Below are 134,080 nucleotides of genomic sequence, written 5' to 3' on the forward strand. Positions count from 1 at the left end.
TTACTTATTTATTTATTTACTTATTTATTTATTTACTTATTTATTGTTTTTGTGTGAGACAATGCAACGTAATGTTTATTAAGTTGTATGTTTTGTTAGTTGTGGAAAAGCCTTACTGTTGGATTACGGACTTTTTCTTTTCCTTTATATGATCATTTTGCTTTGAAAGAAGGCAAAACAATGCGTTATTCACGTTTCACTGAAGAAAAAATCTTACAGCTGTGGAAAAAAAATTCTAATTTCTTTTCTTTTATCCGATTATTTTACTTTAATAATCGGATAAAAGAATAAATTAAAATCGGATAAAAGAATAATAAAGTATAATAAATATATAAAAAGAATATATAAAAAGAATATATATAAAAGAATATATATAAAAGAATATATAAAAAGTATAATCGGATAAAAGAATAAAAGATTAAAATATCATAACAAATTTGTGTAAATTTCCTCGCATTTAAAAACAAATTCGATAAAGAATTTTCTATAAAGATTTCCCCCCAAAACAATATTATTTTTTCCCTTTAACGGAAAACAATGTCACAGAGCTCGTTATTCGCTTCACTGCGTGGAAAGTCATACAGCCGTGAAAGCAATTTTACAGATTTCATTTTATCTCATCATTTCGCCCTCAAGTGAACAATTATATATATTTCTTTTTTTAAATTTAAAATATCAATACACTAAAAGTAATCTTATAAAATATTTCCCTTCAAACAATCCATCATTTTTCTTAATTGTAAAGAAGGTATTGTTAATTTCACAACGGCAAAAATCTTTCGTAACAATTTACATTCTTTTTTTTTATTTTTAGGATTAGCTTTAATGAAACAATCACAACAAACTTGCATAAATTTCTTTGCATTTAAAGCAATAGTACAATGAAAATGATTCGACAAATTTTTTACTTACAATCTCTTTTTTTTCCTCTTTTTTAATGAAAGCTAATACAATGGCACAGAACGTGTAATTGGCTTCTCTGTGAAGAAAGTAATACTGCCGTGAGAACAATTTTACAGATTTCCTTTCATCTGATCATTTTTGTTCTCGGAAAACAACTCTAACAAATTTGAGTGATCAACATAAACTTGAAATATTATTACAATAAAGGTAATCCTATAAAAATTTCCCTTCAAATAATCCATTCTTTTTTTAAGAAGAAACAATGCTACGGAATGTTTTGTTAGTTTCACTAAAGGAAAATCTTAGTTGTGAAAACAATTTTGCATTCTTTTGTTTTCTTTTTTAACCTGATTATTTTGCTTTAATGAAATAATCACAAAATATTTGTGAAAATTTGCTTGCATTTAAAAATTAGTTCGATAAAAAAAATTTCTATAAAGTTTTCCCTTAATTATTCATATCAAATACTCATATTATTTTTCCACTTTATTGGAAAACAGTGTCACAAAGCGTGTTATTTGCTTCACTGCAGGGAAGGTCATTCAGCTGTAAAAGCAATTTTAAAGATTTCCTTTTATCTCGTTATTTTGCTCTCGGGTAATTATTTATAACAAATTTGAGTGATTTTTTAAAATTTAAAATATTAGTGCAGCAAAGTTTCCCTTCAAACAATTTATTATTTATCTTAATTGTTGATAATGTGACTGAACGTTTTGTTAGTTTCACAGTACCGAAAATCTTTCATAACAATTTCACATATCTTTTTTTTAGCTGATGACCTTTTAATGAAACAATCAGAACAAACTTTAATAAATTTCCATGTATTTGAAGCAATAATACATTGAAAATATTCCTATTACATTTTTTACTTATAAACGATCTGTTTGTTTTTTTTTTTTTTTTTTTTTTTTTTTTTTTTTTCCTTTTCTAATAGTTCTAATACAGTGTCACAGAGCGTGTAATTCGCTTCACTGTGAAGAAAGTCATACTGCCGTGAAAGCAATTTTACAGATTTTCTTCTATCGGATCATTTTGCTCACGGAAAACAACTATAACAAATTTAAGTGGTTCACTTAAATTTAAAATATTATTACAATCGAAGAAGTTTCCCGTCAAACAATCCATTTTTTTAATAATAAACAATGTGACGGTACTTTTTGTTAGTTTCACTGCGAGAAACATCTTGCAGTTGTGAAAGCAATTTTATATTATTTTGTTTTTTTTTTAACCTGATTATTTAGCCTTAATGAGATAATCAATTTGATTATTTGGCCTGATTATTTAGATTTAATAAAAAATTTCCTTACATTTCAAGTGTTAGTACGATGAAAATAAAAATATTCCTACTAAATGTTTACTTACAAACAATCGCTTTTTTTTTTTTTTTTTTTTTTTTTTTAAATGCATGTCTATACTGCGTAAGAGTAGCCCTGGTAAGAGTGCGTGTTATTCGCTTTACTGTAGGGAAAACCATACAGCTGTTAAAACAAGTTTACAGATTTCATTTTATCTGATCATTTTGTTCTCGGGAAAGAAATTTGAGTAATTTTCTTAAATTTAAAATATTGACATAATAAAAGGGATCCTATAAAAATTTTCATTCAAACAAACCATTTCTTTTATTGTAGACAATGTGAAGGAACATTTCGTTAGTTTCACTGCGGGAAAAATCTTACAGCTGTGAAAACAATTTTACATTCTTAGTGATTACCTGATTAGCTTTAATGAAATAATCACAACTATCAAAACAACTCTAGATATTTTCATCTATTGAATCTCGCCCATCAAGTCTTCCATCGTATCTTCGATCACATTTATTTCGGAACATTTAACTAAACTAAACTAATTTACGTAAATTTCTCACAATAAAAGCATTAGTACAGTGAAAATAATGAGACAAAATTTTTCCTCTGTATGATAATGTCGCCTTTATTCTACAATTCTATGGAATTTCTACTGTTCTATTCTATTTCAACAATTCCATTGAATTTCTACTAATTACGTAACATTTATCTCTTTAGTAACTGATGGCACCTGTTGATAAATGCCCGTAACACTTCCCTTTCCACGACAAAATAAAGTTTTTCCTCGTGAAGTATCACTTTTATCGTTCCTTTATTACTCAAACATAACATTTTAAAAGAAAATGTTTTAATAGTATGTTTTAATAGTATGTTTTAATAGTAATGTTTTAATAGTAGAAATGTTTTAATAAGAAAAAAAATACTATTTATAGTGGTTTCTGTTGGTTCAACATAGTAAAAAATGCTGGCGTATAGTTGCTGCCATTTTTTATGTTGAAGTAAACTAAATTTTTAAAAGTGCATGTAGTCACACTTTTTTATTTACTTTTTCATTGTTATAGCTTTATTTATTTAATAATCTATTCATTTTTTATCTGTTTTATTTTTACTGGCAACATATATTTTCATGCGCATTAGAATCAATTCATGGCTTAATTGCAAAATTATTTCGTTTAAAAGACAAACACACTTTTAGTAATATAATCGCATCAAATTTCCTCAAACAATTGTTATTTTCTAGATTTTATAAAATGTTTTGCATGATAACTACAATTTTGTACTTAAAAACGAATTTAACTTATCTAAACTACAAAAGTGACGGCAACTATGCAAGTAAGTTTTGTACTTTAAAACGAATTTAACTTATCTGAACAACAAAAGTGATGGCAACTATGCAACCTAAGTTTTGTACTTAAAAATGAATTTAACTTATCTGAACAACAAAAGTGACGGTAACTATGCAACCTAAGTTTTGTACTTAAAAACGAATTTAACTTATCTGAACAACAAAAGTGACGGCAGCTATGCAACCTAAGTTTGTGCAGTGCATGTATTTTTATTGTTACTTTCATAAATTGACTAAAATACCACTTAAACACGTCCTTTCAGTAAGCTCTCAAAACGCCTATGTTCAAGTTTCAATGGGAGGAAAATATAACGGGATTATACGCAATTGCAAATTTAAGAAAAATGGATTTTTATGCATTTTTCAAGAAAAAACAATTTTAAAATGTTATAGTAAAATTTTTATTTATTTATTAATTAAGAAATTATGGAACATATTAGAGAATATAGATATAGAAAAATTAGAGAATATAGATTTCATCAATAAGGGACCAGAGGAAATGATGTAAAAATAATCATTTAAGGTATTGTAAGAAAATGGGCCTTTTAATACTTATTCCTAACTGTTCGATAAAGGCTCATCAATACGAGAAAAACTAAAAAATTACTACTTCCCAGATTTTTTTGATTACTGAAGTAGGCTAGTGAACAAACAGTAAACCAGTAAACAATATATATATATATATATATATATATATATATATATATATATATATATATATATATATATATATATATATATATATATATATATATATATATATATATATATATATATATATATATATATATATATATATATATATATATATATATAATACAAAGAAAATTACGGAAAAATCATAAGTTTTATTTACTGCGCATAAGCTGCAAGTAAATAGAACTCATAAAATGAGTTCAAAATGTAGAGAAAACATGAAAAAAATTAAAGAACAATGAAAGAAGGGGGAAGAAGAAAAATAATAATAAAAATAACAAGAAACCGCAAAAAAAATCCGAAAAAAAGGAAGAAAATTTTTTTTAATTTTTTTTCTTCCTTTTTTTCAGTTTCTTGTTATTTTCATTATACAGAATTCATTATACAGTCAAAACAGAATTATAGTGAAATAAAACATTATATATATATATATATATATATATATATATATATATATATATATATATATATATATATATATATATATATATATATATATATATATATATATATATATATATATATATATATATATATATATATATATATATATATATATATATATATATATATATATATATATATATATATATATATATATATATATATATATATATATATATATATATATATATATATATATATATATATATATATATATATATATATATATATATATATATATATATATATATATATATATATATATATATATATATATATAAAAATAATGTTTTATTTCACTATAATTCTGTTTTGACTTGATAGGTGTACATCGGCTGTAGTTTTAAAGTTTCTTCTCCGTTGTAAGTAACAAAAAAATATAAAAGTTTTATATCTTTTTTTCCTTCTAAATATCAGTTTGGCTAACAATACAATAATTTTATAAAAATAAAATTATAGCAGCTTTAAAGGTAGTTAAAAATCAGAGAGAAAAACTTCAAAATCTTTTATACGTGTATTAGCCATGTATGCCAGATATTTTTGCTTCTAGAACTGTTTTGTTTTCATTCATTAAATACTGTATGGGAGTTCCACTGAGGCAAAAAGAAAATTAATAAATAGATAAAGCAGTGAAAAAATTCTGTGGGCTTGAATTCAAAATAACATTCAAGTTACAATGCTAATTTTAATTTCTTTTATATGAAAGTTTTGTTTCCCTTAATAAGAAAGACATAAATTTTGTTTTGTACAACTTTTCTTTTTTTGTACATATTTTGAATAATTTTTTCAATGTAATTCACATTATTTTTTACAAACTAACATAAAATATCTTTGTGGAATGCACGTAATTTATATAATAGCCCTATCAGAACCTTTTTTCATTAATAGAATAATTATCCTTTATTCTGTTCATGCGGAAGTATTATGTACAATGCCTAGAAAAATATATAATAATTCTCATATTTCATACTTGCCTAAAAATTTCTGGCATTATATACAATGCCTAGGCATTCTATGGACTGTCGCGTTTCCTACTTTGCCGGTATCAGATATATCAGAAAATATTAATTTTTCCTCTGAACTTTTTCAAACCAAGAAGTAATTCACCTCTTTTTTTTTATGGTCATAGTGCAAACAATTTAATGCGAAAAATGTCTTTTATCTCTTCTTATATATTTTGAAAAAAATATTCCATTACTAGAAAATCAAAATTGAAGTTTTGAAGTAAATATTAAGAAAACTGTTTCAGGGGGAAATTTTATAAACATTTAAATTATAGCTTTAAATGCACATCTATTAAAACAGTTCCTCAGAATTTAAATTATTTAAAGATAAATAAGTATTAGTTTTAAAGTTCAAAAGCAAACTTTTTAGAATACAATAAGTATTTAGCTATTAATTAAGGCCTAATTAAGTTTAGAAATTTATGTATCTCACCTAATTTCTAATTCTCGTTCATTAAATTAGCCATGAAGATGAACTCAAACCTCTTAGTCTTTATTAACTGACAATTTAATCGCCAAACTCGACAACTAAATCTATTCATGGTGTCAACGTCATCATATCAATCTACTAACGAGTTGTTTGGTCCATTTATTTGTTCTTCAAATCCTCTCTCACGCAAATACTTTCTCTCACCATCACACTTTCTGAACCAAGGATAAGAGAGACGGGTTACCATTAAGAATATCGAGTAAAGTGATTCGGGAAATGTCGCCAAGATGATAGAAGGATTCCTTGACGAAAGCGCCAATCTAAGAATTGTGAATTAAGTCTATTGAGACTATATATTACGGTTAAGAAATTTTTGTCTATTTCTGTGAAAAAAACAAAATGCTGGATGAAATAAATGAATTTTGTTGGGGAAAAAGCATAAACATGTTACATAACTTTTGATTTAATTATCAGAATCGAATTTTGTGAGACTATTCATATTAAGTTAATATTTTAAGTATCTTGCTGTAGAATACGAATTTCTTTACGAAAAAAATATAGAGGGTTTTAGGTCTTTTAAAATAGATAAATTGAAAATATAAATAGAATGAAATATATGAATAGAAAATATATAAATATATATTAGAATAATTTAGAAATTTAAAAAAAATTAATGTACTCAAATAACTTTAGACTGAACTTAAATAACTTCAGACTTAATCAGAGTTGCAATCATTTTTAAATAAAAAATGCAAGCTAACTTTACTAAGAATGTTACATATGATTTTTTTTAATGAAAAAGTCCTTATTTTTTGTGGAAAAGGATCATAAGACATAACACTTTTAACAAAAAAGTAAATCGAAAATCTAGGAGAATTGAGTCATTCCACATCAGATCAATCACGACCCCCTCCAATTTTAATGAAATTTGATGGAATAAACACTCATTAATTTTTAAATGTCCAAATTATGGACATTTGAAAAAATAAAATTTTCATAAAAAACGACAAACTTACATACATATAAATGGCTGTAACTTTTTTTCTAATTGTGTCAGAAAAAAAATTTAAAATCATTGCAAGGCTAAAAAATAGAGCTTTTATTTGGTACCTTATATGACCTTCTCAGGCGATGTCAAACTTTAGAAATGGCCTGGTTTGACCTTTGACCTGAAATATCTCAAAACATGTGGTCTCACATGTGGTCATTACGAAAAAAAATATTTTTTACTGCAGCATTCTTCTTCACTTTGACAAATTTGTAGCCTGGAGTCTCAACAGGAAGGGTGTAAGAAATTAACACAAGTGAAATACTGTATAATTAAAAATGCTATGCTTTACGATGCACACAGCAAATAATTCTTTCTTTTCTTGACAGAAATAATTTGAGTTTAATATTTAATAATATAGTACACATATTTTGCGACAAATCAACAGATTTTACATACAATTTGCTATTACTAAAGACTAATTTAATATCACCACCCCAGTTTCTAATCAATATACAAATAATAAATCTTTTAAATAAACCAAATATGAAAACATCCTCATTTTTTTCAACCTTCTCATTTTTATGTTTTTATGAATTTCTCAAAACATTTTCAGAACTTTTCAAATTAAAATAAAAATAAAGTTCCGAGTTCTTCCGTTTTTTTAGTTTTCTTTCAAAATATAAGATATTGTTGTCCTAAGTTACTGTGAGTCATTAACATTTTCTAGCTTAATAACAAATTTATAGATGTTTTAAAAATAACAATGAAGTTTCTTTATTCAATAAAAGCAAATATTGTAAGCAATTCTGAATGGAAAAAAATTAAGAGCAATGAAATAAAATTATATTTCGTAGAGAGTAAAAAAGGAAAACATGAATCTTGAAAACGGGAATTTTAATTATGCTTTGATTATACAAAATTATCTGCTGTGAGTGCTAAAGCAGATGTTTGAATTTAAAATGCAAGCATCCTGATACTTCAGTTCTATGTGTTTCCTTTTCTCTGTTTTTGCACGCATATTTTTTATTCATTTATTTTTTTATAACCAATAAGGATTTTCGAAAGACTCTTTTAGATTTATGTCATTTAGATTACGATTTTGCTAGCTTGAGGTTAATATGGCTGTTTACGATAATTTAACCACTTTCTGTAATGAAAAGTTTCATTTCGAAAATGGATGTCGAAAGTCAAATTTTTTGTGTTAATCCTCTGGGTAAAAATGATTACACCTATGCCAAAAAGAATTTGAGAAAAGTACCACCTTGGATTATTAAAAAATACCAAAATTTATCTCTGCAACCAAAATTATGTTCTTCTTGCCGAATAACTCTCTCAAAATTGCCAAATTTCTCAGTTATAAATGAAGCAGAGGAAAACCATAGGCTGTTCAGCGAAAGTGATTCAGAAGAGGATGTTCAGAGGGAAATATGGAATGATAAAGAAGAAGAATTGGGAAGTTTGAACAATACATTACGCCTTTTAGGTGAATCTCCTCTAAAAACAAAAAGATTAGGTTTTGGACAATATAATGAAAAAAAATTAAGAAAATCGGCGAAGTTTTAAAAGACAATTATAGCAATCGAAAACGTGGGAATTCTGCAACAATGTCTGATGAATCTATTGTGATTTCACAGCTGAAAGAAAAATTTCAAGAAACAGACTCAAGCTCCAATTGCTAACAATATTGCCTAAAACCTGGAGTATTCATGAAATTCAGGAAGAATTTAATGCAACATGTCATATAGCACGAAAATCTAAACTACTAGTTGCAGACCAGGGTATTTTAACAAGTCCAAATCCTAGACCTGAAAAAACTCTTAGTGACAGCACAATTGATAGTATCATTGCATATTACAACAGTGATGAAGTGAGTCGTTGTTTGTCTGGAAGAAAAGATTTTGTCACAATGAGTGAAAATACAGAAACAAAACCGTCTGGTTTTAGGAAATCTTAAAGAAATTTTCCAAGGGTTTAGAGATAAAAATTCCAATGTAGGAGTTGGATTCTCCAAGTTCTGTGATTTGCGTCCGAAAAATTTTGTGCTGGCTGGTGCGAGGGAAACCCATTGCGTCTGTTTGATTCCTGAAAATGTAAAACTTATGCTAGTTCTCTGCAAATTACAGCAATTAACTCGATATGAAGAAATACCATTTAAAACATACAAAGATTGTTTATCAAGAATGGTTTGCAATCCTCCAATCCGGAATGCTTTTTTTCAATTGTGATTATTGCCCTGGAATTACATACATACTAGAGCAAATAAACAATGTGTTTCCCTTGAACGGAACAGACGAGATTATCTATAAACTGTGAGCTACAACTGACAGCACAACGCTTATGACATGTAACAACAATGTAGAAGATTTTCTTGAAACATTTGAAGCAAAACTGAGAATGATTCTACCACATTCTTTCATTACAAATCAACCTTTGCCTTGTCATGCCTTTTATCTAATCTGAAAGCATCCTTGATGATAATGACTGCATAGTGATCTGTGATTTTGCTGGAAAATATTATTTTGTATTGCAGGATGCAGTCCAAGAATACCATTGGAATAATTCCCAGTGTACTATTCGCCCTTTTGTCATTTACTAGTATATGAATTCAGAAACACTTAAATTGGATCATGTTTCCTTTGTTGCTATTTCGGAATGTCTCAAGCATGATACTGTCAGCGTTCACTTTTTTCAGACCCAATTGTTGCAGTTTATAACCTCACATTTTAACAACAAAATAAAACATATTTATTGCTTCTCAGATGGAGCAGTTTCACAGTACAAAAATCGAAATAACTTTATAAATTTGTGCTATCATGATATAGACTTTGGCCTCACAGCTGAGTGGCATTTCTTTCCTACGGCCCATGGAAAAAGTCCATGTGATGGTGTTGCAAGTACTTTCAAAGACAAGCTGCACGTTCTAGTATAATGATCAAATCATGACACAGCGAAAGTTATATGACTGGGCTGTAAAAAATATCCCTTCCTGCCATTTTACATATTTTTATATAATAGTTTAAGAATTATAGGTTTTTTACTGACTTTTCCATAGATTGTTTTAGGTTTTTTACTCACTTTTTTTAATGTCTTAGGTGAAAAAAAAGTTGTACAACATACCACTTTTATTAATTCTTTATATGTTTCCTGTTGAGACTCCCGGCTATAAATATGTAAATGTATAGAAGAATATTGCAGTAAAAAAAAATTTTCTTTTCGTAATTTTTTGAGACCACATGTTTTGAGATATTTCAGGTCAAAGGTCAAATCAGGTCACTTTTAAAGTTTGATCTAGCCTGAGAAGGTCATATATGGCATCAAATCAAAGCTCTATTTTTTAGCTTGGCAATGGTTTTTGAAATTTTTTTCTGATACAATTAGAAAAAAAGTTACAGCCACTTATATGTATGCTAGTTCGTCGTTTTTTATGAAAAAAATTTTTTCAAAGGTTTAAAATTTGGACAATTTTTAAATTAAAAATCTCAAAATTAGTAAAATTGCTTAGTTTATAATGAGTGTTTATTCCACCAAATTTCATTAAAATCGGAGTTAATATATAATTTCATGGAAATACCTCGATCTATTTAACCGAGTTGCAATCTTCATAGATCAGATTTGGAAGACTAAATAATTGTTACTGAGGATGTATGTATATATGTATATATATATACACACAATAAATTACAAACGGAAAATAGTGTTTTTGAACGCCCTATGACAAAAAAAGAATTTGGTTAGAATATGCAATGATTGCACAAAATTTCGCAAGCCTAGCTTAAATATTTATGGAAATATGGACATTTTTATAAAAACTAACATTTTTAAACTAACATTGACATTTTTGCAACATTTTTATAAAACTTTTTGGAGAAATTAAAAAATTTTACAAAATTTTTGCTTTAAAATTTGAAAAAAAAATTCTGGAAAACTGTGCAATATATAAGTAATTAAAGAAATTATTTTATACTGCGGATGGGCGGAAAAAATTTAAATTTTTTTCATTATTTTGTAGTGAATTGTATTTGGCAACTAATGGAAAAAAATCCGATTTGAATATCTTAAAAATTTTAAAAGTTTCAAGCAATTTTCCATGTAGTTCTTGTACTTCTTAAAAAGAACTCAAAATGGTAAGGAGTTTTCTACAAATATTATTTTGTATCAAAAGACAAAATTAAATAAAAATGAGAATTCCTTATAATAATCATTTGTACAGGGAAATATGATTGTATAAAGGAAGAACACAGGTAAAAGAAAAGATTCTTTTATGATGGTACATCCCCAACAATGCCGGTGTCACTTTTAATAAATCTTGTTTAATAGTACAAAATGAAATTTAAGAAAAGCCCCTTATCATTTTGAGCTTCCTTTCAAAAGATACGAAAACTACCTAGAAAATTGCTTGAAACTTCTTAAATTTTTAAGACATTCAAATCAGACTTTTATATTAGTTTCCAAATAATTTTTTTTATTTAGCCTTTTTCTATGTCAGAATCGCGAAAGTAAGAATATGTATAACGCGTATACTAAAACATAATGATATTAAGACTTTTAACACAATATGATAGCTCAGGCGTTAGAGCGTTCGCTTCTCAATGAGGTATTACAGGTTCGAATCCCAGCGGTAGTTGGTTGATACGAATCCTGCTCCCGACTGGCACCGACTAAAGTGCTGTCGTAAAATATCCTTATTCAAGAGTACCCTTGTCTTATGAGTTGAGTTCAAAATCAAGGGACAAATGAGTTAAACATGGAGAAAATTCCCTTCCCCTTCAGATCTATGTCTAAATTGAGGAAGTAGCCTCAAGAATGAGTCGTGCTATCATCTATTTGTTCGATTCTCAGCTAATACCTGCTTTCTCCCCTAGCGGTGTTCTCTTGTCAAACAAAAGACACACCTTTCTGACTGAATTAGCACAAGGCCAGTAACTGGCGAGTTTGGCTTGTCCAAGTGCCATTAAAAACAACAACATGGTGTCGTATATATCGAGTTCAAACTTATTTCATAAATGGCAATAGAATGTCGATAATAAAGAGGAATAAGAGATTAAACTTCCAACATTATAAATAAAGGACTTATAAAAACTTTTGCAAATTTTCCCCATCAAACCTTTATTAAGTTACAGATTTTTTCTTAAGAGTATCAATCTTCAAAATAATGGCATATACTTTGCATTTGAGTAAAAAAAAATTCCACAGATTGTAGTAAAATGTTTTATTCGAGATGAGTGGGTAAGATTTTAACATAACTTATTATATATTTAAAACAAATTTTAGTTATTTTCATTGTGGCAAATTTATTCTTTTAGACAAATATATTTTCTAAGAGTGGCAATCTTTGAAAAGGTGCCATACACTTTGAACTTTAGTAGTAACTTTTGCTCAATTTATAAAATCATTTTTTTTCTTCGAGGAATAAGCAAAGCGGTTAATATTTTAACAATAAAAAGTGCATTTTGAAATCTAATCTTGCAAATTCTCATGGCGAAATCTATTTATTTAAGATGATTTTGTCTATGATATAAATCTTCCTCATGATATAAGTCTTCCTCATTTTTTTCCAATATTTGTTACATCAAAATCATTTTACCACATTTATATCAACTTGCCTTCGTGTATGTCTGTTTGGGTGGAATTTTGCAATCGATTTTAAACTAACTTCCCGACTAGCTACAGACGTCAAATTTGGCACATAGTTCAGAATTGGATGACAATGCATGAAAATGAAGAGAAAAAAGACATACAAAGTAAAATAAAATTAAAGAAAAATTAATATTTTCGCTATTGTCTTTTGTTGTCGATTCGATTATTTCAAATTAATGTCACATGTCTGTTGAAAAGTTTTGTGTACAGTGAGTGAAAAAATTGAGATTTTGGAAGTGAGTACAAAAAAAATAAAAATATTTTTAAAAACTACGTTTTTGTAGTAGAGAATAATAATTAAAAAACAAAAATTTGAAAAACGGAAAACGTGGGGCGCATGAAATACATAACAGTATATATACGCATATACACATTTTCTTACTCATACACATGCACCACACACACATCCACATTCAGATACAATTACAGACATACATACACATATTCTCATGAGCACACATACTGTAACTGTTATGTATTTTATGCGCCCCACGCTTTTCGTTTTTCAAATTTTTGTTTTTTAAATATTATTCTCCACTACAAAAACGTGGTTTTTAAAAATATTTTTTTATATCATAATCATAAAAGCACTTTTAATGTTAATCCTGGAGATATTAAGAACACGTTTTTAAGTAAAAGCTGTAACTATTCTTAAAAATAATAATTGCTTTATCATCATCATCATTGGAGCAGCAGCCCAAGGTAGGCCCTGGCCTCCTCAAGGATTCTCTTCCATCTTGACCTATTACCAGCAATGGTTCTCCTATTTGTACAGTTCAGAATGAAGAAACTCTTATCTAATAAATCAGACCATCTGGATATGGGCCCTTGGTAGATTTCATATGGCCAAGTCATAAAAATTCTTTAGATGTACATTCATCGGCTGACTGCATTATACAGTCAGTGCATTTCATCCTTTGAATTTTGATATATTAGTTTTAATACAAAAAAAAGTAGCAGTGTTCAAGCTTCAAAAAGATAAAAAGGACTTTTTTTTAAAAAAAATTGACATTAATGGAAAAAAGAGCTGTAGGAAAATTAATAATCTATAACTTTAACAGAGAAAAAAAACTTAATTTAGAAATATTTAGTTAGAAAAATATTTAGTTAGAAAAAGATATGTTTGAGCTAGATTTTAAAAAATTTCATAAAATCTAGAGTGCAATCTTTTTTCTTCATAGTCAGGGCTGATTGTGAGTCCAACTCAAAAATCCGGAAAATTTCTTGAGTAAAATCATTAAAGACGCATAATGTCTTTATAAATTTAAATCATTAATATTTTCAAAACATTGAATTCTAAATAAATTATATACAGCATAACTTAAATGAATAATTATGTATAAGTTTACTTTTATCTCTAATCACATTTATTATTCTACCAGAAAAAATATTTACAAATGAAAGATACCAAGTATAAATTCTAGTTCTTCTCCTTGGGCACTACAGCCTATGACAGGCCAAGGCCGTCCCAAAAAGTTTTTGCTATTTTGTCAATCTATTCTGTGCCATGGCCTTTCTAATATTTTTAAATAAAATATACAAGAATTTTTATACATAAATGTGATCGATGATTTCTTGAAACTTCGGGACCAAAGATTTCCGGAATCTTCAGGAGTGCAATTTGGGAAAAATCAGGAAATCCGGATTTTTCCGGAGTACAATCACCCCTGCATAGTACAAATTTTAAAAATTAAAATGCACAAGAAAAAAACAATTAAAAATGAAAGGCTGCAAAATAAGCTCCATAAATTATTTAATTACAATTCTTCGTAGAAAAAAAATATACAAATCTGTGCATGTATGGAAAGTCCTACATTGTCAGGACTTCCTACAAGTTTGGAAAATAGATTTTCCCAGATAATATATCTTTAATGCAAACAAACATCAGAACAAACGTTATTCAATTAAAAAAAGTAACAAATAAAACATAGAGGATAGCAAATAACACCAATTTCATACAACGTTTTTTTATAGAATGAATGATTTTTAATTGACTAAAGAATACTTAGCTTGATAAAGTATACATAATTTTAAAAAAATAAACAAATGTGAGCAGATAATAATTCAAATTTGAACTTTTTCTATCATGAATAAACACAAGTTGATTTTTTTCCATTTAATGTGAAGTATAGTGCAGATATAAAAATAAAAATAGTACAAAAAAATTAGCCTTAAATTCTAAAAGTAAATTAATTGGATTTAATAAAAAAGATAATATAAAACAAGCAACAACATAGAGGTTTTTTTTTAATGAAAACGTTTACAATTGAAAAGGAAACAAAGCTTGTCTGCTAAGGTTCTCCTCAAACGCTAAAATTTAGCTCTATTTATATTTATTCTTCTCACCTAGATTTTCTTTCCTTTAAATACTCTTGACTTTTGAACAACTCTTTTGATGAGCTTAATACCCCATTTACAAAGAAGTTAGCATTAAGCTTTATTTATTATTAGCAAAAGAAAGGTGCATTATCCAACTAGTCAGTGAAAAATCTTTTCAGCATAACATCAGTTTGAGCTTTGGAAATTAAGCGTGAAAAAATTACTTTTTCCTCTTCCCCTGAGATTAGTAGCTTCTTTTATTTTATTCTTTAAATTAATTGGATTTTTTTATGTTTGCTTTGAGCAGTACTTTGTGTGTTACTTCAATCAAATTCATTTGATAAAAAAAAGTATTAATTTATTTGAAAATTGTTGTTAGCTGATTGATCACACACCGCAACTATCAGGAATCGATTATGAATTGGTGCTATATATTTTATCCACATCTTTAAATGCAAGCTTAAGAAATTAGTGATTTACAATTCAAGGTACAATATTAAAAACATATACAAAAAATAAATATTTTATAATCTCTTAACATTAATATAATTCACCTATGACTTAGTAACGTTTTAGCTTTATTTCAAAATACTTGAAGTTTTTTCACACAGATTTTCCTGATAAACTATCATTTTTTCAGTGTCTTTACACACTAAAATATCTTTCATAGAAACCCATTCTACGCCTTGTCTGGTCATAGAAAAATCAGAACACATTTGGTCAGTTAATATAATACTCAATACCAGTTCAAGAGTATATTTAAAGGAACTACCAGGAGTTTCACATACAGGAAACAGTTTAGTTTCCCATAACGAAACACTATCACAGTCACTACTGAACAATGCGTTGTCATACTTCACAAACCTCCTAAGCTCTTTTCCAAAATATCTCATTTTGCAACAATTCGTTTTTTGGTATGTCTTTTTAATATCTTCATGAATATGAAAAGCAACAGTAACAAAACCTTTCTTAAGAGGAATTGTATGTATTAAAGTATTATCAGGTATAGGTAAAGGTAACTTCTGAATGGAATATCCAGGCAGATGAATATTACTGATAATAGAGTTCTGCCCTGCCTCTATTGATATCTGAATATCACAATATTCCAAAAGTGTGGACTTCGGAATAACAGATAATGGATGAATCATTGAATTAATTATAGTCCCATGTATATAAATTGGTTTGATGTTTTCTATTGATGGAGCACAAAGAGAAAATTTTGAAAGTGAAAAGGCTTCTGAAAATCTAGTTTCATCGCACAAAGTTTGAAGATATTCCTTCATTGTTCCTAAATGGTGAAAATTAGAATGTTTTAAAACAAATATTGAAAGGTTGGTACCAAAGAGATTCATATACAATACAGTTTGCAGAGAAGTTAGCTCCCCACTTGGTCCTTTGTCCATTATGTAAGATGGACTAGCTGCTAATCCAAGTGGCTGTAAGAAATCTCCATAAGAACTAAGCTCACATTTTATTGGCTTGTGTTTTTTATAAATATCCAATAATATTTTAGAAACAGAATGATCAAAAAAGAATGCACTATCACTAAAGATTATTTCTTCATTGTCTAACCCTGGAAGAAAAAAGTTTGGAAATTAGCAAAGTAGAAAAAAAATTTCAACAAAAAGATTATTATTCAAGCTATGTAAAAAAAAAAATATTAAAAAAAAAATCATTAAAAGTACTATGTGACATAGGGTTAATTTTTCCCAATAATGCTAACTCTGTAAAAAAAAAAAAGTACAAAATTACGACACATACTTTAGCCAAAAAACTTTTTTTAAGTAGATATTTATAATTTTAAGTTTCAATAAAATAAAATAAAAAGTATTTCCATCAAAATTTAAAATTGCATTTTAGTGTTGCCTAATTAAAACGTATTTTTTTCTTTAAATAAATATTTAAAACATTCCAAGAGTTTTGTTACATAAAATAAATAAAAATTCTTTCAAAGTCAGTGCCCAACTCAGATATACCAAAAATTTTCAATACAATTTTATATAACTGATTAAAATCTTATAATACATGTTGACACTATTTCAAATAAATAAATATATCTATATAAAGTTTATTTGCTGAACCTTAAAATTGTGTTTAACAATTATAAAATCTAAAAAGCGTTTTTTAGAGATGCTATTTTTTAAAGTTTTATGGAATATTTTTTATTTAAAATTAATTTCACATTAACTAACAGATTTTTCACCTACAATTTCCTCAAATTATTGATTACAAACTATCTGTACTATTTCTATTGACAGACATTTTTGAAATTAATTTAATTTTTATAATTTTTATGAGCATGTCAATTTAAATTAGTGTAAAAAAAATAAACTTTATATGGCTTTATTTGGAAAATTATAAAGGTTAAATGTATTTCAACAACATTATGGAAGCTAAATAGCCACTAATATTTAATAAAATAGAATTATATTAATATAGTAAAACCTACACTCTCGAAACCAATTCTGCTTAGCTTAACAGGACATACTAATTGAAAGTTTAATGCGATAAGCTATTTAAAATTAATATGATAGTTAATAAATACATAATAGTTAATAAATACATAATAAATACATAATTAGAAATAATAAACAACAAAGATTTATTTAAATTTAATAAAGTTTTCATGATTCAAAATAAAAGACAACTTACATAATAATAAAAAGGTATTTACAAAACTCTCATACTACATTTAACCTTGATCCAACCATTCAAAAATATCTAATAAAAATTTGTTTTAAATAGCCACAAAACTCTAGATCTTTGTGATGCCTTTTAATTACATGCAATATTTATAATTCCAATTTTATCATTTTAGGACAGACAAAAGTGTCTCAGTTTTTCAATATCCTCCAAAACTATTATTGGCAATTCTATAAATGAGTTACTAATAAAAAGATCTGAATTCAATTTATAATCTGAAATACCTTTCCTGAATTATGATACATGTTACACAAATTGTGGCAATATCTTTCTGTATTCTATCGGGACCAATTAGGTTCTTGAAAAAAGTTATTTGTTGCAATGCACATTACAATCAAGCAATAAAGAACTCACAACAATGCAATGAATCATTAAGTCTGATAGCAAAATTCTTCAGCATGGCAGAGGGTGCTGCAGATAATCACAGCATCTGCATATTATTTTTCATCTAAGTTTTTTTTTTTTTTTCAAATACAAAACAACAAAAAAGTAGTGAAATTGCTGGTACACCTAACATCTCTGAGCTTGTTTCTACTGAAAATTAAAAAGCTAAATTGAGAAAACACTGCAAAGAAAAAAAAAATTTTTTTTTACTTGATTACAGGCTTAACTGTATAGAAATTTATTCTAAATTTTAGTATTGTATAAAATTCAACTTAAATTTAAACGTGAAGTTTTTATGTATAATTTTGTAACCAAATTATATTTGTAAATTTTAATTTGTGTGTGTTAGATTAAGCTAACTTAATACAATAATAATCTCTATCTGAATATGTTGGGGGTGTAGATAAATTTGGATTTAAGAAGAAAGAGCTGCGAATTCATTCCATATGGTCTGCAACCAGAGTTTTTGTAATTTATCAATTTTTTATAGAATCAGCTAATTTTTTAATGCTTCTATTAAAATAATTTAAAATTTCAGGATTTCTGTTGTTGTTGACTTTTCAATTTAATACTTACATTTAATAGCAATAAGTATTTTTCTGCAGCCCCAAAAATTGATCATCAATAATTTATAAAAGATTTAAGAGAATAGATGAATAACAAAATGACATTTTTAAGAGTATTTCAATATTTGAGGACAAACAAATCGACAAATTTAATGCTTTCAAAGGAAACGGTCAATAAACTAGATATTGAGAGAGGGAAACTGATCCAGTTTTGGAAATATAAAACAGAATACTATCCCAAAGTGCCTGTTTGATGTCTGTCAGTGCAAACAAATAGCGCAAAAGCTGAAGAACATTTTCAAAGTACAAACTAGTTTTAAGTGATGAATGATGAAACATAAACGATAATTACTTAGACAATATTTAATACCAAAACTCTAATTATTAAAAATATATTATTATGAATAGATAAATATAATTTGAGTTCCTGTAAATATTTTTTGCACCTATCACAAATTTCAGTCCTTTTTTTTCACAACTAACTTGGGATCATAATTATACAACAACAAAAAATTATTTTTACAATTTCCTTTTTTCTCCTCTCCCCAACCATAAAAATCCTTACACTCTATTGTTTTGTTACAAACATCCTTATCTCTATCTCTGACCAAACTCCCTCCTTACTCTATAGTTTTGTCAATAAAAAATTACTGTTTGTGTCCAGTCAAGAGAGCGCCTACACACATTAAGGTTTATTCATAGAAAACAGGGATTTGGAAAATTGTCCGTATTGTGAGGTGGCCATCCTAAAGAAGTGTTCCTAGGATAAGGTTTCACAGCAAATCATTATCGTTTGAATTAGATATCAATAAAATTTAAATTCCTTTAATGACTAACAAAAACAAATTTTATCATTTTTAAATATTATTTGATAGAATTTATGACAAATACCTGGTATAGAAATATTTTTAACAACAGCACCCTTTTCTCGCATTTCTTCAATTGTAGGCTTCTGCAGAACACGTAAGCAATTGCTCATAATGGTAGAACCTTTACTGAAATCTTGATTTTCAGGTATCGCATAAACACCATGAGAAGTTCCAATTAAAATTGGTGAAGGGTGAGCGAGAGCGGTAAATCCGACATTTTCGAATGTCCATTCATCTAAAACCACATAAAAAAATAATTAAGAAAGAAATCTTGTAAAAAAATTCTTTTTTTTGCATGAATTATTTTAAAAAATAACTATATTAGAAAAAATTAATTAAATTTGATACTCAAATTTTTAGCAATAAAAATAAAATATATAATATTTACTTTTAGTTGTTTATTTTGAGCAATTTATAAAGTATTGATAAATCCTTCTTCGTTTAAAAAAAATAACAATTTAATTTCTTTCAAACATGAAGATATGAATAACTGACTAAAAACTTAATTAAAACTAATAAAGAATAAAAATATAAATAATCGCACAAATTTAAAAAAATAATAACTTATTATTTTCTGAAGAGTAGTTTAATATTTCATTAACAACAAATTTAACATTAATTTTTACACTTTTAATATATATATACAAAAGAACCCTGATTATCTGATGCCTGATTATCAAATTCTTTAGTTATCCAACACCTTTTTTTCACAAACTTTAAATGTGTCCCAACATACATTTCATCCTTATTACAACTTAAATTATGCAATTACTAATTCATTTTTGGACTTAGAGTCATTCAACTCTACTTCTAATTCAGGTTAATTCAATTACTGCTGTGACTAGGATTCCAAAATTGGACTTCCAGAAAAAGAAAATTGAGGTGTTTAATATGGCATCACTTTACCTACCAGCAGACTGAAAATTTATCAAATGATCAATCAGTTACTAAAAATAGCCAATTAGAATGTACTTCATTTCAAAGTAAAATAGTGTAAACAGCTGATTGCAATTAACATGTATGAGAGATTCATAACAGTCATCACTGATTATCCCATAATTTCAATTTTCCGACATATTCCTGAACCCATGTTTGTCGGATAATCGAGGTTCTACTGTGATGACAGTTTTAAACACTTGAAAACTTTTTATTTTAATAGTTTTTTTGTCATTGATGATGCTGAGTTTTACATTGTGTATAACATTTTGTCTTAGAATTATCCTAAATTTATTGATGATAAACTTAATTTTAATTATTTGAAATCTGTTTAAATCTTGTTTTCAACCTTTTGCTCTTAAGTAAAAAACAAAAGAATTCAAGAGAAACTTTTGTTTTACATCTCCAGACATAATTTTAAAAATTTAATAGCTATGAAAAAGAACAGATTCCTTTCAAGTAACATTACAACAGTAAAATTTTTCTTGTTCTAACAGAAAGGACCTCTCTCAAATCTTATGAAAATTAATTTTCTGTCAGGTTAAAAATTTAATATGTTGTAATTCAAAATATTCTGAGCAAAAGTTCATATTGGCACAAAGGCCAAAAATGGATCGTTTCTAAGATATCAAGCCTCAAACATAAAAAATTATGGGCAACGATCACTACATGAAAGATGTTTGAAGCATGCTTGCATACAGCATTAGATAAGCAGAGTATAGAAATAACACCAAATATCCGTCTACTAAGTAAATAGAATGTAACTAAGAAACAGCAACCTCCCCAACAAAATGTAAGTACTATTCAAATACTTGATGACTTATATTTATATGTAACTATATATATTTGTACACATCCCAGTATACATACTTTTTGTTAAAACGATCTGCCCTTATAAGAGTTATAATGTGCAAAGTCTGATCTGACAACCTCCATGTGGTGCACATTGGTTAATGCTAATATCATGACGGTATTAGAGAATTGAGAATTACTATTTTTGTTTGAGGCTAAGTATCTCGGAAATTATCAATTTTCGGTTTTCCTGTCAATGAGAACTTTCAATCAGAATGATTAGAACTAAAATATATTAAAATTTCAGTCAATTTGACAGAGAATTAATTACCATAAGATTTGTATGGGGTCCTTTAAAAATGGAGTATAAGAAACAAGTAGCAGAAATAAAAACAAAAGTGTAATTCAAAAATACATTAAATAAGATAAAATTTCTAAGAGTCTTTCCAGAAGAAATCTAGAGTCTTTCCTGAAAAATTCTTGAAGAATGAGAGAGTTCAACATCACAAATATAAGCTATTTTGGTGCACTTTGTGGAATTACAATGACAATTATTTCAGAAGGAAAAAAAAATTACAATTACATTGTAAAGAAAAATGGCATTAAACTTTTTGAAATAATATGCAACATTCACTGCCATTCTCACAAATAAATACTAATGCTAATATTGAAAAAAATAAAACACCCAAACCACAACTATAGTGCAGCTTTGAGGAATACTCTTCCAGACTAAAAGTCTGGGGCTGTCTGCTACTATGGTAACAAGCGAGAGCACATTTCAAATGGGGGTGAAATGGAGGAAAAAAGATGAAAATTGGTTTACTGACGACAACCTATGTCAAGATTAAGACAAAACTATTCACCCCACACCCCTATTCAAAATGTCTTTTCCTCGTAATCATAGTACCCACCACGAGGCGAGATGGGTGTCTGAAGAATTTCTTCTGAAAGCCACACTATAGTTCCACAAGTGGGCCATAAAATTCAAAACCTCAAATTTCAAGGCCAACAATATGAAGAGTGACATGACAAACTGCCTTTACTTCCTAAACAAGCTGGTGTCCATCAACATTATGCTGAGTGAATTTCAATCTGCCCTAGTGGCAACTCAGGAACAGAGTCTCGCTCCTATGCAATATAAACTCAGTGCCTAAACCACTATGACATTTTTTAACCATATTTGGTTGATGATATTAATATAAAATTTATTTCATATACAAGTATAAAAAAAAACTTAATACTCAATGCTTGTTACCATCATCATGGATGTTGTAGCTGATTATGGCATCAGAGCTTGCTAAAAAAACACCAGGTGGCATGCGCTTCAGAAATGGTAAATATGTTGCTAAGATCAGATCCAACATTTGATAGCGCTGATTTCCAAATGGAAGAGGACTGAAAAGCTTTCCTAATACAGTCAGATTTGGTAGACGTTGACTATATCCTCCAGCTGGTATGACTAGGAATCGCATGCTAGACATTTCCTTTCCATAGATTTTTGAAATTTTGCTCAATATATACATTGTTGAGCCTCCACAGCCTAAAACCATACATTATCTTCTGTTATATAAAAATTATTCTCTATCATATAACAATATATTATGTTTGAACTATTTGGTATTACGCATTAAATAATTCAAAGATAATTATTCATGCAGTACTTCTAGAAAGAAACCCTTACAAAAAGGTACTAAGGCTTAATGCCTAATAAATCTTTTTTTTTTTTTTTGATTGATGATGAATTACAGTTTTTTTAAATGCTTTAGTACAAATTTTAAGATATTGCATTTTAGAAAGTACTAAATAAATAAATAAAATGTCTTATTCAGTAGGGAACCGATTATCCGGAACGATCGGGACCATCGCTATTCCGGATAACTGATTTTTCCGGTTTTCTGAATCGCTACAAAAAGCCGTTTTTTTTTATTGTTAAAATAAACTAAAAAAAAAATTTGGAAATAATCTTAAAACGATGAATTAATACACTAATGATTATTTCCAAATAGAAGTAGAAAGAAAATAGAAAGAATAGAAAATAGAATCGAAATAGAAAGAAAAATCCTAAAATCTTATGAGGAAAAAAAAAACTTTTTTTTTGAAAATGGCGAGAAAATTTATTGAATTTCGTTCCGGTTTCTTGGTTTTCCGGTTTTCTGATTTCCGGATAACGGGTTCTGTACTGTACTATTATTTTGCTCCCTCACAAAAATATAAAAAATATAAACTAATAGAAAAGTGTGCTGTGTAAGTTAACATAACACTAACAAAAAAATTACGAAGAACATAAAAATCAAATAGCACCAAAAAAATGCAAAAATTCAATTTTAAGGAATTTAAAAGTTTAAAACTTAAGCACAGTTCAAATTTAAAAATACTATACTATATTTAATCAAAATCATGACCACATAAAAATGTTTTAAAATAACATATAATTTCAGAAAAAGAAATAAAATTACTTTCCTTTTTGATCAATAAACTGTGGTTTTTATGCAAATTAATAACGATAACTCGCAACAAAAAGTAGACCCATTTAGTGAGTCTTGTTATACAAGGAAATATTTTTTTTAATTGTCTTATTCTTTCATTAATTACTTCTTCATATGTTAAAAAAAAATCTCAAGAGTCTTAGCTATTAAAAAAACTGTGTAAGTAATCTAGCCAAAATTCTTTATAATATTTAAGGATTTTATAATTTTTCAAAAAAAAAACTTTGACATTTTTCAATAGACAAAGACACATCTTAATTAACATAGACATTTTACCTCATTTAACATTATTCAAATGTTATTGAAAAACAAATTTTAGGTAAATTTAACAAATTTTCAATTTTAATAATTTTTTCCATGCCATTTTCCGATAAAATTATTAATGAAAAATGCTAACTAATTCTTGGTATGTTAAATTTTTTGGTAGAATACTGATTTTTAAAATAAATATGATTATAAAACAAAAAATATACAACTAGTATACTCATTTTTTTTTAAAAATTCATAACGCAATGAAAATTTAATACTGCAGTGACTGTGGATTTCAGTAATTTTAGAACAAAATTACTCAAGGTGCATAATAATACAAATACTTGGCTATATTAATGGAAACAGCCTTTCCACTTGCTACAAAAGTTTTGGAAATTTTATCTGTCAAAACTATTAGCATCTTTTGTATGAGCATGATCAATTTTTTTTTATTGAAAAGTGGTTTCGATGGAATTAACATAGCAATGTTTCCACAGCATTGTAAAGCTCCTGTGAGTTAAAGAATTTTTACAAAGTAACAAACTAGCATATTTAGTTTTATAGTGCTTCATACGTATCATTTATAGTATGTGATATCACTGCTCAGATTCATTCAAGTATTAAGCCTATTCCTTTTCCCTATTTGTTTAAAAACTGAACCTCACCAATTTTATATCCAGGAGGATCAAAGAAGACGTGAAAAGGAACCATTAAGGGAACTTCTCCTCTTTCCCGCTTTTCAATAATTTGAAGATTGTAGCCATTTTCTTGTTCACTGTCACAAGCTGAAATTATGACAGCATCCCAAAACACCTTTTCATCCTTATTTACTGGAATACCTGAAACAAATTTCAACTTGCACATTTACAATTTAAAAATTGTTTTAAGTTATAAAAAATATAATTTGTCAAATGTAAATACAAAAATTAGATGTAAGCAATTATACAAAGACAGTATATTGTGGGGGCGGAGTTACAGACCATGCCAACCATCATCTATCAAAAGATATCTCGTGATTGAATCAAGTTAGCATGTCTTATAAACCAGTGATGTCTTATAAACCAGTTTAATTTTCATAGCGGTAGTTACGTCACAATACTCCCCCACCAGAATATTATCAGGGATAGAATTCGATGAACGGATACCACTAGTTGCTGTACTTTTGAAAGACCGGGAGAGCTGGTTTTAAGGTCACCCAGTTTTTGAGTGCTGAATGTGAGAGGTGTATTAACTTCACAGTCACAGTCGCTCCTGTGTTGTCATTAGCAGTTGAGTGTATGCAAGCAGACGTTGTGGTTAATCGAGGTGAAACTGAGTAGCAACAGCGTGAGGAGATGGATAAGATCACAGTCACAAGTAGCAAGTGAACTGTTCAATGTGGATCATCCATCGAAGTAGGCATTACCAGATCGAAGTGGGCGTTACTGTGTGTTCAAATCACGTCCGGGTCACCAATGTGGGGACGGAGTTACAGACCATGCCAACCTTCATCTATCAAAAGGTACCTCGTGATTGAATCAAGTTAGCATGACTTACATACCAGTGAATTGATGTTTAATTTTCATAGCGGTAGTTACGCCACAATATGTAGTCAGAAATATCCCTGTCTTAAATTAAGCATTTTTAAAGTTTTCAAAATTATACTTCTGTTACCTCAACCAATTCAAAATAGATTTAAAATGAATTTCAAAGTTACATTGCCGTTAACTCTACAGATGTTCAATCAAGCTAAGTTCAGAGTTAGACTTGATTGCTTTAGAATACAATAAAAGAGCTTATTATTATGTTATTCAAAAAAAATACAATACAGAATGGGAAACTTCTCACAAATTTTTTAAGTCATTTGACTGCAGTTTACATTCATTTTACCCATAAAAAAATCCAAACTTGAAATAGTATAATGAAATCAATACCAGCATTTATGTAATAACAAACTTCTTTTATGAAATATAAGTTCGTGTTCCACACTTTTATTAATTTACACATTTAATACTGTTACCTAATTTTAAAAAAATTGCATATTTTTATTAACTTATTTTATTTATCTAGTTAAAAACTAATTTAATTTTATTAGTGTTTCAAACACTATAACAGTTCTTTATAGTTTCAAATCAACTTCAGTTATAAACATTCTACAAAATTATAAATGTAATTTAAAATAATTATGATTTTTAGCAGCTTAATTTTGCATTTGTATAGTTTAGATTATTGTAGCAACTTTTCTTTTAAAGGAGACCTCCATATTATCATCAATGCCAAAATAATCGCCAAGTTTTCGAGAGAAAATAAATAACATAGAGATGGACGAACTCAAAATAGAAAAACTTGTGGGGGAAAACTTGTAGCTCATCCAGATGGAAAAAAAAAATAATGTTTTTAAGTTTTTGAAAGTAAAAAAACCTTTTGTCTAAGGCGCAAATGGATACAAGCACGAAAAGATCTCTTTGTTTTGTTTAAATTACTTAGTGCTGAAATATTTTATCCCTAGAATATCGAAAAACTAATGCAACCTTTGGGGTTAAACATCAAAATACAAATTAGAAAAGCACAGGATTTATTCATTAAGAATACTTAATATTAAATTAAAATCAATTATAATACATCATATGGAACTACCTCTTAAAGCTTCATAGTTTTTCAAAACTTCTTTCATATGCTCGAAAATACCACTTCTGATTTCATTAGACATTTTGAGGTATGCAATCTAAATTTCAGAAATTCCTCTACAAATATAAATAAAACATTACGGCATCTTTATCAGAAATAACTTTTTAAATAAAGGTATAATTAAAATATATACGATTTATATCAATTTGAAAAATACACATTGAAGGAGTTGCAATGAAAATGTCAATCGAATTTACAATAAGATCTCAAATTGTTACCCAAATCTCAGTATAAATTTAAGTTCACCATAACATAAATACTTACCAAGAAATGAGTATTGAATTTCAGTAGGTATAAGATAAGTATTAACAGTTAATATCAAAATTCGTATTCATTCCGAAACTAGACAAATATTCTTAATATTATTTTAGTCAGGAATTCCATATTCCCTAAAACTATAGAAAATACAATTGATTGACGTAATTATTTATTATTCAAATGATGTACTCATCAAACTTTAAGTTATACTGGTCTCAATGAGTTTTTTATTTCCCCAATACATCCCTCACAGTTCCAAGTCCTCTCCTAATCTAAATATTTACATATTACAATGAACGAAGGAACTACCAGAAACTTAAGAAACTTGGTAATGCTGTATAATCAGAATACACTTAATAAGTGCGACTGAACACAATTTTATACTTAAAAATCCCACTTTAAAAACATAAACTGATTAAACTAAAAACTGATTTTAGTCACTTTATATTTTTAAGAACATTAAATTTTTACTTTTCGCTTCCTTTTTTTCCATATTCATTTCTCTTTATTAGATCAAACTGGAATAGAAAATTGCATATGATATTTTTGAATCAATTTTATTGATACACAAAGCTAGCCTTTCTTTAATATACATTGCTAATTTTATTCAGCAGTTAATCATTCGTTTTTACTTATGTTGTATAAATCAAATCTGGCATTAATATCTTTATTAGCGCCAAAAAGAATCGTCTGCTTATTTTAAGACAATAACATTTAACAGTATTTCATTTATTTTCTTTTTGTATTACGTTTTATTAGCTGTTTGCAATCACATAAATGCTCTTATTTAATTATGTGTGGGAGGACTGCATGGTAAGTTATGAGTTTATTAGTTTTGCTGGAACTAACTCAAGAAATAAATACTCAAATCTTATATCAGAAATATGTAGCTGTGATTTAAAATTATACAATTTTGGAAATGTTGTGGTGCGATTCCATTTAATGCAGTTTTGTAATTTTTAGCTCTCTGGATAAATGTGGGATTCAGCGAGCTACTCGTCGTTATTCTAATAACAATACTGATCTGAAGTGGGTTGAAAAATATGATTGGCAAAACTATCAACCCAGCCATAATCTTGCTCCTAGCCAAGTATCGTAAGTATAAAAGTTGTTTTCATCCTTATAATTATCAGATTTTTATATGCTTCAAATGCCAAAAGACGGTTCAGAAGGTTTCCTTGAGAAATATTTCTATATCAGGATCTGCGCCAAAATAACCACCAAGTTTTGTCAACTTCCAAGCAATTGCCCATGAAAAACTAAAAAACATATTATGGAAGGGAACCAAGTCGAAAGCATAAGGGAATATTTCTGTAACGCGGATATTCTGTGTAGTTGGGGGTCCGGCTCACCAACTACAATTTTCAAAGCACCAAATAAATTTTAAAATTGTAAATTTAAAAAGAGAAACATATAAAGATTTGCCCAGAGATGGTTGCAAATTATACCATTCGAGTTGGTTCCCATCTGTGATGTTTTTTTTTTTTAGTTTCTCGTGGGTTGCTGCCCAGAAGTTGTCATGTCTTAGTGATTATTTCGCTGCAGATCACGGCATGAAATTTCATCATAGGTATAGCTTGTAAATACACTTTGGCAAACCTCTCATTATTTTTTTTTATAAATTACAAATTTAAAACTTATTTTACACCTTTAAAATTGTGATTGGCATGTCCTATTACGATACGAAAATATTCTTAGTGACAATGCAAAAAAAATTGTAGACGTTTATGACAACTGAAGGGATTTGTTTATCGGCTATGTCAACCTTCATCTATCAGAAGGCACCTCAAAATAGAATCAAGTTAACATGTCTTATATACTAGTGAATTCGTATTTAATATTTGCAGTGGTAGTTACGCGGCATTACTCCCCTTTCAGAATTTTATCTGGGATAGAATTCGATGAACGATTACCACTGGATGATTCATGCTGTTCATATAATTTTCGCAAATTTTTTTTTCCTTCAATTTTTGTAGCATTTTGCTTATTTTATTATTATTATTTTATTTTTTTTTTTTGTTTATAGCATTTTGCTCATTTTTTTTCTTCTTCAATATTGTTTATTGACCAGGAGACTTTATTTACTTCACCGGATCTTTTTTTTTTCTATTTGAGCAATATATTTTTAAGCAAATCAACTGTTTAATGTGGGACTCCCATTAATGTTGGCATGTTCATATCACATCCAGGTCACCATTGTGGGGATTTATTTATCGACTATGTCAACCTTCATCTATCACAAGGTAACACGCGAGATGCTAAAAATATATATTTCAGAAAGAAACCAACTCTGGTATAACTTGCAGCCTATTCCATATAAATCACTGCACAATATTTTTTATTTTCTAAATTAAAACACCCTTTGGTGCCTTGATTTTTTTTAATTAGAGTAAACAGGTATCCTTACAGAAATATCCCTAAGCTCTTGAGCTCTGGGGTTTCTTAAGGTGGCTTAAACCAACAAAAAGTTTTCTTTGTTTATTATTTAAGGCACATATTTAAATGTATGATTGTATGTTTGAATAATTAAAAAAAGGACCTACTTTTAGAAGTAAAAAATATTACTTTTTGTTTATATTAATAAAAATCTACTGATTTTTTTTTTATTTGAATGAAATCTGAAATGAAAAACATATTTAACTGAGTGTGTTTATAAATATGAGACTGCCAATTTTATCAATTCTTTTTTTTTTCTTTACTTTTTAAAAAAGTATATATATTAATAATTATGTTCTTGTTTTCCTCATGAAAAATTTAGCATGAAATTTGAAAACATGTTAAATGTTATTGTGAAATTAATTTGTACAGATATAAATTTCTATAATAATTTAATAATTTAACTTGTAGTCTGGTTAACTGCAAGATTTTATTGAACGCAACACGTGATCAAAGATGATTTATTTGTTATCTTATTATTATGTAATTTCAAGTTTTATTTTTTAATTAATGATTATTATGGATATTTAATATGTATTGTAACATTTAGTTTTTTAAACTGATGCTCATTACTAATGCTTGTTTTTTATTTTTTTTTTTTCTCAGACCAGTTATTGTAAATAAATCTGTGTTTGAACCTAAAGAAAGAGCAGATTTCGTTATAACTCCAATGAGATGGGGATTCATTCCATCTTGGTACAGAGGCTCACTGGAGAGTTTTTCTTTGAAAACCAATAATTGTCGCATTGAAGGCATGCTAGAAAAACCGACCTATAGAGGAGCTGTTACAGCTGCTCAGCGATGTGTTATTCTGGCTGAAGGGTTAGTTATTAGTTCCCTTTTATTAAAACTTTTTTTATAGTGAGCATTTTTATATTCCTATTTAAAACTAGAAAATCACATCATAGTTCATATTTAGTCCTTACAGCTGTTTAATCTCACACTACTAGAAAGTATTTCTTTCCTACGTTTCATTCTTGTAAAATTCCATTATTTATGCAGATCCAAAAAGAAATTTGCAATCACTGTCTTCTCATGCCACTTGAAGTCATCCATTTTTGTATTTAAAATCTATCATTTATTACAAGAATTGGATATTAATTGTTGCACACAATGTTTTCAAAATAACTAGTATTTGCAGCAACGGTATGGTGGAATCTGAGAATAAAATTAGTTAACACTGTTACAAATGTTTCAGTAAGAATAAATCAACTGGTTTCCGAAGCAGGGTGCATTAAACTATGTTTATATTTGTTTCCTTTCTCTTTAAATGCTTTTCAAATCGTCATCAATTTTTGACTAAAATTTCATTAAAAAACCAAGTAGCTGTAGGATTTTAAACAAATTTGACTGTGCTGAAACAACAAGGACCCAAAATTAGTACAATTTTTAAAATTTTATACTTAATCTCTTTTAAAACATATTAAATTCAAATTAATTTCTCAATTCATTTCATATATAAAATGTCAGCAAAATCACAAAGTGTATTAGTAATAACTAGTAAAATAATGAAGTTTATCACCCAATGTCAGTGATTGTTTATTACCAGGTAATTGAAAAATCATTAGGCAGAAGTATTTCTACCAAAAGCTGATTTAGAACTGATTGTGTTAAATGCTTTTTGTCAGTTTAACTTTTGTTTTAGTTATATTAATTTTTTTGACGTAAAATTAGAGTAGAATTAGGAATAATATTTAAAAAGGCTATTTATATTTCATAATAAACAGGTTAGAAATATTAAATACCTTTGAAATAAACACAATAAAAAAAAACTATTGTTAGTGTAAGTACAATTATAAATTTTTCATATTTATTATTATTTTTTGTTTAAGGTTTTATGAATGGAAAGCAATAAACAGCAAACAAAAACAACCATATTTCATTCATTTTCCTCAAGAGAATAGTCCTGATGTGTTTTCCCAAGACTTTACTGATAATAACGTTAAGGAAATAAGCTATCCCCACCTTCTAACAATGGCTGGACTATTTGATATGTGGAAATCTTCTAATGTAAGAAATATTTTGTTTTGTGTTAATTGTTTTTACTATCTTATTACTTTTTGTGCATTATTTCTGATCATTTAGTAATGTATTTTTTTAAATGGTATCTGGAGGACTAATAAGCTCGTTATTTGTATCCTTTTTTTATCTGGTATACCTAGTGTGTAGTTATAAATTTGTCTTAAAAAACAAAAAAGAGATTATTTTTAAAATTCAATTTCAATTGTGCAGCAAAGATGGAGATTTTAGGTGTTTTTCCCCCTGAAATTAAAAATACTCATTTTCTTTTTTACTAAATTCTTAACTTATTTTCTACATATTCCTGCTGGCAGTTCCTTTATCCTCTTCAAAACACACTCCAATGGCAAAAATTATTTTTATACAGTTTTAACTAAAAGTAGGTGTGAGGGGGAAGTCTGGAAGCCCTCATGCAATGAATCTTTCAAACTTTCTTGTTAAGTGCTTCACGACCTCTCCAAAGGAAAAAAATGCTTATTTTAACTAATAAATTCCTTATGATTCGTTTGAGAGTTGAAAAGTTTTTATGGTTGAGCAGTTTTAGAAAGTAGAGAGATTTGATTGTGTTTTGCCCCTCAAATTATGAAAAGAAAAAAAAATCATTAAGAACAAATTTTTTGTCATTTTTTTATATATATATTCCACATTTTCCAGCCTCCCTTTCCTTCCCCAAATTATAAAAATATTTAGTCATAAATTTAATTAAAAGCAAGTGGAAATTCCTCAAGCTCTGAAGAGAAAGTTTGAGAGATCCATTGTTTGAGAACTTTGTGACCTCCCTCCCTCACCAGTTTTAGCCAAAATTGTTACACAATATTTTAGAATTTCAGAGGCTGAGATGCTAATAGCTCTTGTTACAAGTGTATGTGTATTCAAATGTTTTTTTTTTTTTACTGCTCTTACAAAGTCCATAGCGTTTTTAAAAAGAGAAGGTGCTTATTTTTGAAGTATGTTTTTTAAAGGCCCTTAAAGGTGCTTTTTTTATTCGGGGTTTGTAAAAAGTACTTAATTTTCTATGTTTTTAAAAGAGATTTTTTCTTTGCAGTGTTGATTGTCTTTCTAAATTACAAAAAATGCATGATTTTTGCAATATTTCTAAACTAGTTATTTTATGATTATGTAAAGTTTTTGAAAATGTTTTTGAATTTTATTGATTTTCTGTTTATAAATTAAGAACTTTAAATGATGGAAAAAAATAATTTTTATTATTGCACAGATTCTAATTATGATTTTTTTTGGAAAGTAGTTTAAAATATTTTTTAAGTGTTTATTTTTTGTTGAAAAATCTGACTACGCACCCTGTATTATTATTTATGGAAAAATCCACCTCTTTGCTGCCATTGTTAAAATGTTAGAACTTTCTTTCTCTCTAACTCTCAGAAGAAATTATACAATTAATATACAATAATTTTTTTCCCTGGAAAAGATCCAGAAGCTCTCTTGCTAAAACTAATTTGAACAGATTTAAAGTGCCAAATTAGGAGAATTGAAAATGTTAAAATCATTAAATAAAGAAAGAACTTTCTTTATTTAATGATTGTGCATTCTTATATGACAATATGTATTTAATTAAACCAAATGTAATGATATTCTTAATACAATATCCTATGACTTCATCAATATCAACTGGCTTAAAATTAGTTATGTGTGAATTTTTTATTTTAACTGTAAAAGTTTTGAGCTAAATATTCTAATATTAATATAAGGATTTAAAAAAATATATGTTACCAGTTTCATGAGGTAAAAAAGAGAAATCTGCCTAAAATGATTCAATACAAATAAAAATTAATTGCTTCTTTAAAGAAAAAATAACAATAAAAATATTTTATTTCTTTTTGTATATTATTATGTGTACTATATAATGGTAATTTTCTTTTTTTGCTAATGCAAAAGAATAATAATTATTACTTTGAAATTTCTTATTTTATCATTTTACTTCATTGAGTTGTTAGTTGTATTAGCTTCTTAATGCCATACTGATTATTTTTATATATTAGTTTCCTTATTAATAACATTTATTTATATTTTAGAATGAAGTTATTTACAGTTATTCCGTAATTACTATGGATTCTTCAAAGACAGTTGCATTTGTTCATGAAAGAATGCCAGTAATCTCATTTGATTTTTTTTTTCATTCCATAATAATCTATTTAATGTTTATGTAACTTTAAATATTTATATAAATTTATTATACTTTATAACTTATAACTTTTTACATTTATTAGTTTTTTAAAACTCTGCACAGAGGATGAACTTATTTTTTCTGTAGTTTCAATGTTTTTCTTTTTTAAAAATTTTTTAAATGGTAAACCTTTTTCCAAGATTTATTAAATTTTAAAAACTCCATTTATAATGGTAATATTTATTTGCATTGCTAAAAAATATAATTGATGAAAATTTTGTATAACCCAAAATGATAATTTTACTTAAATGCAAAATTTTTAAATAAATGAAAGAAAATTTCAAAAAAGAAATTTTTTTATTTTATTATAACAAACAATTACTTAGTGACATTTTTAGCCTTGATTTTTGTCTGCATCATTATGTATAGTTTGTTATTCCAATCTATAGTTTGTTTGAAACTTAAACTATATTTTATGTTTTCAAACTATATATAAATTAGGTAAGGTGTTAGGTTAGGTATGTTGTTTTTTTTCTTATTATGTATTTCCCCCCTTTTTCTTCTTGTTCCTCAATATTACAGTTTCATGATAAAAAAAAAAATAAGAGGGAATGGCTAGATTTGGATTAAATCTAATGGTAATTTTTTGTCAGTTTTCAGTTGATTTTTAATAAATGTCTTGAAGACTTAATTTTAAAATTTTATTCTTTAAATTATAATAAAACATTATCATAAAAATGTATTTTAAGCAGATTAATAACTAAATATAACCATAACTCTACTCAGATTTTTATATCTTTATATGACCCATTAATTTAAATTTTTAATCCCGCTTTTGGTCTTCATCAATTTAATTTGGTAAAATGCAGTGTCTTAGTGGTAAGGCCAGTTTTATAGCTACAGTTGTTTTAGATTTTTGTAAAATATATTTATCTGTAGTTTTTCTAAGAATATTATGTGATGGTATGACTTTTATTGTTTTTGTAAATGTAGTATTATAAAAACAATGTTAGTTGTCAATGGTTATATTTTAGAGCAGACAATTAAAACTTAATTCATATGTAGTGTTTTACATTTTTTTTTCTTTACTTCCAATGCTGTTTTTATAGTTTAATTTCTGTTCTTTAGGCAGTTTTGACTGGGAAGGATGAAGTTTCCATGTGGTTGGATACAAATAGAGTTGCTACTAAAGATGTAGGTCATTACAAATTCATGTCTCTTTTTTTTTCATTTATTCATTGTTATACATTAATATGAGTTATTCACATTGTCTATTTAGATTACTCAAAATCTGAAAAAAAAACTTATTTTATTTGCCTATTGCTTACATGCATTGTTAGTTTTACTAAATATATTTTGCGGTTCTGGAATGAGTAATTTCTTTGTCCTTGATCTCAGTTCTGATCCACCTCAGTATCAGCCATTCATTTTCTTTTTCATTTGTAGGGTTTAAAAATAAATTTATAGTGATCTTTTATTAAAAAAATTTTAGTGACATGGTTATTAAAAATATAACTCCATATGAACCATAAAAGTGAGTGCTAATTATTTTATTAGATTTCAGAACAATGGTTATTAAAATAGAATTCAATATTAACCATAAAGGGAGTGCTAATTATTTCTTTAGATTTCAGAACAAAGAAATATAACCTTAAAACAGTATCTGAAAAGTTACATTGTAGAAAATTGAATTTTTTTTTTTTCATACTCATTTTTCTTCAATATTTAGTGATTTGTTTCATACTCATTTTGATGCTAGTTTCAATAAATATATCCAATACTCATTAATGGAAAATACAAAATTAAGTACATAAAAATAATGCATATTTTTTATGTTTGAAGGGGAACATTTATACATAATACCTAAAGTTATATAACAATCCTTAATTGAATTTTTCTTATTTCAGGCTATTTCTATTTTGAAGCCAGTAGAGGATTTGCATATGTATCCAGTTTCAACTCTTGTTAATTATTCAAAAAATAATTCAGTTGAATGTCTCAAACCATTTAGGTAAAGATACAGTTATTCTGTGTACAATTGACATCCATGTATGTTATTTTCTTTATTCCTGGGATCTGTAATTGTTCAAAATTTTAAACACTCAAATACTTTGTTTTGTCCTGAAATGTAACTACTTTTTCACCAGAAAAAAAGTCTGTCCAACTTTCTTATTTGAAAGAATTGGCAGGAAAATTTCTGTTAAGTGTAGAAATGTTGAGAAAATAATTTGATTTTTATAATCAATATAACTCAAAAATTTTCAACGTTTTACAAACTTTTCACCAATCCAAAAAAAAAAACCTTTTTGGAAAGTTTTCACATCAGAATATTTTATTAATTTGATATATTGTATACATTAATTTTTTAGTGTTTTTTTTTTTTTTCAATATTATACGGTTTCAATTTCAATACTTTTTTTGACACTTAAAACTATTAATTATTGCTATTTTTTTTTAAAACAATGTGCACTTATAACAAATCTATATTTTCAGAGAATCTGAAAAGAAATCAAATCCTGTAAAACATACAGCTCTCACTGCATGGCTAAAGAAAGGATCTTCAAATGACATGCCTACTAAACGATTTAAACCAGATCCATGATGAACATTCTATTGATTTATATTTCAGTGTGAAACACTTATTTGTAAATATTTGTATATATTATATTTTAATAAAACACTCTTTATTTTATGTTCTTTCTGCTTTGATGTGATTGCTCATGTATAATCATGTTTTATAGCAAAATAATAACTGTCAAAACCTTATTCAAATTTTCAAAGTCTAGAAGAAATCAAAAAAGCCAATAAAAATATGCTATGATTAAAATTTATGAAATCATATTATGTGAACTTTAAAAAAATTGGTTAGGTTTTAAATTATATTTTAATACTTGATCTTAAACTTGAAAATAATTTACTTTGGCTTGTCCGAAATTTTCCTTAGTTGATGTAATTTCCTAAAAAAAAATAATTTTTGACATATTTTAATAACCAATCAATTATTTCATTCTCATCCATTATTTAAAGACCATTAATGTTCAAGAATAAAGAAAAACAATATGGATAAGGATACAAAATTTTTCTTTTCTTTTATTGTGCTTCATTCTACAACGCACACAATATACCCTATCCTCGTTTTGAAATGTTAGATATACCTGAAATTATTAAGGTATTTGACTCAGTCCAAAAAAAATTTAAAATCTATAAAGAATGGAAAAATTCTGCTTCAAACATGAAAAATAACCTATCTTGAAGTTAACTGTAACAGTGAGTAGTCTGAGAGGATCAAAATTAATTTATCTAACAACTATTAATATTATTTTCAATAAAAATTTCTTTTCAAAAAAAGGGTTAAATTTTCTTAGATTTATTAACACATGAATTAGTTCAAAATTATCTTTCTTTAAAAAGTTTTTGTTTTAAGTTTTGATTTATAAATATAATCATATTTACAATTCTGTTGGCTGTAATAATTTATTCCATATAAATTTTGGTTTTTAAAAATCTTATTACATATAAGAAAAGTATATTTGACTGATGTGACTCTATAATTAAATTACACTTTTTTTCAAGTTGTGTAAAATATTGCTTAGATTTCGAATTTATAAACTTGTGCATTGTAAAATCTATATGTTAAAGCTTTGTCTAGAGAAGTTCTGTTTCATACCAACTGTAATAGTTTTTTTTTTTTTAATTTAAAAGTAAGTTTAGTTACTTTCATGGAAATCATATATTTCATGGCAAACTTTTATCTATGCTTGCTGTGTGCAATATCTTTCTATCAGTGAAATATATTCACATTGATTTTTCTCAATTTAAACACATTTTCTTTTTTTTATTTTGAGTCTCATTCCATTTTAAGGATTTGCTTGGGAAAATGGTACCAAAATAATCTTTTTGACTTCTTAAAAATATTTTAATTTTGTATTTTCTTTTAAAACTTTACCTACTACATACATTAAAATTGTAAAATCATTTAAATTTTAATTCTTTTTCTCGTGTAAAATAAGTTAAGCATTTTATGCGTAGTTTTTTTTTATATAAAAATTTTATTATAGTTATAACTCTAGCCAAAAAAAAATCTTTTCACTTCACTATAGAAAATTTGTTTATATACTTATATTTTAATTTTTTGCTAGCTGTCAACAAAACAAAAATTTTCTACGAATAAAACTGAATAAAAAGTTACTAAATACTTTTTTTATATGCAGGTTTTTAATGCTAATATATAAAATAATAGAACTTTTATTTTAAATAAATAAATCAAGGATTTCTGAATTTTATTTAATCAAATAATTGTAGAAAAAGAAAATAGTCAAAAATCGTTTAAAATTAATAAAATCTTATAATGAACAATTTAGTTTTCCGAACCATTTAAGTTTATACAATTTTTTGTTTTGTGAAAGAAAAGAATTAAAAATATATTTTAGAATTAAAGTATAAATCTTTATTTACCTACCATTGAAATCAAAAATCATTTCAATGATAAATATAGATTTATACCTAAATGTTAACAGAAATATATAATTAAATAAGGTAAGTTAAAGATTTAAAAGGAGAATTAACACTTATCATTGCACTTTATACATAGCTGTAAAATTTAATTGTCTTAATGTATTTATCTTTCGAAGTAACCAAGACTTAAACACTATAATTTTCATTCACCAATGCATTAAGATACTCAAATAAAAAAATATCTTTGAACTTTTGAAATAAAATTGACTACTTTCATACAAAATTTATTTATTTGTTCCAAAAACAATTTTTACTTTAGTACAATACTACCAGGAATCACAACTAAAACATTTTGAAATGAATATTTAAAAATGAAATGAATATAAATGTTTTAAAAGAGCTCCAAACATTTTTTTATAACAATTTGTTTCAAACAAAAGTGGAAACGTAAGAAAACATCTTTATATGATAATAGAAATAAGTGTAAAATTAATTGTTGCAAAAATCCTTTGAAATTATTGCTTCTTTTAGAAATTCTTTACAATAAACAAATCAATTTTAAAACAATAGGAACTATTTTAAAAATTAGTTTACAAACATATAGAAAAATTTTAACATTATCTTACTTTAAATGCTTTTTATCATTTATAATTTCTGATAACACTCAGAAAAGAACCAGTTTAAAAATGACCAAAAACTGATGATTTTGCCCAGCATATAGTACATTACTAGATGAGTTCTCTACAATAGTTCACAAAAAGTTACATAGCTAATGAAGACACATGAGACTTGGAATCACTGAGGATTTTTAGAGTCTTTGTCACTATCTGAGCCTGAACTGGAATTCTCAATGTTTACAGGTATTTCCTTTGATTCCAAAGCAGGTAAAGGAGCTTCAATAGTAAGAATACCATCAGCTAATGTTGATCTGATTGCATCAGGGTTTATATTATCAGGTAAAGTGTAATGATATTTATTCTCTCGGATGAAATGAGAACCATCAGAACCTTTCTCTTCCTTTCGAGCTGTCACTGTCAATTCATTATTTTTTAAAGTGATCTTTATATCTTCGGGGTCCATTCCTTCCATATCAAGTTCGACTTGATAATTTTTGTTCTTTCCATCCTTGGATATTACAGGAATTTCTTTACCTTTGATCCATTCGAATGGAGAGCGTTTTAATGGACTTGACCGCTGTAATCCATCAAACAATTTGTTCATTTCCCGATCCATTTCTTTCATTCTATTTTCCATTATTTGCATCGCAGACGATAATTCAGAAAACACATTTCTACGCTGCCAATAATTTCTCAAGCTGTGCTGGGCAGGATGCACTCTGGAGCATAAATTTTTGTAGGCAAAAGGTAGTAATCTCCACATTTTGTTTTGAAAAAGTTTAACAGATAGAAAAGTTCCAAAAAGTGAAAGAGGAAACAATTGTAGCAAACACAAGTGTTCAAATTCTGTGAGATACACTCTCAATACAACGAACAATTCATAACAGACAAGATCATTGCAAACTCAGGAGCAGACGATATATTTATAACCTTTTTGAATTATTTGTAGTGTAGTGTAACTACCACTACAAATATTAAATACCAAATCAATAGTATATAAGACATGTTAACTCGATCCTATCATGAGGTACCTTTTGATAGATGAAGGTTGACATAGTCGATAATTAAATCCCCACATTGGTGACCTGCGGACATGATGTGAACTCGTTAACATGATGGATGGTCCACATTAAAAAAACAGTTGATTTGCTTAATATAAACTGCTCAAAGAAAAACAAAAATCCGGTGAAGTAAATAAAGTCTCCCGGTTAATAAATAATAATAAGCGAAATGCTAGAAAAAAAATAATAATAGCGAAAAGCTATAAAAAAGTTATGGAAAAAAATAGCGAAAAGCTATAAAAAAAAAAAAATAATAAAAATAAAATTAAAAAAAAAAAAAAATAAATAAATAAATAACGAGCGAAATGCTTGGAAGAAAAAAAATAAATATAATGAGCAAAAATTGAAGTTAATAAATAAACAGCATTAATCAACTAGTGGATCAATCTGTTCATCGAATTCTATCACAGATAAAATTCTGGAAGGGGAGTAATGTGGTGTAACTACCACTATAAATAATAAATACCAATTCACTAGTATATAAGACATGTTAACTTGATTCTATCATGAGGTACCTTTTGATAGATGAAGGTTGACAATGTCTATAAATAAATCCCCCACATTGGTGACCCGGACGTGATAAGAAATTGAATATTGATGGATGAATCCACATTAAACAGTTGATATGCTTAAAAAAAAAAAAAAAAAATCCGGTGAAGTAAATAAAGTCTCCCGGTTAATAAATAATAATGAGCGAAATGCTAGAAAAAAATTAATAATAGCGAAAAGCTATAAAAAAATGATGGGAAAAAAAGCTATAAAAAAAAAATAACGAGCGAAATGCTTGGAAGAAAAAAAAAATTATATATATATTGAGCAAAAATTGAAGTTAATAAATAAAACAGCATTAATCAACTACTGGTATCTGTTCATCGAATTCTATCACAGATAAAATTCTGGAAGGGGAGTAATAGTGTAACTACCACTATAAATAATAAATACCAATTCACTAGTATATAAGACATGTTAACTTGATTCTATCATGAGGTACCTTTTGATAGATGAACGTTGGCATAGTCTAAGATTAAATCCCCACAGATGAAACCAGAACCGAATATGTCGTTATGCTGCTTCCAGAAAATTCTAGAGAAACTAACGAGAAAATTCTGGATCGGGAATTGTAAATGAAATTACAGAAAAAGGCAGGCTGATAAAATATGTTAATTAATTATTTCATTTTAATAAAAAGATAAAGCTGTGAAAATAAATTTGCTTATTCGTTTCGGCTGTTGCTTGGCTGACCGCCTTTTTAATAAATAGAGGCATTTGATTGGTCGATTATATCATCGTTTTGTCAGGTTTACTAGAATGGCGTTTTTAGCATTTTTGTTTGGCGCAATTTTAATAACGCGCATGCTCAGTTTGATAATTTATTCAAACCAATCTAAGTACTTCGTAGACAAAGAATATAGACGCTTGTATCCCCTCCTTTGCTCGTGTAACTCAAACAAAGACATAAAGATGGAAAGATCAATCACTGTACCAAACAGATGTCAGGGTGAACTTTGACACTGGACACATCACTGGTCTCTATTTTTTTTTATTTGATTTTCATAAATTGTTATGATAAATAATAACATTCTGTCACTGTGCCAGAAAAATCTGATCACATTTTTTTTAAAGATTTATAATTTGTAAATTTTAAATGAAAAAATTAATGTATTTTAAAAAATTGATTTTTATATTGTTCTGAAATTCAAATACTTGAAATAAATAAAAAAAACAAACAATTTAAGTGCTTATTAAAAATATATAAAAAATATAAAATAACTAAAAAAATTAATAAAATGATTAAAATAAAATAGAACAGTTTTATAAGCAATCTAAGCTGCCCAAAGCATTTAATTTCATGATGAACAATAAATTGGAAAATGTTAATAATTGCTGAGATAGAGTCTCATAATTGCCTGTTAGCGTTCAGTTAGTTAGTTATTAAAACTTATTCATGATATTCATTTGTGCGTAATCTAAATTCTAATTATTTTCATTCAAAAAGTCTTTCAAAATATAATTTTATTCCTGTATTTAAATTACAAGTAACTTTGATATCTGGGTTGCCTACAAAAATTCAAAAAAGTACAAAAAAAATTTAGAGCATTTCACAGCATTTACTATTTATCAAAGATGATAAAAAAAATTATTGATTATTAAAAAATAATTTTATTGCGATAATCAACATTAAGCTGGAAACCTATTACTATTAAGCAATTTAAAAGACTTTTTCGTGGTTTTCCTTCGCATGTAACACAAATTTGATTACTTTAACTTAATCTTCATTAAAATAAATTATTCTTATAACTTTCATGAATTTGATTGTATTCTGATACTTAAATTGTTAATTACTTTGATTTCTGAATTGGATTAAGCATAATAAGGGTGTTTCATTACATTCACAAAATAAAAAAGCTCACACTTTGATTTCTGGGTTGAGTTAATAAGAAGAGCTTTTCGTTCTGTTCAGAAAGATGGTACCCTATCTATTAAGGATAATAATAATGAAAAAATGTTTATTTATAATTTTACTCCTATACTTAAATTGCAAATTATTTTATTTTATATACCAATAGCAGCAATCTGAAAAACATTTTTGTCTGTTTTTCATAGCGTATAACGCGAAATTTGATAATTTTAATTTCAATTTAATCTTGATTATAATTAATTATTTTTACAACTTAATTGTTTATTAACTTAATTATTTATTAACTTAATTATTTTAACTTAATTATTTAAAATTAATTTATTAATTAATTTATCAATTAATTAAAATAATTAATTAACTTAATTATTTTAACTTAACTATAATTTATTTATAACTTAATTATTTTTATAAACATAATTATTTTTATAACGTAAATATGGTTTTATTCCGATACTAAAATAGCGAGTTACTTTGATTTTCGGTTAAAAACTACAAAAATTTGAAGAACATCTCGTTATAGTCACAAAGAAGTCTCTCAAAGATGCTGAAAAATGATTCATTATAAAAAAAATTCATTGCGATTACTGAACTTCTAAATGGAATCAAGCCATCTGAAAGATATTTTCGTGGTTTCCCTTCACGTATAATGCAAAATATGATTGTTTTCTCAAATTTTTATTCAAGCAAGGAAGAAAAATATTTATACCATTATTAACCACTCCAAAAACCAGAGTAAATGCTTTATTATAAAACTGATGCGTCCAGAATTTGGAATTATGATGAACTTGCCTGTATATTTTGATTCAATAAATTGATTTATTTTCTGCTTCCCTTCTTACCATTATTTTTTTTTTTTTTTTTAAGTGAAAAATGATTCTTCTACATTACTGTTAGAAAATTTGACGGTTCATCAGGTTGTCTTTTGTCAACATCTGAAAATAAAATTCGAGCAAATAGTATTGTATTTGTAATGGCGAAAATATCCAAATGATAAAATAAACATGAACTTTTTTTACATTGTTAAAATTAAAAAACTTAAGTACTCGGGTTCCTATGATTTTATTATTTTACTAATAACTTATTCTAGTATGTTATATTGAAATATCTGATATATGTTATATTGAAATATCTGATATATGTATTATGATTTTATTATTTTACTAATAACTTATTCTAGTATGTTATATTGAAATATCTGATATATGTTATATTGAAATATCTGATATATGTATTTTGAAATATCTGATATATGTATATTGAAATATCTGGAGAAAAAAAAATTTCTAACCAAATGTTCTTTGAGTCAGGAAGAGACAAAAAATACCTGTTGATTTTTTTGAAATATTCTTTCTATCACAAACGCCTTAAAACTTTGTTATCGGTAAAAATAATTTCAGATGATTTTAATCCTTCATCTCTTATTAACCTCGTTATATCATGCTTTTGATCAAAGTTCAGCAGCGTGTCGGCGTTCTTTCTCTCCTAAATATTAATTTGATCCCTACACACGTTTTTTATTCCATTACTTATAAGGATTCGTAAAATATATATTAACTTATATATTAATATATATATATTATATAGGATATATATTATATAATTATATAATAAAATATATATTATATATTATATAATAAAATATATATTATATAGGATTAGAGAACAACTGAATTATCTTCTTCAAAAATGGCAGTTATTTAATTTAAATTTGATACTTTTGTGTGTGATCATATCTCAGTGTCAACCATATCGGTGTCACGTATCAATGACATCCAATAAAAATCTAACTGTCAATGAACTTATTAACTGAGGTGAAGGGATTAATTGAATGCTTAATAAAATAAGAGCTTTCTTTGATGATATGTTTTTTAAATTAGTGGTGAAATCGTCTAATAATTATTTTGAAAAATCGTTGCAAGAAAGGTTTGCAAGGGTATTTTTTTTTTCAGACTCATGCGAGTTAATTCAAATCAAATAAATATACTATATGTACTCTCTTTTTCTTTCTTCCGGATTCTAACGAATTAAAGAGTATTCATACTTATCAAGGTATTTTACAACAAAGTGCTAACATAGTACAAAGGTACATATAGTATTGATTTCTGTGCATAGATTTTTTTTTCCTTCTATATTTGCTTTCGGAAATTTAGCTGTATAATATTTTATACCCAGTTATGTAATTCTGTTGCGATCGTAATTTTTCTTAGAAAATTATTATTTAGATGATTAGTTGAATATTCATAAAGTACGTTAAGAAGAGGTTTGAAAAAAAAAGTAATCAATATCATGCGTAAATACTTTGGTTTTTTTTCCTTCTTTTTTTAATAATGTGTTACGTTTTCTTTTTTTAAATCATTCATTGCCACTTATTTAATTTAATTACATATAATTTCAAGATAAAAACATATCTCAGTTTTTACATAAGCATGTGAAAATCTAATATTTCATGCAGTCTTTCTGGTGGTTTGTGTTAGAGTGATAAATATTTGTTTCAAAACTATAATGTATGTTTCCGCAACTCTATCTCAGTACTATGACCCTTAGCAGTGAGTTCATTAACTAACATTATATTCAAATGTTCTGTAAATGAAATGAATATAATAATTTTAAAATCTAATATTTCATGCAGTCTTTCTGGTGGTTTGTGTCAGAGTGATAAATATTTGTTTCAAAACTATAATGTATGTTTCCGCAACTTTATCTCAGTACTATGACACTTAACAGTGAGTTCATTAACTAATATTATATTCAAATGATCTGTAAATGAAATGAATATACGTATATTGATTATCACTAAATGTCAAGTTTACTACTATGGATTGCAAATTCATTCAATTTCTTCTATTCTTTATGTAAGTCAATTTCATGAAATTTTGAGAAATTTTTTGTACTATTTAGAGATAAAAGAATTCTTTGCATGCATTCTGAGATGTATAAAGCAAGATTTTAGAAATGTTTAATTAATTTTTTTTAAGTACTTTGAAAACTCTGGTATTTGATAACTCCTTTAATATTTACGCGATTTCGTTATAAATTTGTTATATAGATAACTATTAATCTAACTAAGTAATAACTATTGTTATTTTAATTAAGTAAAGTTAATAAACTGTATACGATTGGAACAATCATTTGAGCAAAGCACAAAACGGGAATAAATTTAACTATTATAGGTTATATTCTCTAAAGAATAACTACCTCGTTTTTTTCCCACAAAAAATTTACTGAATTTAAAAAAAAAAAAATTTTTTTTAAGAAAATAAGATCAATGCAGAAAAGATTATATAGACAATATATAATTGATTTTATTTTGAACTAATATTTATCTAACAGATAAATTTTATTTAGATATAAAAAAAAAGTTATAAGGATAGAATATCTCTTTCTAAAATTAGATATTCATGTAAATAAACTATTTCAGCTTAAAAATTGGCGTTTAACTTCTAAATTGAGTTAATATAAATGAACACATTAAGTTATATTTTTTAATCAAAGTAAAATAATATGTTTCTTAAAATTCAAGCAAATCTTTTTCGTGTATTATATGACCAAGTTTAATCATAATGCAAAACTGAAAATGTGTTTCTCTCATTATAAATATGTAAAGTCACACTTTAGGGCCAAATTAAATACTAAATAAAGAAATTAAAATCATTTTTTCTTTTTTAATTGTGTTGTTATGTCTTTCTTTTTTGTGCATATTCCATATAAATAAGAAAAGAATGGTTGCAGATAAGACATTAATGTATAATTTATTCAAAATAATTCATAAAGTAATCAAGAAGGATAAAATAAAATCATCAAGATCTCTGGAGAAGTTTAATTTTTATTACAGCATTGATTGTTATACCATGTGTTCATTTATTAGTTCAATAATGGATCAGTAAAAACTTATTGCAACATTTCACATATTTCAATAGCAGTTTTGACAACTGTAGAGATTTCTTTCCTCTACTATGTTAAATATAAGTTTAATCTGCGTAATTTAATCTACACAAATAATCAAATGAAGGCTATTAAATCAATTAACCAGTGTGTTTTGGAAAGCTAATTATATTGCTTTAAATTCTGATTTTAATTATAAAATCAGAATGTGAGATATATAACTTGCAACATTTTAATATTTCAACAGATTTTTTCTGACAAAATTGTTATAAGTCGGAACAAATTAGATTTGACAATAAAATTCAGTATCATCCTCTTACATGTCATATTTTGCTGGCATTTCAGTATTTCTTTTTCTCTTTGAAAGATAGAACAAGTTTATGTTACATTGGAAGTAAGATAATTTTCAATTTTTTATAGGTTCGAAGTATATTAAAAACGAAAAATAGGTAATGGTTGTAAATAAGTTTTTGCTAATTTGGTTGGCTATAGTAATGGAGATAAACTATCCTGTTCAGTTCTTGCTAAATAGCCATCTAGGTCCTTAAGAAGTTAAACATGTGGCAGCAAAACTAAAAAGAAGTATTTTAATATGTGTATATTCACCACAACATTCAATATTTAATTTCAAAAACTTGTAAATTCGTGGTAACGAAATGTGTGATTTTTCAAATTCTAATTTTAACTTTATAATTACGACACTAATGCTACAGTTTTCTTAATTTATTAAGGACAATATAAGTCCTGTTGAAATATTAAGATACAGACTACTACAAGCATAAAAACTTAATTTTTCTAAATGAAATTTCAAATTTAAGAAAATAAATAAAAAGAGTTTCAAATCTTTGAAAAAATTAAAATTCGCCAAAAATTGACGTCTATGTCCTGAAGGTTCTAGTAAATTGCAGAGTAAATTTTACTTAGAGTTTTTCGTTGAGTTTTGCCGTTGTAGATTATTTAGAGATTTGCAAGTTTTTTTGGAGTTTTACTAATTTTAATTGAATTTAATTTTAGTAGAGAAAATAATGTTCCACTGCTCATACATTCTAAAAGAAAAAATAGTGGCACTATATAAAAATGGAAAATCCATCACAGAAATTAGTTGGGTATTGAATATGTCGTATTATACAGCTAGAACATGGCATTTGAGGCAAATAAATTGTATTTTTAAGTTGAAAATTCGTAATTTAAAGATATATATTTCGAAATAAATTCCTTATTACTTAAGTGTATTAAATTGTAATCAGCATCTGATTTTATTTTTAAATTTTTCATGTATTGTTGCAAAAAAAAATTAGTTTCTCAAAACTATTTGCATTATTAACTCTTTAAACGAACCCTCTATTTTTTTGTAAATTTATGTTAAACTACATTTCAGATTTTTTTGTAAAATAAAAGTTCATGGAGCCTATTATTTTTTATAGTTTGCCTAAAAGTAATTTGGTTTTTAAGACCTATGATGAGTTGTAAAATTTTACCTACAGTAAAGTATTGACCATTCAGTACTTATAAAAAACCGAATTAAAATTATGAATAATTTATAAACAAACGGATAAATATCCAAATATGCAAAAAAAATTTTTTTTTATTCAGAGAAAGTACGTTTCTGTGTCCGATTTCGAAACTTAATAGTTAGCACTAAATAATTTTCATATATGAGGTCACCCTCAGGAACCATTAAGATTGACACTTAGTATGTGAAAATCAGATCATTAGAACGAAAGTTATTGAGGGTGGTTATGAGGGAAAGTTATTATTATTATAATTATTTTTTTTTTTTGGTCCACTGTACAATGCTAACATGAATTCGCAGATATTCAATTGTTAATAGTTTTAGTAGTTCCTGTACTTAAGTGAAAAAAGAAATATTTCTTAAAAATGTGTTTTCTTTCTCACAAAAGAGAGAATAAAATTGCCTAAATATAGAAAATCGTTAAGTTGTAGCAAAATACGAGAATTTTCTGATACGAGGATTTTCACAGTAGAGTATGATGGGAGTAGTGAGGTAAGAGATTTTTCTATATTCCTCTCACACATCGAATATGCTATCAATTTAAGAGTAATTGTCTCTAATACTGGAAGTAGATTAATATCGTACTTGAGAGCTATGAAGACTTCTTAGTTCATTTTGTTATTTATTTTGTTTCATGAAATTTCTTCAATATTTTTTTAGATAAATAGTAATTTTTCTCCCTATTAATTTCAACAAAATTTTAAAATCACAAAAATTTCGGGACATCTATGGAAATGTTTAATAATTAAGAATACTTTCTTTATCTTATTTTTTTAAAGGAAATTAAGGATTACTTTGAGCCCTGATTATGTACTACTATAAAGCAGTTACATGTTTTGGTGCATGAAATGTTCTGTTATAATTTAATTTTCATAGTGTATTTCAATTATGATTACTTTTATAAAACTTAATTTAATTAGTTATGAAGTTAAGCTTTTAAGTATATTTAGAAAAATTCAATTTATGTTTAAAAGTAGTATTCCTCTTCATTTTATAAATTTTTTTTTAGTAAACACAAAGAGAAAAAAAAAAGGAAGAGAGAGAGACTAAGTCAGTAGAAAAATCATTTATTTATTATAAAATGAAAACAATTTAGACATACATTTGGATCAAAAATACCACAGCTACCTACATTATAAGAAAAATCCAGTACATTTTACAAATTAAATAAATAAAATTTTTAGTCTATGAACAAAATGTAAAATTCTTCTTTTACAGGAGCTCTTTAAAGGCAGTTAAGATAAATAAAATACCAAAAGTAATACTTTTCCATGTGAGTGACAGTCATACATTTCATTCATAATTCTAAATATTTATTAGGCGCCTATTTAACTTTTGAAAGTTTTAGATTACAAGATATAAATATGATAGGCATGCTACAAAAATTTGAAAACAAAATGACAAAAATTTGACAACAGTTTAGAACAATCATGTTTGAAATTACAAAAGTGCTGGTATTTCTTTTTAATGTTAAGACACTTTATGTAATAAAATGAAACAAAACATTCTAAAATACTATTTATATTGCAATACCAGAGCCATTATAGGGGTAGAGGAAAACAGAGCCATATGACTAGATCTCAATGATTTTACACTGAGATCAGGGTAAACCCGAAAAAAAAATTGTTTTTTTTTCATTGCTTTTTATAACAAATCAACTCTAGTTATTAAGTTTATAATAGAATAATATTTATATTTCCATCACTTCTATATTCTGCGCTTTAAAATTTTTTAATTAACTTTTTTAAAAACATTTATTATTAGAAGAGAGAGATAATGTACTAAGGTGTTGAGTTAATCAATCACAATATAAAAAAAAGGATGATATAAAAAAATGCTACTATATACTTTATTAACTCAAATTTACCCAAGTACTATTAACTATATCATTAAAACAAATTAAAATGTTCAAAACATTATTTTAATCAACATTACTTTCAAGTAGTCAAAATGTATACTAGTCCAATCAGCTTTCTTCATAACATTCATTTGGGTCACCTAGAAATATCTATTTCTGTACTGAGGGACCAAAACTGGATTTTCAACAAGACTGACCTGGCAGTCGTAACAATACTCAGGTCAGAACTGTGAAAAATTCAGTCAATGCAGGAGCCTTATTTCCACATGTAACTGATGATGATGACAACCTAGAACAAAACTAAAAGCATTGCAACTGAATATACATAACACGAAGCACAATTTGTGTTACAATACAACTTGTGCTTTTCAATATTATTCTAAATTTTAAAAATATCACTTATAGTAGTAATGTTATCATAGCAGCATCAAACAAATAATAAAATATGTAAACAGAGAACTTTAACACATGTAAACTAAGTTTTAAAACCAACAATATAATAAAATGGGAATCAATATTTTTATTTGAATACCAATTAAGCATATTCATGCAAAAAAAGTTGATAATTTTATTGGGTATTTTAAAATCACGGTGCAAAATATTATTAATTTAACCTTTTCCTCATACGAAATTTAAAAGTGGTTTCCTTCCAACCTTGCATTATTAAAGTTATAACTCATTTGTCACTCCTTTTTCCTTTCAAATAACATTCAAGAAAATTCAATACACAGAAGTAATTTAACAAATTACACATAACACCCACTTCAGACATACAGGCACACTGAGGTTGTTGAAGGAGCTTTAAAATAATGCGTTTTATGAGTTGATAAGAAAGTCAACCTATAACAAAACAACACATCATTACATTACAAGTGTTACATATTTGTGCTTCCTATCAACCATCAAAATTTTATTCTACTCCTTTCGTATTATTCCAAACTATAATATCAATTTTCAAAATGTCACTTATAGTAATGTTTAATAAGCAGAATCTCACAAATAATAAGAAATGTAAACTATATATAATATATTAACTCTAATTTACCCTAGTACTATTAACTACATCATTAAAACAAATTAAAATGTATACTAATCCAATCAGTTTTCTTCATAACATTCATTTGGTTCACCTAGATTTCTATTTCTGTAGGTACTGAAGGATCAAAACTGGATTTTCAACAAGACTGACCTGGTAGTCGTGACAATACTCAGGTCAGAACTGTGAGAAATTCAGTAAATGCAGGAGCCTTATTTCCGTATGTAACTGATGATGATAACAACCTAGAACTAAACTAGAAGCATTGCAACTGAATATACAAATCACGAAGCACAATTTGTGTTACAATACAACTTGTGCTTTTCAATATTATTCTAAATTTTAAAAAAATCATTTATAGTAGTAATGTAATCATAGAAGCATCAAACAAATAATAAAATATGTAAACAGAGAACTTTAACACATGTAAACTAATTTTTAAAACCAACAATGAAAAAAATGTGAATCAATATTTTTATTTTAATACCACTAAAGCATATTCATACAAGAAAAGTTGATAATTTTAATGCGTACCTTAAAATCACGGTGCAAAATATTATTAATTTAACCTTTTACTCATAAGAAACAAAAAAGTGGTTTCCATCCAACCTTGTTTTATTACAGTTATAACTTATTTGTCATTCATATTTCCTTTCAAATAATATTCAATACACACACAAAAATAATCTTTATAATTAACAACAAAAATTCTTGCTTTAAATAAAAACACAGATCCGACAATAATGCTAAGAAAAGTGATGAAAATGATACCTGCAATATGCAATGCTAGCCAGTAAAAATGTCGACACCAAGAGCTATTTTATATTAATTCAGCAAGCGCTGCAATACTAATGTCCAGTATCTAGAAATCACTTTGCATGAATAAAAATATTGTAGTAAAAAATATGTATTTCCTAGCGTATTCGTTACATCTTTCCAGCTCAAACATTTTCGCCATTTTCAATCACGTTCAAAAAGCGGGCATCCAAGCAGTTGGCGATAGATTTCGTTTGGCAATCACCCATTTCACCAGATCGCCAAAGTTTAGGGTTATAAGAGGGCGGTCAGCCAAGACAGTGCGATTCGTTTCACGGTTTGAGAAAAAATTTTACTGTTTGAAATCTGGCAAGGAAACGTGAACCAATTTGTAAACAAAGAAACCTGAACAACTTGAAAGTAAATATTTTAATATCTATGTTTGAATTTAATAAAAAGTATTTTTACACTTTGTATTTTCAATGAAACAGAGTCCTATCCAATATTGAAATTTATATTTCCAAGTGTATATTTAATAATAAGATTATTATCTATTTTTAGCAAAACTACGTGAAATATTTTAAAAACATTGTAAAACTTCATTTTTATGAAATCAATAATCAAAAGGCTTTAAGATTTTATCTTGCAAAAGTCATCATACACTGAATTATTTTTGGATAAATTCATAATTGAAAATAATTTCTTTTGCCTTACATTATATATACTTTTTTTCATTAATTTTTATTTCATTCGTTTTTTTTTTCGTAATTTCGTAGAAATTAATAAAGCGTTCAATTTTAATTTTTGCTTGCTAAATCTGTTGTATTTTCTTTATTATTTAAGAATGGCTCGTTGTTGAATTGAAACAACAGACTGGATAAGAAAATTGATTATTTTTCATCATTGTAGTGATAAATTAGTACAGAATATTGCTAAATTAGCTCAATTTTCCCATTATACTGTGCAGTATGAGATAAAATGCTTAAAAGGATAAATTTTGATCAGCATAATTAGAGATTAAAATTAAAATTTTTTAAAAATATATATAAATTTATGTTTGAGTGCTGCAAAAGTTTATGCTGAATTTAATGAAAAATATTATTTTTCGATTTTACCTGAAACTCTTCATTGATTTTTCAGTGCAACAGGATTAAGAATAGATTATCTATGTTATCTTATTGTTAAATACCTATTCTGAAATATTCATTTAAATAAATTACTAGAGTCCTATTTTATTAAAAATCATAATTGTATGAACACTTTTTAAAGCCACTGAACATTAATGAGAGATTTGCTATTATTAATAGTCTATGAAATAATCTTAATATTTTTCATTTCTTTAAGTTTCAGCAATTATATTTATATTAATCTTGTTATTATTCCATAAAATTTTCTTACGTTCATTTTTTAAGAACATTTTTGTATAAGCATTTGTGCTTATATCTTGAAGAAACTGCTGTTTCTTTAAAAACTTTTCAAACTATTGATTTTCATACAATTAATAAAATCTATGAAAAAAATGATCTTGACTTAGCATTCCAAAGCTAGCTCTTGTTTTGATTCGAAACTACTAATTTGTTTGAAATGAAAAATGAATAAATTGTGTATGTGACTTTATAATTTGGATCTTATAAATTTTTAACAAATAAGATATAGCTTCTTTTTTTTTGGTACAGTTTTTTTTTTTTTTTGTTTTTTTATTAGTGATCAGTTTATTTTATAGAAACTTTTCCATTGATAGTATTTACTGAGGAAATTTATCAAGAGAGAAATTGAGGGAATAGGATTATTTTGTTTTTATAAGATTGCTATTTTCAAGAAAAAGAAGGGAAAAAATTTCGGTTTAAAGATTTTTGCGTTTTTTCCCCACTTATATCATTAAAGTAGATTGATGCATAAGGTATAGTTGGGTTCGTTTAAAGTTTCTGCTCTATATTATATCTTTCCTTTTCTGAACCATATTACTTTTCTTGCATCTAAAAAATTTTGTAAAATTTTCATGAAATCATTAATTTTTACAATATTTAAAATGCCTTGCATTCATAATATAAATATGCATCTTCAATTTTGTTAGAAAAAGTTTCCCAACATATCAATTTATATAATGTTGATAGATATTTATAATATCTTTTTCATTGACTGTTGAGGTCGCTTGATTAAATTTTGATATACAAAACTTATCCTTAAAAATTTTAAATTGTATCTTTAGGTACTAATAATTTACATTTTTTTAGAAAACAAAGTAAGCTCTAGTTAAGATGAGTAAATCTAAAGCAGCAACATCTGCTCCTTATCGAAAGGTCATGAACTATCCTTTAATACAAGTAAGTATTCAAATTTTGTTTATTTCAATTTTACTTTACTGAAAAAGCTATATTGCAATTAAATATTTGAAAAATTTAATTATTGTCTGAAATTACTATGGATATTTGTATAGCTTTCTTTATATTACAAATGCTAATCCTTTTTTTTATTTTTATACTACTATTTATTTATGGAATTATTGAAGAGACTAATAACTTAGAATTATATTTAAAAAAAAGATTATTGTTTTGTAATTTTATTAGACACTTGACAAAAAACTTCCTTTATACTTTATGATATTAATTAATTAATTCTGAGTGGAAAAAGGAGTGGACTGTCTAATGAGGTTTACTCTTTGGATATATTCTACGAATCTTGCTAACAGAATAAATTTTTACATCACAAAAGAAAATTATAATAATATGATGTAATAATGTGTGTAGATGTTAAATACCCTGCTTTTTATAATTTAGGGTAAGTACCCGAAGTTCATAAATACTGTGGTTTTTTATGAACTTTATTGAAAGTTTTATTAATATATTTTAGTTTTATAATATAGTTTTATTAAATAATATATATATTTAAGACGGAAATAATTTTTGGCTGTATTGACAATGGTTAATTTGTTATTTACTTAAAGGAAAAACTTTTATTCAATTGAGCATGTAAGTTAAAGTTAATATTGAAATCTTTATCTATTTATTTATTTTTCAGCTCTTTATTCAATTAGCTTTCTATTTAACTTATTTAAGTCGGAGAATATTTTCATTCTTAAATTCAGATTGACTTATGTTCTTAATTTTATTTTTTACAATTACATTTTGTGATTTTTAAAACTAGCTACTAAACTAGGAAAATGTTGTTAGAAGTATATTTTTGAAGTGCAAAATTTATTCATGTTTTAAGTAATTTATTTTAAAAAAAAATGTATTCCATTTCACTAAAACAAAATTTTGTAATAATTTTTCCCACATACAAATAATGCATAATTCTTTCTTTATTCTACAGTAGTTATGATGTTCCTGGATATTACACAAGTGGGTTTCATTGTAAATTAGCTTACTGCAAGATTAATACAATTTATTGAATAATTCTCAATAAAGATTTATAAATTTTGATTTTGAATGTTAACTATCACATCTTTATGTAATAGCTAACTTCAGAAAACATGGAAATTTATTAATTATTGCATTAATATGTTGAAGAAAAAAAGTATTTACTACATTTTTTTTCAAATTAGTTACATATTATTCTATAGTAGTTAAATTAAAGAAGAAAAAAAATTTTTTTTTGCAAACTAAATATTATAAGCTCTATTTTTATTAAGGCATCATTAAAGATGCAGCCAACAAAAGCATACAGTTGTTTTAAGTAATTATAAGTTTGTTATAAATTTTATTTCTATTTGCATTTAAAACATTGTATTCTTAACTGGAATTTCAAAAAGCAACTCTTAAACAATTCTTTATAGTTCTGTACTCTTTAGCTGTATTTTGCTCATAAATTGAAAAATAACATATTAAAGTAAAAATAAAAAAGCACAATTTAATATTTCTTTTTATGTTAAAAATGGAAATTTCCCAAAATTATGCCCGAATTCTTAAAAATTATCATTATTATCATTAATTATCATTATTATTAAATTATTATCATTATTATGAAGATCAATGCAAAAAAAAGACTATTTAAACAAAATAAACACTGATTTGAAATAGAATTTCAATTTAATAATTAATAAGCAAACAAAATAATTTTAAATTAATAAAAAAAAGGAAGAAAATCAGGAATGTTGCAAATTTCTTTTCAAAATTGGATATTTTATCTAAATAAAGTATTAAAAAAAATTAAATTTAAACAAAATTTCATATTTTACTTAAAAATTACATTTTGACATTTAAATTAAATTTATTAACATTTAGTTATTTGTTATATATATTACTGGTTTTGTAAACTCAGTTTAATTTAAAAAGAAATAAAAATCAGATATTAAAAGGAATATAATCTTTGTATTCATTTTAGGTTTCTTCTATTTCATCTAATATATTGAATTAAACAAACTTTTTTGAATTATTTTTTTAAAGTAACAATGCCCTCAAAAATGTAGTGCTTGTACTGAGCTGCTGTATTTTATAATGCAATTTTAATTGTGAGAATTTCAAACATTTATAATAATCTTAGAATTATAATTTTAAAAAATCTTGGTTGTATGTTACACATTTATAATCATTTATTATTTATATAATAATTACTACAAATTATTTTACAGCTTTTCATCTTGTTTTTTAATTTATAAAGAAATATTGTTATTTCGTTGTAAACACGTTTTTTGAAACAACTAAGTGTATTTATTTTGGCAAAGCAAAGCAGATTGCTTTAACCATAAAGTTGGCCAGTGTCTTAATGTAGAAATAATGTATCTTAATGTGAAATGTTACTTAGACTACTAGTTATTCTTAAATGTTATTTAGTTCTTAATAATTTATCTCATTTTAGACAATTTAATTTTTTATGTTTATTTAAATTAGTATAATATAACCAAAAAAGTGGTTTTAGTATTTAAAATCCCACCTAAGGAAACAGTTAATTATACTATTTATTTATTGTTTTTAAACGTATTTTTACAAATAATGGGTAGTTGATTTTAAATTCTACATGATTAATAGCATAAAATTAAAAATAAATAATAATTACAATAGATTGGTGTGATATCTCCTCTCTTCCAAAAAAATTTCTGGCTTCGTCACTGGTCTTCACATATTTAATTAGTTTCATGAAATATATGTTTTGACTCTTTATTTGAAAAAGGAAATCTAATTTTTTTTAAATAAAAAATTACCATTTTAAAAATAGGATTTTGGGTGAGAATTCACTTTTGATTATTTGCTGTTCTTTTGTTTTAGCTTGTAATTAGTTTAAGTTATCAATGATTTCTTATCATGCCATCCTTTTTCAGACCTGTGATATGTCTGAAGAAATGAAAACAGATACCATGGATTTATGTGTTACTTCGTATGAAAAGCATTCTACTGATCATGAGGTAAAATTTGTTTTCGAAATCTTCATTTTATGATTGTGCAGTACTATTCTCAACAATTGTTTTTCCAACTCTAACTTAAAAAAGGCAAGCAGCCTAACAGATTAAAAAGTTTATATTCCTAAACTATATTTCATAAATAATGCTGTCATCAATAGTTGAAAGTCATGCAATATTTAAGCCTTACTTGAAATTGCACTAATAAAATTTTGATGGAGGTTATATATAATATAATTAAAGAGTATATAATAAGATGTTTTGCCACATAATTAAAAATTTATGGGATTAAAAATTTAACTTATATCAAGATTCGAAAATACTTGTTATAACTCAAAGAAATTAATTCAAAACTTCTCTCAAAAGTTAATTCAAAAATTCTCACATTAATCATTTTCACACTTTTTTTATTAATGATATTATTTTTATTTCTCTTCTAACTTATTCAATTTTTTAGAAGTATTTAATGAATGTGTTAACATAGAAAATAAATGATGTATTGTCCAAATGTTTGCCATGAAAAATTTCTGTTACTTTATAGTAAAAAATAATATTAAACTAAATTTTCCATTTGCAAATTCTTTAATGTTTGCGCACCAGTTATTCAATGCTATGTAATAAATGTTATAGAATAGATGAAATATTCTTACAAATATTTATCTTTGAATTAGTTTTTGAGCTATTTTTAAAAATAATATCTTGTAGATAAGAAATCATCTGTTAATATTATATTCTTTTCTATTGCAGTAGATCTTTATAATGCAAACCTTAAAATGTGATACTTTGCATTATAGAGAACTTGTTTTATAGGGTCAGTGGGTATAAAATCAAGCTTTTTTTGAAGAAGGTTCGAAAACCAAACCATTAAAGTTATTTTACTAAAAATGTTGATGCATTTTATATACACTAGATTCATATAAATTAAATATGAGGCATAACTTACCTATTTTGTTTTATTATTTTCTTATGGTAATGCATTCAAAAGAACATGTTTTGATATACCCACTTTACCCTTTAGTGGGGTAAAGTGAGTATAGTTCCGAAATTAGTATATTTTTTACTAAAAAACGTATGTAACAGAGCATTTTTATTTCTAAAAAAATATTGTTTTAGAAATGAAAACGCTCTTAAATAAATGTATAATGATTAAGTTTTTTAAAAAAAATAATGCTAAAAAATAAGTTTTTCTCGTAAACTTAAAGGGTTCATGTTAATGGCTATCAAAATTAGGTTAACAGTATATTTTGCTAAACTCTACACAACTTAATCAAAAAGCAAGTAAAATGTATTAGTTTTTGGTTCATTTGAAATATAAATAAGAGTGTAAAAATTAATATTTATAGTATTTTTACTGTTTATAGCAGGCATGTATTTTTGTTAAATTAAGTCACTTTAGGGAAATTTTGTTTTCCATGAAAAAACTGCCATACGAAGGCAGAAACTTGCGTAAAAACCCATCTGTATCTTTAAATATGCCTATTAAGTTGTACTACTATGCTATTTTGGTGTAATTATTTTAGTTGTATAATATGTCTGTTATATTGTTATTCCCAATATAATTCTTTACTTTAAAAAACAAAATTTGAAAAGAATTTTGTTTTTAGCATTAAAATTACTGTGTAGGGCTATAATCAAACAAATAAATTATTTTTTTAGCTATTTCATTATAAAATATAGAGCATTAGATACTTATTAAAGCTAACACAGAAGTAAAGAAAAAAATTATCCCTATCATAGAACTATGTAGGGCTGTAGGGTAGGGTATTACTATGTAGGGCTATAATCAAACAAGTAAATTATTTTTTAGCTATTTCATTATAAAATATAGAGCATTAGGTACTTATTAAAGCTAACACAGGAGTAAAAAAAAAAAATTATCCCTATCATAGAACACTTATCTAAGCCTAACCATATACCCACATCAGAAAACAATTCATAATAAATGGAATTTGGAAATTCATTCTTAAATTTCTATGTAGATCTGTTCTTTTGATGTCCCTGTACTAATTTGAACTATAATTAATAGTTTTTTACTGTTTTTAATGATATTAGAAGAAAGTTCATCAACAACTTAAACTAACATACTTTATAAATTGATCATAAACAGATAGTTTGTAAACCTTAAATTTTTTTTTATCTGTTTATAAAACTTAAATAAAAATGTTTGCTGCAATCCTAGTAAATGTCTGTAAAAATAATTAAATAAATTATCTCTAATTAAAAGGAGAAAATAGATGCTTTTTAACCTATACCCACTTTACCCCACCTGACCCTATTGATTATTTTACATAAAAAATAATCAATAGGGTCATTAATTACACTTAAATATTTCTTATTTAGAGAAAAGAAATTATTACAAATTATTAAAAATTATATTTAATCAAAATTATGATTTATTAAAATAAATTAATTAACTACAAACAAATATATCAATTTTGGTTTAATTTCAAGATTGTGATCAAGCAAATAATTATTTTTACAGCATGTGTAGAGTTGATAGTATTGTCTCAGCTATAAAAACTTTTCAACAGCGATTATAGTTTTGTTAGCACCTGCAAAGTTAATGTTACGGTGAACAGTGTTATTTTAATCTTCTACTTTATTATATTTTTTAAGTTAGTAAACAGTTCAGATATTTCTATAGATATAAATTTCTAATTAAAAATATATAATTAATTACGGTTTCTTAAAACATTCTTTGAAAATGAGAAAGCTCAAATATTTAACAAAATGAGATAGTTATTTGAAACTTCAGTAGTTTGAGTTGTGATTTTGGCAATTCTTTACATTCAATTAATATGAGACCCACCTTTGAGACATAATAAACATATCGATCCTATTGAACTAATAGCTGCATATATTGGCTAAAATTTATCTTGTATTAATTCTTATCAATATATTATATTATATCTTAATTTAATTTATTCTTGTGCTATTATCTAATATTTTGCTTTGAAAAATTATTTTCAATTGAGAGAATATATGGATTTTTGTTCACTTGTGTGTGATAAATCATTAGAAATTTTAGAAGTGTTGATTGTATTTAAGTACATTGCTACATCATGTGTTATTTTTATTCCAAATTAAACTATAACAAAAACTTTCGTCTGATTTTTCTGTAAGCTATATAAATATATTACACTGCACCCAGCTTGTTTATTTAATTACATCACTACAAAATATATCTATATACATTAATATAGTTCCAACTTTTCAAAGAAAAGAGGAAAGAAAAAAAATGATTTTGTGTTAGTGTTTTTAGAATAATGTTTTTAAAAATGTTTATTACTACTATTAATTGGCATTTTGACTAATCCTGGTTGCTGTTAATGCAGTTCTGTATTTTCAGTTTAATTATGTTACACTTTCTATATTCATATCAGGAGCAAAACTGTTATGCTTAAGCATTGTTTGTTTTATTATGTATTTAGTGCATGCATGATGATTATGAAATAACTTATGAGCATATAACTCTCTAGACATCATGCTATTTACAAGGACAGAATAAAATAAGACAGGAAGAATAGCATTAAAAAAAATTATCTAGCAGTCAAGGTTAAGAATATAGTGGCAGAAATTTGAAACTTTCAAACAGCATGACCTTGTTTTTTCAGCAACACATGATCTCTATAGTCAAAATAATTTAAAATGGAGTTGGGACAGCATTGGTAGCATTAAAAACATCAGCTCTAAGTAAAGAGTGTTTATAGAAATTTCAAACATATAGGCACTTTTGTCTACTTGATGCACTCTAGCAAAAAGAAGAAAGTACAGTAATTTGTATGATGCATCCTCATCGCTGTCTAGAGTTGCTGCTATTTGTGCTAAAAATTGAATTCCATCTCAATTGTTAATTTTTTTACTATGAAAATCATGTTTGGATGAGAGACATATAGCAATATTCATTTAATTTTTGGATTGTTTCACTGTTATTATGATCCGGAAAATGGACAATTATTTTTAACACAATTTCTGAGCAGACAAAAACTCTGTTCCCTCGACTGATTTGTTCACTGGACGGTCATTTATAATCAAAGTTATTTTATTATCTACATCTAAAATGAATGAAAAAAGTATGTAAATTTTTTAAATAGTATAATTTTTTTTAAAAATTTATCTATTTCAGAAAGTTTCAAGATTGTTTCACTGTTATTATAATCAGGAAAATGGACAATCATTTTTAACACCATTTTTGAGCAGACAAAAACTCTGTTCCCTCGACTGATTTGTTCACTGGACGGTCATTTATAAGCAGAGCTATTTTATAATCAATATCTAAAATGAATGAAAAAAATATGTAAATTTTTTAAAAAGTATAAATTTTTTTAAATTTCAGAAAGTTTCAAGATTAATCAAAGAGACATTAGATCAAAAATATGGGGCTTCGTGGCATGTGGTGGTTGGAGAAGCATTTGGATTCTTTATTTCTCATGATGCAAAACATTTAATGTATATGTTTTTAGCTGGCAGCAAAGCCATATGTGTCTGGAAGTGCTCTTAAAAAGTTCTGTGTTATTTTACATGGTGCAATATATGTTTTTACCTACTCCGTCCATATGTAAATATATTATTTTTTTAAAAAATATTTTATACTCTTCTTCAAAGTAGTTGTGTTCATTTTCCTAGTTTTCATGGCATGTGGTGATTGGAGAAATATTTGAATTCTTTATTTTCAAGGTAAAAAAAATATATAATATAGATATTTTTAGCTGACAACAAAACCATGTGTCTATGAAAGGGCTCTTGAGGATTTCTGTGTTATATTATAGTACAATATATGTTTTTATATATTCCATTCATATGTGAATATGTTATTTTTTAAAATATTTTATTGTTATTTCTATGTAGCTAAGTTTATTGTTTTGGTTAAAATTATAGTTTATATTTGTTATAGCTTTGTTATAGATTATTTAGTCACAGAAGTGCAAAAGTTCAAAATTATTCTATCGTTGTCTTGCAATTTTGATTAGTACTTTTTGAAGTTTGTTTTACATTTATTTGCTGAGTGTCCCAAAATATACTCGGAAAGAAATGCTGTTAAAAATTGGTTATAAGATTTTTTGAAATAATATGACTTAAGTTTATATATGTTTGTTTGTTTTTTCACAGTTATTTTATCATGCTTATGGCTTGTTTCAAGTTTGGTAAAAATAAATTTGTTTCCTTGAATATTTTTTCTTTTTTTAGTTTTAGCATAAAAATATTCCATCCAAAAATAATACTGAAGTTCAATTCAAAATAGTAACTGAAACTGAGATATTGGTTTTAATTTGTGTTATAGTAAACTCATTTTTCAATGGAAAAGTTAAAATCATTTTTAAATTGAAAAATTAAGCTAAAAAATATTAAAATCAAGCGAAAGATTTCTAAGCTATGTGTGTTTCAAATATGAGGAATGGCTTTATGTGTTTTAAAGCTATAAACGAAAAATATTTCTGTGTTAATGCATTGTAAAATAAAATATTTTATGTTTTGGATATTTTAAAAAGAGTTTCTGCATTATTTTGTTTGTTTTATTCAATTTTTTAAACTGAAATTATTATCCTATAATGATAACAAAAATGACATAAACAGTGGCAAACTGACTATTTTCGGTTATGTTATGTAATGACGTTAGGTAATGACAAGGATTAAAAATTAATTTTTTCAGCTTTATTTAACAAGAATCATGCCATTTCATTATGCTTTTTCTTTATTCATAAATCATTGTAATATCATTTATGCATTTTTCATGCTTGCATTACTTCCACTATTAAATTTTCATAAAAATGTGTTATAACCTGTTTTCATATTTTAGCATAAATAGTTTTCAAAATATAGCCAAGTCTAATTAAAAATAGTAATTAGATCATTGGCTCTTATTAGTGCCATAACAGGATTCATTTATTATAATTTTCACTTTCAACTTAAAATATCTTACAATAAGAAATATGCTATTTGTTCTTCTACTAAGACTCAAAACTATGTGTGCTTAGAAATCCTTAAAACGAGGAAATGTTTTTGCATCATTTTTTGTATAATTCAGCATGCATAACGTGTTTATTTCACATTTTAATATTAGGTTTATAAATACAGTGGAACCCCAGTTTTCACTTGTTCTTTTCGTATTTTATTTATTTATTCTTGTGAAATTGTCTATACTGATAATGTTAAAATATCCTTGATTTTACTCTACCCCGTTTGAGAAAATAACGTATCAAAACAAACGCTTTCTTAATAACATATCAAAACTCTTTTTTTTTTGTTTTTTTGTTTACTAGGTTCACATAAACTTTTTTCAAGTTTCTTTTTTTTTTTTTTCTTTTTTCTTTAAATAGAGACTTTTATCTTATCTATTTGAAGCTGCTCTTAAATTCTTTCTGTTTATTCTTATTGTCCTTTTATCCATGAAAGAGGGTTTTCCCCTTGATTTAAAATCAGAAGAGATGGGGAATAGACAAAGCACAGAATCCCCATAACCGTATCTCATGGGCATATGAGAGCTTAAATTGAAAAATTGGATTTTTTTTTAACAAACTTTGAATCTTAAATCCCCATCATTTAAATATCTCCCATTTATTTAAATATTGTTACCGGGTGCAACTGGTTAGGAAATTATTTCTTTTCCTTGATTCCTGTGACCTGCAAGACTTTTCTTAAACAAAAATAAATGTTCTTGGAGCTCTAAGTTTTATTTCTCCTGTTTTGGACAGCGTCAACAAAAATACACAAAGCAAGCTTCTCAGTATTCAATGTAGAGACATAACCCTTTGATAGAATAAGATTATGTGTCTTAAGGTAAAGATCTTATTCCAAGGCAGGTACATCGATTGGGACTCGTATCTCGTTACTTTTCAAATCCCTTTGATATCTGATTTAATGTCTGCTTTTGATAATAATTGTAAGAATTTGTACACTCAGAGGATTGAGGGATTCAAAGTATAAAAACTCTGAAACAATGTTTATTTACAAATATAAAAGCAAATTTGCAAAAAATAGTTTTTAACAGGGTTTTGTTAAGATTGCACCTAAAAACAAAAATGACTAAAAATTACACATTTTTTCTAATAGTTTATATGTCAATTATAAATTTTTGAAAATGAGCTTAGAATTTTTTTTTTTTTTACCTTGATTTTACGTTTTTCCCCATCATGGGTTTTTCCGCTTGACCAACGAAAAATTAGGATTCTACTGTATTAAATATAAGAGCTTTTTTACTGTCTTAAATGTCTATTCTCATATGTGTTTAAATAAAGTTTCTACTTAGTCTTGTTTATTATCTTCTTTTCTTTAGAATTAAAATTACTTTCTAAACTGATGGAATATTTTTTAAGTTACTAAATTATATCACAATATTTAATTTTAAACTAATTACTTTTAAGTTATCTGGGGGAAAAGTTCATCTAACTTATTAGAACAAGTATCATTAAAAAAATTATGTAATTTTATTTATGCAAGCCAGATGAGGACTCTAAAATACAAATGGCCATGATCTGTAGAAGCACATCTTAAACAGTCCATTATTAATATAATATAGTGAAAACTAATTGGAATTTTCTAGATTAGCTTTTCTTATCTAATAAAAAGTTACTTGTTCACTATATTTCAAAAAAAGTTCTATTCTCAAGAACGAAGTACCAGAAAAAAATATGGTAAATATTACGCAATGAAGAAAAGCGTTAAATGATTTTTGCTTCTTTAAATCACATAAGACATTGTTTACACTCAGGAAAAAATTTTCTATTGCATGAGATTTTTTAACAGAACTTAGATTCTTTTAGATCACTGATTTCAAATCTACAATCGGTTTCTCTCTTCCAGTTACAGTTTTTTTTTTTTAAATGACATTTTTAGTCATTTTTTTTTTGTCAAAACGTACAATTTTAAAAATGTTACATATAATAGAGGGTCCATAAATGTTAGGGCACATCATCAGGATAAAAATTGTATAGGAACCCGTGCCCGGAAACATCATCATACGCCACTAAAGGCACCTCTCTACTATGAACTGTTTCTTTGTGTGCTTCTGAACAGGTCATTATAGGTAAACCCCCTAGCCGCGTTCGACGACATTCCTGTTCTTGGTCTCCTTTGCAATTTTAATCCTAATGATGTGCCCTAACTCCCCTAGGAGTTTGTCGCAGCATTTATGCAACCCTTTATTATAAAAAACGCTTTTAAACTTGTACATTTCGATATAAAATAGACTACAAATGTCATTTTAAAGAAAATTCTTAACTTAAGGAGCAAAACTAATTTGAAATTCTCACACCCGAACTAAGCAAGGTCAAGTATTTGTATAAATGCAACAAAAAAATTTTCCCCAGTGTTATTTTCAATTTATTATTATCGAAAAGAAAAGCAATGCTGTAATATCTGAAGTTAACAAGTTTAATTCATAGAGTATCAAACAAAATTGTTTAAAAATAAAATGCCTATGAAAGAAAAGGGCATTTTTTTAAAAATATATATATTTATGAAAAAGACATGCATTTATAAAAAATTGCAATCCTATTTCACATTGCGTTTTCCAAATCAAAATGAAATAACTAAATTCGTTAATAAAAAATATGTTTCCCTAATAACAATTTTCAACATTTATAGCAGTTATTTTTATTTTTCATTTTATAGAAACACAAAACAAATTTTTACCTATATTTAGCTCCAAGAAAGCGAATTCAACTGTCGAACATAAAACCTTATTATAGATAATTAATGATAAAACGAATGGAAAGATGTCATTCCTGTTTTAAATATAAAAAGACTATATGTCAAAATAAAGTAGTCTTGTCTTTTAATGGTTAATACGTTCACAATTGTCTTCATTTTTACTTTATTTCTAAAGTCTGGGTTTCTTTCAGAAAAAGGTTGATTATTTAAGGTTCCGGTACCAAAAAAAAATTGGGAACCACTGCCTTTAAAATAAAATAACGGCGATGCCACTAGCATATAGTAGAGTAGGTAGGTAGAATAGGTAGTTTTGTTTACTATTTTGAGTGTCTCATAGTAGCCCATATTAACACTACATAAATTATGATTATATTGTATTTTTATCGCATACGTTCGACTCTTCAATTTTATCACAGGAATCTAAAAGCAAACGGTGATTAGCGATAAAATGGTTAATTCAAAAACTGAGTGCACGAAACACAAGAGTTTACAAATTTAAAAATAATGGGTGAGAGATAACAATAAATGAGAATATTACAAAGAAAGTTCATACATCGATAACAATAAAATTGCTCTTCAAATAAACGTTGCAGATTTTCGATAACTAATCTCTCTAAATATTATCAGAATTGGTTTCGCTTACAGCCTAACGGCCTCTAGTTAATCAAAGATTGTTTAGATTATGCGATAGTAATTATTAGCTATTTTTCTGATAACTACTTCAAAGAAAGTCGTTAAGAAAGTTTCGAGGTCACGTTTTAAGGAAATTCTATACACTTCAGAACCTTCAGACGACTTTTAGTTATTTTATAAGATCGTATGCTTTCGAATTTCTGACCCGGAATTTATATCATAATTCAACTTTCTTATTTTTCATTCTTTTCAAGAGTTTTGTTTCTAAAATATTACTTTAATACGAAAGAGTTATCGTATACAGTGGTTTACATTGAGGGGACGAAGGGGAATACGGTCAATCGACGATTAAGGGCGATAAAACTTTTACAATTATTTTTATTATGAAACTAAATTTTTAACATGTGTAATATTTTATGAAGAGTAAAATATGTGCTGCACGCAAATTTAGTGATGAAGTTTCTGCATCATTAAAATTTAAATATTCTTTTCATTAAATGTAAGAGTATTTTGTGGTAAATAATAATTTTTTATATTAGTAATTTTCATTAACATGCATAAAAACGTGCCCCGCAACAGCCCATTTTGGGCATTAAGCTACACAATTTCGTGACTAACGGCATGATTGTGACAATATGGTCAGCACTGCGCATAAACCACCTTTACTTCCCAGACAAGCTGGTATCTAAACTGTAACCTACATAGCTGAAGCTCGGTAGGCTTCAAGCCACCACTGGAGATCGGATCCCAGTTCTTCACAATAACAGTTCAGTGCCTTAACTACTGGTTCATCGCGACTCCATAAACATCTGTCTAAAGCAGAGGTCGCCAAAGTGGTCTATATAGACCCCCAGGGGTCTATTTAACAAAAGCGGGGGTTGATCTGAGCCAGGGGGTTGAAGAAAAAACAGTTCTTAATACGCAAATCACACATACCTAATTGAGTATGCAAAACTTGTGAATTTTTTTATAATTGACTTAATATCAGTTTCTTTATAGAACATAAATTAATAAACGTATATTAATCGGGTGAAACAAGTATTTACGTACCAGGGCGCAGTGGCACGAACTCTGCACTTCTGGTTTATAAGTCATATGCATATGTGCGCTCGTCCAAATGTCACGTGTGATGAGCATTGATGCTACAAACGCAAATATCACACGCAGTTTCAGCTATCATTGCAAACTATGAACAGTGTTGAATAGTTGCAGTGTCATTATTAAAACTCTTATAGTTTTGGCTAATTAGTTATTGTTTCGATAAAACCATTCGTTTAGTTTAGATATCAATTTTAATTATCAATACATGTAAAAAAGAAGGTAAGCATTAATAATATGGATTAGTACAGCCAGCGACAAAACTATAGCAACTTTAAGAAATAGCTCAGCCATTTATGCTAGCATTTCCAAGTTCCTATAGGGTTGAAGCCGGTTTCAGTCACGTAAATTCAATCCTAACTAACTAAGTACAGAAATAAATTAAATGTGGAGTTTCGAGGGGATTTCCGATTAAAATTGACCAATTTTGAACCCAATATAGCGAACCTTGCAAAAAAACACCAGGCACACCTATCTCATTGATTAAGAAGCAATAAATCTGAAGTTACTTTACTCATTATTTCTACTTATTTATAATTACTTATTATTTAATAAATATTAAGGTATTTAAATTTCAACATTAATATATTTTTCATAAAACTATTGTTACACAATGTACTATTACTTTAATAAATGTTTAAAGTCATAAAACAAATAATACAAATATAGTATCTAATGGAGTTTTATTTTAATTAACATAAAATTACTTTTATGGGGGTCGCTGGAGATTTCGAGAAATTATAAAGGGGTCGATGATCAAAAAAGTTTGGCGACCCCTGGTCTAAAGTAACAAAAAGTTATGGCTGTTTAGGGTGTTTAACATAACGTTACATTTTGCTTTATGAAAACACTATAAGACTTGAAACTACAGAAATGTGTAGAAAAATGTACAAGGAGTACAATGGAATAAAAAATAGTATTCAATAATAGTTCGAGAACTATGTTTAAAAGTTATTGCAATTTTAAGTGCTTAGTTTTGTGCACTTTTTTTATCACTTACTTTTTTTGCTTTACGTTACATTTTGCTTTGCTGCACAAAATCTATAGGATTTAGAAACTTGAAACAACAGAGGTGTGTGGAAAAATGTAGTACAAGGAGTACAATGGTATAAAAAAATGGTATTCGATTATTAGTTCGAGAATTATTCACTGTTAGACTTGTCGGAAAAAACACCTTATGGGCGACCTACAAGCTTCAGGAATGCAATTCCTGAGTTGAAATTTAGAACGCTGAAAAAGCCAGATTTATTTATGAACAGAACAGTTTTTTTTTTCTTTCTTGAAACTCCAATTTGTTTAAAAGCTATTGCAATTTTAAGTGCTTTCTTATGCAATTTTTTTATCACTTCTTTCTTCTTTTTTTTTTGCATTTTGCTTTGTTACACAAAACTAATGATTTTAGAAACTTGAAATTACGAAGGTAGGGTGTACGAGGGAATAAAAAAATCTAGGATTCCACTATTAGTTCGAGAATAATTAACTGTTAAACTTATAATGAAAAAATATCAAGTTTAGTCAATCTGTAGCCCGCTGAAATGCGACTCCGTAATTAAAATTTGATTTGCTGGTTGAAAGAACTAAATTTATTTGGGAATTTTGTTTAAAAATTCCAATTTGTCCGAAAGTTATTGCAATTAAAAAGTTCTTTTTCTTGTTTTTTCACCAGCTTTTTGCTTTAAATATTGACTATTTATCCGTTGTTATAGAAAGATTATCTTTCCCCCACGAGATCTTTACATCTTCATTTTTCAAACTCTCGCGCTCGAATAGATGTCAATAAAAAGTAGCAAAAATAAATAAATAAAATAAGTGAGAGATTACGTGTGTTGCCGGATATAACTCTTAATATTTATAGTGAAATTAAAAATAAAAGAAAAACTTAGTCAAGAGCGATAAGAACCGTTCCTTTTGTGAATTGTTATAAGTTCCACTTATTTATTTTTGAAGTTCTTATGCGACTTCCAACAAGGTTGCGTTAAACGTTTAACGCTACATTTTTATTGGTCGGGAAATCACGTGGTAGGATCCAGTTTTCCCTCATTCATTTCCATATTGTTCTGGTTCTCACTAGCATAAAAGTCATAAAAGTATTGTTTTTCTATAAATATTTTTTTAGTTTGTTTTGATACACATATAATTTAATAGGGTAGTATTTTCTATTTTCAAATTTAGTGGATAACAATTGTAAAAAATGAGTGAAAACAATGCGACGGATTTAAGGTTATGTCAAGGTACATCTCTTGTGAATATCAATTGATTGCTTCTCTTCTGAAATTACATTATGACGCATTCACATACATTATTAATACAAATACATTTTCCAGGGCGAGACGATGAAGCACTTCCACTGGTTCAAGAGGGAAAAATGCACAATATTACCGTGATTATAGAGCACGGAAGCGAACGGGGCAGGAAAAAGAGTCGTTGAATAGAACTAGTGATCCTTCTACGACTGCTGATTCTTCTACAATTGACGTCGCAGGTTACGAAGTTTAACTTCTTCCGCGCGGAGGGACTCCACGCACTATTTTTTTTTATTATTAAATCACGCAAACTTTTTTTTTCAAGTTTAGATTAATCTTTTTCAAATCCAGATAAATGTCCATTTCGTTATGATTAACATGTTAACAAAATGTTCTTACATAAAACAATGATTGTATATTTTGGAAACATAATATTCTGTTTTAGTACAAAAAATCGACATTTAAGGGCAATGATGAATGCGAAGCAATTACTGGGTTAGGCAAGCGGAATAAGCAGGGGTGGCGGAGGCTCCTAGTTACATATAAAAAAAAATTTAAAAAAAACGATAAATGTAGATTATTTCAGTTTTTTTAAAAATTAAATTGGCTTTTTCTCTTGCATACACTCCTTTTTTCAAAAGCATTTAATCGAGAAATGGAAAGCTAGCATCCAGGCACATCTACGGTCTCAATTTGTATTTATTTACTGCATTCTTCTTGTATAATTAACTACGTAAATGATATTTATCTTTAAGTGAAATTTTCACAATTAATATTTTACATTGTAATATTTTCGCAGTATTATTTATCTTTTAACTTTCTTCTCCGTTTATTTTTTCTTATATAACATTTAAATCGCAAAACAAAGCTGAATGCTGATTGTTTTCTACTTGAACTTAAAAACATATTATAAAACAAAAATTTACAAGTTTACGACTTAGGGTTAAGTAGTTGAATTTCACATCACGATAGCCACGTTTCAAATATTTTTATTTGTCTAGAAATCGTGACACATTGTTCTCCGTTGAATTATCGACTTGTAACTGATAATAGAACACTCTTATTTCACTCTAAGCCGTTTTGTTATATGTTTATTGTCAATATCTCCGGAGTTCTTCAGATTTCATTGTTTTGGCCTGAATTGTGAGGTTAGATAGCCTCATTTGAGTCATGAGATAGTCACAAATGGAGAAATAGCTGTGAAATCATCAGCTGCGAACTTTAATCCACGTTTACTCTAAACAGTATAAGCGAGTATTTCAAGCAGGATAAGATAAAAACCAACGTCCCAGGATTTAAAATTAAAAATGTTTTTGTTATTTCTATTTAAGGGCATATAGTCTTAATTTGAATCATAAGCGAAAACCTAGAAATAAGCTTATTCAGAAATATTGTGATGATGATTAGATATTTTTATAATTAGAAAAAAATTTTTTAATTAGTTTTCAGATTTTACTTAACTTACCAATGAATTTATAAGCTGCGATGGATGAGGATAGAGCTTTCGCCTCCCAATGGGATTGCCAGGTTCGAATCCTAGCGGTGGCTGGTTGTTAAGAATTCTGCTTCCGCCTCGCATCAATCACGGTGCAGACGTATAACATCCTCAGCGGTAGAAGGATCATGGGTTAGAATCCCCTTGCCATCGGGCTAACAGTGGGAGGAGGTTTTCCTTTCTTTATGTAACGCAAATACGGGTTAGTTCTATCAAAAAGTCCTCAACGAAGACTATCCCAATGCTGATCCAGGAGTTCCCTTGTCTTCTCGGTTAGATGAAAATTTACAAGGCTACAGAGTTAAACATTGATGGTCGTAAAACAAGAACTGGGTAGGCTGTACTACACCCAGTGCCGGATAACCCATTGGGCTATGGCCCCCTTAAAAAAAATTTTTTGAAAATAAATTTAAAAAAATTAAGAAAAACAATGATTTAAAAAAAAAAATCAATTTCAAATATATATTAATAAAATACGATATTTTTTTACATAATTTTTCACATGCTTATTTATTACTTATTTTAGTTATTATTTATAAGTATTATTATAGTTTATGTATCATAATATTTATCAATGTTTTTTTAAGTTCAAATTTGTCCTTTTGATTTGCGCTCGAAAAAATTTAAAGCAGTACTATAGCGAGCTGAGACTTGTTTAAACAAGAAGCAAAGAATTAAATGCTGTTGACATTATTGAGATGTTTTAAATGAAGAAGTTATATAGTGCCTCAACTAAAGTGTCTCATAATTTTTTTAGCGTTTTATAATTATTTAGTGTCCGTAATTCTATTTGATCAATAAATAATTACAAAATATTTTACTATAAGGTAAGTGTTTGTTTATTGTTTTATATTCTCTAGAAAAAACTCATACAACTGGTGACTTTAATTTTACTGGTCACTTCAAATTTTATATATTGAAATTGTCACTGTTTAAGAGGTCCAGGATATTATTTATTTTTACTTTAAATATGCTTCCTTAAATGAAAAGATATATAAATACTTTTATATTTGTATAAAAAAAATGTACAGGAAAAAAATTTAATCTAAGGGCCCCAAAAATTTAAATGCCCTAGGGCCCCGCGTACGCTTAATCCACCCCTGACTACGCCGGTTATAATATAAAATAAGACTTACCAGCTAATTCACAAGTCGGAGCCGCTTTGGTTCTGGGAATAGAGCGTTCACCTCCGTGTCCCAGGTTCGAATCTCATCTGTGGCAGGTTGGTACGAATACGAATTCTGCTCCCGACTCGCACCGAGTGACCATCAACGTTGTCTATCTCTGCAACTCGTAAAATCTTTTTTATATTATGTAATTCTGTTACTGGTGCAAAGCTAATTTTTTAATATGCATTTCCTATCATTTCTTTACCACTGATGATTTATGAACAAAACAATCGTATCAAAGATTTCCCGAACTCAGGATAATTTATATCTAATATCTAACAAAAAATTGTTTATTACGCTTATAAATTATCGATTTTTTTTTTATTTAATTAAAAAGCACACCACTTTTTAGTTAAAACGCACATGATTTTGACGGAATTCAGTTCTTATTTTCATCGTATTCTTCAATTTAAATCTATAATAAGAAGATCAGAATTAAAAATAATTAAGTATTAAAAATAATTAAGTATTAAAAATAAATTAGAAATTAAAATAATTAATTTAGAAAAATAAATAAAGCAATGAATTAAGTAAAATAATTAAGTAGTAGTTTATGGTTAAAGATATAAATAATCTATGATAATTCTTTAAATTTGAAACATGAATAATTTGGCATCCTGTTTAACATGTTCAGAGCATATTTAATACTCAGAGAGTAAAGAAATTATTTCCACCTCGCCAATAAAAAGAGCTTTAAGAGATACGGATTATCATTTGAAATTATTTATTTCCCTAAAAGCCCCGCTTTAGTAGCTACAAGTTTTAAAAGTGCTATATATTTTTTATAAATAATTTTTGGTAGATAACTCTACCCTTTTTCTAGTTATCTTTCTACCGCAGCCTGGCCAACTCAAAACATCCGGTCAAACGAAACGAGAGTTAATGGAATTACTATTTTTTCTACACACTTTTAAATTTTGATGTAGAGCAAAAAGTATCCAATATTATAAGGAATGCTATAGTTAAAATAATAACATCGCATTTGCTTAATAATAGCATGAAAACAATTAAAACATTATGCACATAATCATTCATTATAAACGGCTTTCATGAATTTCTGTTACGTTTCAGTTAATAATTAGTTATTTTTTTTATGTAATTTTTACCTTTGATGTAAAGCAACAATGGTAATTATGGTAAGGAATGCTAGCTTTACAATAACTCGTCTTTGTCTCTTGATAATATAAAAAATATATATAAATTATGCACATAATTATCATTATCTCATGAATTTCTGCAATGTTTCAAAAATTTTTTAGCAAGGCTGCTCAAAAATTTTTTAGCAAAATTTTGTGAAATTGTGATAACAAGCTTTAAAACACTCGTACCACTGTTTAATGAAGTCAGAATGCAATTTGGTCATTCCATACAATTTTTATCGAGAAAAAGTACTTTAAAATTATTTCATGTAATTTATTTTTTGTTATTTAAAAAATAAAATAACATATCAAAGCTTAATTCGACAATCTCAAAAATATAAAGACAGCCAAGATACTCTCCAGTCATATATAAATTAATGTAAAATTAAGTCACATTTTAAAAAAAAATTGTAGACTTTAATTTCATTCAAAAACCATCCACTTTCAAAGGTATATTTATTTTTGACAACTTAAAGCTTTAAAAATCATGAGAAATATCTCTGAAACAGAAATGAAGAGAAGCGGCAACCACAGCATTGTGAAAGAAAAAAAAATTTTTTTTTTTACATATGATAAACCGAAACATAAAAAAAAAGAAAAATTCTAGGGAGAACTGAATGTATTGGCGAAAGTATTAAATAACAGCGCTTTGCATTGCAGACAAAGAGAATTTTAAATTTGATATCTGGAAATGTCGGGGGGGGGGGGAGGGAGTTCAACGCTCTTGAATGTTCACACTTTCGACTAAGTTCACTCCACTCCGATTTTTCTATTGTTTTTAAAAAGTGTTTCTTTTCTAAGAAACAAACAACTTTTCTATTATTCTAAAAATATTTATTTGCGTGTAATAATCTCTCAGGCAAAACAAACTGTTTTGTATACTGTTGTCTAAAGGTTAAATCATTCAAAAATCTCAAATTTATATATATATAAAAAAAAAAACATTTCTCAACTAATTTTAAAAACAGATTAATCATTTTAGGTAACTTAACGATTCTTAAAAAAAAAAAAAAAAAACACTTTATTTAAAGAAATTATCTATAAACGTAGTTGCAGTTGAATTCTTTGAGCGATAGGGCAGTGGTTCAAATTTACAAATTTCTTCTTTTCAAGGTCTGTTTCAAATATTTGAAAACAATATTAAAATTCGTATTTTTTAAAGGTAAAAGATAATTCTTTTTAAAAAAAACAATTTGACTAGCACTTTAAGGTAATATTTTTCATTTTATTCACAGAACGTAATTACAATTATTAAGATTAGGTCAAATAGAGTTCTTTATTTAAATTTATCTTTTGCCTTAATCTTAAATACAGCTTAAATTTTAGGCAAAAGTTGATAACTTTAACGGCAATAGTTTCGATTTTTGTCAGCTGTAATGTTCTACAAGGATTTTAACTGGCACATAGAAATTTGGCTACTCTGAATTTAAGCTTAAATGAATGAATTCGATTTAAAGTAAACATTTATCACAATATTTAATTTAAAAAACGTATGATCAGCATATAAAGTGGTTTAATTGATGACTAAATTTTAAAAAAAATTCTGCCCACAGTTCAGGGCTCGAAAAACAACCCGTCCTCGGCGGTCAAAAATTCCCCGCGGACAACAAATTTCTCGAATCCGACGTCCGCTCGGACGGTACCCTCGGATAAATTGAAATTCCAGATAACTTGACCTTTGTCATTTAAATTATTTATATAATTTTAAAAATAAATTTTAATTATCATAAAAGAGATAAATTACTTCATAAAAGATACTATTAATTAAAAAGTAAAGTAATAAAGTAAAATACTAGGTTACTATTAGTAACCTAGTATTTCTTTTATTATTGTATAATGTAATCCTAGTAACTACTAATTCATTATGCAATTCAGATAAATGTTTGTAATAAATAAGAGAAAATTATATTTTTATTTATTCAGAAGCTACGGGTTAGTTTCAAAGGAGGACGGGTACATTGTTGGGCAAGCCGTCCCCGAGGACGACTTGCCCAATAAATATAATTTCTGAGTTTTTTCGAGCCCTGCCACAGTTATCCATGCTTTTTATTGGTAATATCACTAGTAAAAAAATGTTACACAAAAAGTGTAAATGCAGGCAGCTATATTTATATTTTCTAAATGAAAATATAAATAAAAAAAAAACAACAACAACAAAATTGACGCGAGCTCAAAACTAAAAGAAAAAATACCACAAAATACACCCCCCCCTCCCGCCGAAAAGGCAAGATTTGAAGATGTCAATTATTTATCTTCTTACTAATAAAATCTTGATTAACATTTAGAAAGTATCAGGTGAATTTCTCAGTAACAAGTTGGCATTTTAAGAAATAAACATTTTAACCACCAGTCAAATTTAGTGCTAAAAATTAGTGGTTTAATTTGGAGTCAAAAATAAATATGTTACTGTCCAGGCCTTCCATCAACATCACGTCAATATTTTGATATGGGATACTACCCCTCTTGTTAGGTCACAATCAAATACTAGCGATTCAGAAAAAGAAATCCCATATGGATTAGATTTCAAATTTTATTTTTAAACTTCAAGTATGTGCTTCAATGACATTTGTGAGAAAAACAATAATAAAGATTGTGTGTGTATTTATATTCATGAATGAACAATATATAAATATTTAATTTGTTGATCTTAAATGTTTTTATTTTAACTAAAATGTGAGAAGTCACACTTCTTGTTACCTTTCCCTCTCCCTAGTCACAATTTCAGTACTCTCCTCCAAGCATGACAACATTTACTGGTGACCCTTAATTCCTCAAATATAAATAAATGTTTAGCCCAACACATGTTTTTTTGAAGAAATAAATTGGCAGAATATTGAAATTAAGATCAACAGCAGTAACAGTTAGAATGAGTTTAAAAATGCGATATAGTAAATTCCTGTTTCATGTTTAAAATATTACAACTTATTCAGCGTTAGAAAATGAGATTAACAAGGATGAAAAACCAATATTGACGTTTTTGTAGTCATGATCTTATTTTTCGCCAGTACTTTTTCAAATGTAAAATTAAACATTTAAATGATAAAAAAGTTAATTTTCCCCTAAATAATAGGTTTTATCAGTATTTAATTTTTTAGTAAGATCAACATACTTATCAGAAAATAAGTTTTTCAAAAAATTATAGTAATTCTAACGGAAACTCTCAGAAATTATGGATAATCTATAGTAATAAATCAAAAATACATATTTTTTATTTTGGTTTCTCAAACTTACAGGGGAGGAAAAAAACAGTTTACCTATATATAGTATGATGGACATCCATTTCTTAATATCCACACAATATCCTTGGATCAAACCTAGAAGACAAGTAAACTCCTGGGTCAAGCACTGGGATAAACTTACACTCTTTATAAGCTTTTTGGGAGAAAAACAAAATTGAATTTGTGTTACAAAGAGAGGAAAACCTCCTGTCAATGTTAATCTAAGGCAATGCAGAATGTTTTAAAAATTTCTTTTGATAACTATTTTTTTTTAATCAAAACCACAGAATAACTTCTTTTATTAAAGCTGCAAGCTACCACAAACCACTTAAGTTCATTTAGATTTCGAGATCTGTTATTTTAAAACAATTGAAAATAAAAATAACCTACATTTCAATTCTAGCAATGGTATGAAAATTAATTCTATGGAAATATCTTATCTGTATTCTTAAACCATATTTGATGCAAATATAGTGTGATGTAATATAGTGCACAACATATTTGATGCAAATCAGTTCAGAATTACTTATTTTTATAAAGTTTAACCAAACCAAAAGGACTGGATTTCATAAATACCATACCTACATGTGATATTGAACAAAAAAAATTCTAAAAGTTTTCTTTTAAAAGAAAAAATATATATATATGTCAGTCAATTTAAAAGAAATTTTAAATATTTATTCTGAAACATACATATTAACATTTAAACTCAACAAGATAAATCATTCTTTGAAGACTATTTTATTACAGTACTAATTTATCACTTAAGATTAATACTAAATTTACAAGTAAAATAAACATTTTACATTTTTTTTTAAAAACATGTACACAAAAATAGTTTTGGAAGCTATAACTTATAATGCGAGATAAACAATAAAATACTATTACAATAAAGTTCACTAGAATAATTTATCAATAATAATTTATAAAAGGCTGACCCAAACAGCAACCTCCTAAAAAATTTTAAAATTCAAAAACAAAAATAAACTAAATATAAAATCTGAATAATAAATAAGAAATCTATACAATACCTACTTACTAAATGCTTTAAAACAATTGCACTAAGAACAATGACAGACAATTTTAATTTAGAACACTATTTAAACTTAGATTTTTAACAGATTAGGTATTAGAATAATTGATTGTATATTAAGAGAATTGGAATCCTGTGGTGGTTCAGCCTTTTAAAGATTATTACAATTAAAAAGATGTACATAATGCATAATTTTCTTACACATCTTCTGAAAATAAAAATTAGATTAATAAAAAAGTTTTCATTGAACATAATTATGCACCAGTCAACAACTAAATTTCAAATTTCTTTTAATTAGATGCTGATTGAGATTTCTTATCTATTGTTTTTTAAAATATCAATATCATTAATTAGATTTGTTTTTAAAAATATATCTGAAATAGCTTAAAAAAAAAAAACAAAGTTTACTATTTAATGGACAAAGAAACTATTAAAAAATTTTCAAAAAGAAATTGTTAATAAATAAATATTTACCTATACATAAAATACTAGATATACTATAATTAACACCAATATACTGAATCGTTCAATAACCATGTACTAAGTTTGAATTTTTTTTTTTTTTTTTTAAAAAAACTGACATTGTCTAATAAACATACAATTAAATAAAAATGATTTTCTTTTATATTATTTCATATAATTTAAATACAAAACGCTTTTTTTTAAAATTAAGTGTATAAAGAAACATTAATAAAGTGGGAAAAAATTCTTGCATTTCATCTGCGCATTAATATTAAACCAAATTTACTTAAAATAAAACTTAAATTACTGAAACAAAAAGTAGGATGAAAATACAACCATATTCTAATAAGTCTAATAATAACTTCTGTTGTCTGAATGGTATATTTTCCCTTTCAAATAAATAGCATTCTGAATTCAGCAAAACTCCTAGCTAAAATTTCACATTAAGAGAAATTCAACAAATTATAGTTTCGTCATAACTAGAAAATTAGCAATGAAAAAAATAAATTAAAGAAATAAGATAAGCAAAAAATTCAAAATGAATTATACATTCTAAAAATGTCCTTAGTAATACGTTAATTTCTTAGCAAATAGGTGAATTCTTTTAAATAACTGGTTTGATATTTACAAAAGTTTGGTGGCTGCATCACCAATAATGAGACAAGTTTGTTTTAAAGGTTTTCAGAAAACAATAGGTTCAAATATAAGGAATCAGCCAAAAAATTCACATTTTCAACATTCTAGTATCAGAAAACCTGAGATTATGTAGAAATATGATATAAACCGCGTAAATTAGAAATTTAAAAAAAAAAAAAAATTATATAGGATTTGTATAACATCAAATGTATAACAATTTTTATGAGAAACATTGTATAAAACAGGTACAAATAAAAAGAAGTAATTAAATCTGAGATCAAACAGCAACAATAAAACTTTACCTAATAGTATCGAAAGATTGGTATACTTTACCACCTTCAGATACTAACTTTAAAAAAAAAAAAAAAAAAATTAAAAACCCTTTTACAAATAAAAGTAACTAGAAACTTTAGTTACATAAAATAAATTATATTAAAAGCAAGATTTTTACACAAAATCTTCTAAAAAATATAATATTTCACAAATATGCTAATTAAACATATTAAATCACGTTTCATACAATTCCATTTAAAATGGTATGAATAAAAGTAACCCAGCAGTTCAATTAAAATGTTAAGGATTATAAGCTTTACAAGCTAACCCTTAGTATTATTTTAATTCAGGGCTGCTGTAACTTAAAATATCTATCGTTCAAGATTATCACTGAAAATGACTAAAGTACAAAAATTATTCTATATTTCTATAGTTTGGCATTATTTTAAACTAAAAAAAGAATCTTTACAGCAAACAAAAACATTGATTCATTAAAAATAATTTTTTCAGTTGGAAGAATGTACTAAGAATTTTTTTTAATTAGTTAAATAATTTACAGAATCAGTAAAAAGATATGTATCCTAACATGATTAAGTGATTTTGACATTAATTAGCTATAAATAGAAATATTTTTCCAAATTAAATAACATTTATTAATAAATAATTTTTCAGTTCAAGAAATTTATCAATATTAATCAAAAGATAACAATTGTAAAATTAATTTTAACTAATCAACTAATAATAACAAAATTTAGTATGATGTTAATAAATACACAAAATTGGTATATCCATATGCTAATGATTACACAAAATTAGTATGATGCAGGATGAGTTTGATTACAGAAATATTTTTCTTTGATAGATTATGAACACAGAAATAATTCAGTGAAGCAGCAAATGCAACTGGAAGCAAATAAATTAGCGAATACTTGTGAATAAATTCAAAGCAGATTTAGCCTCCTTTTGGGAACGTGCTTTGCTAAATACATTCCAAAACCGTAATGTTTCATCACCAGCACCAGTTACAATAGATTCCCCATCTGGTGACATAGCCAAATACAACACTCGATATGAATGACCAGTCAATTTGGCTACCTGGGTTAAAGATGGATATTTCCACACTAGAATTTGATTTTGAGAATAGCCGTGAGTGCTAACCAGTTCAGATGCATGTTTAGACCAAGCTAAATTACAGACTTGAGAGCCTGTATCAATCCATTGCATGGGTTGCCCGGTTAAAGTATTCCAGAAACGGATACAGCGGTCAGCAGTACCGCCACCACTGGCAAGTAAACCATGATGATGGGGTGACCATGCAATAGCTTTAACAGCAGCAAGATGTTCTGTGTAAGTTTGAATAGGGGATAGACTGCTCATATTCCATACAAATAATTTATTATCATTTCCTCCGGATGCTAGATGTTGGTTATCTGGTGACCATTTAAGACCACACACTTCTTGCCTGTGTCCTCCGAGTCTGCGTTCTGGTGTAACTGATGGTGTCCGGACATCTCTTTGAAGAATCAAACGATCTCTACTTCCAGAAGATAAAATGTCCCCATTCCAAGCTAATGCACCAACTCTAGCTGAATGTCCTTCAAGAACTGATACACATTTGGTTCCAGCTACATCCCAAACTTGCACCAAACCTTTATGAGTGCCAACAGCAACTAAATGTCCTCGTTCTGCCCAAGATACAGATGTCACAGTGTCAGCATCAGCAGATAAGTCGCAAAGACGAGTGACCTGAGAAGTGCAAGCACTCCATAAATAAACACAAGTGCCAAGGCCAACACTTAAAACGTTGGTGGAAGACCAATCAACAAGATTCAGGTAGAAATCGTCCTGCAATTCAGGAGCGTCTAAGACTTTAAAAGGAATTCTGGAGATTTTTCTTGCTGCTTTTCTAGGTGATCTTAACAGTTTTTGACTTTTGCTACTAACGGGTGATAAGGAATATGGTGAAGACGCTTCATTTATCACAGAACTTTCAGATACTCTATAAGAAAACAAATTGGAATTTCGCCCTTCACATGGTGCAAATGCTTTACGTTCTTCAGCTTGTTCTTTGACGTCTTCAATAGCTGCACCTAAAAGTTCATTCTTCAGTAAGCAATTGTATGCAATACCGTCTTTAGAACAGTCGGAGCTGTTATCTTTGGCCTTTTTATTTTGTCCAAATGACTTGTTATTTTCTTGCATTAAAGTATAATTTACTTGCCAGTCGTTTGATTTTCTCCATGGAATAAAACGATCACCATATTCTTTTCCTGGAGATTTTAAGGGGGTTGGTACTCGCAGCAATTCATTGGTCTGTCCATTTTGCTGACGAAAGAGCCTTTTTTCATATTCTTGATTCATATTAAAAAATTATTTAGTCGAAAATTAACCAATTTTCACCATGAAAGGTGTTATAACTTCTATTAAACTCTTAAGAAATGGGGACGCTGCAACACGACTCAAACTTCAAACAAGACCTTGTATTATTTTTATAACATTGATGCCACGCGCACGCATCTAAAAAGGCAAATAAATGATACGAAACATTCTTTTGTTATCGTAATGCAAAACAGACTTTTGTAATCAGTTTCGCTATCGAATTACATTCATGTGAAAAGTTAAAAGATAATTTTGAAAGAACATGTTCGATCATTTCATCATGATTTTACAACAACGAAAAACAGTGAAATAATAAAGCCAACATATGCTTGAAAAAATGGAATAAAAAAACATTAGTTATAATTTAAAATTTTAAATTACCAATATTTATTGAGTAATTGCAACTTTTGAATTATAATATTTATATTTTACAATCCAATGATTTTCATCAGAGACATTTAGGCTATCGCTGGCACAAGATCTCTATGGTTCTTATTAATTTTAATTTGGCATCACTTTTTCTTTGTTTATAAAAATGGAATCCGAGAGTGATGTTTATGTGGAATTGGATGTTGGGAATTTACTTGTAAATAATATTGTACTAATAAAAAAGCCATTTGGAAGGTATTATTTAGTAAATACTAATGCTATTTATTTTAAAATAAATATATTGTTTAATTTTCTCATTTTATCAAAATTTTAGGGAGTTGAATGAGGAGGCTCTGAAACATGTGGCATCTCAAGGCGCGCAACGTTTATTGAATGAAATTTTTAAGGTTTTTATTTATTTTCATCAATTAGATTTTTCAAAGAATAATTTAAAACTTATTTGTAAACACCCTATCTATAGAAAATTCACGAGCAAGCTTTTAACAAGTTCTTTAAAATGTTGATGTTAAGTTAGAAAAATCCGATGTGCTGTCGTTTTCTACATTTTAATTCCGACATGAGATATGAAATTTTTTTAGTAGAAGAATTAGCGAAATGTTTCTGTTATTTCAATTAGATAATAAATCTGCATAAAATAGCTTCTTTTTTTTTAAATTTCCATAAATTTTTTTTATTCATAGTAACAAAAAAAAATAATTTTAAGATCATGTACATACAGCAAAATAAAGGGTTATTTAAGAAAGGGAAGGATCTTAAAGTAAAAAATATAAACGTTTTTACTTGGAGGAGGCTATAATGTTTAAACCCTGCAATTTAATTTTTTATTGTGGTGTTTTTTTTGTAGTAGTTTCTTGTGGTTCACTGCTCAGAAGTCTTTTCTGAAATATTTTTCGAATTGGTCAAAATGTTCTTCTGTAGGAATTAAAATTGGAAGTGGCAATAATCTTTCAACATGAAAAGAACCATGTGTGAAATTTATTTTTGAATTAAAGAATATTTCGGAATATTTATTCTTCAAAAGAACTTTTATGTGAAATTTACTTTAGAAGTAAAAAATATTTCAAAATATTTATTCTTCAAAATATTAAAAATTAATTTTTATTGGTTTTTCGAGTTCTAGTGTTGAGTAAAGAATCGCATAGAGCAGCTTCATTTTTTTAAAATTAATTCATGCATAAAAAAAAAAGAACTTAAGCATAAAGGAAAAACATAAACTCAAACCTTCTTCAATGGTATAATATGTATTGATTTTAATAAATTTAAAATAAATGTGGAAATTATATTGTCTATATTATAATTCACTTTTATTTACAAAGAAAATTATATTGTATTATTATTACAAGGAGGATATTTCCGTATCGTGATCTGCCACGCCAACTACAATTGCCAAGGAGCCAAATTGATTTGCTTGGGGGTGGCTATAAGGTAAACCCTTGGAGTTGATTGCTTTCTGTGATGTTTTGTTTTTAAATTTCTCACGGGCCACTGCCTGAAAGTTGCCAAGGTGTGACGATTATTCTGCCACAGATCAAGATACAAAAATATCCCCCTTATATGTATCATTTATGTAAAAAAATTTAAATTTATTAATTTTTGATTTAGCTTCCTAGTGAATATCACGAACATGTACCTGTTGCTAAAGTAAGTATTTTTTAATCAAAATTATTTAGTTATTAAAATTGTATTAGTATGTCACTTATTTTTGATTTAATAATTCAGAAACAATTTCAGTTTCTTACCTACCATTGTGTGGTTATTGCCAAAACCTGTCTACCATTATGCTGTAGGATACAATATTAAAATCATTCCAAAAATGTAATTTATTGAGATCCATATCCAAATATGTTATGTTTCGATTAACTTAGTGTAAAACCTGTTCTTTGTATATTTAATAAAATTTAGGAAAATGAGAAAAGTATAACTAATATTAAGAAATGTGAAAGCCATTTTTTTATGGTTAAAATTTAAATAATGAATTGAAAAAAAATGTTCTCTGGTTGAAAATGATCTAAAATATGAAACTACATGGTAAAGTTCCGCACTCAGCGGGACGTACTCAAATCTGGATAATAGGTTTTTTTCATATGATAGACCTTGCACATAAGCAAAAGCTAAAGTAAATCTTATACAGTAAATAGAGAAAGAAAAAAACATTTTTTAGTCAATATTTTATTATTAGAATGATATTGAATCAGTTGCAAAAAATGTTTGAAAAGAAAAATAAATGATAACTGAAAATTTAAAAAATACAGACAAATAGTTTTCTGCGCCATTTTAAGCTGGAACGATTGATAAAACGGAAATTCCTATCAGTTGAAATGCTATAAAAGATATAGGGTACTTAGATATAATCTTCAGAACGGCAAGCTGATATTTTCATGTTGATTAATCTAATTTCTTTGAATTTTTCAAAAATTCAGTGGCATAAAATTTCAAAATGTAATGGATTTTAAAAAATATGTATTAAAAAAAATTATTTTTCGTAATGAAATTATTGCATTATTCTTAAAATAAATAACATGAAAGAGTATAAAAATTATTTTGAAACTACATTTAACTGAAATTTTATTGTTTCAAATTCTTTCTTATTTTCTTTCTAGGATTAGAATAGCTGTGCAAATCACTCCAAATTTAAAAAAAAAAAATTCTCAAAATTGTGCCAAGCTGTTCTAGAATTCTAATATTCATTGAGCGTAAAATGCAATTTTGGTGCAATCACATTCCATTAAAAATCTCTGAATTAGAAAAAAACTGTGTGCAAAGGGTCGGAAATTATCAATATCAATTTGTGATGGAATTGTCTCCAAAATAGAGTGTCTCAAATTAATAACTAAAATTTTAAATATGCGTTTAGTAATAACATTGTATTTAAAATGTCAAAATTAGAAAAAAATTGGTGTTGCTGAGAAAAGATAAAGCAATAGTGAAGCGAATAATCGTATGATTACTCAAAATCGCAATTCTCTTTGTAATAAGATTTTATTAATTAATAATATCAGACTTCAAAAAACCTTTTGGAAACTTTCTGAAACATGATCAGAGAAAGATGTTATAACGAGAAAACAAAACAAGAATAAAAGCAAATCAAGTGTGTCAAGATGTGATATATGAAATAGAAAATTTGGATGTCTTAATAATTTGATATTAAAACAATGAAATTACATAGGGAAATAGCCAAAAAAAAATTTTTTAAATAACTGCCAAAAGAAATTAACTTTTATCAAAGAATGTAGGTTTGCAATGTAATCGAAAGTGTTAAAATATTCTATATCAAATATAAATTTCACTTGTCTTAGTAATATTATTTAAAAATATCAGAATTTAAAAAACCATGTGGAAAGGGTCTAAGGGCGATTTAAAACTGTAGAAAAAGCAATGAAGATTTATGAGGTAATTTGCTTGAACTGTTTTTTTTTTTTTTTTTTTTTTTTTTTTTTTTTTTTTTTTAATATATTGGGGCTTGTAATCACGATCAAGGAGCATATAGAGCTGAAATTTTTCACTCAAAAGGCTATAAGGTCAAGTCCCACAAACCCCTTGATTATTTAGTTTTTTTTTTTTTAATTCTATGAAATGTAAATTTAGGTGCCCAAATGCAGTCAAAAATGTCATTCTTTATATGCTTCTCAGAATATAAAAATTATTTGCTCCTATCTCTCTCAAAAACCAAATTTACTTGCCCAAGCACATTTTTCTACTATAAAATGGTAATGTTGCTGTTCTATTCCCTCTTTGACATAATTAATTCATAACTGATTTTGTAATTGTAAATTCTTTTACAGCTCCCGGCACCTACAACTGTCATTCCCCGTGAAAAACATGTAAGTATGATATTTGTTTATTGGTGATAATAAATTGGTTTTACTGGAAAACATAAATAAAATACAATGAAAATGGGTATTTTCAAAAAAATGTATGCTTAGTATACATATATTTTTTTATAATTATTACTCTCTAATATTAGCAATCGTATGATACTACAAAATAAAATGACATACCTTTTGCAAAATGTATTTAGTGTACAGATAATTTATATATTTTTTTCATATTAAATATAGTGAGGCTATTTAAATCCAATAGGTATTTTAAAATTTATGTTTAATTTTAAACTAAAAATATTTTTACTTTTAAGTAAAAACTAGATTTTGACTGAATAATAAATGGCACATAGTGGTCAAATGTAAAGCTAATCTTGAGTTCATGCAGCAATTTCTTTGTGTTTTTAAGCACACTTTTTGTGTAAAATTGTATTACGTGAAGAGAACAATAATAACTGTTTCAATTGAAAAGTGTCAACAAATTTGACTTAATAGAAATTCTTTAAAAAAAAAAATACTTTAAAAATTTTACTCATTCTAAAGACCAAGATTTAAGACTGTGATTTCAATCAATTTATTTTGAATGATATATTTCTTGATTATTTTGATGCCTATTTGATTTCATGTTCACTTTAGATTATCAACATATTCAAATTTAAACTTATTTAATACTTTTAAAATGAAAGAAAAGTTTTCCATTGAAATTTTACTGAAGTGCTATCTATTTGTGAAATGTTTTATGAACTGAACAATAACCTTCTACAACATTGAACTCAAATTTTCTATACTTCAATTTTATGTAGATTTAATTTTATCAACATTTTTTAGTGTCTATGACTTTAGCAGAAAATAAATTATATTATTAATTGTAACATTCTTGAATTAACTATATTAAAATTTACATTTATGATGTGTTCAAATTAATAAGCTAATCTTGTTCATTTTATTCAGGTACCTAAAGAAAAGGCTATGACTAAATGGCAGAAATTCGCCAAGGCTAAAGGAATACAGAAAAAGAAAAAAGATAAGTTAGTTTGGGATGATGCATCAAAGGTTAGTTTTTTCTTCAAATTTCCCCTTATCTTTCTATTTTAAAACGATGTTGACACAAACTTGAACAGAATACTTGAAAAATAACTTTTCAAAGGATTCTAAGCTCTATTGTTATTTAATATTCATTTGTATTTGAAACATTAAATATTTCTGCTTATATTTTCTAAATAATATTAAATTATAAAGCAATTTAAGTATACGGAAATAAATAAATGTTTTATGAAAAATTAATGATTATAGTCATTCCAAGGTGTAACTGTTTCTTTTTTTAATGTCTTAAGTTCGTATGAATAAATCTTAATGTTTATAAGAATAAATCTTAATGATTATAAGAGTAATCTTAATTATTAGTTTTGTTTTATGCATGAACTTCGATAACTATAAAAATTGGTAAAATTTCCTATTTGTAAAATATTTAATACGTTATGCAACAATTATCATGAAATTTATATTATTTTGTAAAATCTACTTGATTTCTATCCATGTGTTGGCATCTATGAATTATAAATTCTACACTAAATCTATTCAAATTTCCCCCACAAAGTACTTTGTCAAATGATCGGCATAAGGGCCGAATACTGAATAGTGGCCAAATATTCAATACATGCCTAATTATAATGGGCTTAGTTTTTACAGTTTGTACAGTAGTGCAACATAGTATGACGTAAGCTGCAACTGTTCTCGCTATACGATTTGTAGCAGTTTCGGTAGAAGCAATAATGAAATATATTTGTTGGCTTAAAAATTAATCAAAACTCTGAGAAGAATATTTAGTTGGACTAATTTACTTTAATTTGTTAATATTTAGACGTTGATCAGTATTTTAGCACTCTTTAGACACATGTTGTTTAGTGTTTCATGCACTAACGGTTTGTAAAGTAGTGAAATATGATATGGCTTAAGTTGAACTGTTATCACTCTATGATTCTTAGCAGTTTCAGTAAAAGCAACAATAAAATATAATTATTTGCTGAAAAATTAACCAAATATTTGGCAAAATTATATTTACTTGGAATAATTTACTTTGATTCAATAAAATATATGTACATTGTTCAGTATTTCGGCACGCTTTTGACACCTGTTTAGTGTTTCATGCACTAACAGTTTGTACAGTAGTGCAATATAATATAACTTAAGCTGAACTGTTATCAGTATATGATTCTTAGCAGTTTTAGTAGCAGCAACAATAAAATATAATTGTTGGTTTAAAAATTAACCAAATATCTGGGAAAATTATATTTATTTCGAATAATTTACTTTGATTCGATAAAATATATGTTCCTTGTTCAGTATTGTGGCACGCTTTTGACACCTGTTCAGTGTTTCATGCACTAACAGTTTGTACAGTAGTGCAACATAATTTAGCTTAGGCTGAACTGTTATCAGTATATGATGATTTTTAGCAGTTTCAGTAAAAGCAACAATAAAATATAATTGTTCACTTAAGAAATTACCAAATGTCTGAGAAGAATATTTAGTTGAACTAAACTACTTTGATTGAAAAAAAATGTATACATTGTTTTGTATTGTGGCATGCTTTTGACACCTGTTTAGTGTTTCATGCACTAACAGTTTGTACAGTAGTGCAACATAATATAGCTTAAGTTGAACTGTTATCAGTATATGATTCTTAGCAGTTTCAGTAGAAGCAACAATAAAATATAATTGTTCACTTAAAAAATTACTAAATGTCTAAGAAGAATATTTAGTTGAACTAATCTACTTTGATTGAAAAAAAAATTATACGTTGTTTTGTATTGTGGCACGCTTTTGACACCTGTTTAGTGTTTCATGCACTAACAGTTTGTACAGTAGTGCAACATAATATAGCTTAAGCTGAACTGTTATCAGTATATGATTCTTAGCAGTTTCAGTAGAAGCAACAATAAAATATAATTGTTCACTTAAAAAATTACTAAATGTCTAAGAAGAATATTTAGTTGAACTAATCTACTTTGATTGAAAAAAAAATTATACATTGTTTTGTATTGTGGCACGCTTTTGACACCTGTTTAGTGTTTCATGCGCTAACAGTTTGTACAGTAGTGCAACATAATTTAGCTTAGGCTGAACTGTTATCAGTATATGATTCTTAGCAGTTTCAGTAGAAGCAACAATAAAATATAATTGTTCCCTTAAAAATTTACCAAATGTCTGAGAAGAATATTTAGTTGGACTAATCTACTTTGATTGGAATTTTTTTTTAAACGTTTTGTATTGTGGCACGCTTTTGACACCTGTTTAGTGTTTCATGCACTAACAGTTTGTACAGTAGTGCAACATAATCTAGCTTAGGCTGAACTGTTATCAGTATATGATGATTCTTAGCAGTTTCAGTAGAAGCAACATAAAAATATAATTCTTCACATAAGAACTTGCCAAATGTCTGAGAAGAATATTTAGTTGGACTAATCTACTTTGATTGGGAAAAAAATTTCCATGTTGTTTTATATTGTGGCACGCTTTTGACACCTGTTTAGTGTTTCATGCACTAACAGTTTGTACAGTAGTGCAACATAATTTAGCTTAGGCTGAACTGTTATCAGTATATGATGATTCTTAGCAGTTGCAGTAGAAGCAACAATAAAATATAATTGTTCCCTTAAAAATTTACCAAATGTCTGAGAAGAATATTTAGTTGGACTAATCTACTTTGATTGGGAAAAAAATGTTTACGTTTTGTATTGTGGCACGCTTTTGACACCTGTTTAGTGTTTCATGCACTAACAGTTTGTACAGTAGTGCAACATAATTTAGCTTAGGCTGAACTGTTATCAGTATATGATGATTCTTAGCAGTTTCAGTAAAAGCAACAATAAAATATAATTGTTCACTTAAGAAATTACCAAATGTCTGAGAAGAATATTTAGTTGGACTAATCTACTTTGATTGGAGAAAAAAATGTATATGTTGTTTTGTATTGTGGCATGCTTTTGACACCTGTTTAGTGTTTCATGCACTAATAGTTTGTATAGTAGTGCAACATTATATGGCTTAATCAGCATCTGTTACTGCCATATTATTCTGATCAGTTTCACGAAAACAACTGTGAAATGTTGACTTGAGAATTAACTAAATACCGCCGTCGATTATTCTTTTGGACTAATTCACATTAACTCAAGCATTAATACCGTGATTTTACAGAAATACGACGCCATATATATGTTGACCTGCAGAATTCAGCGGAAATGAAAAAAATATTTGATCAAAAAAACTGCATCTTCAGATTTGTTTAAAAAAAAAAAATTTTTTTTATAAACAATTGTATGCTTAATACATTTGTGCTGAATAACTAATCCTAGATGATGATAATTGATTAAAAATTTAAAAATCATTGAAATTTTTAAATGTATGATTAATGAATCTAAGCAATTTGCTTTAAAATCAGAAATATATATCAATAAATTTCTGTATAAATTTTTAAAATTGGTATGGCATACAATTTTGAGCAGTTCAAACATAGAATAATTTAAATAAGCTATTAATCTATACATAATAATAAACGCGGCTGTGTGTGTGTGTGTCTGTAATCACAATATATCGCCCCAGAAGCCTCGCCCGGGCACGAAACTCGGCCCATAATTGTGTTTTGACATAATGAAGAAGTATTTTTTTTCTTTTTCAAAAATTTTGATTAGTTATTTAGTTATCAGTCATTTTGTAAGTCTATGCTTTTCGTCTGCTTTTTCGTCTTCAAAGAGCCATATTCAAAAAAACTATTAAAAAATGCATATACTTTTCCCCACTCTTATAAATGTATGCTAATGCGAACCTCACAATTGAAATATTAATTTTCGACAACTTAAACCAATAATATATGAAGGAATTAATAATTTAATTGTAAAGTTCGCATTAGTTTACATTTATTAAAGTGGAGAAAAGTTTAACTTTTGTATTAAAAATGTGGCAACATATTCGATACGTAAATAGAACGCTTCGCTTTGATATATTTGTCGCTGTTCATAATTGTTATAATAAGTTTTTCTTCTTCTTTCCACGCTCTATTTTTTTCTTAAACGAAGACGATAATTTTTATAGCGATATTGTAGTACTTTGTACAACTAAAAATTCTTTTCACACTTTTCACTTTATTTTCTTTATATATACAGAGAACAGTCGGCAAAGAATTCGATTAGGCTGAAAAACATTTCGCTAAAAAGGAACGAATTCCAAAAGAAAAAATAAACAACTTAAAGAATAAAAATGCTGATACCAGCCAATTTTTTGAAAGTTAACTTAGAAATAACAAACCAAACGATGTTAAATAACAAACCAAACGATGCTAACAAAATGACGTAGAAAGCGCAACTAGATCAAAATTATACAAGCACAACTAGATCAAATTATAATACCTGAGTGCTTGACGTAACAGATATAGAAATAGAATTTGATACCATAAAAAATTATATAGAAATAGAAATTGATGCCATAAAAAATTTATTCGTTTTCGTGTTCTTTTCATGTATTTAGCATTTTAGTTTTTTTTTTCTTAAGCGTTGTAGCTATATAATTTCAAACATCCTCAAGAGCTATAACACATCTGCAGCAGTACTGGATATGAAGACAAAATTGCTGGACAGGAACACTTCAATTGTCCACTAATCTTCAGATTTCCTGCTATGTTTTGAAAAACTTTTTTTTGTGAAAACCTTCAGCTTGGCGGACGGCTGGCCGCCTTAGGCGGCTAGTATACAATAAATGAGTGATAGTAACCTTACGTTATTCAAAATTATGCCATGTAGAATAACTGCAATCACATCACATTACTTAATTGATTTTAAATACCTATATATTTATAAACCGATTAATTAAACTACTAACTGCATAGGAAAATTAATGAATCTCCTTTTGTGCAAAATTGTACCACAGTTAACAATCGTGAATGCATCTATATCTTTTATTTTTCTAATTATATATAAATTTGATTATGTACCTAAAAATTGCTAAAGTAATTTTTAAATAAGCAAAAATTATCAATCAGAAATGAAAAAGTAGATTTCTGCTGTTACTACTTTTTGATGTAACTATTTCATTGAATGTTACAGTAACAAGTTTGTTTGTTTAAAAAAATTATAAGAAATACTTTTTTAATAAATGAAAAATTATTTATCAGCTCTGATGAATCTTAAACTTATTCTTTAAACTTTTTAAGAATTTAAAAAAAAAAATTATATTTGAAACCTTTGTCAGATTTTGTGTTCTCTGAAAACTGTAGCTAGTTGAGAATATTTCATATTGTTTAAACCAATTAAACTTTTTAGTTCATTCTAGCAATTTTGAGAATGTGAAGAATGTTCTACTTGCTCTGGTTTACAGAGGGTTGTTACAATGTTTTGCTTGTTTGTTATAAAATTAAATATTTGTAACTACAATGTTATTATTTTTCTACTAGGACTGGAAGCCACGTTTTGGTTATCGTAGCATAAAAAATAAAGATGATTGGATGGTTGAAGTACCTCAAAATGCTCCTGGTAATTTATTTCAGTTTTCAAATAATCAGAAATATTCCAAGTAATATCTTTATCATATGTTATTTATATCTGGTGAACAAATTAGTGAAATATTTATAAGATTTTAGTGTAGAAATTACTTCATGCAAATGTTGTTAAATTGAAAGTGAATTGGAACTTGATAAGACTGCTATGGTTATTGAATGCTGTTTAATACTATGTCTCTTTATGTCATGGTTAGAGATTTACATGTTTTGTAATGGAAAGTGTTATTGCAGAGCGTAGAATGTTTTAAATTTCATTTCTTTTAACCTGAGTACTCTACTTCTAGTTCACTCAAAATATATTTGTAATTTTTTTATTTATTTGGGCTTTTTTTTTCTTCTAAATAATGACAAGATTAAAAGGCAATTACAGCTAAAAATACAAAGATCAATTATAAAGAGAAAAAAAAGCAGAGAAAACAATATGAATAGCTGTTGCAATGGCCTATGAATCCATAAGGCCCCTGGTCTCCCAGAAGTGTTCCACAAGAGATTGTTTAATCTGGAAGGAAGTGTAAATAAAAAATAGATTTTTATGTATGTAATCAAAACAAATAATAACATGAAGGTGTAAATTAAAGTTTGTTATTTTTCAGTGTTTTTTAGCTATCACAGACCTTTTGATTGCAGGGCATAAGTTTGTAACAAAATAGCTAAATAGCTTTAACAAAATAGCTAATAGCTTTAACAAAATAGCTAAAATCAGAGGTAGAAAAAGCTTTTGTAAAATACTAAAATGCCAAAAGACTTTGAATGTGGGTTTGTATACTATTCCCAAAGCTCGGCTGCGTTTTAATTTCATTTGTAAATAAATTAAAAAATTCCACTTAATAAATGATTTCAAAACAATTGACATATTTTTAAATAGATGCATTTTTTTATTGGATCTGGTAAAATGTTTTAGAATAAAAGGAAAATATTTTGTTTATATTCTATAATTTTTATATTATCTTTCAGCATTTTGTTAAATATGAACCCTGATTGTTGATGACTACCATTAGATGATACCTTATCTGTATTGTAATAGTGTGAAAATGCTTCTGAGTCATAGGAAATGCTACACATTTTTGTTTAACTGTGTTTGGTTCTCTATGTGTTCCACAAAAATATATTAGGTCGTGTCATAAGTAACTTCCGATGCAGCTAACTGGAATCTGTTGTTCTTATCTACCCTCCATGACAACAAGTTGTTGTTTTCACTATATAGGCAAAGCTTCAGTTAATCTTTTGTCAACTGTTTTGTGTGATACACACTATGCTAAACTGTATTTTTTAATCTCTGAAATGAAGAGTCAAAAAGTATATATTTGTCATGTAATGCTTTGGTAATTTAAACAAGGCAATAGTGTTAGGGCGACAGCTAAAAAAATATGCAGTGTATATGGTGAAAGACTAATAACTGATCGGGCAGTTAGAAATTGGTTTATAAAATTTCGTTCTGGAGACTTTTAAAGACAAACAGAGGGCGGGACATCCTTCAGACTTTGACGATAACCTTTTAAAGGTGATATTGGAGCAAAATCCATGCCAATCAACAAGAGGTATAGCAGAAAGGTTGAATACATCACAATCAACTGTTAAACGCCACCTGGAGCAATTAGGGAAGTCAGCAAGTTAGGAATATGGGTACCTCACAATCTCAGTGAACGGGGGGGGGGGGAATCGCATGTCATTCGCCTCAAGTCTGCTCTCACTGGTAAAAATTTAGCCTTTTTTAAACAGGATTGTAACAGGCAATGAAAAATGGGTTACCTGTGACAATATAGTCCGCTAAAGACAGCGGCTTGATAAGGATCAACCACCCCTACCAGATCTGGAAGTAAACATCTGTGGCAAAAAGATTCTATTGTGTGTATGGTGGGATTGTCTAGGAATAATTGACCACGAGTTGTTGAAATCAAATTTAACTATTACAGCAGACAGGATGATGCAAGGAGTGCAGGAGAAATTACATGAAATTGTCAAACGCAAAAACGTCATTCTTTTACATGACAATGCGCGACCACATACAACAAGGGTGACTCAAGTCAAAATTCTTGATCTTGCATGGTCTGTTTTACTACATCCACCTTACTCCCCGGATCTTGCCCCAACAGACGACCACCTTTTCTGTTCCTTACAAAACTTTTTGAATGGCCTTCAATTCTAAAGAGCAAGTCAGGCAGGCTGTCGAAAACTTCTTCCAGTTCAAACCAACTGCATTTTTCAAGGAAGGAATTGATAAACTGCCAGGAAGATTGGAGAAGGTTATAGATTTTTGTGGTGAATACATAATAAATTTAATTTGTTATTCAATGAGAACAAAATAAATGTCTGATAAGAAAAAAACAGAAGTTGAAGTTACTTATGACTCGACCTGATAGTCTGTTTTATTTATTATTTTTTTTTAGTTTTTTCTATCAATTATGCAAATTAAAAGAATAATTTGTTATTTACAGTTGAAAGATATGAGAATTCATTACTGGTAGTTATTTGGTATATAATCCATATAGAAAATCAGAAACAATTAAATTGTAAAGAAGTAAACAAAAACAATGCCTCGCTTGTTCAAATTTAATTAAACTGCAATATTCAACAGTTATTAAAAAATGATTTATACTGAATAAAAATATAAGTAGATAAATTAAGGAACATTTTGTTTAAAGGAAGAAAAACACAATTTTGTATTTTTTAAATTTGAAGAGATTAAGTCACTATATGTGACCATAAAGAATCAGGCATAAGTAAAAAAAGATAAAATATTAATCAAAATATTTTTTTTTTAAATTGAAGAAAACTTTGGTAAGGCTTTCAATTTTGTGGAACACTGTAGAAGAACATCTTTATATATAGGATTTCAGTGTTGGTTATTAATTAAGAGAAAGTTTTAAAATTGGCAAGATTTAGCCTGTGGAATCCGAAGTGATGTTCAGTAAAGTAGCTTTTATATTTATTAACTGAAAATACAAACTATTAACGAGTTGGTTTGCCATGTTTTCGGCAGCAAAAATTGTCTTTCGACTGGTGTGTATTAGACAAAAAGAAAACACAAGATAAAAGTTATATATACTAAATAAGTAATGGAAATAAATGGTTAATTTAAGAAAAATAAAATTTTAAAACACTTGTTTTTAATTAAATTATAGATCCAAATGCTGATTTTTTTGCTAAGGCTAAAGAAGCAAGAAAAGAAAAAATAGCGAAAAATGAGTATCAAAGGTTACGTAACATAGCCACAGCTACGAAAGTTAAAGGTAATTTCTTTTTTACTATAGTTTAGTCTGTGAACTGTAGTCTTTAATACCATTAAAAAATTTTATTTATTTTTTGTAGTTACAAATCTGGAATCTGTTGACATAGCAGATAAACATCAGGTAATCCCAATTTCTATTAATTTTTATATTTTGTAAACCCATAAGTGTAATATTACACAAAATATCGTTTTAATTGTACAAAATAATCTATATTTTCATCAATGTTTTCATTGTAGTTATCTCGATCTCTGGCAGCTGCAAAAACAGCTACTGCATCGATTGGTAAATTTGCTGACAGACTTCCAAATGAAAGACCTCCTAAAAATAAAATGAAAAAAAGAGAGGTAAAAACTTTCTTTCAATAACTTAATTTTCTTTTCCATAAAGATTCAGTTTTGTTCATTTCATTCTCTCCTCCTTTTTTGTTGTTCTTTTGCCGATATTGTTTTGCTATTCACTTATGTTAAATATTTTTTGAGTTAATCACTATTTAGTGACATTCAGCTCGTATCATCGAATACACAACCAGGATGATCCCATGGAAAAGGGGAGGAAATTTATTTAATTTCGAAAACCCCGTTTGATTTTGATTACCAGATTTTGGTGCAATTTAGATCATTAAATAGATTTATTGTTTGAATGCATTTATATTCATAAAATTGAATAAATATTATCATTTTTTTAAATATTTTTTTCAGTAAAATGATTTATTATTTATTTGGAATTATTTCATTATCAAAATTGAAAATTTTTGTCTTCAATGTTAAGAAAACTTTAATTCATTATAGAAATTTACATTAACTGACTAAAAAAAATATATATACATATCCCCTCTTCGACTAAAAGTTATTATTACAATTACCTTTGTTCTCTCATGTATAGGTACAGTATTAAATATAATGTGCATGTCTTCTCTTATCTTTTTACTACTACCTACCTAAATCCTTTGGATTATTCTTATAATTATTTTGTAAACATGGATAAAACATTATCAAAAATTTAATATAAAATTCATGGTATTGGGTAAAAGGGGGAAAAAATGTCTGGAAATTTGATAAAATCGTCTTGAAAAAACGGGAGGGGGGGGGGTCTTAGTTATTTGTGGCCACTGTCAAAAACAAGCATAATCGATCCTTTCTAATAATGAGTTACTTTATGTTATCATCTAAAGATACAGTTCTATACTTCCTATTGTTAGAAATTTTATTACAGTCATGCTATGATGTATAAAGAGTTTAAAAAGCTATAAATTTTAACATTTATTTACTCTTAAATTCCTTGCTTAAGCATAACCTTAATTTTAAAAATATCCAGGGAAATGGAATGATTAAACAAATGCTTAAAAATAATAAAATAGATTGTTTAGCAAGAAATTAATTTTATTGAATTTTTATTATTTCCATGTCTTTTTTTTAATACTAAGTTTTTGCAAAACGTGAAGCGTTTAACTTTATTTTCAGTTATTCAATATCGCCACAAATTACGAGTGAAAATTTTATTCAGTTAATGAATTTTAAGTAAGGCATATACTTCAGCTCAATGTTGCTTGAAGAAAAGTTATTGCTTTCAGATGGTGAATGTTTGAAAAACAAATAGTTTATATTTTTAGTGGTTTGTAGTATTTTTGAAATATGTGCTCCCAAACTGCGCGTACTGTGTCATAAAGGGTTTTCTAATTTCACATTAGTTAGGTTTGGAGTTTTCATTTTTAATAATTGTGTGGTACCACCCTTAGAGGAGTAATTTAGGTAGAGAGAACCAGTCCCCCATCCCTCGTTGCATAGAACATCGTCACGTGATTCCTGGACGATTTTCCCTCCAGTAAACCCTATCCCCAGTCTTTTACTATGGAGGTGGATTGATGAGCTGCGTTTTGAACTATAAAATTTTAAAATAATGGTAGTACACTGCTGTAGATACGGGTGTGACGAAAAATTCATTAAAGGAGGACATTTTGCATTTCACAAATAACATTTTTATTCTTTTATATTCACTTATAAACATTTATTTGCAATTTTTATGTTAGCACATCAGGTTATGAAATGAATTTAATTGGTTTTTAACTAGCAAAATAGCTATTATTTTTTTATATTTTTATTTAAATTGATAGATTATAATGTAGTTAACATTTATAGGCATTTTCATTACAATTAAATTTCATATTGATATAAATATTCTGATATTTTTACTCCATTTTTGATGAGCATGCGCATCGGATTTGGCGCATTTTTTTCACGCCAATGTTTACAAACAAATCGCATTTTATTTTCGCTCTGTAACTTATAATGATTGAGTTAAAATAATTTTTTTTTAATAATTTCAAGCGAATTTAAGTGCATATTTTAGTTGTACAGACTTAAAAAGATATGAAAGTATATTTCATGTAAAAATAATTTTTTGGATAAAAAATAAAATTATTTTTTAAAAATTATGTTTTTAAATAAAATTTATAAGTCGAAGAACACTTTTTTTATTATATAGGAAAAATTGTTTGAATATTCATATTTGTGTATGAAGTTTTATATTTATTACTGTACATTTATTGTTCAGGAAAATATTAACTAGGTTATTATAGGTTATATTATTAATAATAGGCCCTATTATTAAATAATTGCTATAGGATTGTCAAACAAGTAGCTATATATTATTATTATTATATGTATTTTATTTTGATTTCTGGAAATAAAAAGTGAATAATTCTTTTTTTTGAACATTAATTAATTTTTTTAATATAAAATGTTAATTAAGTCGAAATCTATCAATATTTCAAACAACAGGTAGATAGTATGTTCTTATATGGAGTTTCGTAATACTTTTTTTAAATAAAATAAAGTGACAAATAACAAAACCAAAATTTGTTATTTTAATTTAAATTATTTTAACTCACAAAAATTTTAATTGTATGCATTGGTTGAAATAAATTATTATCGCATGGCAGGAAAACTAGAATTCCAAATTGTGCAGCATGTAAAAATATTAATATTCATTTTAAAAATAAAACAAATATTTTGTTTTTATCAGAAAAATTATGAATAAAATTAAAACCATAAAAAAGTTATGTAAAAGATGAATTGCATACCAGTGTGTGTGTATATATATATATATATATATATATATATATTAAAAAATTAAAAATTGCCATTTCAGTTGCCCTGTTAAATATTTTTTAATTATTATACGCAATCTAAATAAGAAAAATTATGCCTCTATTAAAATTAATTATGAAAGGCTTTCATTGTAAAGTATGTATAAATGTTAGGGAAATATGTTTTAAAAATTTAACTAAATATTTTTATAATAAAAATTAAGAAAAAATAAAAGATAAGTGAAGTCTCAACAATTATTAAAGCAAAGCATTCCCACAATAGCCCGTTGAGTGCCTAAAAGTCATGAAGGTTAAGCTAGCACAATTTAATGATCAACAATCATAAGAGTGATAATGTGGTTAGCACTGCGTGTCACCCGCCTTTACTTCATGGACAAGCTGACCCATCGATCTGAACCTGAATTAATAATGTTTCGTTGTACTAATAGAAGACACACATTTTCTTTTAAATTACTTTGTTTTTTAGTAACAATTTACATAATTATTTAACTCAAATATAAAATTGGTAATTTTTTATTCACACATATTCTGCATTTTAAAAATCAGATGCTAAATGTGCAGTGTATTATGAGATTTTTTCAAATCATTTCAGTTAGTAGTTTCAACTTTAATTTAATTTTTAAAAACATTTTACGTATTTTTCAGCGTGTTTCTTTATTATTTTATTTGTATAATAATAATTTTAAAACCAGCCAGTATTAATAGCTAACTGACGTAGATTTCCTAAAGATGAGATAAAACGAAAAGTATGGGAAGTAAATGTCCACAGAGGCGAATTCACAGCATCCAATTATAGTGTGTTATGCTCTAAGCATTTTACTGCGGATTCATTTAATGGACAAAGATTCTTATCTCTTATGAGCTTTTGACAAAAATAATTAATACATATAATCATTTGCAATTGTTTCTTTATATTTTACATACTTTCAAATGTATCTTTGATTCAAAAAATCATTATTTTTATTTCATTGTTTGGTAAAATCATGCTCAACTAATATGTTATTAGCTTTTTATGATTAAGCATTTAAAAGCAAATAATTAAATGTAGCGCACATATTATGATGTATTTTTATTAGAAAACTTATTTCTTACAATCACGAATTAAATTGGGAAAGCATGCAAAATAAAAATAAAAAGAGAGAAAAGTCCTTAAGTACTCTTAAAAATATTCCTGTACGATGCGACCGCCAGCTATAAATTTTTCGCCAAAAAGGTAACCCCCATCTTTGAACAAGTTTTCTGAGCCCAAACAATAGACTGGCTCTCTCTACCCTAATATCTCCTCTAAGGTACAACCTTCTAAATTGGAAATCAGATGATCTCTTCAGACTTCTCAAGCATAACTGTCTTATTTTAGTGAAAAATTCAATACGATACAATTGCTTCAAATGAATGCATGATTCAAATCATAGCAAAGTAAGGTATTAAAAAAAAATTATAATAATAGAAATGTTTGGTTTTTAAAAGCTTCAACTACATTTTTTATAATTTCAACATTACAAGCTATATTTATCACTAATAATTACCACTATATAATTACCAATAATATTACCTCTATCACTTATATTGTATTTAATAATCAAGTTCCAACATTTCAATTTTTAAATCCATGTACATCAGTCTATTATGAAATAGTAAATTAAATTTGTTGAACTGGTTATAAATGGTTTGCATTTTTATTAGTTTAAAGCCAACATTCCAAGCAGTATGTCCATTGAAAGAGATAATAATCTAAGAATATTTGAAGGTCTAGACAAAAAAGCACCTAAACTGAATGTGGATGAGGTAAGATTTTATCCATTTGAATTTTAAATCAATGTATTTCTCATTTGATAATTTGCATTATACTAATTATCTACTTTCTCTTTTAATTATAGGCTGTTCAAAAATACATCGCTAAACCTGCGTAAGTGTTATTTTAACTTTCGTTCTTTTATTGTATTTAACATCTTAATATGCATTTATTACAGCATGCTTCAATCAGAGGTGGTGGGTAATTAATAGTATTTTATCAAATTGTAAAAATTGAAGCAGATTGAAATGCAGAATTATTTTTTTTGAATGCAAGTACTTAATGTTTTCATATATAGCAATTATTTTTATTTTCAAGTTTTAATGTTGTGCAAAACTTGGTCCACAAGCCTTGAAATTACCAACCCTTACTTAACTTGAACTGTCTATTGATCACTTTTATTGATTTTTTTCACTATCAAATGAATGACATCAACTAGTTAGCCACAATAAAATTTGTTAAATTCTTTCTAAAAATCTCTAAAGAAATAAACTTGTGCTTAGAAAAATTGCCTGTAACAATTTCCAAACTTTTAAGTGAATTTTACAATTGACTCACTCCTAGACCTGCTATGAATCGATGAGAATTAGAGTAATGTGTATTTTCAAATTGCTCTGTGTTATTTTTGTTATTATACTGTGTCATATGTTACAGAATAATATATATTTTGAGCGTGATGGCAACATAGAAGAATCATAGAAAAAATTTTAAAACGCAATTTTCCATGTTGATATGCTTTAGTTAATGAAAAATTTAGTTTTTTTCTCTCTTCAATTTTGCGTTGCATTGTTTGTCGTTTAAAAAATTTATATAACTAGTGGGAATGGTTTAGTTTTTAATTTTGTTGAATGCACAGAGAATATTAGTAATTATCAAAAACCTTGTTGCAGAACAGTACATATAATTCAGTATTTGAATCTTTTTCCGGGTAGATATGGTTCCATAAACAAAGCAAAAGAGAGATACTAATCCACAATGTTTCGCTTTTTCATCATTTTCTTACTTATCTCTTTTATACATACAGAAAATTGAAAAACGGCATAACTACACTACCAAATTTTTTGGTTGTGCACTTTCAAAAATGTTTAAGGAATTCTAGAGGTAGTTAACTATATTTTGTGCAACAAGAACTGATAGTAAGTTTAAACTAAAGGTTTATTTCTTATCTCAAATGTTACCTACACAGGCCAGCTCCTAGTTGTGTGACAGAAATTTTTCTGGCTTTTTGCGATAAACCTTATTAACACTAATATCTTTAATAATAAATATATGTAACCATTTAATAACAAAAGTGCCTATGTGTATTGATAATTGTTTTTAATTGGTGTGTATTGATTTTTTAATTATATAACTTAGGTCAAAAATTTTATAGAAAATTATCTTTTTAGCTAAAAGATGATTTATGTTTTATAAATCAATAATATAAAAAAACTAAACATTTGCAGACAGAAATGCAAACATTAACACGAGAAAAAGTAACATTTTACCTACATACAGGTACAACTTTAAGATAGTTATAAGTGGAAAAAAAGAATTAAATTTATGTAACATGTCTTTGATTTCTCCTATCTCACAATCTTTTCTGCAGTTTTTTTCAATGGATTATCAATTAAATGAAAATTGTAAAATAATAGGCGATTTTTCTTATGTACGAAAGCAACGTTTATAAAATTTAAAGAAAGGAGAAAAATAGTTTGCATTACATTTTTTTACTGACATATAAGAAAGCATTTTCTTATATTATTGTCAGTATTCTTGCATTTTAAGAAGAAAAAAATTTCCGCATTTCACCCTTTTTTGTCTTTTATGATTCATAATCATAATTAATGAACTGTTATATCAGTGTTTTACTCTTAAAATAGTGAAAACTTGCTGTATAGCTCTAAAAAAAAACTCAGCAAGAGTCATGATAGAAAAAAGGGGGTTGTGGTGTAAAAGGAATTAACTTCTTGTAAAGACAAATTTTTGCTCAAATAAATATCTTAAATCTTATGCTCACCTGTTCTAATTTCAATAGAAGTTGCTCGCTACCAAGTTTCTTTCAATTATGTGAGAAAATCAATCTTTTGAAAACAATTCTGTAGATATGCTTTTAGCAGAATAACTTTAATTACAGCAAAATTTGGGCTGAGTAAAATTGTTCACATAATATTAAAATTTTGTAACAATGTTGTCATGATTCTTGCAAAGGCTAGGTCAGTTAAGTGCTGCCTGTCTTAACTTTGGCATCAATCTGCCAAAGATTCTGCCACATGCCTGCTGTTGCTGAACAGAGCATCTTTAATAAATGTTAAGTTGGCTAAGTTGAAAAAATAATGAATTGCTTTTTATGTTTATAAAAATAAAATGCTTTTAGTCACTTGTTCGCAATCTTATACTTGCCCAAGGTTCCTCAATGGTATCTTGAATACATAACTTTGTAAATGTTTGACAACTGTCTAGCTAATATTGGTTCTCAAGCCTTTTTGTTCCGTATTCTAATTGAAGTGTAGTAGATTACTTTTGATTCAAAGATATATTTAAGGTTTTTTTAAGATTTATTTCTTTTGCTTTTTTCTAATTAGTAAACAAGGTATACCTGATGAACGAAGAGAAATGAGAAATAAAAAACTGAAGGCTAAAAAGAACAAGCACAAGAAAAATGTGTTCCGCAGTGGAAAGAAAGGTGGCAGACCAGGATTTAAAAATCCAACATAATTAAGATCATTTTGTACATATTATACAAGTACTGTATTAAATGTATATTAATAAATTTTCTTCATTAATCATAACAATATTAGTTACCTTTTGCTTTGTGTGTGTGTTTTTTTTTTTTTAATTTAAAACTTTATTTGCAATTCTGTGATTTTTAAATGCTAATGATCTGTTAGTACATGACTCATATGAGAGAAAAAACACTTTGTCAGCCGCAAACTAATAACATGATTAAATAGTTAAAATTATTTGTTTTATTTAGAGCTCTTGTTTTGACTCGTTAAAAAGCATATCAGAATGTGTTCTTACAAATTAAGACATTTGATACCGTAATTTGCACCAAAGTAAAAATTATTCATGCTTAATAAATTATAGAGTTTTTTGCTCTTGAAATAATGAAAACACAAAATAGTGATTTCTGAACTGAGAATATCTTACGTTAAAAAAAAAGTATTGTTACCAACTGGGCTAAGAAAGTAATTGAAAAATGTTTCTAGAAAAGAAAAATGAAAGTTTGTTTCATCTTAAATATCTGCTTACTTTAAAAAAAGAAATAAATGCTTTTTTATTTAATATTTTAATTACGGTATTATAGTTACAGGAGTTAACAAAAATTTCATAAAATATTCTTATCTATACATAACCTAGAGGATTTGCTTGCTTATAATTCAGCCATTTTTCTTCCTACTATTGTTTATTTCGTTGTCAGCATCACTATTTAAAATTGTTCTGATTTGATCAACATATTCATCAGTACCCATCAAAATTTTGCCTATGGAAGAAAAAGACATTTGGTATAATTAACAACAATAAGTAAGGTAAAAAATGGTTGCTTTTCAAAACAGGGAGCAACAGCCTGCGAAGAGCATAGAACCTACTGTGCCCATTCCAATTTCCTTGACTTTTAGTTCTGGGGTGCATGAGAAGTTTCGGTTGAGTGGTTAGCCAAACAAGGAACCGGTTGTGTTAAGTACCCAAGCCTACTTGGTAATTACCTAATACCTTACCGATCAGCCTTGCCCAGTCCTGGGAAAGAACCCTGAACTTGTTGCAAGGGAGTACTACCGCCGAACGTCAATTTTGAGCATCTTCAAAAGAAACGATACATATAATTCTTTTAAGATTATTAGGAGATTGGTTTTTAAATTAGGCACGAACGCTTACAAAGAAATACAGCCCCTTTCTGATTGAAAAAAATATTAGATAATAATCAATAGTGTATTTTCTTATATGGTTTTGCATTTTTGATATTTATTTCTTTTTGTTGACTTAGGACTATTCAAGTATTAAGTAAGCATTTTATTTTTTGCTGACAAAGAGAGAGAGAGATAATTTTTTTTTAAAAAAGTGTTATTTTAATTGACATAAGAGAGATGTTTTTAAAAAAAATTACACTTGGAAAAATTTAAAAATAAATTTCTAGGAGTTACAGAAGAATAAAAAGATTCAAGATTTTAATAAATTGAAACTCAAATTTTGTTTTATGCTAAGTTACATTGTTTATTTGAATTTAATTCTAAAATTCAAGGTTATATTAGCTGAGAAAACTGCTCGAAAGCTAAATTTCTATTTCAAAAATTGTTCCAAGCTACTCCAGAAGTCTAGTAATATTCATTAAACAAAATGTGCTATGTTAGATTATTGAGGTCTAGGTGCAGAATTTAGCTAAGAACCAGTTTTATTTCACTTTTTGTTAAAGGACATGTAACATAAGTAAGATACCTTTAAAAATTTAATTAAATAGAGACACTTTGCTAAAATATAAATATTAAGTGAGTTGCTGACAGTAATTCTCCACAAGAAATCGCATAATTGGTTACATTTCCTGGCAATTTCACTAAGCTGTACTAACCTTTGTTTCTTGATTTGGCATGAACTCTTGCAATAATTTAAGTATCACAGTATAAACAACTACAAAAATTTAGATTATTTTTTTTACTACCTAGAATATTAAAAGAAACAAAAATTTAAGGATTAAATTTTTTTTTTTTAAATAAAATCCAGATTTTGCAGCATTGTCTAATTGCCTATAGTTTGTCTACGGTAAGAACTCCCCCCGCCACACAGTCTGAGGCCGTCCGCTGCTATGGAAACAAGAATAGCGCATTTCAGGGAGTCTCTTTACTCTAGGGCTAAACAATAAACTGAAGAGAAAGATTCCCTTTCTCTCGCTGACCCAAACCAAAACCTGTCCTAAACAGTTACCCCATACGAAATAGCTATACCTCGTTACCATAGTCACCGCCACGGGTCCAGACGAATGGCTAGGAGAGTTCTTACTTTAGACAAACTATAGCAATGAAATGAAAGAAAAACTAAAATTAAGGATTTAGATCAATTATTTTCTGAAAATTCTGCTTGCTTTCTTACAGGCTTTCAGTATAAAATTAAAATTTAATGAGATAATTTTTATTTACTTAATATTTTAAAATTTTTCCAACAACTGTCTCTCTGGCTGTGTTGAAGTCTCAGAAAAATTTGAATCTTTTAAGTTAATGCTGTAGATTAACTCAGGAAATTCTACTACCAGATTCATGGCAAAAGATAAATTATAAAGAAATCATTTTTATCTGAAAAATGTAATAAAATATGTTACCATCTTTGGTTTCAGCAAGCCCTTCAACCGTACCAGGTGTTTCAGTTTCCAACTCCGCAAATGCTATTAACAAAGCTTTTTGCTTCTGACTAAGTTTTCTACAGTAAAAATTAAAAAAATCATTAGAAAAATTATACTTGTAACAAATACAGCCATTGTTATTTTAATGTGTTAAACATCCATCTTATAAACAAATTCAAAAATGAGAATCTGTTCAGATTAGAGCTTTACAGAAAAAAATGGATCCTTGACTCAAAATCAGGATGTGGGAGATAACAATTATCCCCTCCCCACATGGCAAGAAATGGACACTGCTCAAAGCTACTGCCCACTTTATCCCCTATTACCAAAAGAATCTTTTTTTTTTTCTTGGACACCAGGATGCAGAAACAGACAAATTCTTTTCTGTTATCTCATAATTCAGACTTAATAGGGAGTCGTTTTTCAAGAATTGAAAAGTAGGGTTATTAGCATTCTAAAAAGGGAAAATTATCATAGTAGACAGAATTAGTAGAAAAGCAATTATCATTGTAAGCAGGTTCAAAATACATTCAGTAAATAGGTAGTTCACCAGGGCCTTAAGGAAATATTGTTATTAACAGATTTATCATTACAGGCCTGGGGTTTCCAACTTACCGGGGACCGCAATTAAAAACACAAGCCAAATGGTGGGCCGCAACTTTATCAAACTCTTTTATGTTTAAAGGAACATTAAATATTACTGTCAGACTTTTATCAAGTTGTATGAAACAAAAGTATTGAATTACAAATTAAAATAAGTAGATTTTTCCCCGAGAAAATTTTTTTTTTTTGCACTGTTGGTATGTTAAATTTCACAGAAACGAAGAAATTAGGGTTTTTTAACGAAAGAATAAACCCATATAGATTTATTACAAAAATTGTCTGCAAAAAAATGACAACTAATATATTTTAGTTCACGGGCCGCCAGTTGGTAAACACTGTTATAGACAGTATGGCTATACGCATGTTTTACTAAATGTTGCATTGATGTGTGCAACTTTGTCATCATCAACAGAAGTGTCGAACAGAAACCTTAGAAAAAAATCTATGCTTACTGAAAAACAAAACTGACAAAAATTTATAATTACTATAATTACAATCTTTGCATTTTAACTCATGAAAACTAAACAGAGGTTATCCAGATAGAAATTAGTTCCTTCATAAAAATCTAAACCTCAAATTAGGAACACTCATAAAATACTTAAACAGGCCATAACAAAGTTCTAAACTTTAAAAAGAACTATCACAAAATTCATGATTTATATTCAATTTTGTTTAGATTCTAACAATTAAAAAAAAAACTAGTTTTAATTAACATTAAAATGTGCATTTTTAACAAATGCATTTAAAGAATCAGAAGATATATTTCCAAGAAATAGAGCCTTAATTTTTGACCAAGATAATTTTCTGAAAATACATAGTAATTGTTTCTCCTAAAATTCCAAAAAAAAAGGACATTTACGAGAAATTCTGGATAAACCCATGCTTCTTTTAGAAGCATCCGTGTAACATAAAAAGATAATGTTTTTCACTTTTGTTGCTACATTCTTATTTGCCAGAAAAATCATATAAGATCCTTAATTAACTTAGAACATCTGCAAATCTTTGGTTGTCATCAACATAAAATTTAAAAAAAGAAGTAATATAAATAATTTACAAGTAAATACCATTATCATTTATCTCTTTTTTAAAGTATTTCAATTCTGTTCTATTTTGATTAAAGAGATATCTATTTCATATTTGTCGAAGTTATCTTTAGACATTTTTAACTATTGTATTATTTGTATTTAAGTTATAGATAAAGTTTCAAAGGTAACCAAACAAAATAATTAGATTCACATTTTATCCTAACAGAATGGAGGGAAAAAAATCTGTGTTCATAGATTATACACTACTAGTACATTATACACCAAAAACGCTTTTGGTTTGAACACAACTGATTTTTAAACATTTGTTTTTCCCCTTTGGAGCTGTTTAAAGAAATAAAACCTTGAAAATTAGATTTTGTTATGTTGATAATTGTCTAAGTGAATTTTTCAAACAATAAATTAGTACAGAAAGATATTGAAGAAATATTAAGAAATAAATACTTTACATTTAGTTAAATATTATGAAATATCAACAAAAAAAAATTTAAAATTTCAATCATTATCAAAATAAGCTAAAAAAACTATTTCATAATTTAGTAAGATATTGAACACTTACTGGGGAATTTTAATTTTAATATGTACATAATGATCTCCATAACCATAACTAGAAACTCTTTTAATGCCTTTGCCTTCCAATTTCAATCGTTGGTGGGAAGATGTTCCTGGTGCAATCTACCAAACAAAAAAATTAATAAAAAAAACTGAGCATTGGATTCAAAAAATGAGGAAAATATACTGAAAAATATTTGATTAAAAAGAATAAAATCGAAAATACCTTTAATGCTAGGTCCTCATATAAACCTTTAACTCTTATAGCGCCACCCAAGATAGCTTGAGACAGACTGATAATAACATCAGTATGTACGTCTGCACCATCTCTTCTAAAATAATCACTTCTAGAAACCTTAAAAGATATTTAAAAATATAGGTTAGTAAATATTTTATTTATTTATTTATAAATTTTCTTTTTTTTTTGCTGTCAAGAACAAATTAAAATTATCAACAAAAATTCTACACATCCACTATTTAACCTTTTAAATATAATTGCTTTTTAATCATTATAATTACTTGCATTCATTACCCCTGTGTTTAGCTTTAGAAAGCAAAAAGTAAATTAAATAAAGCTTGTTTTATTTTTTTTTACCCCCAAACATAAATTCAGCTTAAAAGTTTACACCAAATCTGTAATCTTTTTAAGGAAAGTGGAATAAGAAATGTCACTTATTTTTTTGACAAACACATAAACAATAAAAATTATAATAGTTTTCATCTCTTTAACTACACAGTTTTTAAAAAACCCGTTTAAATTTGAAAAATTGCAAAAAAGAAAATTTTTAAAAATACAGAATACTTCATTTTGAAAAGCATGTGATAACATGTCCTAGTGGCGACTCTTGCCAAAAGCTTTGTTCAAATTTATAAGCCCTGCAAAAAGTTAAACCATGTTTAATACTTCACAATTATATTTATGTCTATATAGTTATAACTTCATGACTAATTTTCTAACTGCATTTGGCATTATAATTTATCCTTATCAAGAAAATTCATTGATATCTACAAGGTATTTTATAATGGACTAACAAAAAACGTTTTCTGTATCGGGTAAAAAATAAAAAAAAAATCTAATCACAAGAAGGAAAATACAATTCATAGCAAAAAAGTTTAAGTCATCACTCTTTCTTCAACTGTTATATTTAACCCTTAAACAGTCTTTTATGTAGAAAACTGCTCTTTAACCAGCACATTTTTGCTCTGCTAACTCATTTTTCTTAGAAAAGCATGTTTAGAAATTTGAGTATTTCTAACGTCTTCTTAGACGTTACAGCCGGTAAGCGGACAAGGCCATCTCAGTCAGTTCACCCCACTAGATCTATCTAATGCTATGTTTCTCACCTGTTAACTCACAAACCCTTTAACCACTTCTCCACTCTATTTAACAATCTTCTTCTAGGTCTTATTATTTTTCCCTCTAGTGTTTGGAAGGTTAATTTTTTAGCAGGATTATTATTGCTATATCAAAATACATTTCCTAGTCACCTTTATTTGAGAAACTTTTATCATTTCTACAATGTCAGGTTCTTTGTATTTTGTTTGTAATTCATGGTTATAATGAATTCTCCAGGTTCTGTTTTCTCTTACCGCACCAAAAAATTTTCTTACCATTTTTCTCTCGAAAATCATCAGTCTCTCTCATCTGCTTTGCCTCTTGTACAACTTTATTTCTGTTTCACAATTTATGTATTTAGATTTGAACTGGTTTCTCAATCCATGATAACATCTGTTTACCATGTTAATTCTATTTTTGATTTCAATTTTTATGTCATTATTATTATTTACTATTGTGCCTAAATATTTAAATTGAGCTACTTGTTCAAACTTATATTCATTAATTTTCAGTGGTTGCAGATTTGTGATTCTGTTTGTTACGCCCATTCAGTTTTTTCTTCATTGACTGACAATCCTATGTATTTTGCTTCTAACTTTCAAAATACATAGGATTGTCAGTCAATGATTCAATGACTTCTAACTTTACACAGAAACTAGAGCATTTCTAACTTCAGGAGGTAAAATAACAATTTTTAAGAAATATTATCAAGCAATCTTTCATCATAACAAGTTTTAACAAATTATTATGATGAAAATGAGAGGTAGAAGAAAGAATACTTTTCATATTTGAAATCCTACTAAATTAAGTCAAAACTACTAAAAAAAAATAATACAAAACAAAAGAAACATTTATTTTTAAAGAACAACTGAGTATAACAAGTATAAATAAAACAAAACGCCATTTTTGGCTGCTAAATCAGAAAACGTTTTAAAATAACTTTTAAGTCTAATTTAGCCCTCCAGGCATTAAGCCTGTAATAGAAATTATACTAAAATTTTCTTGCTATGTATTACTTTCTTATTAAATAACATGGAGAAAATCATTTTTCTGCTGCTGTAAGTTTGGAAAAAACGGGACTAATGCTCAGGTGATAAACATTGATTTCATTGCAATTAGAATTTAAATACAGAATTATCTTCCATAAAGTATTATAATAAAGAAAGCATGAAAAGGACAAATAAATAAGTCAAAAAATAATTATAATTAAAAAAAAAGTCAAAGAATGGAATGTTAGAGGGAAAAAAAAGTACAGAAATGTTAGAGAAAGTTTTTTCTATAATATCTTTGTCTTTCTGTTTATTTAGTGCCTCTCCATTATTAATGATACTTACTGAACTGTGATTACACTCTGCATTATTACAAAAGACATCTCACCCTTTTTATCAATTTTAATTTCATTAAGCTAAATAATAATTAAACTAGTTTTATTTATTGAATCGTATATAGCATGTCATATATAGTTGAGCATAGCTGTTGCTTTGATTAAAAACACAGTCCACAAGTATAACACACAAATATATAGAACATAACTTCTAACATATTACCAAAAAGTTAAGTTTTAAAATTCACTCTTGCTTAGTAAAAAAAACTAATTTAGCCCAAAATTTGTAACTCAATATACCTTGAAAGTAATGAATAGTTCTTTTTTCTTTGATACTTGCATTCTTACAGTTTGTCCATCTTCAACACCTTAAAAAAAATAGTTAGATTACATGATTACAATATTAGAAATAGACACATTATAATTACAACTTTTATTCAATATTTAATAATATTTTCCTAAAATAAATACCATTAATACCTATTATTAATTTGATGCATAAAATCCGTAATGCTAAGCAACATATCTTTTACAAATTAAGCACACACACACATATATAGATATATTTTACATCATTTTTAACAAAAAATCTATCCTGTAGAAAATATATTTTTACTGTCAATGCACATTTACACTCATTATATTAAATGTATATGAGGGCGTGATTACAAATTGCAGATTAACTTGCAAGAAATATTTGATAATTTTTATTTGCTTCAAAAATTATAATGATGAAAAAAAGTGCTCAAAAATAGATACAATTTCTCAAGACTTGCTAGATGTGAATAAGGAAACCAAAGCAGATTTAAAACAGAAAATATACAGTTGCCAAAAAAATTATTTTTTCCACTCCTCTCACTTCATCTCATTTTGAAGCTGTAGAATGATGTTTCATTCATATGAATACTGATAGCCTAGTTAAGAATATGAGTTCCTTACCATTTCTATATAGTGTGTGAAAATGCATCTCTTGATTTGTCTCTCTTGGCTATCACAATTTTCTAGTCTTGTTTTTAAACCTGTAATTATTTTCCTTTGCTCCTTGGCAACTTTAAAGTTTTCAGTTTCTAACTAGTTTTGTTTTCTTCATTTGCACCTAGTGAGTCTTGAGAATGGACGCTTATTTTTGAGAGCTCAAAACATATAAATTTTTTTGGACTTTAAAATTTTTAATGCAAATTAAATTTTAATTCTATCTTTCTTATAAAAATAAATAAGATGGCAATAAATTTGGAAATTTCATGAAAATTGTATCAAACAATACTTATAAGTTGAGATATTTTTGCAATTCAGATAAATAAAAATATAATTAAATGGAGCAAGAAAAAAAAGCAATTTTGGGGTGTTACTGAATTATTTCTTAGTTTCTTGAACAACCAATTCACCAAATTGGGTTAGACTTGGGATGGGGCAAGTATCACTAAACCTATAGACTAAGGGTTTCAAGTAGAAAAAGTTTAAAAAGCATTTTTGACTTCAAAAAATGTTCAGAGTGATTGTTTGATTTTTCGTCATTGACAAATGACTTCTCTTACCTTATTCCTTATGAGGGAAAAATAATATATTGCTACTTTTTATTTGAGTATTTCACTGATGGTAACTAAAAATTTAAATGTCAAACACGTTTTATTTTACCTGCAGGCACAGGTACGGTAACTTTCTTTCTCTGAACCGTAGTTCCTTTTCCTTCACATGTCCTGCATGGATCGCTAATCATAAATTTTGTCCCATGACACCGACGACAAGTTGTCTTCATGAGAAATGGTCCAGTTGAAACAGATTCCTAAGCATTACATAAAACAAATAAGTCAAATTTATTTCATTATAATTTTAACACTAAGAGAAAACAATTCTAAATATTAACAGTTAAAGTTTATACCATTCCGGTGCCATTACAATTGGTGCATTTCACTGGCTTGCTACCTGGTTGGCAACGAGATCCGTTACAAGTTGGGCAAGTATCAGATATACTGATATTTATATCTTTATTTACACCACGGGCGGCTTGCTCAAACGTCAAATTCATGGATACCTGAAAAAAATTCTGAAGCATAAGAAATCAGTAAAAGAATAGTACATTTAATAAAATAAATAAATTATTCACATAAATTTAAATTAACTAAATCTTTCAGAAGAAAACAAACTGGTCAATGACAAGAATTATATTTCTTTATTGAGTCTAGGGATCACACAATTTTTCAAATCACAGTATTTACTTACAAAAAAGTACAGCAAATTTGGGATAAATCAAATTGGATATGACTTTAAAAACTTTGATCCAACGGGAGTTCAACAACTGTCTATTAGACAGCTGGTTCACGGGTTCATATTAAAATTTTATTTTATTTTAGTGCAATTAAAAGAGTACTTTGGGGAAACCCACAGTGATATTTTTCGATACTTACACTATGACTCAAGGATAGAGTGCTCACATTCCAATGAGGTGATTAGATGAGATGAGGGTTCATGTAATACAAAATTGGAGTTCAACAACTGTCTATTAGACAGCTGGTTAACGGGTTCATATTAATATTTTATTTTAGTGCAATTAAAAGAGTACTTTGGGGAAACCCACAGTGATATTTTGTGATACTTACACTATGACTCAAGGATAGAGTGCTCGCATTCCAATGAGGTGATCCAGGTCTGAATCCCACTGATGATTAGTCGATAAAAATTATTCTTGTCGCTTGCACCGACCACAGTAACGTCATAAAATATCCTCAGTGATAGACGTTCTATAGGTCCTTGATGTCAGGCTAATTATGTAAAGTTTCCATGGTTTTTCTCTTCGTGTAATGCAAAATTGGGTAGGTTCCATCAAAAAGTCATCGTCCAAGACTAGTTTGTCCCAATGCTTGATCCAGAAGTTACCTTATTTTCTGGGTTAATACAAAATTTAAAGATATGGAATGGAACAGCATTGATGGTCACAAATCCAAAAAAGGGTCAGCTGTTCAAATCAGTTATAAAATAAAATATATTTACACTAGGCTAGTTTGTGCCAATGCTTGAATCAGGAGTTGTTTTGTTTTTTGGATTGGGTTCAAAATTGCAAGGCTACAAGGTGGAACAATGATACTCGTAAAATTAATAGCTCAATTGTTCAATGTTGGTTATAAAAAACATATATATTTACACTATATATATTTCTTCTTTATACAGTCGAACCCCGCTATAGTGAACCTGGGATATAGTGAACACTCGGATATAGTGAACTTTTTTAGCGGTCCCGTCCGTATTCCTATTTAAATAATGTTATTTTTAACGCTTATAGTGAACAGCTTAGAACTTGGAAACTCGGTTATAGTGGACTCAAATTTCATTTCTTTAAATATCTTTTTCAGTCCTCCATCTTTAAACTTGTAGGTGTTGGGACTGAAAATGAATGCATTCCTATAAAATGTGTCATATTACTCTCCTTTATGCTTATCACTTTTAACTATACTGTAATAAATGTCAAACAGATCATTTATCTTATACTCCTCCCTCCCTGCCAAGCCTCTCTTTATCTCTTTTCCCCAAGCTTGCTCTACAACTAGTTAACTTGGCCACCTGCTGAATTTTTGGAATTTTCTTATCTGTTCAAACCATATTCTTTACAAATCACCCCTTAACAATCAAGAAGGTCAACAATTTAACTCATTCTACAGCTGCTCTCTTCATATTCTTACATTATCTATTTCAGACAAGATTTTTATTTCAAAAGCAGTGAAAATGGTAAGAGAAAAGCGTTTTCGATAGAGGACAAAGTTAAAATTGTAAAGCGTATTGATGATGGAACCAATCAATTGACACTGTGTAAGGAATTTTCCTTGTCAAAATCTACAGTTTCAAACATTTGGAAAAATCGAAGTGCAATTCTTGCGGAATACGACAAAAACATTGTTTCATCGAAAAAACTGCGTGGAGCTGAAAGAGAAAACGTAGAAGATGCTTTGTTAAGATGGTTCGAAATCTTGTTCAAAATGTAAAAATCTTGCATTCTTTGCACATTGTAGATAAGAAAATTGATGAACTCAATTTGTAATCAAATTGTGTTCAATCAAAAATCAAAATTTTTTTTCATAAAAAGTGAAAATAAAACTAATATTTAGCGACGTAATTACTTTTTCCATCAATTTTTGCTTTATTATCTGTTAATTAGTTAAAAAATTTTTAAATAACTTATGCAAAATTGCAAAGCCAATTTTCAATCATTCAACTGTCTTATGCAAAAAATATTCTTCAAAAAATTTGGATATAGTGAACCATCGGTTATAGTGGACACATTACTGAGTCCGCAGACGGTTCACTATAGCGGGGTTCGACTGTAGTTGGATTTCTATCTACACTCTAAATAAATATAATTTTATCTTAAAAGTTAGGAGTTTTTAACTTTTATACAAACATTTTCAATAAGCACTTTGCCCTCTGAAATTTGAACAGCAAATGATAGGTACAAACAATATTGTCTACGTTAAATCCTTTTTATTTCCTAATTGCTATGGAAATCAGAGCAGAATTGATGCTGATAATGTGAAGAATACATACAAAAGAAAGTAAATTTACGCATACCCTATAATTATTATCTCTTCCAGACATATTGATTCAACTTGTGCACTTCATACAAACTAAATTTTAATCATTATTTTCCAAAAAAGGAAACGCTGTTACACAACTAGCTATTGTATACACACAAAGTATCATATTAATAAAATTCTACTAATGTCTCCCAGCCTAGTTAAGACTCATAAATATAAATAATGACTATAACAAAAACTTCTCTTTAAAAAAAAATCTAAAAATAACTTAAGCTTAAAATTAAGGGGAAAAAAACATTAAGTTAAAATAAACTGGAAATAAATTTCTCAAACATAGTTTTGGCATAAATAATATGCATAACAATTTTAATGAATTAAAACTTACATACATATATATAAAGCAAATTTATTATTTAAATAGCAAAATTGATTTCAGTGTTACAATCATCAATAAAAATTATAACATTTATGATAAATAAAATACTAATCTTACTTCCTGAGATCCAAATCCAAATTGGGAATTAGCAAAATCTGATTCTTGAAAACCTCCACTAAAGCCTTTGAATATATTTCTGAATAGTTCTTCAGGATCCATAGATGATGAAAAACCTTGAAACCCACCAGTGGGCCCGGATCCAGCATAATCACCAGTAGTTCCAAAATTATCATATTGCTGCCTCTTGCCTTCATCACTTAACACCTAAAAGAAACATCTTAATAGCTTTAAAAAACTAATAAACGCTATGTGTAGAAACTGGAATTTAAAAAAAAATTTAACAAATTTATTTAATACAAAATAGAGAGAATAAAATATGTGATACCAGAAGCAATAGGAAGGGCCATGAGGTTAAAAAAAAAAGGATGAGAACAAGTCAGGATTGCTACTATTTTACCCTAGCAAAAAAAAACTTGCAGTTTTTTTTTTTCCTGTTGAAAAAGCCCTTAGAAAAAAAAAGCAGGTTTTTTTAAAATAAAAATAACAACTGATTTGCAGGTAATTGTTCTTTAATATTTACATTGTTAAAAGAAATTTTGCTTAATTTTTTATTCATTATAAGGAACAATAAATTCCGGCTATTTTACATTTATAGTCCTTGCTAAGAACCAAGAGGTGAACAAAAGACTTACAATTCCACCTTTACTGGGCTGGGATTAGAAAAATTAAGCACATGGATTGGATTGAACAATTTTTTTTTAATCTTTTCGAATTGAACACACATTTTTTTCCTTCTTAGGATTAAACTAGATATGTGATTTAGCCCGAATATTCAGCAAAAAAAAAAAAAAAAAAAAAAAAAAAACTGCTGAATAGCAACATTTAAAAAAAAAAAAAAAAAATCAATAAATATTACCTATTTCTTATATTGAAATAAGTTTAGTCCTTATTGAAAAATAACCGAGACTTAGCTATATGGAGTAAAGGGGAAAAAAACTTTTATAGAAATGTTTAAGATAATAAAGATATTATAATAATTAGAAATATTTAAGAAAAAAAAACTGTCCAACAGTTATAAAAAAAAACTTAAGTTGTAAAGTTAAAAAAAAAATAACCTCTTAATACTTTAAACAAAATTTTAATGTTAAAAAGAATATTTTCCAGAAAAAAAATTATTCATAAGACATTTAAAGGGATAATGTCTATCAGAAACCCTTATAAAAATGCAGAGCTATCATTTAAAAACACCTATGAAAAACTAAGATTATATTCAAAGGCCAAACAGAAAAAAATAAGAATCAATTTAAATTCTTGAAAGAAAATTTTAAAGTAGAACATTTCAGTTTTCCAATTGGCATATTTTCAAGAAAAAGTGAAAATTAAAGTCTAATAGAAACACTCTTAATTGCCTCGTCATAATAAAAATGTCTATAAAAACACAAGTTTTTTGGAAAAGAAAAAGCTAGAAAAAAATTTTAGAAAAAAGTTGCTATAAAAAATAATGTTCATTAGATAATTCATTACAAAAATGCTGCTGTAATAAAAACACTGATAAAAAGAAAAGTTAATAAAAAAAATCAAAAGAGAAACAGAAAATTTTTTTCTTCTTCTTATTTCTGAAATATAACTTTTAACGTTAAAAAATCACAATTTTCTATGTTACCAGTTACCTGTCTTATCATATAAAAAAAGGGACAATAAAAGAAGTAAGTCTATTAGAAATGCACCATTAGATAACTTGCTTCACTTTTCTTCAAATTCCGCTTTTCAACGTGTCTTTCAGAACATAAACTAACTAGCTTCAGAACTTAACAAATATGTATAAAAACTATTTCTAATAACATATAGTAAAAAGTACAATTTTAGATTAATCTTTTTAAATTTCTCCAAAAAAAATCTTCAGCAAAAAATTATTTTCCCAAATAATACATTACCAAATATTCAGCTAACTGAATATTGGGAACCCCAAATACTGGTTGAATATTCGTTACATCCCTAGATTAAGATAATATTTTTTTCTTGCGTCGGGATGAAAAAATATTTATTTATTTATTTTAAATTTTAATTATAATATTTTACATGAAACTTTATATTTTACACTTTATTTTATATGTTAGGATTTACTTTATACTCTGCCCTTTAACTTTACATTATACTTTATGTTACATTATACTTTATGTTACATTACATTATACTTTACTTTATAATTTATGCTTTACTTTATTTTAAATTACGCACACGCAGAATTTACTTTTTTTAAATACTGTAAGCTATATTCGATACTTTTTTTACTACACATTTTATGTTTAACTTCATTTTACAACCTTACGTTTTATTATATGTTCCTTATTTACTTTACACTTTGCTTTGCCCTATACTTTTTACATTATGCTTTACTTTACACTTTACTTTTTAGAGTAACATTTCCATGTATGCTAATAAGATAACTAAACGCACACAACAATATGCAATAAAAGAATAGTGGATGATCTAAGGGTGAAAATTATTAGGGATAATCTTAAAGGGTATCTTTTTAGAATACACAATAATTACAAGTTAAATTACTCAAAATAAGCAGCCACCAGTTTTTTAGTTTTCTAAAATAAATAATGACACAAGATCACAAAAAAACAAATAATTTAAAAGTTTTTTTATTTTTGTTTAATTGTCCTCTTCATATTTCCGGATTTTGGATTCATTGTCACAACAATAATTGGATAATTTCAGCTGTAATAATGATTAAAATGCTTTTAATTCTTGATGGAAAAAATTTTACATAATCAAAAAGTGTTGTATAATTAGGTGTTAGATAATCAGGGTTCTACTATAATTTGAAATTTAAAAGAAAATATATCACAGAACCAATTTTACCTCATAAGCTTCAGAAACCTCTTGGAATTTTGATTCTGCTTGAGGATCTCCTTTATTTATATCTGGATGATTTTTTTTAGCTAACTGTAATTAAAATATCATTATATATATGGTTTCTTATTTAAAGATTAAAAATATACAACAACAGCAACAATACTATGATTCATTTTAGATAATATGCATTACAATTTTCATAAATCTTTTTACTCTTCAAATCTTTTATGACCATTTTAGTAAATATTCTTCCATTTTTATTCCTTAATTAATTTGTCTGTATTGAAAAATATGAATTAATTAAATACATAGTGTAATTAGAGAAGAAAAAAGAAATATAGATCCAACTTCAACTTTTGTAAAATAGTCATTTTAACCTTTTGCTTACGGCTTGTACAACATGTTGGATCACAGGTGATGGTACAACATGGAACGCCATAAGTAAAAGGTTAAGCACAGATAGTAGAGGGAGCTTATAATTGCTATAGAAGTCAAACACACATCTCAAAATTTTTACATTTGTACATATGTGCATGAAAAATTATTTAATTTCGGTAAAACAACAAATTAGCAGCATTTTTAGCTATTTTTATCCGTATTTTTGACAGACTTAATCAGTAATCCAATTATATTTCCTTTCCTTAAATACACAATACTGTTTATTTTTTGTATAGTAAACCAACTTTTGTGCAATTTTTTAGATTTAATCCAATTCCAGGTTTTTATTGTAATTTCTATCATTAATATAAGACTTGCAAACGAAGTTTTAATTTCGTATGAAGTACAATCATGAAGAATACAATTTCGAAAAATTTTAGTTGATATATACGAACATTAAAAGCATTCTCCAATAAACTCACCTCATAGTAAGCTTTTTTTATATCTTTAGCACTAGCATTTCGTGGCACTCCTAAAATTTTATAATAATCTCTAGCACTATTAACGGATGATGTGAATAATGTTTGATGAGGTAATAATAAAGAAGTTCTTTTATTTTCTGAAAATAAAAAGGGATTATTAAATAAATAAAAGAATAATCAACGACAAAAATATTTGTAACTTTCTGAATTTATAAAAAACTATTACCTAATATATGCGTATTTATATTATCTTTATATAAAACAGAAATATGTCTCGTTGAAGGTTTAGGTGATTTGAAGAAATTATCATCAGAAATTGCGAGAAGATATTTACAAATTTTAACATTTCTAGGACGAATGCAAACAAACATTATGGCATATAATAACTTTGTACCGAAATCTAATAATTTCAGGGCAAGTTAATAAGTCATTTTTTATAAATTAAATCTTAAATATCAGCCATGTGAGTAAACAACAACTGTAAATAAAAAGAAAATTGATTGATTGATTGATGAATACATAAACCAAGTTGCCAAAATTATTTATAAAATCATGAAGTTATTCCAATCATTGTTTAGGTTTACTTGTGGTGCGCAAGAGCAATAACATAACAAGCATTTATATTTGGTTTTATGAAAAATAAAAACAACGTTGCTAAGACAACTCAATAATAATAATTACTATATTGACGTTCCAGACATTGGGATGTAAAAGTATTAATGGATTTATATATTTTATATTAACTTGTAAATAACTGTGTATATTAAATGTTGTGATGTCTCCAATTTACTTCGTTTTTATTTATCCAAAATCGCACATAGTAGGAAGATAGAAAACCTTCCCTTACAACTGGTGACCTCAGGACGTGATTAGTTTAACAGTGCGAAGATTTTATTTGGATAAAAGAAAGGTTTGTGCATTACCATTATTTTATAATTATCTTTATATTAAACATGGAGGAAAGCACAAACGATAATTTAAATTCATCAACTCAAGATAATGTGAATTTAGAAGTAAACAAAGTGGCAGTTAAACCACCAATTTTTTGGCGACATAAACCTAAGTTATGGTTCTTACAACTTGAAGCACAGTTTGCTAACGGCAATATTACTCGTGATTTAACTAAGTATAACATTGTCGTTGCCTCATTAGACGAAAATGTCTTAGATTCCGTTGAGGATATTTTGTTAAACCCGCCAATGAATGGAAAATACGACGCCTTAAAAAATGCATTGTTAAGTAGATTGACAGATTCTGAAGAAGCCAGGTTAAAAAAGGTGTTGACTACACTTAATCTTGGCGATAAGCGTCCATCTGACTTGTTGCGACAAATGAAAGGTTTGGCTGAAAATTCCATTTCTAAGGAATTGTTAAAATCACTTTGGCTACAGAGGCTACCACAACAGGTTCAAGCTATATTATCTATTAGCTCTGATTCTTTGGATAAAATGGCAGAGATGGCAGACAAAATTATTGGTATATTTAGCTCAACAGAGTTATGCACAGTTGATAAAGTATCCCGTAAAACTTTCGAGCATAATAACATTAGTAACGAAAAATTTAATTCATTGGAGATTAGTATTGCAGAATTAACTAAGAAATTTGATACATTCATTACAAGGAGTAGATCTCAAGATAAATCTGTAACAGCTCGAGACCGTAGCCGTTCGAGATCCCAATCTTCTCGTTATAAGTTATGTTGGTACCATTTTAAATTTGGAAACAAGGCACATCGCTGTGTTAAACCTTGCCAATTTCAAAAACCAACAAATACTTCGGAAAACTAACGGGCCAGTCGATTGAAGAGGCCAACGACTACGGCCATCCAAATTGCCGCCTCTTTCTTTTTGACAAGTCAAGCAAAAGGCACTATCTTATTGACACTGGGGCTGACGTGTCTGTAATTCCACCGCCAAAACCCAACAAACTGTTCCCATCTGATTTTAAACTTTATGCTGCAAATTCAAGTTCAATCAAAACTTACGGCAAGCAACTTATCAGTTTAGATTTAGGCTTGAGAAGACGTTTCAAATGGAATTTCATCATAGCAGACGTCTCAAAGCCAATAATTGGCGCAGATTTTCTTAAGGCACATGGACTTTTGGTAGACATTAAACAAAAACGTTTGCTTGATCCTTTAACATCATTGACAGTCTCAACTAAAATAATCAAAGGACCATCTTCATTTTTAACACCCCTCGATAGTAATAATCTAGATCCAGATATTCATTCTCTACTGCAAGAATTCAAAAACTTATCTTCAGAAAAAATAGAACTGAATAAAGTTAACTTAAACCATAATGTCACTCATGCTATTGTTACAAAAGGCCCACCCATAACATCTAGAGTGCGTAGATTGGCTCCAGAGAAACTAAAAATCGCCAAAGCAGAATTTGACTACATGCTTGAGCGTGGCATATGTCGACCATCAAGCAGCCCTTGGTCTAGTCCATTACATCTGGTCAAGAAAAAAAATGGCGAATGGAGACCGTGCGGAGACTATCGTGCTTTAAATGCAGCTACATTACCGGATAGATATCCTATACCACACCTGCATGATTTTACACACCAATTAGAAGGTTGCACTATATATTCCACATTAGATCTTCATCGAGCTTATCATCAAATTCCCATGGAACCAGCAGATATAGAAAAAACAGCTATTAGTACACCATTCGGACTGTTCGAATTTCCTTTGATGACTTTTGGACTTCGTAACGCAGCGCAAACATTCCAGAGATTTATGCACGCCGTTCTACGTGGTCTAGAATTCTGTTTCGTCTATCTGGATGACATATTAATTGCATCGCGCTCTAAAGAGGAACATCTACAACATCTCAGAATAGTTTTTGAAAGATTGCAACAATTTGGATTAACATTGAATCTCAGTAAATGCAACTTCGCTAAGCCTGAGGTGAATTTTGTTGGCCACAATGTTTCTCTAAAAGGAATTCGTCCAACAGAAGAAAAAGTCAAAGTCATTGAAGATTTCAATAAACCCAAAACAGTCAAACAACTTAGAAGATTTTTGGGAATTATAAATTTCTACAGAAGATTTATTCCTCAAGCGGCTCAACACCAAGCTTGCTTATATGATTATTTAAAAAACAGCAAGAAGAATGATAATCGAACTATCGAATGGTCAGACGAAGCTTCAAATGCTTTTACGAAATCCAAAGAATTGCTAAAATCTGCAGCAATTTTGTCTCACCCAGTACCATCTGCTAAACTTGCCCTTATGGTAGACGCTTCCAATATAGCAATAGGTGGAGTGGTGCAACAACTCGTCAATAATGATTGGCAACCGCTAGGTTTCTTTTCTGTTCGACTGACACCTACACAAAAGAATTATAGCACCTATGATCGTGAACTGCTAGCTGCATATTCGTCTATTAAGCATTTCCGATATTTGTTGGAGGGTCGAGAATTTACGTTATTCACTGATCACAAGCCGCTGGTATACGCTTTTCAACAAAACTTGGAGAAAGCATCACCCCGACAACAAAGACATTTGGAGTACATTAGCCAATTCACATTAGAAATTCAACACATTTCTGGAAAAGATAACATGGTTGCTGACGCTCTTTCAAGATTGGAAGAAATAAGAATTACTTCCGAAATTGACTTTGAATCCCTAGCCAAAGCTCAAGAAATCGACGATGAGTTAAAAGATTTAATGACGTCTCAAAACTCTTCTTTGAAATTTGAGCTAGTTCCTATTTTTGGCTCTAATCATTCATTATATTGCGATACAACCACAAAAATTAAAAGACCATTCATTCCAATTAACTTTAGAAGACAAGTATTCAAAAGTGTTCACAATCTCTCACATCCTGGAATTAAAGCGACTGTTCGATTAGCAACATCAAAATTTATTTGGCCATCAATAAACAAAGATATTCGTGATTGGACCAAGAGTTGTTTAAAATGCCAGAAATCCAAAATTTCTAAACATAATCATTCTCCATTACAAGAATATCCTATAGTTGGTCAACGATTTCAAGACATTAATCTGGACCTGATTGGACCTTTGCCATCATCAGAAGGATTTCGTTATTGCCTTACGATAATTGATCGCTACACGCGATGGGCAGAAGCCATTCCTTTACCTGATATTCGAGCAGAGACAGTTTCTGATGCTTTATTGAAAAATTGGATCGCTCGCTACGGTATTCCAAGCGTAATTACAACTGATCAGGGTGCGCAATTTGAGTCTCAATTGTTCCAAGAACTTTCGAAATTACTTGGTTTTAAAAGAAATAGAACTACTGCATATCACCCACAAGCTAATGGCTGTGTAGAACGTTGGCATCGTACTTTGAAAGCAAGCATAATGTGTCATGAAAATCCAAGCTGGACAAAATCACTTCCGATTATTCTACTTGGTTTACGCACAACCTTGCGAGATGACTGTCAAGCCACCCCAGCAGAACTCTTGTATGGTGAAAATATAAAACTACCATATGACTTTTTTGAAAATTCAAACATCGAAGCGCAATCAGAATTCATTCAGAATTTAAAAAGCACCATGGAAAAATTAAAACCCGTCCCATTTCGTCATCACTCGAAGCAGAAACCATTTATATTCAAAGATTTAAAAACTTGCTCACACGTGTTTGTCCGTACTGACAGTGTTCGTCATAGTTTGCAACAACCATATCATGGACCGTATAAAGTTTTAAAGAGAACCGATAAAATTTTCACTGTTAAAATGAAGCAAAAAGAAGTTAATGTATCTATAGATAGAATAAAGCCCTATTTTTCGGACATTTCTACAGAATCTGAAAAGACTTCAGAAACACCTTTACTGGTTGAAAAGAATTGTGGACCTATTTCATCGTCTACAATTTCTAAAGCTGCTACAAAGCAAGGCAATGGAAACAAAAGAGTGAAGCTTGTTATTCCACCCCAAGTGACTAGATCTGGACGTACAGTGCGCCTTCCAGCACGTTACACATGAGGTTCTTCATCGTTCGAGTAACTCACTAGGGGGGGAGTGCTGTGGTGCGCAAGAGCAATAACATAACAAGCATTTATATTTGGTTTTATGAAAAATAAAAACAACGTTGCTAAGACAACTCAATAATAATAATTACTATATTGACGTTCCAGACATTGGGATGTAAAAGTATTAATGGATTTATATATTTTATATTAACTTGTAAATAACTGTGTATATTAAATGTTGTGATGTCTCCAATTTACTTCGTTTTTATTTATCCAAAATCGCACATAGTAGGAAGATAGAAAACCTTCCCTTACATACTAATTTGGCTACTTCAGGTTTTTTGGCGGTTTTGAATTATTTTTGAATTTTATAAATTCTAGAAATATTTTTTTCCATTTGACTTTTATTGCATGTTTTCTAAAGAGAAACGCTTTTTCCTTCTTCATTTTAGTGGCATGGGGTGTTACGAATTTATTTTATAATTCCATTCAACTCTTTGTAAAGAATGAAAGAAATGTGTTTGTTATGAATAAGCGCCGCCATACGATTCTTCTTTTTCTTTTCATCTATATTTTTGTACTTTAGATTTCTACTCATCTACATTTTCATTATTCCAACTTCATCTACATTTTGCTTTTTAAATTCCTTTTTAATTTTTGGTTACTTTAAAACTCCTTAAATGTTTTCAAAAAATATTAAACAGTAATAGTGCGAAAAGTTAATTCCTGTGTCCATTCATTTTTAATAGCATATATATATATATATATATATATATATATATATATATATATATATATATATATATATATATATATATATATATATATATATATATATATATATATATATATATATATATATATATATATATATATATATATATATATATACATATATATACATATATATATGTTATAATATAAATATTATAAAAGTAAAAAAAAAACATTTACTGTTTATCAAAAATGTTGCTTAGTAATGTAATATCATTAATAGCATTACTTTATAATAAAAGAACCCCGCGTACATTTTGTTAGCTAAAATAAAACGATTTTCCCTTTGTCTGCTGCTGATCTGATATACCGCGTTAAGGATTAAAATTAATATTTAATCCCATACCTATTATAATATTTTAATCAGCCTGTATTAGACGGCAATGGCAATCTATAATAAAATAATTTTTAAATGTGTCAAACCAAGTGCTAATGTCAGAAAATTATTTAAAATTAAATAAATAAATTAAGAAAATTGTCTTCCATACCTCCCACAATAATGTATCAAAATTTGTTGGGGCTAAATTGTTAAAAATTCTAATCATCATAAAATGTTTAAAATTTTAATCATAATAAAATCCAAAAAAGAGAACTTTTAGTTATTTGAATGTACAATGCTATAGAATTTCAGAATACACAATCGAAAGGTAGGTAAAATATTATTTTAGATAATTATATAATTTTCATTTATAAGCATTTGGTCTGATAGTTGTTAAAATGTATTGATGTAATGAAAAAAATTAAATTAGTTTTAAAAAGTGCATAATTTAACAGCTAGAACCGTTTAATATTTTCCTTAACAACTACAGCTGCTCTGTCTTTCTTTTTTAAATGTATATTTAACAAGATCATTTTTTATATTTATTCAAATGTTTGTTAAAATAAATAATTAATGAAGTGCAAGAATTACTTTTTGATTATCAAAATTTTTGAATGTTAGATTAGGAGTTATTTCGAGCACTTAAAGCATTAGTAAAAAAATTATATTTTGTAACAAATTACTTATTTTAACAAATACATTAAAAATGATTATCTATAGAAAAATTTATAATTAAGTAAGACAGATATTTCATTTTCTGGTTAATTTCTAACTCCCCCCCCCCCATGATTAGTTTCAAATATAGTGTAACAAAAAACATTTTTATAATTTAATTATTTTATTCATTTCTTACCTATGATTACCATAAAAAATTTTATTTTAATTTTCTTACTGAAATTAGAGTTAGAATTTTCATTACTGAATTAGAGAAAGAATTCTTACTGAAATTAGAGAAAGAATTTTTATTATAATTGCTTCAATTCCGCGACTGCATCAGTGACGACGAGACAGAAACTTTATTTTTGAATAAAAAGGAAAATGAAAGTCTGTTAAACAAATAATACAGTGGCGTATCTAGGGTATGGCAACTATGGCGAATGCCATAAGCGCATTATTTCAAAAAGGCGCAAAATCGATCAACATCAACGATTTTTTTTACTTAAAAATTTTATTAAATGTTTATGTATATATTGTATATAGTTAGGGAAGAATTAGAAAAAGCATACAACATTTAACCTTTTCATGTGGGCTCGAAAAGAAGACATCAAGGTCTTTTGAGAGACTCGTTCTTGTAACTGGGAGAGTGAAGTATGAATGGGAACCGCTAATCGTAAAAACAAAATTGATGACGAGCATCAAACAATTCAGATTAAATATAATTTTTTAAAGTTCATGAATACATTCACGAAAAATACTAAAATAAATAAGTAAAAAAAAAAAGCTTTTTGTTTTCTGCTATTATATTTACGACGATTTCGGCAAAAACCAAATTTTAATTATGAAATCATAATTTAAAGAATAATGCTTTAGTTTTTAATAATTATAATTATTACTCTCTTTGCTAATTTTTTGATACATTCCAATAAAAGTATTTTTAATTTCAGAAAATTTCCTGAACAAAGTCACATTTCATTTCCGATTCTTTTACAAAAAGTCTTTTAACCATATATTTAATTTCAAAGGAATTCAAAATTTTCTAATATGTAGCTTGTCATTGCTTCACAACAAGTCAAAGCTGTAATAGAAATAATTTAAATACGAAATACGGATACGAAAAAAAAAAAGGACAGAAAGTCAGCTCTTTATTTATTATAGAAAATTTCAGAGAATTTAATTTTTTCTCTCTTTTCAATGTATCATACATGTCATTTTTTCGACTAAAGCGCAAACTAAATGTAAAATTATTTGAGGAAACGAAAAAAAAATTTTTTTTCAGGTATAAGCGATCATAAAATAAACAGTTTTATAATGTTCATTCAAAAGGGTTACACACGTATATGAGTTATAAATTTTAACGTTCACTATCTTTTAAACAAACAAGACATTATTTATAAGATTTTATTGAAACTGTAACTCAGAGTCAAACTATAATATTCCATAAGAAAAAAAAAAAAAACTCTGAAATAGCCACTAAAAATCAGGAATATATATTAAAATAAAATAATTAACTGAATAAAATAGCATAATTTCAATCACAAAAGTATAGAATATGTACTAGTATTGAGAATGAATGTTATTACTATATATTAATGTAAATTATGCCATATTTCAAAGGTTTATATAGCTTGGACTATGTATGATGTAATAGCTCTTGAGTAGTAAATATATAGATATAAATCAATGCCTTTTTCCACAGCAATACATAACGTATTTATTTAAAATCACGTACTCTTTAATAATCAGAACAGAAAACCAATCCTAAAAATATTAATTGATTTTTATTTTTTATTGATTTTAGTTTACTTTGATATTCATTTCAATTTAAAATAATTTACTTAGAAAAATGATTTCCGACTTAGATTATTTGATAATATTTATGTATAATTGAATAGACTATACGTTAAAACTAAACTATAATAAAGAAGCTGAATCTTTAAATTTAAAATATTTATCTATATGAAAAAACGAGCAAAAATACAATAGACTAAAAAATGAAAGGCGAACGAACGAAATTTTGGATGTTCAAAAGTAGGTGAGAAATGTAAAGAAACTCCCCCCCCCTTATCTTAGAAAAGTGAGACCTCCCATAGTGCATCCCACTGTAACTCTCTCTTTCTTTTAACATCACATTGCAAAATTGTAGTCCTTCTAAAAAGGCAATTTACCGGGAAGGAAATGAAAAATTCTGCTCCTTCTAATTGTTATGTCAAAATTTAATTCAAGAAAATAAAATATTTAAGGTCTATTTTGGAATTTTATAATCTATTTTGATAGGTTACAGCTTTTATAATTCATTCAACTATTTAAGCAAACGCAAGCAACGTTGTTTTCCTTTGATTGTAAGTAATCATTTCCTAAATATTTAAATAAATGCACAATACATAAATTAATAGTTAGCATAATATGCGTTCGTTATATTTTCTAGAAATGATGTCTATTTGCAGGGATGCCAACTGCTAAGATTTCTCCGAAATATTTTATTACGTGGTAGAGAGTCAGGACCTGATTATCGCCTAGGCCCCACAATTTCTGAGGGGCCTCAAAATTTAGTAAAAAGTCTAATGAAAGGAGGGATAGCTTTGTGTTGGTTTAAGTACTAAATAAAAAAGTAATCCAGCTAATCAGTGATTTTTAGCAAAAATCACTGATTTCAATTGTTTGTGGTCCCCAAACTATTTTTATTTTGATCTAACATTGTTTTGTTGTTTTAGATACGTAAACTTCATCTTAGAAAAATAATCTTCAATTGCCTGCTTTCAAAATTTCTTAGAATGTTTATCTTGAATCATGCAGTTCAAAGATTCTTTTCTATTGTTAGGACTAATTACTCAAAATACACTCCTCAAAAGTGAAATTGCAACACCAAGAAATAATATGCACATAGCGTCATGCAAATTTCAGGAGCGATAGTAGTGAGGTGAAGAGTGGCGCTCGACTTAGCCCGACAGGGGGTCAGCAATGCCCCGACAGGGGGGCTAAGATAATTTTGAAAATAAGCAATAATTTTTAATATACGAAAAATAATTAATATGACATAGACATATTTGTTCTGATAAAAAATTTAACATGATTCAAATACACTGGTTATCATAAATTAAGGAAAAATCACAAAAATAGCGATAACTCTTTCAAAAGTAAGCCAAACCGTGCAAAATTTGCATATGTTGTCCACTAAGAGTAGCTGAGTAAAATTGCAATATGCAAATTAGTGGCGCTGCACTCGGCTTACGTCATCTGCCTGGAGCATAAAAGTCCAAGTTTGAGAGAAAGCACACAAATTTTACTGTGATTGCGACATTGAAAATCTGAGATAGCCAATTCGTAATAATGACCTCTAGGCATCATTTGCCTGAAGAACTACGATGGAGAGCCATCGGGAGACTAGAGGCAGGGCAGAGTCAATCAGAAGTGGCCAGATGGCTAAATGTGAGTCCATCTGTGGTTCATAGACTTTGGAGGCAATTTCAAACCACAGATTCGGCATCTAGGAGGTTCAGTCAAGGACGGCCAACTGTTACGACCAGTGCCGATGACCGATATTTGACATTAAGTGCACGCAGGAATAGAACCGCTACTCCGACACATCTTAGATCCTCTCTTGCTGCAGCCACCGGAAGGTTGGTGTCAACGTCAACTGTGCGCAGAAGGCTCCACGAAGGTGGTCTGTATCAGTGCCGTAGCGAGCTTAACTCGCGCCCGGGGCACTATACCTTTTTAGCGCCCCCCCCCCCATTCGAAAACCATCTAATATTATAAATAAAATATACTCGCAAAGTAATAAATAAATAAAGTAAAATAAATAAAGTCATAGGCTCCAGCTAGGCATTAAATTTGAGACAAAAAATGTAGTTGAGAAAACAACACTAGATTTTGAAATGTATATGATCATCTAGAATTAGTTCAAAAGATACCTATTATTTATTTCACATATTTTAAAAACACGCAGTTTTGAAACAATAAAAAAGTAAATATTTATTATCTCTAAGGAGATACATATATTTAATAATATGATCATAATACATTTATAAAACTAATTATTATGTATAAATTTTCCGCTTTTGATGAGTCCCGCAGTGGACTGATCGATAAGACACGGTTCCCAGCAGATCACCGAAGTCAAGCGTCACTGGCTGCGGTCAGTGTGCGGGTGGGTGACCCACTTGGATCAGTCTGCGTAGGGATCGAGGGTGTGCGGTATTGGTCCTCGTTAAACTGTGCTACCGTAAAGTGCTCGACTTCGCGTGCAGGTCGTCGGGCTACCGAAGCGGGGGGGGGCATCCCCTCTGAAGAGGATCAAAATTGTGATGGCATGTCTTCGGATCATCCTCAGGGATGTTTCCCAGTCCGTCGCCAATAGCCCATTGTGCAGCTCTAGTGCGACGTAAATGAACTACCAACCAACCAACCGCTTTTGATGTAGCAAATTTATCAATAATATCATCAAAGTTGATCATTTCAAATTTTTTCATACCCTATTCACTGAATAATAGAATCATCGAGTAGATGTAGTAAGTAATCTTATTTGTTTTATTACTAACCAAGAATGCCTTGAACTTGAAAGGTAGCAACACAGTGAAATATACACTATAATTTATGCTAACATTAAACTTATAACATTTAATAACATTTCATTTTTATTCTAAGCAGAGCGCGATGACAATGACGCAAAACTGAAAAATACAGGCACAAAATAACTACTTAAACGTTAATATTTCGGGTATTTACCTAACTTGCAGCGGAATTCCACAACCTGTCGCAAGTGTCACGGATAAGTATAGTCACGGAAAAAAGTATCCGGAAAGTAACAAATAAAGAATCATTTATTTTTTGAAACAGATATTCTCAGGTACACAACAAATACGGCGTTTGTGTCCTTTCCTAGAAACAGCAAAACGCTGTATTTGTTGTGTGTCTGAGAAGTATCTCTATTAAAAAATAGACATTCTTTTAGTTGTTATTTTCGGGATACTTTTTTCCGTGACTGTACATATAAGTACATTAGAGTGCTATTGTTATCGTTTTAAAATAACAAGCGTAAGCTACATTGCGTTTACAGAAACAAAAATAAATAGCGTTCTGAAAGAAAGAATGTTTGTACTTTGTACACTGTACAAACATACAAACACTTTGTACACTGATGTTTGTACTTTGTACACTGCAAATATTTGGAGATAATATATGTAACCACACAGCGTAGATGCCATAAGGAAGTGCTGACAGACACAGGTCGAGTCAGCCCAGTGGAAAAGACGTGTCATTTCTATTATGAGTATATTATTACAGTTTGATTAGTGTTACTTTTTATTTACGAATTAACATTTATTATATTTCACCGGCACTAAATTTAAAATATATTTTCCAGAAATAAACTATAAAAGAAATAAAAATTATCTAACAATTTTTGTTTTGTTTTGCTGACCATTTGGCGCCCTTTTCTGTAGCGCCCGGGGCATGATGCCCCCCTTGCTCCCCCCTCACTACGCCACTGGTCTGTATGCGAGACGACCAGCCATTTGCGTGCCGCTCACATCACGCCATAGGAGAGACCGTTTGCAGTGGGCCCGACAACATGTCCACTGGACGTCAGATCAATGGAGGCCTGTTCTCTTTACGGATGAGTCCAGGTTTAGTCTAGAAAGTGACAGTAGACGTTATTTGATATGGAGAGAACCTGGGACCCGTTATCATCCATCAAACATCCGTGAAAGAGATGCATACGGAAGAGGCAGTGTCTGTGTTTGGGGAGGCATATCCTTAGGAGGGCGCACATACCTCCATGTCTTTCCAAGGGGAACCGTGAATGCTCAGGTTTATCGAGACAACATCCTTGATGCTTATGTGCGCCCATATGCCGGGGCAATTGGTGATTGCTTCCTGTTACAGGACGATAATGCAAGACCACACAGAGCTCGCATTGTTGATGATTATCTTCAACAGGAAACAATTACTCGCATGGAGTGGCCAGCTCGATCCCCGGACTTGAATCCTATCGAGCACGTTTGGGATGCTCTAGGGAGGCGTGTATCTGCCATCAATCCGCCCCCTCAGACCCTTGCCACGCTTGCAACTGCTTTACAAGAGCAATGGCTCTCACTTCCTATTGAACTGATAGACCGCATAATTGAAAGCATCACACATCGCTGTTTGTGCTGTATTGCTTCTAGAGGCAATCATATTCCATATTAAAGGTACTTTTTCTATTGCAAACCGATACTTCCAATTTGTTTATTTTATACATGTGCTAATTTCTATACTACTATTAATGTCTGATAATTTCTTTTTATGTTGTTTAATACCTTACTATGTGTTGTATATTGTGGGTAAGTTTCATAAAATTCCATGTGTAATTTCTTGAGTTATCGCGATTTTTGTGAATTTTCCTTAATTTATGATAACCAGTGTATTAACAAAGAAAAAATATAAAAGTGATATCTGAATAAATAAACAATATATGCACATCCATCATAAGATTCTACAGTGTTCTCAATTAAATATTCTACTCAAACAATGCAACTCAAACAATAAAAAATTTATGCACAACTAGAAAAAATTCCAAAAATTCGAGCTTACTACTACTAATGTTTAATTCCGTAGCCTTGTAATTTTGAACCTAATCCAGCAGACAAGAGAACTCCAGGATCAAGTAGTGGAAGAAATTTTTGCATTCGTGGAGGACGTTTTGATAGCCCGCATTTGAGTTACATGGAGAGGAAAACCACGAAATCCTCCTACGGTTAGTCTGATACCAAGGGAACTCTAAGAAATGATCCGCTTACCACTGAGGATATTTCACGTCAGCACTGTGGTCGGTAAAAACCGGGTGTGGAATTCATATCACTCAGCCATCACTGGGATTCGAACTCGGTGCACCTCATTCGGAGGAGAATGCTCTATCCCTTGAGTCCAACTTTATTGAGTAATAACTCTGCGGCAGGTACCAATTTTCCAATTTTATTGATTGGTACCAATTTTATTGATTTACTTAAATTTAATCACCTTCAAAATGTAAATGGTAATTCAATCGTAATTTTTGTAGAAAAAAAGGGAAATAAACAGTTTTTCCTCTAAACCTGCAATGAATGCAGAAGCAACCACGAGGGTTAGTGAGCAAAATGAACAGGTAGCGGAGCCTTCCAGTTCTTTAAATAATTGTTAAATTACTAGTTATTAACATGCATACTTAAAAAAATACGAAACACATTTTTCAGTATTAAGAAATAATAATTAAAAACTGCCATCAGCTGGAATAGAGCCCCCGATCTCACAGTTTTGTGTTAGATTTCATAATCATCAGCCCAAATATACAAACCTGCCTTGCGGATATTTTTAAAATTTTTTTTTTTAAATTCAATAAATTAAGTCATTTGGATACTTAACATTCTTGAAAAATGCTTTCCAAATTGATCAGTTCATTTAGAAGTAAACCATAATTCGGCTTATCTTATTCATTTTCAGCTTATGTAACCAAAAATGTCACCAAAAATTATTCAAAACTAGATTAGATATAACTCAAGGACTGCAAACTTAACTGTCGGATATAAAACCTTATTTAAGATTGAAAATGGTAAAACGAGGAAAAATCTACATTCCTCGAATTAAATATTTTAAAAATAGTCTGTTTTTAGGTTATAATATTCGTAATTACCTTAATAAACTTTAATCGTAATGTCGGGGTTCCGCCGATGGAAGACATTTAATATATACACACTAACGCTTAATATCAATTAGTTTTAGAATTACAATTATAGAATAATTATTATAAGATTATTATAGAATTAATATAGAATTAATAATTATTATAGAGTGAAAGGTTTTAAAAGACAAATATTTGTTAATGTTTAATATTTAATCTATGAAAAAACATAACACATATTGAAATCTAACGAATAGCCCCTAATAAATTTCGTGACAAAAAAAAGAAGAAAAAAAATTGAAGCTTAATTGATTTCCGGATTTTAGAAACACCTTCTAGTTTTACTATTCAATCAAATTGGTTTCGATGTCGTTCATCCCACCTGTCTCACTAGTGATTCAGCATATATTGATATCATTTTTGTTTCGTTCTTACTTAATATTAATTTGCTTGCGACAATTATTTTTTTACGTATTAATTGTTTAAATATTAATTGATTTTTGAATTGACAATTTCAATCATCTCTTAGGTATTTAAAACTGCAGCATATCACATGAAAATATTAAGTATATATCATTTTTACAATAAAGTAAAACGAAAAAGAATTCTGATCCTTAGGAACAGATATTAAATAGTCTCATGATCGAATGATTGAGCATAATTACCTTTTAAACAAATCAAATTTTTTTTTACCTTTTAAACAAAAAATTTGCTTATTTTTATATAACTTATTAATACTCAAATTATTCAAAAGATGATATGACAACGAAGTTTTTTTTTTTATTCAGTCATTTATTTACATTTTTTCCACTTCTTTATTTATTTTTATTTCATTAAATTAAATGCACACGGTTAAAATAAAAACAAAGCTGTCAAATTTTTATATATAGTTTCGATTTATAACTTTAAGAAATTGCTTCGACTTTGATTAGGAAATTTAAAAGCCTTATTAATGAAAAAATTGAGAAGCCTTATTAACTTTAAACACATAATAACAACAAAAAGGAGTTAAAAATAGAATGATCAATAAACAATAAAATCGTAAGCTAACTAAATTAATTAATTTCGTGTACGAACTATAATATTACA

The 134,080-nt window shown here is 27.6% G+C and overlaps 8 protein-coding genes and 2 long non-coding RNA genes across 15 annotated transcripts in view; 4 read left to right on the forward strand and 6 right to left on the reverse strand.

The window, feature by feature from the left end:
- LOC107447363 (transmembrane channel-like protein 2) overlaps window positions 1-6,371 on the reverse strand; it is a 76,463-nt gene extending 70,092 nt beyond the window's left edge. Inside the window, exon 1 of the mRNA XM_016062251.4 lies at window positions 6,130-6,371. The gene's annotated coding sequence lies outside the window, so the exon portion shown is untranslated. The remainder of the gene's footprint in view (window positions 1-6,129) is intronic.
- An 8,119-nt stretch (window positions 6,372-14,490) lies between these two features.
- LOC107447390 (fucose-1-phosphate guanylyltransferase) lies at window positions 14,491-27,350 on the reverse strand. 2 transcript variants are annotated; one of them, XM_016062298.4, is made up of 6 exons: window positions 26,990-27,350; window positions 26,675-26,781; window positions 24,724-24,897; window positions 22,579-22,863; window positions 19,618-19,830; window positions 14,491-16,646 (listed from the first exon to the last, which is right to left on the reverse strand). In XM_016062298.4, exons 2-6 carry the CDS (start codon window positions 26,745-26,747, stop codon window positions 15,652-15,654), a joined length of 1,740 nt encoding a protein of 579 aa, XP_015917784.2. In that variant the 5' UTR covers window positions 26,748-26,781; window positions 26,990-27,350; the 3' UTR covers window positions 14,491-15,651. The 2 variants fall into 2 exon arrangements, with proteins under 2 accessions (XP_015917784.2, XP_042896513.2); XM_043040579.3 differs by lacking the exon at window positions 26,675-26,781 and having other exon boundaries at window positions 26,990-27,257.
- An 85-nt stretch (window positions 27,351-27,435) lies between these two features.
- Window positions 27,436-36,252, forward strand: LOC107447374 (abasic site processing protein HMCES). Its single transcript, XM_016062267.4, has 8 exons — window positions 27,436-27,796; window positions 27,947-28,078; window positions 30,026-30,241; window positions 31,252-31,429; window positions 33,469-33,546; window positions 34,689-34,754; window positions 35,468-35,571; window positions 36,054-36,252. Exons 1-8 carry the CDS (start codon window positions 27,777-27,779, stop codon window positions 36,160-36,162), a joined length of 903 nt encoding a protein of 300 aa, XP_015917753.2. The 5' UTR covers window positions 27,436-27,776; the 3' UTR covers window positions 36,163-36,252.
- Window positions 36,253-38,286: 2,034 nt separating this feature from the next.
- LOC107447382 (heat shock protein beta-11) lies at window positions 38,287-39,672 on the reverse strand. Its single transcript, XM_016062282.4, has one exon. It carries the CDS (start codon window positions 39,393-39,395, stop codon window positions 38,811-38,813), a length of 585 nt encoding a protein of 194 aa, XP_015917768.2. The 5' UTR covers window positions 39,396-39,672; the 3' UTR covers window positions 38,287-38,810.
- Window positions 39,673-40,983: 1,311 nt separating this feature from the next.
- Window positions 40,984-43,151, forward strand: LOC147802775 (uncharacterized). The gene is made up of 2 exons (XR_015429862.1): window positions 40,984-41,219; window positions 42,977-43,151. It is a non-coding gene; the product is annotated as an uncharacterized LOC147802775 (long non-coding RNA).
- Window positions 43,152-49,602: 6,451 nt separating this feature from the next.
- On the reverse strand, window positions 49,603-51,306 carry LOC147802776 (uncharacterized). The gene is made up of 2 exons (XR_015429737.1): window positions 51,173-51,306; window positions 49,603-49,665 (listed from the first exon to the last, which is right to left on the reverse strand). It is a non-coding gene; the product is annotated as an uncharacterized LOC147802776 (long non-coding RNA).
- A 163-nt stretch (window positions 51,307-51,469) lies between these two features.
- Window positions 51,470-63,745, forward strand: LOC107447384 (dynein axonemal light chain 4). Of its 4 annotated transcripts, XR_015429736.1 has the most exons (5): window positions 51,470-51,577; window positions 53,392-53,481; window positions 56,415-56,498; window positions 60,829-61,961; window positions 62,067-63,745. XR_015429736.1 is itself a non-coding variant. In XM_016062283.4 (4 exons), the coding sequence occupies exons 2-4, from the start codon at window positions 53,416-53,418 to the stop codon at window positions 60,991-60,993; spliced, it is 315 nt and encodes a 104-aa protein (XP_015917769.2). In that variant the 5' UTR covers window positions 51,470-51,577; window positions 53,392-53,415; the 3' UTR covers window positions 60,994-63,745. The 4 variants fall into 4 exon arrangements, 3 of the variants coding, with proteins under 3 accessions (XP_015917769.2, XP_015917770.2, XP_042896515.2); XM_016062283.4 differs by having other exon boundaries at window positions 60,829-63,745; XM_016062284.4 differs by having other exon boundaries at window positions 51,569-51,615; window positions 60,829-63,745.
- A 13,047-nt stretch (window positions 63,746-76,792) lies between these two features.
- On the reverse strand, window positions 76,793-81,219 carry fzr (fizzy and cell division cycle 20 related). Its single transcript, XM_016062278.5, has one exon. The coding sequence runs from the start codon at window positions 80,899-80,901 to the stop codon at window positions 79,459-79,461; it is 1,443 nt and encodes a 480-aa protein (XP_015917764.1). The 5' UTR covers window positions 80,902-81,219; the 3' UTR covers window positions 76,793-79,458.
- LOC107447379 (ribosome biogenesis regulatory protein homolog) lies at window positions 81,208-102,579 on the forward strand. Its single transcript, XM_016062279.4, has 12 exons — window positions 81,208-81,543; window positions 81,623-81,695; window positions 82,912-82,950; window positions 85,092-85,130; window positions 86,079-86,180; window positions 91,573-91,651; window positions 94,800-94,907; window positions 94,987-95,027; window positions 95,144-95,251; window positions 99,697-99,798; window positions 99,891-99,919; window positions 102,370-102,579. Exons 1-12 carry the CDS (start codon window positions 81,455-81,457, stop codon window positions 102,500-102,502), a joined length of 942 nt encoding a protein of 313 aa, XP_015917765.2. The 5' UTR covers window positions 81,208-81,454; the 3' UTR covers window positions 102,503-102,579.
- Window positions 102,580-103,044: 465 nt separating this feature from the next.
- LOC107447391 (dnaJ homolog l(2)tid, mitochondrial) lies at window positions 103,045-119,192 on the reverse strand. Of its 2 annotated transcripts, none has more exons than XM_016062301.4 (11): window positions 118,885-119,192; window positions 118,659-118,795; window positions 117,805-117,888; window positions 114,991-115,197; window positions 111,854-112,006; window positions 111,610-111,757; window positions 110,275-110,342; window positions 107,541-107,669; window positions 107,322-107,437; window positions 105,096-105,193; window positions 103,045-103,271 (listed from the first exon to the last, which is right to left on the reverse strand). In XM_016062301.4, exons 1-11 carry the CDS (start codon window positions 119,027-119,029, stop codon window positions 103,168-103,170), a joined length of 1,389 nt encoding a protein of 462 aa, XP_015917787.1. In that variant the 5' UTR covers window positions 119,030-119,192; the 3' UTR covers window positions 103,045-103,167. The 2 variants fall into 2 exon arrangements, with proteins under 2 accessions (XP_015917787.1, XP_015917786.1); XM_016062300.4 differs by having other exon boundaries at window positions 111,854-112,018; window positions 118,885-119,163.
- Between the last annotated feature and the right edge of the window lie 14,888 nt (window positions 119,193-134,080).

This window comes from Parasteatoda tepidariorum, chromosome 10, assembly GCF_982258835.1.
Source record: "Parasteatoda tepidariorum strain Cologne lab strain chromosome 10, Ptep-v5.0, whole genome shotgun sequence".
Taxonomy (NCBI): Eukaryota; Metazoa; Arthropoda; class Arachnida; order Araneae; family Theridiidae; genus Parasteatoda; species Parasteatoda tepidariorum.

What these genes read in the sequence shown, in the direction of transcription:
- fzr (XM_016062278.5), bottom strand. Translation starts at nt 80,901, where the DNA reads ATGAATCAAGAATATGAAAAAAGGCTCTTTCGTCAGCAAAATGGACAG.
- LOC107447390 (XM_016062298.4), bottom strand. Translation starts at nt 26,747, where the DNA reads ATGTCTAATGAAATCAGAAGTGGTATTTTCGAGCATATGAAAGAAGTT. An exon ending in CTACAACATCCATGATGATG is followed by an intron (nt 19,831 to 22,578) that starts GTAACAAGCATT and finishes ATGTGGTTTTAG; the next exon opens with ATGAATGGACATTCGAAAAT. An exon ending in TAAAAATATTTCTATACCAG is followed by an intron (nt 16,647 to 19,617) that starts GTATTTGTCATA and finishes TTTTTCTTCCAG; the next exon opens with GGTTAGACAATGAAGAAATA.
- LOC107447374 (XM_016062267.4), top strand. Translation starts at nt 27,777, where the DNA reads ATGTGTGGGAGGACTGCATG. An exon ending in ATGTGTGGGAGGACTGCATG is followed by an intron (nt 27,797 to 27,946) that starts GTAAGTTATGAG and finishes TGTAATTTTTAG; the next exon opens with CTCTCTGGATAAATGTGGGA. An exon ending in CTTGCTCCTAGCCAAGTATC is followed by an intron (nt 28,079 to 30,025) that starts GTAAGTATAAAA and finishes TTTTTTTCTCAG; the next exon opens with ACCAGTTATTGTAAATAAAT.
- LOC107447379 (XM_016062279.4), top strand. Translation starts at nt 81,455, where the DNA reads ATGGAATCCGAGAGTGATGTTTATGTGGAATTGGATGTTGGGAATTTA. An exon ending in TCATTCCCCGTGAAAAACAT is followed by an intron (nt 85,131 to 86,078) that starts GTAAGTATGATA and finishes CATTTTATTCAG; the next exon opens with GTACCTAAAGAAAAGGCTAT. An exon ending in ACATAGCAGATAAACATCAG is followed by an intron (nt 95,028 to 95,143) that starts GTAATCCCAATT and finishes TTTTCATTGTAG; the next exon opens with TTATCTCGATCTCTGGCAGC.
- LOC107447382 (XM_016062282.4), bottom strand. Translation starts at nt 39,395, where the DNA reads ATGTGGAGATTACTACCTTTTGCCTACAAAAATTTATGCTCCAGAGTG.
- LOC107447391 (XM_016062300.4), bottom strand. Translation starts at nt 119,029, where the DNA reads ATGTTTGTTTGCATTCGTCCTAGAAATGTTAAAATTTGTAAATATCTT. An exon ending in AACTATTCATTACTTTCAAG is followed by an intron (nt 107,670 to 110,274) that starts GTATATTGAGTT and finishes ATATCTTTTAAG; the next exon opens with GTTTCTAGAAGTGATTATTT. An exon ending in GCTTGCTGAAACCAAAGATG is followed by an intron (nt 103,272 to 105,095) that starts GTAACATATTTT and finishes TTTCTTCCATAG; the next exon opens with GCAAAATTTTGATGGGTACT.
- LOC107447384 (XM_016062283.4), top strand. Translation starts at nt 53,416, where the DNA reads ATGAGTAAATCTAAAGCAGCAACATCTGCTCCTTATCGAAAGGTCATG. An exon ending in TGAACTATCCTTTAATACAA is followed by an intron (nt 53,482 to 56,414) that starts GTAAGTATTCAA and finishes ATCCTTTTTCAG; the next exon opens with ACCTGTGATATGTCTGAAGA. An exon ending in AGCATTCTACTGATCATGAG is followed by an intron (nt 56,499 to 60,828) that starts GTAAAATTTGTT and finishes TTTAAATTTCAG; the next exon opens with AAAGTTTCAAGATTAATCAA.